This window comes from Sus scrofa, chromosome 1, assembly GCF_000003025.6.
Source record: "Sus scrofa isolate TJ Tabasco breed Duroc chromosome 1, Sscrofa11.1, whole genome shotgun sequence".
Classification (NCBI taxonomy): Eukaryota; Metazoa; Chordata; class Mammalia; order Artiodactyla; family Suidae; genus Sus; species Sus scrofa.
Window position 1 is genome coordinate 167,000,632 of NC_010443.5, and position 121,896 is coordinate 167,122,527.

The window sequence follows — 121,896 nt, forward strand, 5'->3', positions numbered from 1 at the left end:
ATGCATTCATGCTGTTTCTCCTCTCCATGCCCCTAGAATTCCCAATACTCTGTATGTGTGGGCTCAAGGAGAATAGAGCTAGTTTTCTTGCCTGGAATAGATGGCAAGACTTGATAAAATGATGAGATTTCTTTCTTCCTTTTCTCCTTCCAAATATTTGCTAAGCAAGTACTGTATACAACATATTCTCTCTAGTGCCTCTGGGGTTCCTTTCATGTGCCCTTTCTTCCCTCAGTGACATTCCTTCTTCCTGCTTTCTGCATCAGATTTCCCCCTGCCCTCCACCTCTCTGTAACCTCAAAACCTGTTTTCAGGGCAGTTTCAGTTATCAGGTGTTTGCACCTTAGTGCTCCTCTTCCTGGAGAAATTAGCACTGGATGTTTGACCTTCCATTGTCATATCAAACAGCCTGTATTCACTACATTTTAAAAATCAGTTTGGAGGCAGGAGAGAGATTTTCAAAGTAGAGGACTTTCTCCGAAACCTTAGAGTCCCACTATCTGGTGACCACCCACTTGGAATATGCATGAAGTGGGTGCCTTCACTGGCTCCTTTTTGTGATTACATCAGAGAATGGAATTGACCAATCTCAGAAAAACCTAACATTGCTCCTAGGATAATGTTCCAGATCCTTTCCATTGCACATAAGACCCTGTACAATCCAGCGTCCTACTTAACTCTTCAGACTTTTTCTGCACTGTCAGAGGAAAACCACATCAGAATTTTGTCAGATCTTTGATAGAAATACTATCTAAGCATGCTTTTGCTTGAGGTGTTCTATTCGTCAACCCCTTTCACCATGCTAACTCCAGCTCCTGCTTCAGGTCTCACTTTAAATGGTACTTCTTTTGGGGAGCCTTCGCTGACTCCTAGGGACCTAATGATACTGGATTAGGTTTCTGATACATGATCTCACAGCACCCAATAACTTTAGGAGTGTCCGTCATGGTGGTGTTCAGTTATTTGTTTCATGGATGTGTACCTCACTGACTAGTCTTCACAGATACCTTATTTATTATTATGTACCAAACATCTGGCAGAGTGAGGGGCTCATATTAAATATCTGTGGAATGTATACATGACCAGTCACAAGTACTGGGTAGGTACCAGTCTTAAGTACTTATGATGACAGGTACCATGTTTCAAAGTCAAAACCTCTTCAAGAGTTCCCTTACCATTTGGTAATTTAAAAACTGATTAGCTCTGCCCTGCTGAGCAGTCACCTGCTGTTATGGTCATCACATCTTGGGCAGGCTCTGTACTTGGATTCTGCCCTCTTTGCCTCACATTTGAGCTTTCAGTCCAACCTGTGAGATCCTACTGGATTAAATTTCCCCAGACACTGATTTGACCAGGTGACTCTTCAGATTAAAAAAGTTGTGTATGGAATACAGGTAAGACTTCACCTGGCCTTCAAGCCCATCTTTAATATAATTCTGACCCAAATTTCTGTATTCACTTATTCTGTAAGATAAATTGTTTGTTCCACCAGATGTTTTTACCCATAACTATAAGCTTTGTTTACATTATTTACTCCACCCAGAAGTGCCTCCTTCTCTTCTGTTAACAAACTTTGATTTACCCCAAGAGTACAGCTTATGTCTCACTTTCTCTGCAAGTCCCTAGCCACTTGTGTAAGAACTCTTTCAGTTGTAAGTGATAAGGCCTATCTCAAATTGATATAAGTTGAAAAAAAAAAAAAAGAACTTACTGGTTTATGTAATTGATAAGTCCAGGGACAGAATTTAAAAATGACTTTAGGTAAAATATTATCAGTAATCCTTCTCTTTCTTCTAATTCTGTTGATTATTTTGATCTGTTTCTTTCTTTCTGAGTTACTTTTGCCAGGGAGTGGATGACAATAAGTTTCATGTGGTGGTCCAATAAACTCAAGGCTTACATCCTACCAGCTTAACAATCTCAGGAAAAATGAGCTTCTTTTTCTTAAATGTTCCAAATGAAGTCCCAGAGAAGGATGGGTCACATGCCTTGGCTGAACCTCTTGCTGTGATGCTCTCATTAACCACATCTGGGTCATATTCCCACTCCCAGAATCCATGCGTGGAGTACTTCATATAACTGCCTTAACAGATAGTAGGAGTTGGGTGGCTCCCCAAAGGAAAATTTAGATACTATAACTGGAAGGGGAAATGGATGTCAGGCAAAAAAAAAAAAAACAACATATATATTCATTCTACCACTCCACATTAAGTGGGCTCTCCTGGTTCTGAATTTCTGTCTACATTAATATCTGGCAAAGGGGAATGGAATAGCTGAGATTGGATTAGTTCAAATGAGGTTAATTCCTGGGGCTGAAACATTGATGAACAAAAGCAGAGTTCTCTTAAAAATCAACAACAACAAAAAAAGCAGGGGGTGGGGTTCTTGCTGTTGGTTAGGTAACCAAGAGGGGTTGCCCAGGATACTTTTTAATCAACTTACCTGCTATCAATTGAGTACTATGTGCAAAGCACCACCACATGCTTTTTGTTTTGTTTTGGCTGCACCCGCAGCCCGTGGAAGTTCCTGGCCCAGAGATCAAACCCGTGCCCCAGTGGTGACTTGAGCCACAGTAGTGATAACGCTAGATCCTTAACCCACTAGCCACGAGGGAATTCTACCACCATATGTTTTGGATTCTAATCTCATTCATATGATTTTTTTTTTTCCCACTGTACAGCAAGGGGGTCAGGTTATCCTTACATGTATGATTTTTTTTTTTTTTGAATGGCAGGAAGTTTGGCTTAAACTGTGCATCTTCACAATGCACTGAACTTAGCAGCTATTCAAAAAGTGATGATGAGGGGTTGAGAGAAGGGTATAAAATTCAGAGTATCTAGAATCTTGTTGTTCAAAGACTTCATTTTTGCCCTCACTGCTAAAGAAAATGAAAGATCCACATCTATGTTATGGTTGCTTAAATTGGGAACTGAAAGTGAATCTCAAATATACCTTCTTAGCTATAAGTTACCTTCTGGTCAACTTGTAAATTATTTGACTCTTTGTATATATGGCCCATCTAGATGGTTCTTAAAGATGTAAAATGAATTTAGACAGGCAATGTATGTAACTCTGTTAACTGGTCTCCTTTTATCTCTGTTCCTCATTTTTTTGTTTAATAGGGAAATTGCTCTCCCACTGAATCATAATTCACAATGTTAAGACTTCAGAAATATAATCTTATATTCAAGAAAGAATTTCAATCTTCTTGCTGTCAAACACACTCTGTTCTCACATGGGCACTTAATGGTGTCAGGATGTCAATTTCATTTTGACAGGGCCCCTATAGACGGAATATTCAATTTTTTATTCTTGGTTAATATGGATGGGTTAAGAGGGTGTTTCATGGAAACATATACTTTCACACAAAATTGGATGACAGTAGTATGTTTGTGAGGCACTCTAAGCTTTTGAGAATGCAAAGGCTGCTCAAGACCTACTACTAACTGCCTCCAAGTGGCTCCACGACTGTTATAGTATCCAATTGCTGTGATGTTCCTAAAAGCCTGGAGGTCCTGGAATCTTTGTTCCCACCAAGAAATGATTTCTTCCACTTTCTTTTGGTGCAGCACCACTTGATTTTTAGATGTAGCCATTACAGCTAAAAATCCATCGTTCTTGGCTTTTTAGGTAAAGTTAGTGCCTGATGTGAGTTTTTCGATTTCTGTCCAGGCATAGGAGAGACTACACAACTCTCAACACTTTTGTATTAGCTATCTATTGCTGCATAGCAAATGATGCCAAAAGGAAGTGGCTTAAAACAATGCACATGATTATTTTACTCAGTTTCTGTGTGGAATCTGGGAGAGGCTTAGCTGGATGGTCTTGGCTCGTGAGATTATGGCAAAATGTTGGCCCGGGGCTGCAGGAACCTGAAGGCTTAACTGGAACTGGACTGGGGTTTCCAAATGGGGTCTCACTCACACAGCTGTTAGCTGGAGGCCTAAATTTCTTGCCTTGTGGGCCTCTGCTTGAATGTCTTTATGGCATGGCAGCTGGCTTCTTTCAGAGTGAGTGATCAAAGAGAGAGACTAAGGAAGATGCTGCAATGTCTCTTCTGACCTAGTCTCAGAAGTCATACACTGTCACTTCTGCCATATTCTCTTTGCTAGACATGAATCACTCACCAGGTCTAACCCATACTCAAGGAGAAGGAAATTAAGTTCCACCTCTTTTTTTTTTTTTTTTTTTGTCTTTTTGCCATTTCTTGGGCCGCTCCCGTGGCATATGGGAGGTTCTCAGGCTAGGGGTCTAATCGGAGCTGTAGCTGCCAGCCTATGCCAGAGCCACAGCAACGCGGGATCCGAGCCGCGTCTGCAACCTACACCACAGCTCACGGCAATGCCGGATCATTAACCCACTTTGCAAGGGCAGGGATCGAACCCGCAACCTCATGGTTCCTAGTCAGATTCGTTAACCACTGCGCCACAACGGGAACTCCCAAGTTCCACCTCTTGAAGGGAGACATATCAAAAATTTTGTGGACATATTTTAAAACTACTACAACCCTCTTGATTTTCCCCCTTCGTAACTGGGTATCTGCAAAACCAACCAAACTCAGAGGTTTAGCCTGTGGTCAGCAAATGGACAGATGATACTGCTCCCCCAGCCTTGGGGTAATTCACCAGAATTTCAGCCTCCTAACCCAACCAAATAGGTGCTCCTCCAAACTTGAAAAAGGTGGAGTGGAAGTTGGGTCTGAGAGAGCCAGATTTCTTCTTCTAGCTTCTCTGACAATACTGTCTTCTATGCTCCTCAAGAATATGCCAGGAAGAGGTATTCCCAGCATTTGCTCAGATAGTAGGATACCAGCAATGACGGATTCTGAACAGGGAAAGAAGCATTGGGTTGCATCCACCTGGACTAACAGGTCTGCTTCAGGAAGCAGGTGCTAAGACCTGAGTAAGATGTTAGCTGGTTCTGTTCTGCTGCTGGTTGGCAAAGACCAGCCACAAATGGCGAAAGTGAGGCTATGAGTAGACTTTAGTCCTGGGATCAAGGAAGAGATAGAGCCTCCTGCTGGAATCATCCACAGCACTACTGGAAGATGTACAGGACCTACAGCAGAATTCTAGGCTTGGATCTCAAAAACAGAAACCATAGTGGTCTGGCTCCTTGACAGCTCTCAACACACAATTTGCTGAAGGGTGCACTTGGTACCAGATGGAGAGGTTGCGAGGACAGAGCATGACTTTCAGGCCACAGAGTGAAGCATCGTGCCATGAAGACAGATGGTGAGACGGGTGGCTTACTGCCTTTTTAGTATTCAACCTGCCTGTGTACCCTTCACACAGGACCTCTTCAGAAGCTTCCATTTCCAAAGCATCTGAATTTAGAAGTCAAATGTAAATGTTTCAAGCTCCAGTCCAGGCTAAGTATGCTTCATAGCTTTTCTCTTTTCTCACATTTAGACACAGCCAGATTCTGCTACACTGATTAATAAAGGAATCACAGAATGGTATAATTTGTGAAACTGGGCATTGGAGAGATGTCATGTATGGAGAGGATAGAGTCAAGAATAGAGTTTTCTTTCCAGTGTCTGAGCCACTAATTGGCATTCAAAAGTGTGGAACCATGTGTGGAGTAAGAAAAATCTTATTAAAATCTTACAGGTATGGCTATAAGATAAGGAGACACCAATATGCAACAGTTTTCAAATAAATGAATAAAGAGTTTTCCACCCTACATCCAAAAAAAAAAAAAAAAAAAGAGTCAGAAGAGTAGCTAGAGAATCAGGAGAATGTAGTTAGGCAGGTAGAAGTAGATGGCTGGCATTTTCAAAAGGCTGCAGAGTGGTCACTGGGAAAGATGCCCCAAAATAGAAAGAAGAAAGAAGTCTTTTGTGACCATTGAAAGAAAAGCCGATTGTGTGGGTATAAGCAACAGTGTAGTGGGGTAAATAAGAGATGAGAAGGTAAAGACAGCAAAGATAGTTTAAGTTTCTCAAGCACGGTGATTCTGAGAAGAAAGGAGATAGAGTAGTTTGAAAGGCTTGACCAGGTTGGGTGGTTTTTGTTCTGTTCAAAGGATGGAGGAGACTGAATGTGTCTGTGGGAGAGAAAAGCTAGCTTAAAGGGGAAAACTGATAATGGGGAGAGGATAGTTGATTAATCAAAATCTGGGAATGGCTGGGATCCAGTGCACAGGTGCAGAGATTAACCTTGATGAGGAGAAAGAACACTTCTTGCGGTGGAAAGGTGGAATGAATGAAGGCTATAGGACAGGCATAATAATAAAGTGACTGGACTTCAGGGTGGAGAAACTGGCTGTCATTGTAGAGGAAGGCTAGGAAAGCCTGAATTTTCTGGACCGAGTCCAGATTTCATATATAGTCAGCCACTGACTGTATGTGTGGATTCAACCAACCATGGTATTCAGGAAAAAATTCCCCCAAAGTTTAAGAAGTTGCGCTGGCAACTATTTATGTAGTATTTACACTCTATTAGGTATTATAAGTGATCAAGAGAAGATTTAATGTCTACAGGAGGTAGGTTATATGCAAATACTACAGATATTTTACATAGGGCACTCGAGCATCCATTATTTTGGTATCTTCAGGGCACTTAGAAACAATTCCCAAGATACTGAGAGAGAGCTGTATTTAAGTATCATATTCTTCAGCCATTCCTTTTACATTTATTCAGAGCCCTGTATGTGCCAGACACTGAGGTCCACAGAGATACAACTCTTCATGTAATTTTGGAATTTGTTATATTGGTGACTCAGTGAGGATTACTTTTTACTGCTCTAGAAGGCTTTCAGTAGAAGTAAACATCAATCAAAAGAGTCATTTGTCAGACAGACGTCCCGAGTAGGGGTTTGGAAAACACATGCATCTCAACAATGGCTCCCTGTGTGAGGTGGGGAGGGAGGAGAGGCCCGGATGGGGGAAAGAGGTTTAGACAGGGTAACCTGAGAAGTGTGGGCGTTCAAACAGGTGAACCTCTTGAGTACTTCAGGCCACGCTGTAGCCAAGGGAAATACCGTCTCAGCCCACCGCGGTGTGAGAACCGCCTTCTTCTCTAACCAGGTATAAGTACGGAGGCTGGGTAGGACCACACACAAGATAAGACGGCATCCAGAACTGCTTCCCACAAACTTCTACTGCCCCAGACTGCTTAAGGTCACTGCTACTTTAGCCCTCGTTTATTGATGAGGGGCGGGGGAGTGGAGAAGCTGTGGGCGAATCACCTTTCTTGTTTTACGATTGGTCGTATTAGGATCCAGGTTCCGCCTCCCGCGCCGCCGCCGCCAGGCTCTCGGAGTTGTCACTCAGCCACCGTGGCCGCCCCTCTCCCTGGCCCCGCCTCTCGCTGTGGCTGGGATCTCGCGGGAAGAGCTGTGGGCACGGCTGTGGCTCGGTCTCCCGGTTGCGCGCGGAGCGGGAGGGTTCTCCCCACACAAGCGGTTCCTCGCGGAGGGGTTGGAGCTACCGCAGACGCAGGCCTGAGCCGTCCCTTCTTCGCCGCCTCCTTCTCTTCCTCAGGGCTTCCTGGCCCGCTCGCCCTCCGACGCTGCCCAGGTGAGGAAGCCCAGAGCGCGTCTGCGCTGAGGAGTGGTCGGGGAGCGGGGACACGGAGCAGCCGGGGCAGGCGGGCTCCCGACGGGGGCGGCTCCTTGGGCAGCGCGGCGCTGCTTGGTGGGCGTGAGGCTTGTCGGGGTTCAGGAGTGCTGGGGGCGAGGAGGCGGTGGGGTGGGATCTGGGTGCGGGCGCGCAAGGGCGGTGTAGCGCGTGCCAGGGCTCCTGGGGTGAGGAGGCGTTTTATTGAGGGTCCTGGGGCTCTTCCGGCTTTGGGGTAGGGGGTGGGTGGAGGCGTAGAAGGTCCCGGTTCTTCGATGTCGAGGGAGATTTATCAGGGTCCTTCAGTTCCGTGAGGTGGTATGGCGAGGTTTCGGGACGAAGGGTCCTTTCTCGCGGTCCCATGCTCTTTGAGGGCAGAGGATTCAGTTTAGCAAGGTCCTAGGTCTCTGAAGGGGCAGATCCGTGGGGTCTTTAGGGTCTTTTGAGCGGGAGTGGGCGTCTTGTTTCGCATCCTGGGAAGAAGAAGCGGTGTATTGGGGTCCCGGGAGGATTGATCTATTTATCGAGGTCTCCAGGCTGGAGGGCGTTGTATATGCGTTCTGCAGGGTCCAGGGTCGCCTTGGTGGGCTGCTAGGGGCGAAAGGGTTTATCGCGGAGACCAGCGTTTTTATTAGGGTTTCTGTTTTGCCCAGAGGGGGGCGGTAACTTGGCATGGTCTTCAGTCTTTTGTGGGGCGACAGGGCGAGTTAGCGGGTCCCCGGGTGATCTCGAAGGAAGGACGAAGCTCTGCAGGCGCTGGGTCGGCTCAGGGCGGCAAGTGGGCTCCGGTGGCATCCCGAGCCAGCTCAGTGGCTGGTCAGCATCCTGGAACAGATCTTTCTCTCAGATGAGATTTACTCAATGCTTAGTTGAAGGATTTATCCATGTTGTTGGCTAGTTAGAGAAATAGTGGATTTGTTCTGCAATTTTCTTGTCTCTGCTTCGGAATCCCTGTGGGCGCGTGCTGGTCTCGCTGCTCTGGGAGCGAGAGAGTGGCAGGCAGCAGCTTAAGTGGGCTTGTGGACTGTAGGTTCTTTAGGAGACGGGTGTCTTCCGGGTGAGCGTGGAAGCTGCTGAGGACAGGGAAGGCTGTGTGGTTTTGGCTTCCTTTTCTAGGTGGTCTGCTTTGCTGATCCTGCATTATTAGATCTGTCCTGAGGTCTTGCCGGAGTATTAGGCAGTCAAGTAGTGCTGGAAGTGTGTTCTGGCTTCGCTCTGTCCTTTGGAAAGCTTGTGGAGAGGGATAATTTCAGCCTCCAAATAACGCATTGGAATTTGAAGTTCCAAAGCTAGAGCTCTGCAGAAGCGTCATTTGAAACCTGGAAGGATTGCTCACAGAGCTCTTTTAGAGAAAATCCCGTTTAACCGTTGTATTGTAGAGGTACAGTTAGTCTTGATTTCTTTGCAGAATCCTTGGTAACTACCCCAGGCTTCAGTGGAATTCAAATAAAATGACCTGTGCATATGTGTTCTTCTTCTTCTTCTTTTTAATGTATAAATTAGAAAGTCTGTGTGCTTTTTTGCTTGACAATTCTTCTGGTTAGATAGTTGCTTTATCATAGGGGCCTGTAAATGAAGTCTCATGTGGCAGGCATTGGAACCTGTACGCATAGTAATTCTGTAATTTGGGATAAACACATTTGAGTATGTCAAAGCAAAGAATTTTGCCTGCCTTAGTCTTTTTCTTAGTGACAGTTTGTTTTTTTTAATAACATTTCTTTTGATTTTAGGACCAGAAACATTAGTGATATTATACCTAAACCTTGACTCTTGTAATCATTAAAAAAATACAAGAAATTTTACATAGTCATACCTAACTCTTTGGAAATGTTGAGTTCTTTGGTTTTGGTTTTGGTTTTGTTTTGGTTATAAATCAAACCAAAATGCTGAATTGAATTTTATAACTACAAAAATTGATCAGTTGAGGATATATTTGATTGGAACTGTAGCCAACAAAACCCTAAACAGACCTTCTTTTTTTCCCATTATTAATATTGTTATTATTTTTCATCTTTTTAGGGCCACACCCGCAGCAAATGGAGGTTCCCGGGCTAGGGGTCAAATAGGAGCTGCAGCTGCCGGCCTATGCCACAGCCACAACGCCAGATCTGAGTTGAGTCTGTGACTTACACCACAGCTCATGGCAACACTGGATCCATAACCCACTGGTGAGGCCAGAGATTGAACCTGCGTCCTCATGGATACTAGTCAGATTTGTTTCCGCTGAGCCACGAAGGGAATTCCTCCCTTATTATTTTTGAAGGCCAGTCACAAATTAAACAGATTTCAGTAGCTGTTTTAAAACCAGCTTTCATAAGTAAATATATTGATCCATCAACAAATATTTGATTATCTGCTAGTTTCACAGCACTGGAGGTATAATGATTCCAGCTCTCATGAAACCTGCTTCAAGAGAGAGAGAAAGACAGCAAATAATGATGAGGAAGAAATAAACAGTATAGTTGGGGTTCATCTCATTTGAACCCTGAATAATAATACAATCAGTATCTGTCATGATAATCAGAAATCAAGCAAGATATTGGTCTACCTTGGGATTATTAAAGAAAGATTAGATTATGGTCAGTAGCGTTTGTTAAATATATTTTGACTCTGAGGATTAGCACCTTCTGTTATATAAGCATAAAAAAAAATCTGTAAGGATAAACACCAAACTCTTCTAAGTGGGGGCTTTTTTAGGAGAGACTTGTAAAGATACAGAAGAGAGATAAACTTTTATACTATTTGAATCTGTTTCAGTGAGCAGACATTACTCAAGTAGAGAAGTTTAAAAATTAAAACTTTTTGGAGTTCCTTGGTGGCCTCACAGTTAAGGATTCAGCATTGTCACTGCTGTGGCTCTGGTTAGATCTCTGACCCAGGAACTTCTGCATGCTGTAGGCGTGGCCAAACAAAATAAAAATTAAAACATTTTTGTCACTGTGCAAATTTGTGGCATGTACTGTATTTAAAAGGCCTTTCGTCAGTGTTGCTACTTCCACTGTGGGTACTAGTGAAGAAAAAATGTATCTCAGGTATCTAAAATTATAGGGATAGGGTGCAGAGGGGAGCACAATGGAATAGGAAAGAGACTGAGGCCCAAGTAAAATGTTAACACATGTTAATGATGTTGGATCTTTAATTATATAAAGATAAATTAATCTTAGACCTTTCTTATTTCGAGTTTGTTTCCTGAGTTTGAAAAAGGAAGTTTTTAGACTCTTTAGAGAAGGATAGTTTTTTTTTGTGGCAGGGCAGGAGGTGTTTTATTGTGGCACTGATTTGAGGATGAGATTTCTCTTTATTAAATATATGGACATCTAATAAATATGTTTTTCTTGTGAGGCATATAACCATAAAAATAGCTTTATATAGTTTCATTATTACATTGCTGAAAATGACAACACCGGAGTGTCTTTTGAGTTATTATTCAAAATTCTGAAATCGCAAATGTGGCATCCTAAGCCAGTTCCTAGAAAGGAAATTGTAAGGCATGAATTCCAGTCTTCACTGGGCTCATTGTATGATCTTGGATAATTCCTTAACCTCTCAGGGGTCCTCCTCTAACTTTCATTCATTATTCCTAGTTCTGCCCTCTGGAGATGCAAAAGATATGTTTAATCCCTCTTCTTGTGTTTTGCAAAATCACACATTTAAGTTAGGAAGAATATTAAAGATCAGTTATTCAGTTTGAAAAGCATTACCATATACCCCACTAAAGTCTTCCTTCTTCCGGGCTGAAAATCTCAAATGTTTCAAGTATTGTGCAAGGAGCTGTTTCAAGACACTGCTTCATTCCAATTGTCTGTCAGTGTCCTCCTTAAAATGTGGCAAACAGAACTGAGAGCACTAAGATAAATGCAGAGTAAAAAAGGGTAATCAACTCTGTTTTGGACAACATGCTTCAAAATATTGTTAAATGGGTGTTAGCTTTTAGGGTAATTAGAATAAACCACTGACACCAATTTCAGACAGATGAGACACCTGGGCATACACCTGCTTAAAAAAAAGTCCACCCACATCTATTGCTATTAGGCCTCCTAGTCTCCAGTCCTGTATTTGTGCAGATTTTTTTTTTAATTCAGTCCCTATCAGATATAAACATGAAATATAAAATTATTAACAAATATTTTCTTAGATACCATCTTTTCTAATTAAAAATAAAGGGGGTAAGGGAGAATCCTGATTCTTAAAATAACATACTAGCTAGCACTCCCTCACAATTTTGAAAGTAACTTATAAACATCTTAAAAGGACATGGGGAAGATAGCATCTTGAGGCTCACCACTAAGAATGAACTGCAGTTTAATTTTAACATCAGCCCATTAATTAATTACAAATCCACCTACCTATGCAATTATTCAGACTACATTTTTCTATCTTGTCTACAAAGATGTTATAAAAGACTGTCAAATGCTATCTGTTTAACCTTTGAGGTCCCTTTCCTTATTCATAAAATAGGACTAAATGAGACAATTTATGCAAAGCGTTTAACCTATTGTCTAACACAAAATTTAAAGTCCAATTAATGTAGCTATAGTTCTAAATATACCATGGCCAGAACATCTCCTGATGTACCTACTAGTTTACTTACCCTGTAAGAAAAGAAGTGAGGCTAGTGTGGCATGTACTTGTCTTCTTTGAACCCATGCTGGGTCTCCTTTCTTGAGTACCAAAAATGTGTGCTCAGGGAGTTCCCATCGTGGCGCAGTGGGTAACGAATCCGACTAGGAACCATGAGGTTGCAGGTTTGATCCCTGGCCTTGCTCAGTGGGTTAAGGATCCAGTGTTGCCGTGAGCTGTGGTATAGGCCACAGATGCGGCTCAGATCCCCTGTTGCTGTGGCTCTGGCATAGGCCAGTGTCTACAGCTCCGATTAGACCCCTAGCCTGGGAACCTCCATATGCTGTGGAAAGCGGCCCTAGACAAGGCAAAAAAAAAAAAAAAGTCTTCAATGATCTGAGAATTTGTTCAGGAATGGCACCAAGCTCACTAGTTTATTATTATCTGCAGCATTTACTTGTTAAACAACATTGTGTTTCAGCAGCTAAGACACTCTGTTACACATAGTAAGTGTTCAAAAAAAAAAAACTTTGTTGAAGTCTCATTTTTAAAAGCAGGATTGGAGTTCCCATTGTGGCACAGAGGAAACGAATCCGACTAGGAACCATGAGGTTGTGGGTTCGATCCCTGGCCTTGCTCAGGGAGTTGAGGATGCTACGTTGTCGTGAGCTGTGGTGTAGGTTGCAGACGCGGCTCAGATCCTGTGTTGCTGTGGCTCTGGCATAGGCCAGCGACTGCAGCTCTGATTGGACCCCTAGCCTGGGAACCTCCATGTGCCGAGGGTGCAGCCCTGTAAAGCAAAAAAAAAAAAAAAAAAAAAAAAGGCAGGGTTAATTTCTTAGTTTTGATAAATGTGCCATGGTTATGTAGATGTTGACATTAGGGGAAGCTGGGTGAAAGATATATGAGAATTCTCTGTACTTTGCAATTTTCCTATAAAAATAAACTCTTTCAAAATGAACTTAAAAAAAAAAAAAGGGAGTCAAGAGGGGTTCTTTTTTCCCACCTCTGGTAAATTCTTTCTTGAAATTACTCAAATGTTACCAACCACTATTAGGTGCCAATTCTTTAGCAGCCTTTATACTCTTAACAATTAGTCTAGAATAGGACACATGAATTCCAGCAAACAGGAACTCTCATAATACCCCCACTTATCCTGGACCATACAGAGTTAGTATTCGGTAAACAATAGTCATCCCCAAATTTTATTTTTGGAAACAATGACCTTAAAAAATTTATCTCCAAAGCAATTATTTTTTCCCTAAAGCATTAAAGCTCTGTAGAATCCAATTAAAACCTCTCTTATTACTCAAGTTACTTATTTAGCAGTGGCATTCAAGTCAAGCTCGAAAAGATCTTTGATGTATGGGACAAATTACTGCTGTACTATTAGCATGAAAGTATTTTAAAAATATTTTTTAAAATATTTTATATCATGGCTGATTGGTTTTTAATTAGGTAAATAAGATTTTAGGAGATGATGAATTTCATTTATAATTATTCAAGTTCAAACTTTCACTGTTAAGCGGTGAAAATCATGAAAATTCTGCTAAAACTGTACCTGTCAAAGAAAATCTAAAATACTTAAGAATAAAGTATCTTGCCCCTAAGATACCTCCAAATAGCATTTAAACACTTTAAAGTGTTTCTTTCAGGTATCGACTGTCTCATTTTCAAAAATTTGGCTTTCCTTTTTGGGATAGTACTACAGAATTGGTACTATAAACAGAAGTGCTATTGTCAAATAATTGATTGAATAATAAAAAGAGCTAAGGCCACTTGTCTTATAGAAAGTTATTGCCAAATGCTGCCAGACCCTGCTTTTCTTTCTTCTGGGCCGGTGGCCAGATACTAATCATTTTTAGACCGTTTCTAATTTTTAGTATACAGTTTAGTACACAATACCACATCTGAACTAGACAGTATTTTAATGAATGTTCTCCATAATTCGTTGAATGTTTCAGTGCGCACACACATGATTTACAACACCTGGAAGCATCTATGAGGAACTGGTGGATTTCCCTAGTGGCTCAGTGGGTTAAGAATCTAGCGTTGTCACTGCTGTGGCTCAAGTTGATGCTGTAGTGCAGGTTCAGTCTCTGGCCCCAGAACTTCTGCATGCCATGGGCAGGGTCCTAAATGAATGAGTGAATAAATAAATAAATAATTAAAAGAAGCTGGTAACAGTATAGTTGCCTCTGGGGCAACTGTTTGGACCTTTGAATTTTGTTAAGTTTTGGTAGTACTATTAGAGAATTAATTTATCTATTAAAAGAAAAAACTGCAATAATAAAACATTAATTATAGTTATAAAGTATTTTACCTTATGTGATAATGTATGTGGTATTTTTTAAAAAATCTTCTGGAGTTCCTACTATGGTGCAGTGGGTTAAGAATCTGACTGCATCAGCTTGGGTCACTGCAGAGGTGTGTGTTTGATCCTGGGCTGGTGCAGTGGTTGCTATTGCTGAGGTGTAGATCGCAGCTGCAGCTCAGATTTAGTCCCTGGCCTGGGAATTTGCATATGCTGCAAGTGTGGCCTGCAGCCACATATTTAAAAAACAAAACAAAACAAAAAAAAAACCTTTTATTTTAATATGTAACTTAAAAAAATTTTTTTTGCAGTGCTCTTCATTTGTAGTTAAAGAAATACCAATTAAAGACAGATCAAACTAGAAAGCTTTTAAAACTAATACTGATATTGTCATGTAAATTGGAATAACCTTTATAGAAAGCAATGTGGCAATGTCTCATATTTTTGAGGTCTTACCTTTTGACTGAATGTTTTTATTCCTATCCTAAGAAAGTAATCAAGTATGAAGACATATCTGTGCACACAGATTTTCATCAGTGTTAGTAGTAGAGAAAATAATGCAATAATTGGAAGTAGTTAAATCATTACACATCCATTCAACAGGATATTATGCTGCTACTAAAAATTAGGTTTTCAGACAGTTTTAACAAAGTAGGAAAATCTGTGATGTAAATGCTTGGTGGAGGATAAACAGTATACAAATGAATAAATATATTCATGGAAAGAGTAAGAATGTATACCATAACGTTAGCAATGCTGATATTTGAAGTGTTAGATATTTGTCTTTTATTTCTCCAACTTTTTTTAAAATTTAATTTTTATTTATTTTTTTACAGAATAAAATACATATATTTAAACACAATTACATTCACATAGATTATTATACCATGGATCTTAAGAAACAGATTAAGTGACTCCCTCTGGAGAAGTGGAATGGAAAATATGCTGAGACAAATAGGAAATTTATTCTATACTTCATCACATTTTGTATGGCTTTCATCCTTACTATTTAGTATTATCTATTACATTTCAATTTTTCTTTAAAAATTAGCATTATATTAAAATTGTTATGCAACTAAAATTTATAAAGGCTTATGTACCATTAAATATTTTATATAGCATAATAAAAAGAATAACTTAACTGGTAAGAATAACAAAAATAATATACCCTCGTAAAATATAAAATGCATAAATTGGTTGAAAAACAGTGTAACTATGTAACTGTGTCCTCACAGTTTTTTACATCTTATTGATTCATCAATATAGGCATTACACCATTCTAGGTGATGTGATAAACGAGACATTGTAGACCTTACATTGTACCATGGAGAGAAATGGTTATTAATAATACAATTGTAGCACTGTATTATTTATTTGTACAGTTGCATTATTTAATTATACTTATCATAAATTCTTTGATAGAGAGGAAATCAGAATCAGATCTAAGGAGACTTCAGCATTCCAAGAATGATGTCAAATGACCCCCTTCATGGTGGATTATGTACTTATTTACTATGAGATATATTTCTTCTCCAGAGATTCCTTATCTGTGTATCAATTACAGATTTTGGGTTTGCAGTTATTCTGAAGTTTTGATGTAAGAGTCTATATGTATATGAGATCATTTTAAGTTGTTGGTCTCTTAATTGCAAGTTCATCTCCAGTGTCCTGCATTTGTACCCATCTCTTCTCATGATTTCTGATTTTGGTGGTATAATTGTGCATGGATGATTTCGTATCTTTACTGTATATATACCTTTACTGGTGAGCCTTGTCATTTGTGGAATTTTTGTTTCTTGTTGCTGTCTTGTCTTTTCTGCCTAGAGAAGTTCTTTTAGTATTTGTTGTAAGGGTGGTTTAGAGTTGCTGAATTCTCTCAACTTTTGCTTATCTGTGAAGGTTTTGATTTCTCCTTCAAATCTGAATGAGAGCCTTGCTGGGTAGAGTAATCTTGGTTGTAGGTTTTTTCCTTTCATCACGTTAAGTATATCATGCCACTGCCTTCTGGCCTGCAGAGTTTCTGCTGAAAAATCTGCCAATAGCCTTATTGGGGTTCCCTTGTATGTTACTTGTTTCTTTTCCCTAGCTGCTTTTAAGATTTTCTCTTTGTCTTTAATTTTGGTTAGTTTGATTAATATGTGTCTTGGGTGTATTCCTCCTTGGGTTTATTTTATATGGTACTTGTTGTGCTTCCTGGATTTTAGTGAGTGGTTCCTTTCCCATGTGAGGGAAGTTTTCGGCTATTATCTCTTGGAATATTTTTTCTGTCCCCTTCTCTCTCTCTTCTTCTGGCACCCCCATAATACAGATGTTGGTGTGTTTAACATTGTCCCCCAGTTCTCTGAGACTCTCTTCATTTGTTTTCAATCTTTTTTCTCTTTCCTGTGCTGCAGCCATAATTTCCACTAATCTGTCTTCCACCTTGCTTATTTCTTCTTCTGCCTCCTGTATTCTGCTGTTAGCTGCTTCTAGTGACTTTTTTTATTTCAGTTATTGTATTTTGCATCTCTTCTTGTTTAAGTTTTATATCTTATATCTCTTTGGTCAGTGTTTCCTGCCCCAAGTTTATTTCCAATGTCTTGCATCATCTTCAGCATCAACAGTCTAAAGTCTTTTTCCTGGATGCTGAGAATCTCCTCATCGCTTAGCTTATTTTCTGGGGTTTTTCCTTTCTCCCTCATCTGAGTTATAGTTCTCTGTCTTTTCGTTTTTATAGGTTTTTGGTGTGTTGGCCTTTTTACAGATAATAGAGTTGTAGCCTCTCTTACTTCTGGGGTCTGCCCCTCTTGTGGCTGAAGTCAGTATGGGGGCTTGCTGTAGGCTTCCCGATGGGAGGGACTGATGCCTGTCCACTGGTAGGTGGAGCTGATTCCTATCCCTGTGGTGGGTGGGGCTTAGTCTCTGGATGGGATTAGAGGCAGCTGTGTGCCTGAAGGGTCTTTAGGTAGCTTGTTTGCTGAGGGGTGGGGCTGTGATCCCACCTGGGTTGTTGTTTGCCCTGGTGCTTCTCAGAGCTGGCTGACTAATGGATGGGGCCAGATTGTCCCAAAATGGCCACCTCCTGAGAAAGGCAGCTGCTGAACATTCCTGAGAGCTTTGCCTTCAATGTCCTTCCCTCACAACAAGCCACATTTATCCCTGTTTTCCCAGGATGTCCTCCAAGAACTGCAGTCAGGTTTGACCCAGATTCCTATGGAGACCTTGCTCTGCCCTGGGAACCAGTGCATGTGAAAGTCTGTGTGTGCCTTTTAAGAATGGGGTCTCTGTTTCCCCCAGTCCCATGGAGCTCCTGCGCACAAGCCCCACTGGCCTTCAATGCCAGATGCTCCAGGGGCTCTTTCTCCCAGTGCCAGATCCCCACATGTGAGGTTTTGATGTGGGGCTCAGAGCTCTCACTCCTGTAGGTGAGTCTCTGTGAACCAGTTAGTTTTCAGTCTGTGGAACTTCCCACCCAGGAGGTATGGGGTTGTTTATATCATGAAATCACCCCTCCTACCTCTTGATGTGTCCTCCTCTTTTTCTTCTGGAGTAGGATATCTTTTTTAAGGTTTCTGGTCTATTTGGGTGGAGATTGCTCAGTCTTTAGTTGTGAATTTTGTTGTTTTTAGGAGAGAAGTTGAGCTCCAGTCCTTCTATTCTGCCGTCTTAATCCTGTCCTTTCTCCAAGTTTTTATTTATTTATTTTGTCTTTTTGCCTTTTCTAGGGATGCTCCTGCGGCACATGGTGGTTCCCAGGCTAGAGGTCGAATCAGAGCTGTAGCCTCCGGCCTACGCCAGAGCCACAGCAATGCGGGATCTGAGCCGCGTCTGTAACCTACACCACAGCTCACGGCAACGCCAGATCCTTAACCCACTGAGCAAGGCCAGGGATTGAACCCGCAGTGTCATGGTTCCTAGTCGGATTGGTTAACCATTGCGCCACTACGGGAACTCCTCTCCAAGTTTTTAAATCGAGTTTCTAGAACTTATAAAATTAGTAGGGAAAACACAAGCTATATATATATACTTATATTCACGTATACACACACATTTATACTCTTAAGTTTATAATAGTGCAAAACTGGTATTTAAACATCTGAAATAAATTAAGTCAAAACTTTTTTTTCATTTTTTAAAGCTTTATTGAAGTATAGTTGATTTATAGTGTTGTGATAACTTCTGCTGTACAACAAAGTGATTCAGTTATACATGTATACACATCCATTCTCTTTCGGATTCTTTTCCCACATAGATTGGGTAGAGTTCTCTGTGCTGTAGAGCAGGTCCCCGTTGGCCAGTCATTCCATGTACGGTGGCCTTATCATTGATCTTTATGTGCATTTTCTTCCTTCCCTCCTCTTTCTTCTTTCCTTCTGCCAACATGTTTCTTACTTCATTAGTTTTCATCAGGTCCATCTTTGTTTCCATTGTGAGCTTCCTTTCTCATAGTAAGGGAGGGAGACACAGATATATGGAAGAATATATTCCAGGCCTTCTGAAAAAACCAGGAGGCCACTGAAGCTGAAAGGACGTGAATGAGGGTATGTGTGTGTGTGTGTGTGTGTGTGAACATAAATATGTGTATATATTTATATGTATGTGTGTGTGTATAGCCAGAGAGTCTTTTCCCTCCTTTCACACCATTCTAACTCCTCATTTAAAGACTTAACTTAAATCAAACCTTTTCTACATAAAAACTTCTATAACTACACTAGCCCAGTCCACATTTACCCTCTTCTGAGCTCCTGGAGCTGCAACACTCATGGCACCTTTACATACTGCCCTGTGATTAAATACTTATGGCCTCCCACTCCCAATAAACTGAGCCTCTTCCAGGCAGTGACTAGATTTTGTTTTTGGTTGTTTTTTTTTTTTTTTTTTTTGCTTTTTTTTAGGGCCGTACCTGCGGCATATGGAGGTTCCCAGGCTAGGGGTCTAATTGGAGCTACAGCTCCCGGCCCACACCACAGCCACAGCAGCACCCAATCCAAACTGCATCTGCAACCTACACCACACCTCATGGCAACACTAGAACTTTAACCCACTGAGAGAGGCCAGGGATCGAACCTGCAACCTCATGGTTAAGAGTCGGATTCATTTCTGCTGCGCCATGACAGGAACTCCGATTTTGCACTTTTTTTAATACATGTTATTTTGTCCATGGTTGGTACTTAAATAGTTACTAGTAAGGCTGATATTCATAACTTTATCATGCAGAATTTTAGGAAACTGTGGATTTTTTAAAAGAAAAAAGAAGGAATGAAATCAAGACTAGGGAACTATATGAGTAAAGAGGCACTGAGGTGTCTCCATGTATCATGATCCAAAGTCAGGATTTTCTCTGAGCCATGTCTTTAGGACTCTGAGTTTCTCAACATCACTTTTCTAAAAGTCATTCTAGACTTTTATTCTTGGGCATCGGGGCAGGGTGAGATCAGGCACCTGGTTACCCTTCAAATAATGATTTTATAATGCCAATGTCCACAATTAGCTTAACAACAACAACAAATCTTAATCAATTACAAAGCGGTATGATCTTGAGCAAATCATTCTTCTATTCTTTTGTATGTCAGTTCCCTCATATACTAAATGTAAGAGTTGGATTAAGTGGTCTATAAAGTCCAGCCAGTCTCACATCCTCTACTTTAGCTTTTTTGAAAAAGCAACTTCAATTTACAGAATGAATAAAATATCTATTAATAATTTTAACTCGAGGGAATAAGAAAACAGTGTAATATTTTGAAAAAACATAACATCTGGAGTAAGACAAACCCACATCTGGTTATAGATTGCTTCTTAGTAGATAATGACCATGAGAAAGTTATTAAATTTTCAGGGTTTGTTTTGAGAATTAAAGACTATGTAAAACCTTTATAAAACATGTACACATTGGCAATAGTTATTTCACATATAGAAAGTGCCCAAGGTAAGACATCTACCAAATCACTGATGTCCAAGATCTGAAGTACCCAAAGTTAATAATTCTCCTAGCAACTTTAGATCTAGGTATTAGTGTTCCCTCAAAATTCTGCAAGGCTTCTCTGCAAGTTTTACTGAGTAACCCATAGCTTGTGCAGTGCTGGAAGTCTCTCTTAAATATGGGGAAAAGAACTACAGATCTAATATCAGTTTGTGGTCATAGAGGCAAGAGAATAAGATAATTTAGGAAGTCCAGCATTTTAGAAAAATAGGATGACTGAGATTTGGGCTTAACTTGGACATTATGAAGATGTTAATCTTGACATTTAGAATTCAAATCTGTAGTGAGAGTCAATCATGTAAAATAATTGCAATAGAGATTCCATAAGTAATAAGAAAAATATACATCTGCTTTTGAGTCCAGGAAGAGAGAGACATACATAATTACAGCATACCAACTAATATATGAGAATGAATGAACAAGACAAAAACAGTGAATAACCTAGTGGGGCTGAAAGAGGGAGGGCCAGAGCACAAAGAAAACTCAAAAAGCAGATAGCACAAATTATGTCTTGAAAAATCAGTAGACAGTCAGCAAGATAGAAGAAGGAAAGGCATTCTCATCAACAGGGAGAATATATAAGGCTCTGAGTCAGAAACAGCATGGCTCTTTCAGTGAACTGATGGTAGTAGTACAGCTGGAGCTTGAGATTTATATTGGGGGAAATGCAGTAGATGAGCCAGATGATGAAGGGCTCTGTAACCGTAGATTTAGAACTAAATACTGTAGGTAAGGGAGAGTATGGGTTTTAAGAAAAAAGCTCTGAACATATCTGCATTTTAGAAAAATCACTTTGGTGTTAGTATAAGGAATAGATTAAAGGGGGTCAACCACTAGGGACCTCATTCTATACCTAGAGTTAAATAAGGACATTTCATTATCATACAGCTACTCTGTTACAGAACCAGGGATCAGAAACAAAAATAATAATGTTTTAACAGATAAAGCTAAATTATCAAAAGGAAATCATTTACCTTCATGAATGTATATTCTTGAATTAAATATTTCCTATGTATCTTTAAAAAGAAGAGGCTCTAAAATTAGGTATGGTATATAAAAATTACATGGAACTAGTTGTATCCTGAGAACTAGCTACTCTTATAGCATCTATCCCTTTTTGTATATATTACACTGCAGATCTGCAACCTAAAAAGCAGTGTAATAGAATCCTTGGAATTGGAGTTTATATTGATTACTGACAGGCACTTCTCTTGCTTTAATTGGTACATAATGAGGGTCTTTTAAACAATTGAACTGAAAATAGAGTGCACATTCTCTCATTGAGACATTAAAGCATGTATTGAGTAGAGTTTAATCAAGCTGTCCTCCGAGGACTTTTCCAATTCCAACCTTTAAAAGAAGTTTTTCATTGGTTATAATTTCCCATAGCAAAACATTTTCTTGGGTGCCTCACTTTCAACACCTAATGGTTTCATATAATATTAAATGTTAGCGTATGTTATGATAATGATGATGATGCAAACGTAAAAACAGCAGACACTTGTTTTCACTTTCCAGATTGACAAGGATTAAAAATAAAAAGTTCAGTAATGGCAAGGATGTGTGGAATCATTCTCTCATACACTGTAAGCAGGAATGTAAATTCGTGTTGTTTTTTTGAGGACAGATTGGCTTTACTTATTAACAAAATGATAAATGTTCATACTTTTTGACTCAATAATTTATCTTTGTTCATTATGGCATTCATTATATTTCCAGAAGCCCTAAATGACTCTTAATATGGGTCTGGTTAAATAAATGATGATACAACTACTCAATGAGATGTCACACAGCCATAAAAAGAAAGAATAAAAGCACCTCTGTATGAGCTCATCTCTAAGACATATTATTGGGTGAAAAAAAAAAGTGGCAGGACAATATTTATGGTATGCTGACAATGCTGTAAAAAAGTAAGTTGTGTATGTGTGGGTTTAAATGCACATGCGTATAACTTTAATAAACACTTTTATGTTTCTCTGTGCATAGACTTTTCTGGAGAGAGGCTAGGAGATTGGAAGTCTAAGATTTTAGTAAGAAGTCTGATTCGGTTTAGTTGTATATATTTTATGCTTCCTGAATTATACTTCTTGAATTTTTGTTGTTGTTAAGAGTGTATTGTAAATTTTTTTGAAATTTTTGAAGTAATTATAGATTCACAGCAGCTTCCAGAATTAGTACAGAGAGATCCCATGTATCCTTCCTTCAGTTCCCCTCAGTGGTAACATTTAAAATAACTATAGTCCAGTATCAAGACATTGTCCAATCTAGGATGTTGGCATTGGTACAGTCCACAGATCTTATTTTATATGTAACTAATTTTTGTGTGTAATTCTTTGCAGTTTTATCATGTGTAGATTTGTGTAATCACCATCACAGTTGAGATACAGAACCATTCCATTACCAAAAAGAGATCTCTCAACCTCTGGCAACCACTTACCTGTTCTACATCATTGTGTTCTGTCATTTCCAGATGTTATTTAAATGCAATCATAAAGTATGGAACCTTTGAGACTGGCTTCAAAAAAAGCATAATTCTCTTGAAATCCATCCAAGTTGTTATATATATGTGTTCTTTTTATTGCTGAATGATATCCCAAAATATGAATGTACAAAAGTTTGATCTTCATTCATTGATGGACATTTGGGCAATTTCATTTTTGGCTATTACAACTATCAACATTTGTGTATAAGTTTTTGTGTGGACATGAATTCCTGATAATGTGATAAGTATATTTAAGAAAGTATGAAGTATATTTTAAGAAACTGCCAAACCATTTTCCAGAGTGCATACTGGTTTACTTTCCCATCAGCATTGTGTTAGAGGTCTAGTTTCTCTATATTCATCAGCATTTGATATTGTTACTGTTTTTTATTTTAGGTGTTGCACTAGGTGTGTAGTGAGATATATCTTTTTTCTTTTTGGTCTTTTTTAGGGCTGTACCAGTGGCATACAGAAGTTCCCAGGTCAGGGGTTGAATTGGAGCTGAAGCTGCTGATCTGCACCACAGCCACAGCAACATGGGATCCAAGCCGTGTTTGCAACCCATACCACAGCTCACAGCAGTGCAGGATCCTTAACCCATTGAGGGAGGCCAGGGATCGAATCCATGTGCTCATGGGTACCATTCGTGTTCATTACAGCTGAGCCATGGTGGAACTCCTTATTATGGTTTTAATTTTCATTTCCCCGATGACTAATGATTTTGAACTTGTCATAATTGTTGTTTATATATCCTTTTTGGTGAAATGTATCTTCATGTCCTCTGCTCATTTTTAATTGATTTTTTTTGTTGTTGTTTTTTGCTGTTTAATTTTGAGTGTTACTTATCTATTCAAAACATGAGTTCTTTGTCAGATAATTGGCTTACAAATATTTGTCTGTTTCATCTAAGTTGTCAGATTTATTGGCATAAAATTATCGTGATTTCTTGTCCTTTTAATATCTATATAATCTGTGACAATGTCACTTATTTCATTCTTGATATTGGTTATTTGTGTATTTTTCTTTTTCCTGATCATTCTGGCTAGAGGCTTTCTAATTTTATTACTCTTCTCAAAGAGCCAGTTTTTGAGTTCATTGATTTTTCTCTATTCCTGTTTTCTGTTTTGTTGATTTCAGCTTTGATCTTTATTATTTCCTTTCTTGTTGCCTACTTTGGTTTTACTTCGCTATTTTTCTAGTTTCTGAAAGATAGAAGCTTAGGACATTGATTTGAGACCTTTCTTCACTTCCACATATAAGCATTCATTGCTATGCATTTCTCCTTAAATACTCTTAAGCACAGTCCCACAAATTCTGATGTGTTGGGCTTTTCATTCAGCAGATAATACCTTTTAATTTAACACCCCCTTTTTTTAAACCCATGAATTATTTAGACGGATGTTCTTTAATTTTCAGATATTTGAGGATTTTCCTAGAATCTTTCTGCTCTTGATTTCTAATTTAATCACATTGTGGTCAGAGAACATATTTAACATGAACCATTTAAAATTTATTTAGCCTTGTTTTATTGCCCAGAATGTGGTATGTCTTCATAATGTATACTCTTGAGAAATATGTATATTCTTCTGCTGTTGGGTAAGTGTGTTTTAGAAATGTCAGTCAGATCAAGTTCATTGATAGGGTTGTCTATATCTACTGTATCCTTGCTTTCATTTTTAAAATTTTTTTCCTATTAACTCAGTTTTTGAGAGAAGTATTGGAAATTCTCATAATTATGCATTTGTCTGTTTCCTCATGTAGTCCTTATCAGTTTTCGCTTCATGTATTTTGAAGCTCTGTTATTAGGGGCGTAAACATTTAGGATTATTTATGTTCTCACGATGAATGACTCACAGTATGAAATGACTATCTTTATTCCTGGTTATAGTCTTTGCTCAAAGAATTTGCTGTATATTAACATAGCCATTATATTAATATAGCTTTTTTTTGGTATATCTTTTCCCATCCTTTTACTTTTAACCTCCTTGTGTCTTTATACTGTATTTTTTTTTTTTTTGTCTTTTTTTTTTTTAGCTATTTCTTGGGCTGCTCCTGCGGCATATGGAGGTTCCCAGGCTAGGGGTCGAATCGGAGCTGTAGCCACTGGCCTATGCCAGAGCCACAGCAACGCAGGATCCGAGCCGCGTCTGCAACCTACACCACAGCTCACTGCAACACCGAATCCTTAAGGCACTGAGCAAGGGCAGGGACCGAACCTGCAACCTCATGGTTCCTAGTCGGATTCGTTAACCACTGCGCCACAACGGGAACTCCTTTATACTGTATTTAAAGTATTTCTTTTAGGCAGCCTCTGGTTGGGCCGTGCTTTTGATAGTGTCTGATAGTGTCTGTCTTTTAAATAATGTGTGTAGACCATTTACATTTAATGTGATTATTGATGTGATTATCTTTGAGTCGGTCATCTCACTATTTATTTTTATTTGTCCTATCTGCTCTTTTTTCCTTCATTCCTGTTTTCCCTATCTTCTTTTGGGTTAGTTGAGTATTTTCTATGATTCTATTTTATCATATTTATTTTATTGGTTTTAACTACTTATTTGGTTATCTTTGTGTTTGCTTAGGATTTATAGTATATAAATATTTATAGTATACATCTTTGATTTAGCTGCTTTCAAAGACTATTATACCACTTCATATATGGTAATGAACCTGGAAAAGTATGTTTCCTTTTTTCTTAGTCTTTATGCTATTGTTATGATACTACTTCTAAATATTATAAACCCTCAGTACAGTGTTATATAAGCAATTACTTTTAAAGAGATTTAAATAATTTAATTTAAATACATTTAAATAATATAAACATATATTTACCTTTTTTCCCTTCCTTTCTTTTAGAGAGTTCCTGTTGTTATGCCTTCAAGCTCACTAATCTTTTCTTTTGTATTGTCTAGCTGTGATAATCTCATCTAATGTATTATCATCTATTCATTGTAGTTTTCATCTCTAAACTTTGTATTTAAAAAATATCTTCCATATGTCTTCTTAACTTTTTGAATGTAGGGAATGTAGTTATAATGACTGTTTTAGTGTCCTTCTATTCTAATTCTAATATCTGTGGCAGTTCTAGGTCTTTCAAAAACTGTGGTAAAATACACATAAAAATTACCGTTTTAATAATTTTAGATGTACAAATCAGTGAAATTTAATACACTGGCCATATTGTATAACCTTCACCATTATCTAGTTCCAGAATGTTTCATAGCATCAAAATGAAGCATTTTACTCTTTGAACATTCATTCCCCATTCTCTGTCTCCTCAGTCACTGGCAACCATTAATCTACTTTCTGTCTCCACGTATTTGCCAGTTTTAGATATTTCACATAATGGAATCATGCAGTGTGTGTCCTTTTATGTCTTTTACTTAGCACATTGTTTTCAAGATTTATCCATTTGGTACTGTGTCACCATGTCATTCCTTTTTGTGGCTGAATAATACTTCCTTATATGGATATAGCACATTTCATTTATTCATTGATGGGTATTTGAGTTATTTCCACCTTTTGGGTATGGTAATACTGCTATTATAAACATTTTTAGCAAAATTTTTTGTTCGAATTCCTGTTTTCAATTTTTGGGTTATATGGTTAGGAGTGAAACTTGCTGTGTAGTGTGGAGATTATGATTAACTTATTGAGGAATTACTGTTTTCTATAACAGCTATAACATTTTACATTCTCATCAGTAATGTATGAAGGTTCCACTTTTTCTACATCCTTGCCATTATTTTTGATTCTGAAATTATTGCTATCCTAGTGGGCATAAAGTGCTGGCTCACTGGTGGGCCGAGTCAAGGTCCTGAAGACCCTGCTGTTGCCTACTCACTGGCAGGTCAAGCCAGCCCCTGGGGTTAGTGCTGAACTGCTGGGAAGCAGAACTGGTTCCTGCAGTCTGACTCTAGGCCCAGGGATCCCAGAGTTCATTTTAGATCAGGGGATGGGGGGGCAGTTCCTAATGCAGTTGAGTGTGGGGTCCAGGGTGTCCTGAAGCTTGTATTGGTCTGCTAGTGGCTGGGGCCAGGCCCCAGCTGGTCCCAGGGTACAGGCTGGCCTGTTGTGGGCAGGCTAGGTCCACAGTCTGTGAGATATTAGTTTTCTTGTGTCTGGTGTTTTCCCCATGCTGCGTGAGGCTGGTCAAGAGCTAGTGCAGGCTTCCTGGAGGGTAGGGCCAGTGCCTGTCCACTGGTGAATGGAGTTAAATCTTGGCCCTCTGTGGGCAGGGCTGTGTCTAGGGGCATTTCTAGAGGTGGCTGTGAGCTCAGGAAGTCTTTACATAGCCTGTCTGTTGGTGAGTGAGGCTGTGTCGCTGCCCAGTTAGTTGTTTGGCCTGAGGCATTATGGCACTGATACCTACAGGCTTTTGGTTGGGGCCAGGTCTTGGTGCTAATAAGCCAAGGTGGCAGCTGCCAGCAGCAGTGTTCAAGCAGTAGAATGTTCCCAATATGGCTGCCATCAGTATCTATTTCCCTAGGATGAGCCACAGCCACCCCCTGCCTCTCCAGGAGACTTGAAGACCAGCAAGCCCAGGTTCCTATTAAATTACTCCTTTTACCCTGGATCTTGGTGCCTGTCAGAGTTTAATGTGCTCCCTTTAAGAGTGAAGTCTCTTTCCCCTTGTCCTGTGGGGCTCCTGAAATTAAGCCCTACTGGCCTTCAAAGCCAGATATTCTGGCTTGGGTTCATCTTCCCAGTGCAGGACCCCTGGTTTGGGGAGCCTGAGGTGGGGCTCAGACCTCTCACTCCTGGAGTTCCCATTGTGGCTCAAAAGTAATGAATCCAACTTGTATGCGTGAGGACAAGGGTTCGATCCCTGGCCTCCTCAGTGGCTTAAGGATTCGGTGTTGTCTCAAGCTGTGGTATAGGTCGCAGATGGGGCTTTGATCCCACGTTGCTATAGCTGTGGTGTAGGCTAGCTGCTGCCGTTCTCATTTGACCCCTAGCCTGGAAACTTCCGTATGTCTTAAGTGTGGCCTTAAAAAGCCAAAAAAAGAAAAAAAAAAAAAAAAAAAAAAAAAAAAACACACACACACAAAAAAAACAAAGAACGGAAAGAAAAGAAACAAAAAACCCCAAATTCTCACTCCTGTGGGAGATCCTCTTTAGTATAACTATACTTCAGTTTGTGAGTCTCCCACCCACATGGTATGGAATTTGATAATATCATGAGTCTGCCCTTCCTACCCATCTCATTGTGGTTCCTTCTTTATGTCTTAAGTCATAGAAGATCTTTTCTGGTAGGTTCCAGTCTTTTTCATTGATGGTTGTTCTGCAGCTAATTGTGATTTTGGTGTACTCGTGAGAGGAGGTGATCTCAGGATCTTTGTACTCAGCTGCTGTGGCCACTCTCCTGATGGGAAGTTTTTGATTACTGATTCAGTCTTTTGTTACAGTTCTGTTCAGATTTTCTGTTTCTTCTTTTTTGAGTAAATTTTGGAAGATTATGTCTTTCTAGGAATCTATCCATTTTATCTAGGTTGTCTCATTTATGGCAATCAGTTTTTCACAGTATTCTCTTATAATCCCATTTATTTCTTTAAGGCCAATAGTAATGCCCAGTGATAATTTATAATTTTAGTAGGTTGCATGTTCTCTCTTATTTTCTTAGTCTAGCTAAAAGTTTATCAATTTTGTTGATCTTTTCAAGAACCAACTTTTGGTTTATTGATTTTTCTCTATTGTGTTTCTATCCAGGAAAATGTTCCCTGCGGACTTGAGAAGAATGTTCCAGAATACTCTATTCTTCTGTTGTTGAATTGAGTGTTCCGTAATGTGTCTTTTAGGTCTGGTTGGTTTATTGTGTTGTTCAACAAGTCTTCTGCCTCCTTCTTGATTATTTGTCTGGTTTTTCTATTATTGCAAGAGGGATGTTGAGGTTTCCAGCTGTTATTGTAGAACATTTCTCTCATCCATTATATCCACTTTTTGCTTCGTATAGTTGGAAGTCTGTTTTTTTTTTTAATTTCTTTTTTATTGTTTGTTGTTGGGTGCATATGTTTATATTTGATATATTTTCATGGTAGATTTACCTTTTTATCAATGTATGATGTGCTTGTCTCTTACAACTTTTTTCTTTTTTTTTTTTTTAATGGCCACACCTGTAGCATATGAAAGTTCCTGGGCATTTAATCTGAGCCACAGCTGCAGCAATGCTGGATCCTTTAACCCACTGAATTGGACTAGGGGTTGAATCCCATGCTTCTGCAGAGATCCAGACCACTGCAGTCAGATTCTTAACCCACTGTCCCCAGCAGGAACTCCTCTTATAACTATTTTTGACAAAATAAGTTTATTTTGTTGGATTTGAGTATAGCTACAGCTGCCTTTTGGTTACTGTTTTTCTATCTTTTCACTCTCAACCTGTTTGTGTTTTTGGATCCAAAGTGAGTCCTTTGTAGACAGCAGATAGTTGGATACTTTTAAAATATCCTTTGTATCAATCTGCTTTTTGATTGAAGAATTAAACCATTTACATTTAAAGTATCTATTCATAGGTAAAGTCTTTTTAATAAAAAGACATATATTTTTGTTCTTCAGTTCATCCATTACTGCTATCTTGTTTATTTTAGTCTTTTTATTGTCCTATTTTGATTCCCTCTCATTTCATTTTCTATATAGTTTTTTTTTTTTTAGTCCCACTGCAGTGTACTTTCCACTACCTGTTTCTTTTCTTTTTTTTCTTCTTTTTTTTTTTTTTTTTTTTGTCTTTTTGCCATTTCTCAGACAGCTCCCCACGGCATATGGAGGTTCCCAGGCTAGGGGTCTAATCGGAGCTGTAGCCACCGGCCTACGCCAGAGCCATAGCAACGCGGGATCCGAGCTGAATCTGCAACCTACACCACAGCTCACGGCAACGCCGGATCCTTTAACCCACTGAGCAAGGGCAGGGACCGAACCAGCAACCTCATGGTTCCCAGCCGGATTCGTTAACCACTGCGCCACGACGGGAACTCCCATTTTCTATATAGTTTTTACTTCTTTTCCTAGTGATTACTCTGGGGATTAAGACGATATTAGTCTCAAATTTATAAAAAACTAGTTTGCATTCATAACAATGTAGTTTTACTGGTATTCAGAAACTATTCCTATATAGCTCCAACCTCCCCCCTTTTTTTCTCTGTGTTGAATTTTTTTAAAAATTAAAGTGTCGTTGATTTACAGTGTTCCTTCAGTTTCTGCTATTCAGCAAAGTGACCCAGCTACCCATACACACCTTTTTTTTTTTCCCTTTTCTATCAGGTTCTTACCCAAGAGACCGGATACAGTTCCCTGTGCTGTACAGCAGGCCCCCATCACCCATTTTAAATGTAACAGTCTGTGTCTACCATCTCAAAACTTCCTATCAGTTCCCCTCTCTCCCCCTTGGCAAACATAAGTCTGCCCTCCATGTTCATGATCTGTTTCTGTCTTGTAGATAGATCATTTGTGCCATATTTTAGACACCACATGTAAGTGATATCATTTGGTATTTGTCTTTCTCTTTCCGACTTATTTCACTTAGTATGAGAGTCTCTATTTCCATCTATGTTGCTGCCAGTGGCATTGTTTTATCCTTTTTTATGGCTGAATAGTATTCCATTGTATATATGTGCCACATCTTCTTAAGCCATTCATCAGTTAATGGACATTTAGTTTGTTTCCATGTCTTGGCTATCGTAATTAGTGCTGTGAATGAACATATGGGTGCATGTATGTTTTTAAATGAAAGTTTTGTCTGGATGTATGCCCAGGAATAGGATTGCTGGATCATATGATAGTTCTATTTTTAGTTTTCTGAGGTACTTCCATTACTGTTTTCTATCATGGTTGTACCAATTTACATTCCCACCAACCAGTAAAGGAGGGTTCCCTTTTCTCCACATCCTTTTCAGCGTTTGTAATGATGGCCACTCTAACTATGCATTTCTCTAATAATTAGTGATGGTTAGCGTTTTTTCATGTGCCTGGCCATCTGTATGTCTTTGGAGAAATGTCTGTTTAGGTCTTCTGCCCATTTTTCCATTGGGTTGTGTTTTGTTGTAGTTGTTGAATTGTATGAATTGTTTGTATATTTTGGAAATTAAACCTTTGTCAATTGAATCCTTTGCAAGGATTTTCTCCCATTCTCTGGGTTGTCTTTTTGTTTTTTTAATGGTTTCCTTTGCTGTGCAGAGCTTTTGAGTTTAATTAGGTCCCACTGGTTTACTTTTGTCTTTATTGTCATTATTCTAGGAGGTGGCTCAAACAAGACATTGCTGTGATTTATGTCAAAGAGTGTTCTGCCTATGTTTTCCTCTAGGAGTTTTATAGTATTTAGCCTTACATTTAGGTCTTTAATCCATTTTGAGTTTATTTTTGTGTATGGTGTTCTAATTAGTGTTCTAATTTCATTCTTTTACATGCAGTTGTTCAGTTTTCCCAGCACCATTTATTGAAGAGACTATCTTTCTTCCACTGTATGTTCTTGCCTCCTTTGTCATAGTTTAGTTGACCATAGGTACTTGGGTTTATTTCTGGGCTTTCTATCTGGTTCCATTGATAAATATTTCTGTTTTGCACAGTACCATACTATTTTGATAACTGTAGCGTTGTAGTGTAATCTGAAGTCTGGGAGCCTAATTCTTCCACTTCCATTTTTTTCTTTTCAATATTGTTTTGACTACTCAAGGTCTTTTGTGTTTCCATACAAATTTTAAAATATTTTGTTCTAGTTCTATAAAGAATGTCATTGGTAATTTAATAGGGGTTGCATTGAATCTGTACATTGCCTTAGGTAGTATTGTCATTTTGATTATATTAATTCTTCCAATCCAAGAGCATAGTGTATCTTTCCATCTATTTGTGTTATCTTTGATTTCTTTGATTAGCATCTTTTAGTTTTTGGAGAATATGTCTCTTGTCTCTTTAGGTAAGTAGGTTTGTTTATTCTTAAGTATTTTATTCTTTTTGATGTGATGGTAAATGGGGTGGTTTCCCTAATTTCTCTCCAACCTCCTCTTCCTCCATTACTGCTCAAAAATTACATATTTTACATTGTGTGTCCATTGACCTAGAGTTATGATTATTCAATGCATTTGTCTTTTAAACTATGTAGAAAAAAAAAGGATTTAAAATCACAAATTCAACCATACTGGCTTTTTAATTTACCTATGTGTAGTTACTTTTACTAGCAATCTTTTTTGTGTGGCTTTGAGTTACTGTTATGACTCAGCAATTCCACTCCTGGTATATATCTGAAAAAAACACAAACACTAATTAAAAAAGATACATGCACCTCATTGTTCATAGCAGCATTATTTACAGTTGCCAAGATATAGAAACAATCTAAGTGTCCATCAACAGATAACTGGATAAAGAAGATGTGGTATACACATACAGTGGAATACTACTGAGCCATAAAATGACTGAAATTTTGCCATTTGCAGCAATATGGATGGTCTCAGAAGGCATTATACTAAGTGAAATAAGTCAGAGAAAGACAGCTACCGTATTATATCATTTGAGTTTGAAATCTAAAAAATACAACAAATTTATACAAGAAGCAAACTCACAGATATAGAGAACAAACTAGTGGTTACCAGTGGGAAGGGGAGGTACAAACTATTGGGTATAATACAGGTTCAAGGATGTATTGCACAACGTGGGAAATATGACTAACATTTTGTAATAACTGTAAGTGGAAAGTAACTTTTAAAATTATGTAAAATTATTTAGAAAATCAATTAGTCTAATATGGTTAGTATGTCTAATGTTGGCCTTTCTCAAGGGCAATTTCTGTTAGTTTTTTCCTGTGAGTGGAAAAAAATTTCTTGTTAGTTTGCATGCCTCATATTTTTTTGTTGTTGTCGAAAACTGGACATTTTTGATATTACAGTGTAGTAGTTTTAGAAAACAGAGTCTCCCACCACCCCAGGATTTATGTTGCTGCTTCTCATGGGTTTTAGTTTTTTTGTTTTTAGTTATTTTTCTAAACTATTTTTGCAGAGACTATTCTTTGTCATCTATGGGCATTGACATCTCTTTTCCATTAGCTTAGTGGTCAGCTAGTGATTCAGATTTCTCTAAACATTGAAGCCAAAAGAAAACAAAACCAATATCCAAACAAAAAAACTTTTTCTTCTGGACTTTGTAGATTGACTTTGAGTTGGGGTACTCCTTCATTGCTGAGTGAGACATTTATAGTTCCTTACTTTTTTGCTTATATGGAGCCTAAAGATCAGCAAGAGGTGAAAGCTTAGGATCTCTTTTGCTGTATTCTGACATGCATCTAAACCCTGGGCATGTGTGTGGCCTTCTAGATTCCCCACTTCACAGAGGAGTTTTTCATAGCTGTCTTTCCCACTATCTCCCTTCCTAGGCTTCTTGCTTTGCTGGCTGTTTAACCCCTCTATTGCCCCAGGTATAGTATACACCTTTGAATGTTTTCAACTGATGCTGCATGGAAGAGTTCCAAGAGGGTATATAACACAGACAAGCCCCTGAGCCAGTCCTTAAGCAACTACCAGTCAGGTCAAAACCTACAACCAAAATTTCTGAGAACAAGGTTTTATTGCCCCATCTGGCACCAGAAAATCATACCAGTAATGTGGGCTACCATCCACAAGGCTACTTCAGAGCTGGAGAATGGGGGATGGTAGGCTGCTAAGCAGAAGTTCCACAGTGCCGTCATAATGAACTTTATAAACTTTTTTCTTCGTTAAGCACTCCTCTGCTTCTTGTAAGTTTTTGATTAATTTTCAGAATTCAAAACAGTTGATTTTAAGAGTTTTTGCCAGTTTACTTGTTGCCTTAGAGGAGAGATAGATCCTTGAGCTCTCTATTCTGCTATTTTCAGTAACATAACTCCTTCTGGGGCAGTTTGACTGGTTGATTATTCCTCTCATGACAGTTCATGTCTTTCTATTTTATTTCAAACCTGCTAGTCTTTGGATGCCAGAAAGTGTGGCATTTTTGTTGTTTTTTTTTCTTTTTCGGTGCTATATATTTTCATATTAACATATTTTTGTTAAGTTGCTTGCAGGCAAGTTACTTGAAAACGGTTTGAGCTTTTCAGGTCTTGGGTTTATGATTTGTTACATGGTTTTGGAGTGGTCCTTCAACTAGAGTCAGTATTCACTACTACTGAGTCAAAACCTTCGTGAGTAGTCTACCAGTGATCCATGAATTAGGAATTTTTCCAGTCTGTCTCCTGGGTATAGACAATGTTCCTGGCCCTCCCTGTGTTTTTCTGATCCTTTTAAATGGTTCTTTCCTCAGAATTGCTGCCATGGCACAGTAGTTACAAATCTGATTGCAGCAGCTTGGGTCACTGTGGAGGTGTTCGTTTGATCCCTGGCCAACTTCAGTGGGTTAAAGATATGGTGTTGTCACAGCTGTGGTGTAGGTTGCAGTCCCTGGCCCAGGAACTTCCATATGACATGGGTGTGGCCATAAAATTAAATAAATAAATAAACAAATAGTTCTTTCCTCAACTTCTAATTGTTTCCTCACATGCATGCACTGATTAATACTCTGCCAGATACTTGAGGAGAATCCCTTGCAGATGCCTGGTGTTCCTTTTCTCTGTACTCTCTCTGTACTTGCTGTGTGCTTCTCTAGTACTCTATTCTGTTGAGCTGCGTTGGTGTTTTAGACTTTCAGCTCAGTCTTGACCCAGAATGTTTTGTGCTCTGCCTCAGTTCTCCCTCCCTGCAGCATGGGTTGGAAACTTGAGGCAGGAAGGGGAAGATAGAGCTAATAATAAGGGCTCATTCTTAATTATTCTTATTTCACGGATCACTGGCCTACCTTGCCTGATAGCCAGTGTCTTAAAACTGTTCAATGCATTTTTTTTTTTTTCTATTTTCAAACTAAAAGTAAATTTGGTCCTTGTTACCCCGTTTTGGTTAGAAACAGAATACTTAAGTTGTTATTTTTTAACTGTTTCAATACATCTTGCCAACCCATTGAGCTTGAGCCCATTTGAATTGAAAATGTGTTTGGTACATATGTTATTTACTGATTTGCTTAGGTAATGAGTTCTACTTAAGGGGCTATATACATAGACCTGGATTAAATAAAAACAGTACAGAGCTCCAGTCTTTCTAAACAATGGCACAGTTACAAAAAGGTCTCCTATATATAAAAAGAAGAAATTTCTCCTGAAATCTACACAAAATGAGTTACGTTTATGTTAATTGTATCCTTTATGTGTCTTACATTTGAGTGTGTTTTTAAAATTATAGCTAAAATAAAGAAGTAAAATTCAAAATAAGTATTTGCAAAACACCTGAAGTAGTTTGGAAACCACTGATAATCTAGATTGAACTTTTTATTTGCAAGTGGAGAAAACACTACCTACAGAGACTGTTGAGCTGCATAGTCACACAACTCTGATAACCCAGTTTTCCAAGTTTTCTCACTGTTTTTGCTGGTAAACTATTAAAAAATAACAATTTTCAGTAATGAATGTCCTGATCAAAGGAGGTTATGCTAAATTATTCTATCATAAAAATCCAATATGTTCAACAGTAATTAAAATCTAACAACTTTCTCTTTTATTTTTTAAAAACCCCGGTGAAGTTATTTTTTGCCTATGAATTAGGGAAATGAAAAAGACTGAACTTGTAGAAGTTCCCATGTGGTTCAGCAGGTTAAGGATCCTGCTTTGTCACTGCAGCAGCTTGCGTTGCTTCCGGGAAACTTCCAGGCCAAAAAAGAAAAAGAAAAAGAAAAAAAAGACCCATAGATAGTCAAAAAGACTGAACTTTACAACCTATATGATGATTTATCTTTAGTAAATGAGAATGAAATGAAAGTATTCCTTTGAGGAACTTGTTCAAGGACTGCCTTTCAGATCATGTGTTTTATTTTATTGAGGGGCCCTACATTTTTTAATTGAATAAATCTATGTAACTAAATTAAGTTGGTTTGATTCATGAGAGAATACTGCTCTCACTGCTCTATTTTAAAGTCTTTCTTTAGATCTTTGAATAACATTGGTCTTACAAAAGCTTTGAATCTCTCTCCTGGTGTTGGTTCCTCTGCTACTATCTTTAATAAATACACTTCTGTAATAAAAGGATAGCTTCAGAACATTTTATACCTGCATTAGTTCTTACTTTATCATACTTTGAGGTATGTTAGGAAGTATTAAATACTTTTAAGATTGTTGGAATAGAGTATGTATATGCTTCTCTTATGAATGGGAATTTTATTCATTTATGTATTTATGTATGTATGTATTTATTTATTTATTTTTGGTCTTTTCGCCTTTTCTAGGGCCGCTTCCGTGGCATATGGAGGTTCCCAGGCTAGGGGTCCAATCGGGAGCTGTAGCTGCCGGCCTACTCCAGAGCCATAGCAACTCGGAATCCAAGCCGCGTCTCTAACCTACACCACAGCTCATGACAACGCCGGATCTTTAACCCAGGGGATCGAACCTGCAAGCTCATGGTTCCTAGTCGGATTCCTTAACCACTGCGCCACGACAGGAACTCCGGAATGTTATTTATTAGTGGTAACAGCCAGAACTTTCCAAAAAAAAAAAAAAGCCTAGGAACAAAATAAAACAAAAGTATCTTGTCACTTCAGGGAAAAAAGGTCTCTCTCTCTCTCTCTTTTTTTTTTTTCCCCAAAATTAGTTTTTAGAATGTAGAAGCATTTATGTCAATACTAACTGTATAACGTTTAAATAACCACAGAACATGTATGTGCAGTTGAGTTAAAGTATTTACATTTTGCATACTATAGCGCCTCTTATTTTTTTGCCCTGTTAATCTTATTATCAGTTTATTGAAATATGTTTGTAGGACTCAAAAATCAGCCATATATCCTACCACCAAAACCAACACTTGTTTACTGTTAGGTTTGTTTTCTTCTATTATTTTTCCTGTGCATTATTTTTATCTGTGGATTTAAACAGACAAACAAAAGGTAATATGCATGTATAATTTTTATCCTGCTGTTTTACCAATATTCGTGAACATTTTTCCATGTGATAAAACATTTTTGAAAAGTTTTTTTTTCAATTTTTGTTCATATTCCATTGTCTGAATTTATAGTAAATAAGCCATTTCATTGTGTTAGACCAGTAATCTCACCAGTAACCAAGGACTAGAAATAAAATACAGCTTTCACGGGGGACAATCAGGTAGAGTGAGTGATTGTACCTTTCTTTTCTCTTGATACCATATACTCTGTATCTTTGCTTCTTTCTCAATGCCTGCTCCATTCTTTTTGTCTGCAGTTTTGGCCACTCTGTACACTCATAGTATCTATTACCTCATAACTTTGGTTGTACATGGTTTGATTGGCCATGGTGCTAACTCCAACTCTTAATGTGTTTGCTCTTACTGCTAAGCTCACTATATTTAACTTAGTCATTCTCTTTGTGTTGTTTTCTAAATAACTGGGAGAGGGACTATAGGTCATTTGGTTCAAATGACTACTTTCAGTATGTCAGAGAACCAGGTGACTTGGTACCTAGGATTCTGCTATCCAGGGGGTGGGCAGAGTAGGTTGGTTCTCAAATTATGGTAGTGTAGGCTAGGAGGCAATTATTGGTATATTGACTACAGTCTTTTAAGAAAGGCTGACTAAGAATTCCCTTGTGATGTGGCAGATTAAGGTCTCAGGTCACTGCTATGACACTGGTTTGATCTCTGACCTGGGAACTTATACATGCCATGGGCATGCATCTACCCCACCCCCCAAAAAAAGGCTGCTTGAGGGTAGAGTCAGTACCTTTGCACTTAGTAAGATCTCTATCAAAACAGGTTTTGGGGACAGTTTTGCTTTGTATCTGGTGGTGTATGAAATTTGCATAGTACTTTATTAATATGGGACTTTGGAGTTCCAATCGTGGCTCAGTGGTTAATAAACCCGACTAGCATCCATGAGGACATGGGTTTGATCCCTGGCCTTGCTTAGTGGGTTAAGGATCCGGTGTTGCTGTGAGCTGTGGTGTAGGTTGCAGACGCAACTCAGATCCTGCATTGCTGTGGTTCTGGCGTGGGCCGGCGGCTCCAGCTCCGATTGGACCTCTAGCCTCGGAACATCCATATGCCACAGGTGTGGCCCTGAAAAAAAAAAGAGACCAAAAAAATATATGGGACTTTGGATGTATAGAAAGTCTTTAAACTTGATTATTGTTTCATTTATCTGTGAAAGTTGTGACAAGTATATTAGTTACTTTTGTCATAGCCATATAGTTCTGCTTGCTATTGTGACCTTTGGTACCTGTGTCAATCAGGGTTCAGTCAGAGAAGCAGAACCACTAGGAGATGTATTTATGTACATAGTATATAAATATTAACATGTCTATGTAATATGTATAGTAGATATGTCAGATTTTGTGTGTGTGCAGATATGTGTTTAAAATATATATGTATTGGATTTCCTGTCGTGGCTCAGTGGTTAACGACTCTGACTAGGAACCACAAGGTTGCGGGTTCGATCCCTGGCCTTGCTCAGTGGGTTAGGGATCTGGCATTGCCGTGAGCTATGGTGTAGGTCGAAGACACGGCTCAGATCTCATGTTGCTGTGGCTGTGGTGTAGGCCAGCAGCTACAGCTCCGATTCAACCCCTAGCCTGGAACCTCCACATGCCATGGGAAGTGGCCCTAGAAAAGGCAAAAAGACCAAAAAAAAAAAAATATATATATATGTGTGTGTGTGTGTGTGTGTGTGTGTGTATATATATGTATGTATTGTATATGCTTATTTTATGAGCTTTTTTTTGTGTCAGAGCTATGTTTTATTTTATGTTGTGGACATCTATACTTTATATTCCTCTTACTACCTTCCCTAGACTGAACCTGTCTCCCCAAAATTTGTATATTGAAACCTCATCTCCAGTTTGATGATATTTGGAGATGGAGGGTATTTGGGAGGGGATTAGGTCATGAGGGCAGAACTCTCATTAATGGGATTAGCGTCCTTATAGAAGAAACCCCTTAGGGATCTCTTGCCTCTTTCTGCCATGTTGAGGGCATAGCAAAAAGACCATCACTGGAAGGAAGCAGGCCCTCACCAGGTTATCAGACCATTAATCTTGGTCTTCCCCACCCTCCTGAACTGTGAGAAATAAATGTTTGTTGTTTAAGCCACCTAGTCTATGGTAGTTTGTTATAGCAATTCAGACTAAGATCTGCACTTAGCATTTGATTTGTATTTTTAGACATATGAGTTAATTTTTGTGATGGTGTTAGAGAATGGTCTCATTTCATTCTTTTACATGCAGTTGTTCAGTTTTCTCAGCACCATTTATTGAAGAGACTATCTTTCCTCCACTGTATATTCTTGCCTCCTTTGTCATAGATTGGTTGACCATAGGTGCTTGGGTTTATTTCTGGGCTTTCTATCCTGTTCCATTGATATATATTTCTGTTTTTGTGCAGTACCATACTGTTTTGAAGATTTTAGCTTTATAGTATAATCTGAAGTCAGGGAGCCTAATTCCTCCAGTTCCAATTTTTTTTTTTTTTTTCTCTTTTCTATTTTGCTTTGACTGCTAGAGGTCTTTTGTGTTTCCTTACGAATTTTAAAATATTTTGCTCTAGTTCTATAAAGAAGGTCATTGGTAATTTGATAGGGATTGCATTGAGTCTGTAGATTGCCTTAGGTAGTATTGTCATTTTGACTATATTGATTCTTCCAATCCAAGAGCATGGTGTATCTTTTTATCTATTTTTGTTATCTTTGATTTCTTTCATTAGCATCTTAAGGTTTTCAGAGAATATGTCTTTTGTCTCTTTAGGTAGGTTTATTCCTAAGTATTTTATTCTTTTTGATGTGATGATAAATAGGATGGTTTCCGTAATTTCTCTTTCTGATCTTTCATTGTTAGTATATAGAAATGTAGTCGATTTCTGTGTATTCATTTTGTATCCTGCAACTTCATCAAATTTGTTGATGGGCTCTAACAGTTTTCTGGTAGTGTCTTTTTGGATTTTCTAGGTATTACGGGTATTTCTAGGTGTTTCTGGTAGTGTCTTTTTGGATTTTCTAGATATTACGGGTATTTCTAGGTATTTCTGGTAGTGTCTTTTTGGATTTTCTAGGTATTACTATCATGTCATCTGCAAACAGTGATAGTTTTACTTCTTTTCCAATTTGTATTCCTTTTATTTCTTTTCCTGTTTTCTTTTTTCTCTCTTTTTTTCTTTCATTCTTTTTTTTTTTTTTTTTCTTTTTAGGGCCACACCCATGGCTGAAGGAGGTTCCTGGGTTAGGGGTCACATTGGAGCCACAGCTGCTAGCCTGTGCCACAGCCACAGCAACATGGGATCCAAGCCATGTCTGTGACCTACACCACAGCTCATGGCAATGCCGGATCCTTAACCCACGGAGCAAGGCCAGGATTGAACCCATGTCCTCATGGATACTATTCAGGTTTGTTACCTCGGGAGCTGCAACAGGCACTCCTCTTTTTATTTCTTTTTCTTCTCCAATTGCCATGGCTAAGACTTCCAAAACCATGTTGAATAACATTGGTGAAAATGGACATCCCTGTCTTGTTCCTTATCTTAGTGAAAATGCTTTCAGTTTTTCACTATTGAGAATGATGTTAGCTCTGGGCTTGTCATAAATGGCTTTATTATTTGAGATAGTTCCCCTCTATGCCTGCTCTGGAATGCATGTTGAATTTTGTAAGAAGCTTTTTTTGCATCTACTGAGATGATCATATGGTTTTTATTTTTCAGTTTGTTGATGTGGTGTATCACATTAATAGATTTACAGATATTGAAGAATCCTTGAATCCCCGGGATAAATCCTACTTCATCATGGTGTGTGGAGTCTAAAATATGGCACAAATGATCTGTCTACAAAACAGAAAGAGATCATGGACATGGAGGGCAGACTTGTGTTTGCCAGTGGGGAGGGAGGAGAGAAGGGGACTGATGGGGAGTTTGGGGTTGATATATGCAGACTCTTCCATATGGGTGATGGAATCCTGCTATACAGCACAGGGAATTGTGTCCAGTCTCTTGGGTTAGGGGAAGAAAAAGAATGGACGTGTATGGGTGTCTGTCATTTTGCTATACAGCAGAAATTGAAGGAACATTGTAAATTAACTGTACTTTAATAAAAAAATTTTTTTAATTTAAAAAAAGACACATGGAAGTTCCCGTCATGGCTCAGTGGTTAACGAACCCAACTAGGAACCATGAGGTTGCAGGTTCAATCCCTGGCCTCGCTCGGTGGGTTAAGGATCTGGTGTTACCGTGAGCTGTGGTGTAGGTCGCAGATGCAGCTCAGACCTGGTGTGGCTGTGGCTGTGGTGTAGGCCAGCGGCTACAGCTCCGATTAGACCCCTAGCCTGGGAACCTCCATATGCTGCAGGAGCAGCCCTAGAAAAGGCAAAAGGACAAACAAAACAAAACAAAATAAAAAAAGACATATGAAACCACTAATTCTTATCCCTCCTACATTTAAACTTCATCGTGGCAGGGACTGTGATTTATTTATTTTAAAAAAATCCTTTCATTTCCTTTAGGAATTTGTTGGATGAATATTTCAAGATTATATTGTTGGATTGTTGGTATCCTTTGTTTTTAAATCAGAACAAAACAAAAAAAAAGCCTTTATTTCCCCTTTTAGGAACCTAAAAGACTTATTTATTTTTTAAAGTTTTTTAAAAGGGTAAAATGCAAATTTATGTGAACTTCATTTACCTTTTGTTTCTATTGTTAAATTGTCTTGAATGCATTTTACTAAACATTTAATATTCTCAGTCCAAACAACTTTATTGGGAGCAAATCTTTTTTTAAAGAAAAATGTTAGGCTAGGGTCAGATAGTAATTGTCTTTCCTTTTCTAAATAGCATTAGTATCTGTGATGCTATAATATTGACATAATCTCTTGTTTATGTTGTCTGGAAAATATGGTATTGATGGTGAACTATGACTTTAAATGATAGAATTGCATATTTATAGAGTTTACTGTTTTAGAAACAAGGTATATCAATGTGTCAATTATTAAGTGAAGTGCCATAATTAGCCATCTGATTAGTCATAGGATTATGAAGAACTATAAAATTTAAATTTTAGTGGCATGTGTTCTAAAGTCATTCATTAAATACTTTTAAAGTGCTGGTTCAAGAGTTCCCTTGTGGTTTAGCAGGTTAAGGATCTGGCATTGTCACTGCAGTGGATCCTTAAAAGTTCTGGTTCACTCGGTACCATGTTAGAAAATAATAGGAAGTGCAACTAGGATGGTTTTCTTAAAAAGCTTGCTTATGATCACTTTCTTCATAGACTTCTTTGAGAAGATTTTAAAAGTTGCAAGCCAGAAGGAATTTTATGTAGACTATCAGTGTTCACAGATTTCCCCAAAGGCTTTACTTGGACCCCAAGTTAAGAACTCATATTACAGATTTTAGGTATATCACTTGTCTTTGAATATAATCTGCTGAATCAGTCACAGTCTCTAGTTCTTGGGGCTCAATATTCTCATAAGCAAAACAGAATAGTTTGCTTCCTAGCACTGTTTCTATTTGACTTTCATCCCTTTTCTTGCCTGACTTTCTCGCATACTCATTTCACCAAATATTTTGAGGCTCTGCCAAGAATAAAGTACTGTGGTAAATGCTAAAGGTATTAAGATGGATAAGATGGAGTCCTTGGATGTATTCTTGAGAAAGGGAAGTGAAAGATTACAGATCGTCAGGAAGAATGGTTCTTCTGATGAAAAGATAAACAAATATAGAGCATGTATTTATACTCTACTCCACCTTCCTTGTATTATTTTTCCTCTTTATTACTTACATCTTCTGATGAATTTTGCTGATGATGGATAAGAGAAATGGAGTAGTTTAAAGGGAAATGGTGAAAGAAGATTTTCGTTTTTATGATTTTGTTTTTTAGATGGGCGAATTGACATGTTTGTAAAGGTCTGGGGAAGATACAATAGAGAAGGAAAATTTGATTAGGTGGGAAGAGTCATGGTAGTGGTGATTAGTGAAGCTCCTAGTGCACAAGTGAAGGTTGGGATTTGTATAGAGCAGAAGTAGTCCACACTGTTAATGAAAAAGAAATCAGAATATATGCGTGCAGATGCATTTATCTAGGTAGGTATAGTTTTGAGAGCTCCTGGAAGTTCTTCTCTTATTGCTTCAGTTTTCTCAATGAAGTAAGAAAATAGGGTAATTAGATGAGAGTCGGGATAAGAAGGAAGGTAATGGAAGTTTGAGTAAAGAGAAGTATGAATTAGTCATGTAAGAGGACAGTGGCAGAGTGAATGAATCGGAAAAATATAGTGAAATTGCTAGACAGCATCATTAATGACTATTTGAGATTCCTGGTCATAATTTAAAGGAAAACCAGTTATCATACATCATGAATGTGTTTGCGTGTATCCTTAACCACATTCAGCTGTGTGGGTTCTAATATGGTATAGGCAGAAAATTGGGTTGATATCAGTATTGGCCAAGGAAGTTTAACAGAGTAAGTGAGAAGACAAGTATTAAAGGGTGTATACAAGGGAAGGGAATGATTGAATGTGTATTTAACTTGGGTAAGAAAGGCCTCGAGGACACGGAGAGGTGCAGGGAAATGAAAAGATATAGGATTAATAGACGGTGTATCTCTTGGGACTGTTGGAGTTAAAATATTAGGGGAAGTGAGCTGGTAGTTGGAATGTGATGCTTGAAAATGATATTTTGGATGGGTTGCACTCAGTAATAATAAATAGGTATAAGGTATGACCATAGAGTGAGTGTCTGAAATGGGGTTGGAAGTGTGATTGTTAGGATGTTGAGGAACTAAAAGCAAGGGTTGTGGGTGTGCATGTTGAGATTCCCAAGCATTATGACAGCAATGAGCAGGTACCTTACATCTTCAAGAAAGAGAGGGCTTGGTACATAACTGCAATAAGGAGAGGCAGTGAATTGTTGTAGTCTGATAATAAGAGATTGTAAGTTGGATGTCTTTAGCGAAAAGTGATTTGGAATGGGGCATGAGGAGCAAGGTGGGTACCTACCCCACCTCCAGGCCCAGTTGTATGGAGAATTGGGAGAGAACATACACCTTTGAGAAAGCTTCTGAGAAAGCAGTAGTAAGGGAGAACTAAGTGGTAGTTAGAGCAAGTGGTAGTTGAGCTGGTGAAGAACATCCCAAATAGAAGAAATAATGTAAACAGAGGTATAGAAGGTACGTTCATACTTTTGTTGCAACAGCAAAAATTGTAGTGCAATTTTGGAATTTAAGTCTTATCCTTACTTGATGTCTTTGTAGTCTCATCCCTTTTCATAGTACATAAAATTTAAAAGCGTTCTCTGTATTTCAGCATCCAGAAATTTTCAGTCGCAAGGCTGAAATCAGTAGGGCCTTGGTTTAATATTTCCCAGGACTGATCCTGAACCATTAATAATGATTTTTGTTGAGGCTTCCCAACCACCTCCTCAGGGTAGTTGTAGCTCTGAGCATGTAGTGTGGAATAGTGACATCTCCCTTGTGAGCCCTTCATTCCTCCAAGTTGTTTAGGCTTATCCAAATAAGAGGAAATTATAAAAAAGAAAGCATAGGGGAGTTCCCTAGTGGACTAGTGATTAGCATTCAGCTCTTTCACTGCTGTGACCCAAGTTCAGTCCCTATCTGGAATTGAGATCCCATATCAAACCACTGCATGCTGCAGCCCCCCTCCCCAAAAGCATAGAGTTATTCCATTTTTTTCTAGTTCTATAATTTGTTTCATCTTTTTATATTACTACATCTAAATTACCTACTAATAACAATGTTAAAGTCTTTTTAAAAATCCAGGAGTTCATTCTGGCTGTTAGGCACCTTTTATAGTCCATCAGCTAGGTGGATTAATCTCAATGTCTGTTTCATTTAGGCTTCTTTTCAGCTTTAAGTATCAGAAAGCCCAGTTCAAACAGCCTCACACAGTAAGGAAATTTATAACCTAACATAACTGGAAATCCAGAAGCACAGTAGGCTTCAAGATTAGTCGGTCCATACCTTAATGAAGACACCAAGGATTCATATTCTTTCCATTGTTCCACTCTGCTCCCCATAATGCTGGCTTTACACCAAGGCAAGGTTCTCTTCATAGTTGTATGATGGTTGCCAGGAAGGAACCATATGTTCTACAGATGAGAACAAAATCTGGCTTCCTCTAACAGAAAGAACAAACTTTACCAGAGAACTTCTTTTCATATCTCATTGGCACAATTTCTCCTCATTTCTGAATCAGTTTTTGGCAGTGGGATAGGCCCACTCTCGAGTCGAAGTCAGTTCTCCAGGTTATTGCCACTTAGAGTCATGGAATAGATATTGAAACAGTCAGTGTCTGCTTTGGTTGTGCACTAGTGGGTTGTTGTTTTAATCCGTTCTTTTCTGTTATACTTCAATAATGAGTAAAAATATGCTGAGTCATATTTTATTGGTATAATTGCCCATGTTCAGAGCTTTCTATCCTGTAAAGCAATATAGCAATTATTAAGCGTTCTTGTCTTTAAAAAGAGAAAAGGAGTAGTGAAAAGACTAGCAAATTTGAAGCTGTATCTCCTTGTAACCAATAATATTTAACCTTCTCTTTCACCTTCACGTAATTGGCTTAGTTACCATTTACATAGAGACTTCAGTGGTTTGATTTGTATCTCCTTTCTCTCTTCAAAAGTTGCCTGGAGCATTGTGATAAAGTAGAAAGTGAACTGGGTTATGATTAAGGTTCTATTTCATTCTGGCTTCACTACTTTCCAGTTTTGTGATTGTGGACAAATCACTTGATCACTCACACCTTCAGCTGTCTTCTCTATAAGCTGCAATAATAGGACATATCTTCTCACCAAGTTGTTCTTATGGGAGTTTAATAAAATGGTATGATTTTCAAATCAAGGAATTGAAAAGTGTAGAGTAGCATACAGTTTTAAATTGTCTTAATTATTACATTAATTAAAAAGTGGGCAGTCGGAGTTCCCGTTGTGGCTCAGTGTGTTAAGAGCCCTACTGGTATCCATGATGCAGGTTTGATCCCTGGCCTCACTCAGTGGGTTAAGGATCTGGCATTGCCACAAACTGTGGTGTAGGTTGCAGACACGGCTTGGATCTGGTGTTGCTGTGGCTGTGGTGTAGGCTGCCACCTGCAGCTCCAATTGGATCCCAGCCTGGGAACTTTCATATGCTGCAGGTGTGGCCCTAAAAAGAAAAAAGAGAAAAAAAAAAAATAGTGGGCAGTCAAAGGGAGAAAACCTAGATAACACAGGAGATTCTGGTCCTAAAAAATAATTGTTCTTAGATTCTGAGTATTCAGGGTATAACTAACAGTAGATGATAAGGGATGTGTATAGCTTTTTTTCAAATTAGATGCCTAATGAATAAAACACATTTTATCATAGAATAGCTATTTGAATGCCTGATTCTAGTTAGTATATCCTACCACCACCTACTTTTCAAGTAAATATTCCCCCAGTTTTGTTACTTCAAATTTTTGCCTTTTGTTATTGTTAAAGATGTTTTTGAAAATATCATCTATGGAGTAAATTGTAACTGAAGTGCTTTATGTTGCTTGCAAGGTATAGTGGATACACTTATTTATTTCATTTATGGACTGTTTTCTCATATGCACTTTGTTCTTTTCCTTTCTTGGAACATTATTCTTTGTAAGAACACTGAGATTTCACATAGAAATGTGGGTGGAAACTATTGCCTTTGGAATGGATAAGCAGTGAGATCCTGCTGTATAGCACTGGGAACTATATCTAGTCACTTATGATGGAGCATGATGGAGGATAATATGAAAAAAGGAATATATATATGTATGTGTGACTGGGTCACTTTGTTGTACAGTAGAAATTTGACAGAACACTGTAAACCAGCTATAATGGAAAAATTAAAAATCATTAAAAAAGAAGAAATGTGGCTGGAGTTTGGAGTTTGAAATTCATTACTGACTAAAGGAGATAAAACACTTCATTGCTGAGAACTCTAAAACTTTGTATTTGGAGTTGAACCAAGTTAAGGAATTTGACTTTTAAAATACTGTTTAAGGAGTTCCCATCCTGGCGCAGTGGAAAATGAATCTGACTAGTGTCCATGAGGATGCAAGTTTGATCCCTGGCCTCACTCAGTGGGTTAAGGATCCAGTGTTGCCATGAGCCGTGGTGTAAGTTACAGACACAGCTCAGATTTGGTGTTGCTGTGGCTGTGGTGTAGGCCAGCTCTGATTCTACCCTTAGTCTGGGAACGTCTATATGCCATTGGTGCAACCCTATAAAGACAATTTAAAAATAAAAAATATAAAATAAAATACTATTTAATATATTTATCATGTCCTCGGTCAGTGTACATGCTGTATCTGAATATGTTAAGCAACTATAGAGTATTAAATATAGTTTCTCTTTGTAGCTTATTATTGGTGAAACAAAGCATTTGTGCTTCTTGAATTGATGTCATTCACCTTTTTGTTTTGCGATAGCTGCTGTTATCTGTTATGTTAAATTTGGGGCAATACCCTTTTCTAAATGAGAAGATCAGTCTTATAGCATGTCTTCTTTTATATGGGAGGTAATGTGTATTGGCTTTGAAAGGAGAAGAGAACAAACAGATTTTGACTTTGTTACTTTGTACTGCCGCAACAAGCACAGAACATTTATGTCTTCCAATTTTGTGGATGTTTTTTAGAAGTAGAGTATTTTCCTTAAAATTTTGGTAGCATTCACCAATGAAGCCAGTTAAGCTTGGAGGTCTCTTTATGGGAAGATTTTAAACTATGATTTCAAGGTCTTTAATAGATATAGGGTTATTTGGTTATCTGTTTCTTAAGTGAGCTTTGGTAGTTTGTCTTTCAAGAGATTCATCTATTTCACCTGAGCTATTAAATTTATTGATATAAAGTTGTTCATGACATTTCCTTCTTTTAATATATGTGATTTCTCTCTCACTTTCTGATAGTGATATTTTGTCCTTCTCCCTCTCTCCCAACCTCCAAATTAGTCTGACTAGAGGTTTATCAATTTACTGACCTCAAAGAACCAGCTTTTGGTTTCATTGACTTTTTAAAGAAGTTTTTTAGTTTTAGGGTCACAGCAAAGTTGAGTGTAACGTACAGAGTTCCTGAACATACTTCCTGCTCCCACACATGCACAGCTTTGCCTACTGCCTACCTTCCTCACCACAGTGCTCTCTGTTTGTTACAGTCAGTGAAACTGCACTGACATACCATTACCATTCAAAGTCCATGGTCTACATTAGGGTTCACTCTTGGTGTTGTACATTGTATGGATTTGGGCAAACATTTAATGACATATATTTACCATCATACGAAGTAGTTTCACTGCCTTGAAAATCCTGTGCTCTGCCTGTTCAGCTATCCCTCCACTCTAACCCCTGGCAACCACTGATCTTTACTATCTTCATAGTTTTGCTTTTTCTAGAATGCTGTATAGTTAGAATCATGATATGTAGCCTTTGCACATTAATATCCTTTACTTAGTAATATGCATTTAAGTTTCCTCCATGTCTTTTCATAGCTTGGTAGCTAATTTCTTTTTAATGTTGAATAATATTCCACTGTATGGATGTACTATAGTTTATCCATTTACCTACTACTGAAGGACATCTTGGTTGCTTTCAAGTTTTGATAATTATGAATAAGGCTGCTCTAAACATCCACGTGCAGGTTTTTGCATAGATACATGTTTTCAGCTCGTTTGGATTGGTACCAAGGAGTATGATTGCTGGATTATATAGTAAGAATGTTTAATTTTTTAAATTTATTTTTATTTTTCATTTTGCTTTTTAGGGCTTTACATGCAGCATATGAAAGTCCTCAGGCTAAGGGTCTAATCATAGTTGCAGCTGCCAGCCTACACCACAGCCACATCAATGGGGAATCTGAGCTGCATCTGCAACCTGCACCACATGGCAATGCCGGATCCTTAACCCACTGAGCAAGGCCAGGATCGAACCCACATCCTCATGGATACTAGTTGGGTTCATAACCTGCTGAGCCACAATGGAACTCCAAGAATATGTTCAATTTTGTAAGAAGCTGCCAAATCATCTTCTTGAATGTCTTTGCGCTTTTGCATTTTACTAATCTCAAAGAACTAGCTTTTGATCTTAATGATTTTTCCTAGTTTGTTGTCTTTATTTTTCCTCCTCCTCCTCTCTCTCTTCTTTTTTTTCTTCCTCTTTTTTTCTTCTATTTACTTCCCATACAGAAAAGGAGGGAACACTTTACTTACTTATTTAGGTTTAATTTGTTCCTCTCTTTCTAATTTCTTAAGATAGAAGCTTAGGTTATTGACTTCAGACCTTTTCTTTTTATCTAAGATTTCAGAGTGTATCATTTAGTTTCCAGATGTTTGGGGATTTTTTTTTAGATGTTATTATTTTAATTTCTATTTAATTATTGTGATTAGAGACTATATTTTATATGACTTGAAATCTTTAAAATTTATTGAGAATGGTTTTATAGCTCAGAATGTAGTCTGTCTTAAGTAATGATGGTTCTTTGTGTACTTGAAAAGAATGTGTATTCTGCTATTGTTAAGTAAAATGTCCTATAAATGTTGGTTATATTGTTCAGATTGTTATATTGTTCAATTCTTTTACATCCTTACTAATTTTCTGTCTACTTGTTCTTTCAGTTGTTGAGAGAGGAATGTTGAAATCTCTAACAATAATTGTGTAATTATCTGGTCTTCCTTGCAATTCTATCAGTTTTCGTTTTATCTTTTTTTTTTTTTTTTTTTTTTAGGGCCGCACTTGTGGCATATGGAAGTTCCCAGGCTAGGGGTTGAATCAGAGCTGTAGCTGCCAGCCTACACCACAGCCATAGTAACGCCAGATCCAAGCCGTGTCCATGACCTGAACCACAGCTCACGGCAAAACCAGATCCTTTACCCACTGAGCAAGGCCAGGGATCAAACCTGCATCTTCATGGGTGCTAGTTGGGTTCCTTACTGCAGAGCCATGATGGGAACTCCTGTTTTAATTTTTTTGGAGCTGTTATTAGCTTCAGATTCTTAAATCCACTTGATGAGTTGATTCCTTTATCAAGAAATTACCCCATTTATGTTTGATAATAGACTTTGCTGTGAAATATACTTCACCTAATATTAATATAACTGCTCTCTTTTGGTTAATGTTAGCTTGGTATGTCTTTGTAGTCTTTAATTTTAACCTTTTTTGTCTTTAAAATGCAATTCCTTCAGGCAGCATTTTATCCAGTCTGACAGTCTCTCATTTTAAATAGGAGTTCAGACTGCTTAACATTTAATTTGATTACCCATGCGATTGGTCCTATGTCTGCTATCTTGTGGTTTGTTTTCCATTTGTCTGTTCTTTGTATTTTTCTCTTTTCCTAACTTCGTTTATATTGAGTAATTTTAGTATTCCATTTTATCTCCACTATTGTCTTATGAGCTGTACCTCTTTTTCTTTTTTTTCTTTTTTAGTGGTTGCTGTAGAGTTATAATATGTACCTTTAATTCATCATACTGTTCCCACCTCATGTATAATGTGTGAGTTTAAGTACAGAATATTTTCATTTCTATTGTCTCATCCTTTGTCCAAATGTTGTCATACATTTTACTTCTATATGTTATAAACCCCATCATAGATTATTATTTTTACTTTAAACAGTTTCATTTTAAAAACTTTTGAAAATACAGATTTATCCAGAAATTTACTCTCATTTAATTGTACTTCATTCATTTGTATAGACTGACTTTTTGTCTAGTATCATTTTCTTCTACAAAAATTCTTCAACATGGAAGTCTTCTAGTCAGCTTTTATTTTTCTGAAAAAGTATTTCATCAAAATTTCAGAAAGATATTTTTGCTGGGTACTGAACTTTAGTGTGTCGAAAGTCTCCTGGACTGCCTTCAGGTTTGGTGGTCACGGGTGACCATATAGTCATACTTGTAATTTATAGCAAAAGGATGCAAAGCCAAACTAGCAAAGGGAAAAAGTGCATGGATGCGGGCTGGAGGAAACAAAGCATAAGCTTCCAAGAGTGTTCTTCCAGTAGAGTCACATTGAACATATTTAACTGCAGCGGTGAATTGTGACAGCACCTGTGAAATGTACAACCAGGAAATTCATTAGAGATTCAATGCCCAAGGTTTTTATTGAGAGCTGGTAGAGAGTCAATGCCCACGGTTTTTATTGAGGGCTGGTCACACAGACATCCTCTCCTTTGCAATACCCAAATTCTAGACTTCAGAAGCAGAACCAGTGTCTAGCATAAATCATATTGTTTACCCAAACACCTTAAGGCACAGAAAATGACCCTCATTAGTTCCTAACATTCTCTGTTAGGAATCTTCCTGAAATCCCAGTTCACAGGCTAACTGCTGGCAGGAGCTTTCTAAAGATAGCAGTCTTGAGCCTTTGTTGACTTGACTCTTTTCTGCATTCCCCCCCAACCACCCCACCACCCTGCTTTTTTGAATCCACTTTAAATATTTTATTTTGTTGTCTTCTGGCTTGTGAACCTTTTGAGGAGAAATCTGTGATGATTCTTATCTTTATTCTTTTGTATATAAAGTACCTTTTTTCCTCTGGCTGCTTTTAAGATTTTTCTTTATCATTGTTTTTAGTAATTTGCTCATGACATGCCTTACCTGCATGTGCGAATGTGTTTATGTTTATCTTACTTGGGATTGCTAAAACTTCTTGGAAATGTGAATTTGTGGTTTTCACAAATTGAAATTTTCTCAGCTGTTATTTTTCTAACATTGTTCCACCTCTTTTGTTTTCATGCTTCAGTTAAAAATGTTAGACTGCTTACTATCCCACAGGTTACCTGAGACTGTTCATTTGGGGAAAGGGGACATCTTTTTTTCCTTTTTCTCTCCTTTTTTGAATAGTTTTATTCCTTACTAATCTTTTTCAGTGTCTAATCTTCTATAAATCCCATCCAGTGATTTTTTTATTTCAGATATTGTATTTTTCATCTCTAGAATCTCCATTTGATTCTTTTTTATATGATTCCTTGTTTCATTATGTTCAGATTTTCTGTTGTCACTGAGCAAACATTTATTATGACTTTTTTAACATCTAATTTGATCATCTCTTTCATTTCTGGTTCTGTTAATATTGACTATTTTTCTAGTTCATGCATTATATTTCATTACATATTCATGGGTCTGATCATTTTTTATAGTATGCTCATCATTTTGAATGTCGTGGTATTTGCTGGATTTTGTTGTGTTACCTTTAAAAAATGTGGGAATTTTTTTTTTTTTTTTTTTTTTTTTTTTTTTTGGTAAGCTGCTATGTTACTTGTAGGTACATTTGATCCTTTCATGGCTTATTTTTGAGTTTCGGGGCTAACTAAAGTAGTCTTTAGGACTAATTTAACCTCATTCTAAGGCATGGTCCTTCTGCATCCTTCTGTTGGCTTCTGTAGTCAGCAAGATTTCTCCACTTTGGGTAGTGGGAACTTTAACAATTTCTGGCTCTTTGTGAGTTATGACAATTATTTATCTTAGAGTCTCCTAGTACAGTTGTTCCTTGGTATCTACAGGATAGGTTCCTGGAGCCAAAATGCATGGATGCTCAAGTTCCTTGTATAAAAAGGCATAGTGTTTGCATACAACCTATGCATAGCCTCCCATATACTTTAAATCATCTCTAGATTGATTACTTATATAGTACCTAATACAATGTAAGTAGTAGTAAGTACAGTGGAAATGCTATGTAAATAGTTACCAGTACAGCAAATTCAAGTTTTGCTTTTTGGAACTTTCTGGAATTTTTTACCAAATATTTTTGATCTGCAGTTTGTTGAATCCGAGGATGTACCTACTCGTATAGAGGGTTGACTGTAATTTTCTTTCCCTAAACATTGATTTTGATTTTGTCCTGGCTCTTGAGGTTTCACGCTCCAGGTGTACAAATTGTGTTCAGCCAAAGATCCAATAGGACCCCTGTGCATAGTTTTGAATAGGTTTTTTGTGTGTAAATATCTCCTTTCAGGTATTCTGTCCCCTGCCCTCATTTTAGCCACCTTGGCCTCCCTGAACTCTGATATATATCTTTTCAACTCAGCAATTTTGCTGGGTTCTTTTGGGGTTACTCTTCTCTGTACCATTGTTTGGAAATTACCTTCAGGCAGAAACCTGGAGGGCTCTCTCATTTATTGCTTTTTCAGTGTTGTATCTGGGATCACAGTGTTGTGCTGCCTTTGTTCAGCATCAGAAGATAGTTGTTTCCTGGGAGTTCCTTGGTGGTCAAGCGGTTAGGACTGACTACTTTCACTGCTGTGGTCTATGTTAGATCCCTGGTCTGGGAACTAAGATCCTACAGCATGATGTGCCACCCCCACCCCCCAAAAAAAAGAAAAGAAAGAAAAAGAAAATAGTTGTTTCCTATATTTTGTCTGGTTTCTAATTGTTTATATAGAAGGGTAATTCCAGGCCCTCTTTATCTTTCACATTCAAAGTGGAAATTTCCCTGTAAGTACTAAACTTTTCCATTTTTCATTATAAACTTTTCTCCAAAATGTCAAGCCTCTGTGAGAGTTCAGAAGATAACCTCTTCTTTCCTTAGTTTCAGAAGATAACCATGATGAATGTGATCAGGATCTCAGACTTTATATTCTGCTCTGGTTCTTGCTGTAGCCACAAAATCTGGTCTGCCTTTGATGAATATTTAGATCTCACAGTGGATCAGGGCTCTAAATAAGGTGGGGCAGGTGAGGCATGTAGGATACAAAATTTAGGGAGGTATTCACTCTCAGGTGCTAACCCTGCACATGAACAGCCTTTGGGGTCAGTTCCTCCTTAAATTTTGTGCCTCTGTGTACCTTAACCTGCTTCACTTTATTTTAGGCGTTGCAAGGGGATGTTGCAGACGAAGATCATTTTCATTACTGAGGACGTAGATTCTAAACTTAGCACTGATAACTAGATCACACATTTCCTTTAGCATAGGCTTAAGTTTGGTTTGTTTTTTTTGACCTTCGTAGTTAAATTATTTTGACTTCTCTCCAGTCACTTATTTTCTTGAAAGAACTATAATAAAGTCTGATGTAACATGTCAGTCCTTCAGTATTGGCTAAAAAGGGGAAGAAAGAAAAGGGTATCTGAGTTGGCAAGTGCTGTTCCAAAAAGCCAAACCATGTGTACTGAAGCCTTGCCTATTCTTAGGTTAGTCTGTCCTGGCCCTAGAATGTATGTTTCCACCTGGGCCAGATTCTGTTAATTCCATGTGTGTTATTGCCCACTGGGCTTGCAGCCATAGTTGCAGGTTGAATGTCCCAAGTAATCCTGACTTGGCTTCAGAAATGAATCTATATTTCTAATAGGAGAGATTTTAATATGGGTCAGAGGCACAGTTGAGCTCTTATGATGGGAAGAATGAAGTTTTTAATCTCACATGGAATGTACTCTTTCTGAGTTCTTTTGGCTTTTGACCCACTGGTGGGTGGATTGCTTTAGGGTGCAGCTGGAATGAAAAAATCCCTTCTTTGGGGAGTTCCTGTTGTGGCACAGTGGAAACGAATCCGACTAGGAACCATGAGGTTGCAGGTTCAATCCCTGTCCTCGCTCCATGGGTTAAGGATCCGGCGTTGCCACGAGCTGTGGTGTAGGGTTTAGATCTGATGTTGCTGTGGCTGTGGTGTAGGCTGGCAGCTACAGCTCAGATTGGACCCCTAGCCTGGGAACCTCCATATGCTGCAGGTGCGGCCCTTTAAAAAAAAAAAAAAAAAGGAAAGAAGAAAAATCCTTCTTTCCTCATCTCAGAATGTTAAAGGAGACCAGGAAGAAGTATAGGTGAAATTAGTCATGGGGCCATTTGTTTATATGAAACTGAGCTTAAGCCTTGGAGAGAAGGGCAAAAGATATTCATACTTTGGTTTTCAGTCCAGATTTCCAAGGATATCCAGATAGGGATCTAGTATGAATTCTAGCAATAATGAGTGATTTTTTCCCTGGATTGGTCTCTGTTAAATGTCTTCTGGGTGCAGTGGCATTTGGTATCTGTTTGATAGTTTGGAGGTTCTAAAACAGTGGCCATGTATGCAGAGAATAAACATTAATCTCATCTTACTTCTGCTTTGGATCCTAAATTTTCTTCTCTCTTTTTAAAGTTTTGTTTGTTTGTTTGTTTTTCTTTTTTTATTGGCTACCATGTGGCATATGGAGTTCCCAGGTCCACTGTACCAGGCTAGGGACTGAACCTGTGTCCTGCCACTGCTGAGATGCCTCTGATCCTGTTGCAGTGGGAACTTCCTAAATTTTTTTTTCTTGATTTTTATTGACTTCTTGGACTTTTTATGTTTTTTTTTTTTCCTCTAAGAAAATCAGCACATTTATACCATCTTCATAATAGATTGGAATGTAAAAATCTCCTATCTTGAAGGAAGACACTTTTATAGTCAAGTCTTTTTAGACTTGTGCAATGGTACCTTTCTTAATCATTGGGCAAGGTAATATATGTCGTCTTGATAGAAAACAGTGAACTTAGATTTGAAGAGCTCAGTTATAGTCAAGGTTGAACCACTTATAGCTTTGTGACCTTGAACAAATCAGTTAATCTCTTTGAGACTCAAAATTTTTTCCATCTATAAAGTGTGTGTAAGTATGTGGGAGGTGGGGGAGGTTGTGATAATATCTGTCTGTTTATTGTACTTGTCAGCATGAAGATCATAAATAGATGAAGATGTGAACTCACTTTGGAAAATGTGTAAAACACTGTACAAATAAAAATGTAAAACTATATTTATAACATTTTTATCTCAGCTCAATCAAGTCCTTTGAGAAACTATGTAAATATAGTTTCATCTAGTTTATTTTATTACTGATCATCTAGAAAAAAGAAAATGAAGAACATGTAGGAGTTCCCGTCGTGGCGCAGTGGTTAACGAATCCGACTAGGAACCATGAGGTTGAGGGTTCGATCCCTGCCCTTGCTCAGTGGGTCAAGGTTCCGGCGTTGCCGTGAGCTGTGGTGTAGATCGCAGACGTGGCTCGGATCCTGCGTTGCTGTGGTTCTGGCGTAGGCTGGCAGCTACAGCTCTTGCTGTGGCTCTGGCGTAGGCTGGCTAGCCCGGGAACCTCCATTTGTCGCAGGAGCGGCCCAAGAAATGGCAAAAAGACAAAAAAAAAAAAAAAAGAACATGTAGATTAGGAAATGGATGGAGGAGTTCCCATCATGGTGCAGTGGAAATGAATCTGACTAGGAACCATAAGGTTGCGGGTTCGATCCCTGGCCTTGCTCAGTGGGTTAAGGATCTGGCATTGCCGTGAGCTGTGGTGTAGGTCGAAGACACGGCTTGGATCCCGCATTGCTGAGCCTCTGGCATAGACCAGCGGCTATAGCTCCAATTCGACCCCTGGCCTGGGAACTTCCATATGCCACAGGTATGGACCTAAAAAGACAAAGAAAAAAGAAAATGGATGTAATGATGATATCTTAGGCGAAGGTTATAAGTTACCTATGAGAAAATTTATAAAATTTCCTTAAAGTGTTGGTTTTTTTGGTTTTTTGGTTTTTTGCTGATAAAACTTGGTTGAAATTTTTATTTATACTCTTTTCTACTCCTACATTTTATTTTATTAAAAAAAAATTTTTTTTGTCCTTTTTTTGCCTTTTCTAGGTCCGCTCCTGCAGCATATGGAGGTTCCCAGACTAGGGGTCTAATTGGAGCTGTAGCCGCTGGCCTACACCACAGCTCATGGCAGCACCAGATCCTTGACCCACTGAGCAAGCCCAGGGATCGAACCCTCAATCTCATGGTTCCTGGTTGGATTCTTTAACCATTGAGCCACAACAGGAACTCCTACTCCTCCATTTTATACATCGTTAACAGTTACATTCTGTGAAGTGTTGCATGTGGATTTTCCACTTTGGATTACCTATGGAAAGTTATTCTTTAAAATCCATCTAATTGTTCCTTTCATCTAGTGAAAGGAACAATTAGACTATCCATCCCCTCCTAATTAGTATGTAGTAAGGGGAATGCAAATTAATATAAGCCCAGTATGAGTATAATTAGGGAGTTAAATCTGTCAGAACATAATCACAATGATTGAAATATGAATATAATATTTTGGTACCTTTGAAATTATTCAAATTACTCCCCTGTATTAGAATGTATCAACGAGGGAATCCCTTGATTGGCTCAATCTTTCATTAAACAAATATGAATGCAGTGCATATGACTGCCAGATACTGTTGTCTAACACTATCCAACAGTAACAAAATAGACAAAAATTCCTGACCATATGGAGCTTACATTCTAGTGAAGGGAGATGGAAAATAGCAGTTAAAATACATAGTATCTCAGATAGCAACAAGTACTATGGAGAAAATAAAAGAGGGAAAGGGGAGAGGAGGTGTTGGGAGGCATGGGGACCAGAGGAGTACAGGGTATGGAAAGAAGAGAACATTTGAACCTAGACTTGAAGGAGCAATCTACACACATGAATATCTTAAGGAAGAGCATCCTGTCCTAAGGTAAAGCAAGTTTAATGGCTCTAAGTGTGTGCCTAGTGTTCACAGGACAGGGAGATGGCCAGTGTGACTAAAGTGGAATCAGAGAGGTAATGGCAGCCAATGAATGGAACTTGGTGAGGACTTTGCCTTTTAACCTGAAAAGGGAAGCCACTGGAGACTTTTGAGCAGAGTGAGCATGTGGCCTGCATTTTTTTTTTTTTTTTAAGGATTACCTTTGGTGGGCAAATGGGGGTTTGAGGCCAAAATAGATGATTTAGGAGACAATTGCAGTAATCCATGTGACCTTGGTAGCAGTGGAGATGGTGATAAACGGTTGGATTCTATTTTAAAAGTAAAGCCTGTGGGGGGTTCCTTTTGTAGCGCAGCGGATACGAATCCAACTAGGAACCATGAGGTTGTGGGGTTTGATCCCTGGCCTCACTCAGTGGGTTAAGGATCCAGCATTGCCCTGAGCTGTGATGTAGGTCGCAGACGCCGCTCGGATCTGGCATTGCTGTGGCTGTGGTTTAGGCCAGCAGCAACAGCTCCGATTAGATCCCTAGCCTGGGAACCTCCATATGCTGCAGATGCAGGCCTAAAAAGACAAAAGACAGAAAAAAAAAAAAAAAAAAGTAAAGCCTGTAGACATGACTGCTAGATAAGAGAGAGAGGGAGAAAGAAAAAAGGCTAACAGTAGAGTTTTGGCCTGAGCTACTAGATGCTAGAGTTGTCATTTGCTAAGATGGGAAAGACTGTGGGAGAGGAGCAAGTTTGTGAGTGGGGTTGTGGTGAGCTTAACAAGGAGTTTGGTTTTGAAAATGTTAAGAAATGCATATTAAATGTCCAAGTAAAACATGTGTAGGTAGTCGAGTGTATTAGAAGACAATTAGGGAGAGAGGAACAGGCTATTTATGTATAATTTTGGGACTTATCAGTTTGTAGGTGGTTAAATAAGACCTTGGACTGGAGGAGACCATGTAAGGCATGAATGTAGATAGAAGTAGTTTGGTACCTAGTTTCATCCTGTGGATTTTTCCCCACATCAAGCAATTCTTGGACACCAGCTCGGTCTCCTACAGTTCAGCTCAGGTCTTTGTGGAGATAGCATCAGATTCTGCAGGTTAAGGGCTCAGTTCAACAGGGCTATCCCCTGCCCCTACATTAGATGCCTGTGGCAAACCCAGGTAGTCACCTGTGTTTCTGACCCACCAGCTATAGATCAGGTTCCAACATCTTCCTCCTTGGGTTAGGTTAATTTGCTAGAGTGGCTGACAGAATTCAGAGAAACACTTTACTTACTAGATTACTGATTTATTGTGGAAGGATAGAACTCAGGAACAACCAGATGGAAGTGATGCATAGGGCAAGGAATGGGGAAAGGGCACATAGCTTCCATGTCCCTCAAAGCATGCCACTCTCTCCAAATCTCCAGGCATTCACCAACTTGGAAGCTCTCTGAAACCGCTCCTGTTGGGTTTTAATGAAGGCTTCATTAAATAGGCACAATTGATTAAATTATTGACCCGTTGGTCACTGATTCGACCTCCAGTCCCTCTCCCCTCCCTGAAGGTCAAAGGATTGGACTGAAAGTTCCAATTTTCTGATTGTTTGGTTGGTTCTGCTGGCAGTTACTCCCATCTTTAGGTGACTTATTAACATAACAGTCATCTTATTAATGTAACAGAAGACACCTTTTATATCTTTCTTAGGAAATTCCAGAATTCCAAGAGTTTTAGGTGCTCTGTGTCAGAAAACAGGGACTGATACCAATATATGTTATTTCTTACTATATAGAATATAATGTATAAGTATATATATTTCTTATAAGTCATGGTATTATAGAAGAGACTGGAGGTCCAAGTACTGAGATCTATAACATTCTGTGTTTAGGGAGTAGAGAAATGAGAATCAGCAAAAGAGATTAAATGGGAAAGATGAACACCAGGAGAGTAGGGTGTTCCAGGAGCTGTGTATTTCAAGGAAGCAGTTATTATTTGTATCAGCTGCTGGTCATAGGTAAAGTAAGAGGAAGACTGAGAATTTGTCACTGTATTTAGTATCATGGAAGTTATCGGTAACTGTAATAAGGGCAAGTTTGGCAGATAGATGGAGAAGAAAAGCCTGGTTGATGTGGATACAAGAGAAAATGGGAGGACATGTGGAGATGGTGAGTAGTGACAGAATTTTTGAGCTCTATTATTAAGGGAGAGTGGTGAACATGTATCATGTAGAGTTAAGGGAGGGGGTTTTATTTTTGTTTTTAAATGTGGAATGGGAATAATCCAATAGAGAGGGGATATTTGACAATATGTTAGAGAGAAGAGATAATTGCTGGAGCAGTTTTCTTGAATAGGTGGAAGAGAATTGGAATCTCTTATACAGGTGAAAGAGTTGGCCTTGGCCAGATCCTATCTATCTTGGAGCATGGACCAGTTTATTCACGAACAGTGATAGAATTTCAGTAAAATGATGATCTGTAATGTAGTGTAGGTTAAGAGACTACCACACTAATATAACTAAAATTATACTATATGCAATACTGGAGACCTTTTTGACTTTTATGCTACATGTTTGTGCACTTTTGAAGTTGGAAGACAAATAATAATCTCTTTCCTCTATGTTCCAATTTTACTGGATTACTTATAGTTTTCCAAACTAGCCATTACATTTCATACTTTTATTCTTGTAACTCACATTCCTCCCTTTTTTTTTTTTTTTTTTTTTTGTCTTTTTGCTATTTCTTAGGCCGCTCCCGCGGCATATGGAGGTTCCCAGGCTAGGTGTCAGATCGGAGCTGTAGCCTCTGGCCTACGCCAGAGCCACAGCAACGTGGGATCCCAGCCGCATCTGCAACCTACACCACAGCTCACGGCAACGCCGGATCGTTAACCCACTGAGCAAGGGCAGGGACCGAACCCTCAACCTCATGGTTCCTAGTCGGATTCATTAACCACTGCGCCACAACGGGAACTCCCATTCCTCCCTTTTAAAGAACTTCATTGCCTATGCCCTTCCAAACAAACCCTTTCTTATGGCCCCACCATTCTCTCTTTCTGTGTGCTTCTGTCAAGGAGCCTAAAACACTTTATTACATTTATTTACATATCTCTTACTCATTACTAAATTGTTAATGTCTTGATCCTACTCAATGTTCAACTCTTGGTTTCTTCAGTACAATGTTTTATTCATTGTTCCATGCCTTTTAAATTCTTTTTAATTTTTTTAATTGAAGTATAGTTGCTTTACAATGTTGTGTTAGTTTAAGGTATACAGCACAGTGATTTAGTTATATATTCTTTTCCAGATTCTTTTCTTTTATAGATCATTACAAGATATTGAGTATAATTCCTTGTGCTATCTAGTAGGTCCTTGTTGGTTATCTGTTTTATAGACAGTAGTATGTATGTGTTAATTCCAAACTCCTAATTTACCCCTCCCTTCCCCTGTCCCCCTTTGGTAACCATAAATTTGTTTTCTTTGTGAGTCTATTTCTGTTTTATAAATAAATTCATTTGTATCATTTTTTTTTTAAGATTCCACATATAACGATATCACATGATAGTTATCTTTGTCTGGCTTACCTGCCTATTTTAGTTACCTACTGCTGCTGCATAATAAATTACATCAAAACTTAGTAATGCAAAATGACATTAATTACCTTGCAGTGGTCCAGGACTGCCAGAATGGTCTAGGGATCTCTTATAAGATAAAAACCAGTGTGTTCCCTGTGCCTGCAGTATTCAAAAAACTTGTGGGGTTGATCCACTTCCTAGCTCACTCACATGATTATTGGCAGAATTCCTTTCCTCGTTGGGCTGTTGGCCAGAGACTTCCTATGGTTCCTTGCCACATGGACCTCTCCATAGAGCATCTCCTTCCAATAAGTACACATGAGGGCAAAAGAGTGCCAGTTAAAAGGAATTCTAGCAGGAAGGACATCACAATTTTACAATCTAAGCACAGACATGGCATCCCATCGCGTTTGCCAGATTCTGTTCTTTAGACAGAAATCACTAGATGCAGCCCATTGTCAAAGGAATAGGGGATTACAAAAGCGTGTGAATACCAGGAAGTGGGGATTACTGGAGGTGCATTTTAGAGGTCTGCCGCCCAATCCTCAAACCCTGGTACTGTAAAAGGCTTAACATGTAAAATGAATTAACCTTTTCCTCATAACAGGTAGCATACATTTTGTAAGAGGGCTGGCCAAGGGTGAGAATTCAGTTTGAGACTATCAAACAGTAACTTGCTACTCAGAGATTCTTTCATCCCATGTTCCTAGTGTCAGTAATAATGTGCTTTTATTTAAAAAGTTAGTATTTAGTGAAAAGTTAAAAGTTATTTTATATTTAATGAAAGCAGGAATGCTATTTAGGAAAATCAGAATACATGCAGTGTATAAGTTAATGGGAAGTCAAGAAATAGTCTAATACCAAGCTACATTTTGAGATAATTCAAGCTTCCCAGTCATTGCCAACACATACATCATTTTATAACCTGAATAGACGTAATAATATATCAAATCTGTAGGATCAAAGTATAGTTAAATTTGATTCCCTACTGTAAAATAATCTTTCCTCACAGAATTAAGCTCCTAGTAGACTGGAATAAATATCAGATCATGGATTTTGATTTTTTTTTTTTTGCATAGTTTAAATGTTGAAGCAGTTTAATATTTAAAAGGGAACTAAAGAATCTCATCCTAGAGTCATAACACTTCAGGTATTAGAATGACTTTTTCAATCTTAACAGATGAGAAATGGCTACTCAGTGATGTTCCCAAGCTTGCTGGTAGCAGAGCCAATGCCAGATCCCCAGCCTACCAGTTCCATTCAGCACATTGTACCATGCCACAATGCTAATAATAAACCCATACTGGAACCACTTAGGAGGATCTTTAAAAATACTTATGTCTGGCCTATCCCCAGACATTTTGAGTTAATTGGTATGGAGTGGAATTAGATCATTGGGATTTTTAAAAGCTCCAAGTTTGGGAACTGCTCCATAGGAATTAGTATGCTTACGGACTTGGAACTAGAGTGAAATCAATAGTGTAGAGTTCTGTCCATTCTGATTCCTTAATCATATATTTGGCAAGGTTTTATCTGGGCAGCGAGAGAAATCTTTACCTTGAGAAATAGGCAGGAGTTCTGCTGAACACAGGCTTTCTTAATAAAGCTGGTTTGTTTGTTTTTTTTCACTCACTAATGTATATTTTATAAATGGATAGCCTGTGACAAGATTCTTCTTAATCATGAAAAAGGAGAACAGTTCTTTGACACTGATCAGGCAAGGAGAAAGTCTTCTGCCATCTGTGTTGTGGCATGCTCTGCTGTTGTTTTAACTAGATAAAATTTTAATTACTGTTAAACAGATTGTTTATGAAGTTGTTTTTAATATTTTAGAGCAAGTGTTTAAATATAAAGAGGTGAAGAAAAGGTTCCACATTTAAAAACAAAAGACTTTTCCTTTGAAAGTAACACATTTCTGTGTATGTCCTTCGTATTGCAGGTTATAAGGAATGTGAAATTTGCAGTTTGCTTATGACCATTCTGTGGGACTATCATGTACTTTTTGGGACAATGCTGACCAACATTGTAACTAGAAAATACTAATTCATGCATGACATTTGTTTCAAGATATCCTTTTTTTTTTTAAACAAGATCTTCCCTTCATGATGACAGGTATGAGAATGTGGAGTTAAGAATAAGAAAACTGATCAGATTGACGCATTTAAGATTTTTGTACTTTTTTTTATTGAAGTTGTTAGGGTGATGGCAAGAGGTCGTATATTTAGGTTGCTAGAGAAGAGGTTAAAGGGGATGATTAGTTTTCAATTGCTGCCATAGCAAATCATTACAAACCTAGTAGTTTAAATGACAGAAATGTATTATCATACAGTTTTGTAGGTCAATAGGATAAAACCGGGATCCTGCTGGGCTAAAATTAAGATTTCAGCAGAGCCTTATTTCTTTTTGGAGGCTGTTGGGCAGGTTTCTTTTCCTTGCAGTTGAGGGTTTACATCCCAGTTGCTTTGCTAGCTCTCAGATGAGGGCCATTCCCAGCTCCTAGACACTACCCTCATGGCTTGGCTTGTGGCCTTCTTTCCTCCACTTTCAAAGCTCAAAACAGTAGGCCAGCTTACTTTCACACTTCCACTGTCTCTCCTCCTTCTTCAGTCCCATCTCTTTGACCCTTCTCTTCAACTTTAAAGGACTCATGTGATTAGATTAGTCCCATTTGTATAATGCAGGATAATCCCATCTCAATGTTCTTAACCTTAATTATAACTCAAAGTCCCTTTTGCCAAGTTAGAAAAGCTTGCCTAGGGGTGGGAGGGGAAAGGGCAAAGACATCTTTGGAGGGCCATTATTCTGCCTGTCAGAAAGGGCTAGGTCACTGGAGTCAAAGAAAACAAGTAATAGTATCGACATTGCTGTTGAAAGTCTTCATTTATGCAACCAATAATTTTTTAATACTTTGTGCTTGGCATTGCAACAGATGCTGGGCTTATTGTGGTGAGTGAACAAGACAAGACACAGTCCCTTGCCCTAATGTGTATAGCAGTATACTTAGAAAAACAAGCAAAACAGATACAGCAGTGCTTTAGAAAGGATTCAGCTTGTTCTTCATAGTTACATAAGTTCTTTGAAACCAGGCCCTTTCCTCACCCTACCACTACATTAGTGTTTTACATGGTAGATGTTCAACATGTATTGTTTACAAAGGCTTTCTTTGTTTTTCCTTTGCATTGTTAGGAACTTGACTTACCTTTTCTCCTATTTTCTACTCCAAAAGCAGAGAGAAATTTTGAGTTTAGCACTAATCCAGATTAAGATTTAAGCAAATACCTACTGAAGTGTATTTTTAAACTTTTTTTGAAGCATAGTTAATTTACAAGGCTGTCATCATTTCTGCTGTACAGCAAAGTGACCCAGTCACACATACACACACATCCATTGTCTCTCAGATTCTTTTCCCACATAGATTATCACAGCATACTGGGTAGAGTTCTCTGTGCTATACAGCAGGTCAGCAGGTCCTCATTGGACAGTCATTCCATATACGTCAGTGTACATATCCCAGTTCCAAACCCCCAGTCCATCCCTCCCATCCCCCAACCTGTCCGCTTTGGTAACCATAAGTTTTTCAAAGTCTGTGACTCTGTTTCTGCTCTGCAAATAAGTTCATTTGTATCCTTTTTTTTTTTTTTCCTAGATTGCACATACAGGTGATATCTTGTGATGTTTGTCTTTCACTGTCTAACTTCACTTAGTGTGATAGTTTCTAGGTCCATCTATGTTGCTGCAAATGGCATTATTTCATTCTTTTTTATGGCTGCATAATATCCCATTGTATGTATGTACCACATCTTTATCCATTCCTCTGTTGATGGCCAAGAATATTTTAAAAGGCATTAAGAATTATCATGTGCTACATTTCACCTTTCTTAGTAAAAACACTGGTGTGCTAGAGGCTTTACAAATGTCATCATGTTAAGTGGCAAACTTTTGCCTTCTTCCTCCTGGATTCCCAATAGCCAGAAACTACTTATGTACCCAGCTTTTAAAAAATCACAGTTGCTTTAAACCAGTATTCATCAATAGATAGTGAAGACAACCCAGAAGCACAGTAAACTTTTTAACATGGCTTTTATGTGGATAGACTTCTAAGATAACGAAAGAGATGTACTGTCTGTTGTTTATTACTCTTAGAGCTCTGGCCTCCTCATATACAGTTCCCTGTTGTGCTCCCACTATGTGCTATGTCAGCATGCTCTTTATGGAAAACTGCAGGATTCTTATCAATTGTCCAAAGGCTTCTAAAGACAGTTATTTTTAACTTTTTCAGTGATGGTCAAGGTACAAATCTGTATTATATAGCTTCTCAAAGCAGCAATGGAGAACTTTAATAATAATGATGGATTGGAATAAGTGTAGATATGTGAGATTTATAGATTATATACCCAGGCATTAATTTCGAATGTGGCCATCATAGAACTTTTTAATCAGAACTATTGGTGAGTAGCTAAATATATTTACTACCCGAATTTGAGCTACAAAGTGTAAATATCACACAGGATCTTAGGAGACCTTGTTAATAACAATACATACCAAGCTCTTCATCTGAAATTCCTTCAAGATTCTTTGACAGTTTAACATTATTTACAGGTAATTTCTTTTCAACTCTCCAGACATATAGCTATTTATATATTTCATTTCATATCAAAGAGATTTTGGAATAGTGAATAGAAAATTTATTTGATTTGCCTATGTAGAAATGGCTACTGTCATATTAAGTTTGGGTGATATTAACTTGGATAAAGGAAAATGATAATTACTTTTTTTTTGGTCCTTTTTGTCTTTTTAGCGCCACACCCATGGCACATGGAGGTTCCCAGGCTAGAGGTCTAATTGGAGCTACAGCTGCCACCCTTCGTCACAACCACAGCAACTCAGGTTCTGAGCCGTGTCTGCGACCTACACCATGGCTCACAGCAACACCAAATCCTTAACCCATTGATCAAGGTCAGGGATCAAACCCACTTTCGTTAACCACTGAGCCACAGTGGGAACTCTGATGACTTTTATAGAAATGGTTTAATGTTCTGTAATCTTTAAAATGTTACTAGATAAGGTTAATTTCTGCAGACATTCTTTGATGCCTCGGTGTCTGGGAACATGTAGCATTCTGTTGGATTTAGTTCATATGTAAAAATTCTTATTAAATGGAAACTTTTGAAGAAAGCATGAAGTATGGTAGTGTGTGATATTTATTATTAATAAAAATGACTGAGGTTCTCTCTTTTTTATGTGATTTTTTTAAAATTTAGTATAGTCGATTTACAATGTTGTGCCAGTTTCTCCTGTACAGCAAAGTGAGGTTCTCTTGATTCTTTTACAAAGAGAGGAAAACAATCGTCTATGGTTATCAACATTAAAATATAGGAGTAACTTAAATGTAGGCAATACTATGAGAGACAGATGAAATTTACTGACTTACTGAAAGGTTTTGACAGGTCCATTACATCTTTCAAAGTCAGATTTGAATTATTAAAGTAACCTTTGTTTAGTGTGTTGAAGATCTACTGAGAAGATTACGTGGAGGAATAAGCATTTAGATTTACAGTAAATGTTGTTTTAATGGCTGTCAGGACTAAATGGCCTTACTGAACTATTACAGTGAGTAACACATAAATGGCTTCAGTTAGAAAGAGTATTATGGTTCCAGATGTAAGTCATATATTTTTCCAAATGTGTTTAAATTCTTAAAGCAGGCCATTTTACTTCTAGTTGAATGTAATATTAGAAAAACAAAGGCCTTAGGCAAAAACTTCCTCACAGAAGTTTTTTGTTTTCCATTTGAAATGACGGTGATTGTAGATTGGCTTTTTTTGGAATATCTGATTCTTTTCAATAAAGTATAGCAATGTGAAATTGTTGCTAAATTTACTGGCACAACTGAGAACAATTATATCCTTATAGTCAAGTAATCATTGAGTTTCATTTAAATACAAGTAGTTGGCTAATTATGATTTTTAAAAATAATACCTAAGATAAATTTAGGAATCAAATAGACCAGATGATATGATAAAGATATTCAAGAGAGGCAGTACCTTTGTACTTCGATATTTTATTTTAAATTCCTGTAGTATGTGGATTTGAATGTTTTGTGCAATGCATATGTATAATATAATGGAAACTTATAGTACTTCTGTATTAATGCAAGACAAACGATTGCAGAAGCATAGAATTAATTCTGACATATTTTTATCTGGTTTACGCCCTTGCTTCACCTTATCCTACCTATTCAAATAAAACAATTTTTCCCTGATAATGAAGGTGGAAACAAATGATTGTTATACTTCTTCATTTTTAGAATGCTCTCTATGAAATTGAAGTAGAACTAATCACATTTTTCCCCCTCCCTGGAATTCTCTGTCTATAAATCAGTGTTCTTGGAAACAAAAGCTTTAATAAAAGTTTTTTATTATGCCATTAAATAAATGTCAAGATTTACTCTTCAATTAGGTGGTTTATGATTGTTAGCAGAGTAGACTCCTTTGCAGGCAATGCACTGCCTAGAGTAATGTTTAGGCAGTTGCTTCCCCAGTGATTCATCAAGACTGAGCTGAGAGATTTGTCACTTGCTCTGTCTTAAAAGTAGCCAGAATAAACAAGAGAATTTTTACAGAGTATAAAAATCCAAACTAAATTATCCTGGAAAAACTTTGTTGACTTAAAGTTTATTTAAACATCAGAAATTTATTTTTTTAAATGAACGTACAGTAAAATTTTTCTGTGTACAGTTGATGAATTTTGTATGTAGATTCATGTAACCATCATCACAGTCAGTATCCAGACAGTTCCATTAGTTCATAAAGCTCCTTCATGCTATCCTTTTGTAGTTGTACCATCCCATCCCACCCATTACCCTGGCAGCCACTCTGTCCTTTTAGTTTTGTGTTCTGAAAAATGGTCATTAAATGGAATCATACAGTATGTAGCCAGTTGAGATTGTTACTCAGCATACTGCCTTAAGAATTATCTAAGTTTTTTTTTTATCAGTATTTTCTTCCTTTTTATTGCCGAGTGGTATTCAGTTGTGTGGATGTACCATAATTTGTTTATCCATTCATTTATTGAAGAACTTTGAGTTGTTTCAAGTTTTTCGCTATTTTGATGTTATCTGTGTTTGTGTACAGGCTTTTGTGTGAATGTGAGTTTTCATTTCTCTTGGGTAAGTGCATAGTAGTTGTACTCTTGGCTATATAGTTAAGTATATAATTTAACTTTATAAGAAATTGCCAAACTATTTTCTAAAGTGGATCTATTTTGTATTTTCATCAGCAATGTATGATAATTCTTGTTGTTCTGTCTTGTTAGCACTTGGTATGGTCATCTTAGCCATTCTAATTGGTTTGGAATATCTGATAATAGTTTTAATTTGCATTTTCGTAATAGCTAGTGATTTTAACATCTTGCCATGTGCATTTTTGCTATACACATATTCTCTTTAGTTCAGTTATTTTGTCCATTTTTTAAAATATTATAAACTTTATTTTGGAATAATCTTAGATTTATAGAAAAGTTGCAAAGATAATACAGTGTTCCTGTATATCCCTCACTCAGCTTCCTATGATAACATCTTATAAAACCAGAACCAAGTACAGTATTAAAGCTAAGAAACCAACATTGGTACCTTACATTAATCAAATTCCAAATTCAGATTTTCCACTAGTCACCTTCTTCTGTTCCAAGATCCAATCCAGGATTCCACATTGCATTTGTAATGTTTCTTTAGTCTCCTGTGGTCAGTGGCAGTTTCTCAGTGTTTCCTTGTTTTTCATGACTTGATAGTTTTGAGGACTAGTACTAGATAAGTGTTTTGCAGAATGTCTCTCAACTTGTGTTTGATTTTTTCTTATGATAAAACTAAAGTTAAGGGTTTTAGGAAAGAATATCAGAGGTGATAGTAAGTGAAATGACCTTCTCATCACATTATATCAGGGAGTACATGGGATAACATAGTATTTGCCAGGTTTCTCTATCGTAAAGTTACTACTTGTGTCTTTCCATCATCTATTCTTTGGAAGTGGGTCACTAATTCCAGCCTATACTCAAGATGTTGGGGTGATTAAGCTTTGTTTTATGGATAGAAGTGTATCTACATATATTATTAGGAATTGTTCTGTAAGGAAGTTTGTCCCTTCTATTCATTGAGTCATTAATTTAATCATTTATATAAATATGTATATTTATTTTATACATTGACTTATAATCCAATATCATGTCACTTACTTTGTTGCTAAAATTATTCCAGGGTTAAGTCCCATGTCTCTTAAACTGTCCTCATCCTTTTCTTTTTTGAGTACTTCCTTGATTTCTGACACTAAAAGATGTCCCAGTGTCATCCTGTGTTCTCTGCCCTTCTCTTGGAAACAGTCGTTTCTCTGAGTTCTAGTTTCTTCTATTGGAGAACCATGTTCAGAGACTCCATTTTGGGTGCTGGGTTTACCCCTTGCTATTGAGGTATACTGTTTCTAGGCCTTCTCAGAGGACAGAGCTAAGAATTATACTTGTGTATGCTAATTCATGTATCTGTACATATTTATAGTTGTTTCTGTATTTATCCATCTGTATTACATAATAAGCAATATATATGTTTAAGTTCATACTGATGTCTGTGACTCTAATCCATTATCATAGGATTTATCCTAACCTTCTCCCCTTTGCTTCTCTGGCAGAGAGAAACCTGGCTCCAATCATCCATTTACTTATTTGTTCCACCCCAATATACATGTAGAGCAAGTTCAGAATTGTTAACCGGTACCCCTGCGAGAAATATATTTACCAGCTAGAGTACAATGTTAATGCACAGGTCCTTTTGCATTTAGCCTTAAAGTTTCCATTTAAAACACTTTCCCAAAGTTACTTAGGTCAGTTCATTTTTCCCATACCTTCTTCATTGGGGTTATGCCCTTAATTTGTAAAACAGTCAGATTCATTTGTCACAGACTGCATTCATTCTTGAAATTCCTCCAGCATCTTAGTTGATTATTTTTAATTGCATACATTAAAATTCACTCTTTGTGATGTACAGGTTTTTTTTTGTTGTTGTTTTGTTTTTTTGTTGTTTTTTGTCTTTTTGCCATTTCTTGGGCCGCTCCTAGGGCATATGGAGGTTCCCAGGCTAGGGGTTGAATCGGAGCTGTAGCCGCCAGCCTACGCCAGAGCCACAGCAACGCAAGATTCGAGCCGTGTCTGCAACCTACACCACAGCTCATGACAACGCTGGATCATTAACCCACTGAGCAAGGGCAGGGACCGAACCCGCAACCTCATGGTTCCTAGTCGGATTCGTTAACCACTGCGCCACGACGGGAACTCCTGTGATGTACAGTTTTATGGGTATGACTAATACAGTCATTATCCACTACCTCAGTATCATACAATTTCATCGCTTTAAATATTTTCCTGTTAAAAGATTCTGGACTCAATTACAATGTGCTTAATTGTGTATGTCTGGCAGGGGTAGGGGGAGGTATTCCCCACACTAACAATTCTCAGATACCAGTTTGGTGTCCTGCAAGTCAACTCAATTTTGACACTCTACAGGAAATAATATCAGATTCTCCAGGTTAAGAGCTCAGTACCCTAAGACTCTCACCCCCTCTCCAATTCATATACCACTCACAAGCCCAGTTTGTCACCTGTGCTTCTGACCCACCAGCTATAGGTCAGACCCACCAGCTAACCACCCTCTCCTTGGATTTGATTAATTTGTTAAAGAGTGGCTCACAGATTTCAGAGAAACACCTTACTTTCTAGGACAAACTGTTAGAACTCAGGAACAGCCAGATGGAAGTGATATATAGGGCAAGGTATGGGGCAAAAGGCACATAGCTTCCATGCCCCCTCAAAGCACTCCACTCACCCCAAATCTCCAGGTGTTCATCAACCTGGAAGCTCTCTGAAGCCGCTCCTGTTGGGTTTTTATGCAGGTTTCAGTAGGCATGCTTGATTGAATCACTAACAATCAGTGATTGGTTCCACCTCCAGCCCCTTTCTCGCCAGATGTCAGAGAGTGAGACTGAAAATGCCAGCTTTCTAAGCACATGGGTAGTTCTCCTGGCAACCAGCCCTCATCCTTAGGTATTTTCCAAAAGTCACCTCATTACCATAAACTCACTTGGTAGAAAGGAACTTGTTATGAATGACAAAACTCCCATTTCACCTTTTAGCCTCTGAAGTTTACAGGAACTGAGGACAAGAAACCAAATAGTATAACAAAGGCTGCTCCTGTTGCCCTTATTGCTTAGGAAATTCCAAGAGTTTTACTGTAGATGAAGAGCAAATATATATGAGAAATATATTTTAGTCATCTGAATGACCAAATGTATATATTTCTTATTAATCACAATATCATACCCATGCATCCACTTTGTAGTCAGCCATTTTTTAATTCCCCAATCCCTGACAACTGCTAATCTCTTTTCATATAGTTTTGCCTTTTCCAGTGTGTCATATGAATGCAGGCATATAATTCGTAGCATTTGGATCAGACTTCTTTCAGTTAGCAAAATGCATTTAAGATTTAACTATGTCATTGCATGAATTAAATAGTTTATTCATGCAGGGTATTCTACTGTATGGGTGTACCACAGTTGGTTTATCCATTCACCTTGCTGAAATAACTTTCTAGCCCCAAAATGGAGCTGATCCTGCCTAGGGTGCCACATCATCAAACTGAACCTTACCATGTGCCATATAAATTCTCCACTTGACGAGAAATTGTATATCCAGTCAGCCAATCCCCAAACATCAAGCCAACTCTGTGCCTCCTCATACTTATAACTACGAAAAAATTCTGGGCTTCTCATTGAAATTGCATAAACCTATGAACCAGTCTGAGTGAGAATTGACATCTTTACTGTTTTGAGCTTTTTAGTCTGTGAACATGATTTGTCTTTTTACATATGTCTTCTTTGACTTACTAGAATTTTGTAGGTTTTAGCATAGAGTTCCTGTATGTGTTTTGTCAGATTTATAGCTAAGTATTTTGTTTCTATGGAGTTGTTTTTGTTGGATTATTTTTAAATTATTGAGTTCCCAAATTGCTCATTGTTTAATCTATAGAAATATGGTTGATGTTGACTTTTTTTTTTTTAAATCTTGATAAATTCACTTCTTAGTTCCAGAAGGGAATTTTCTAACTAGACAGTCAGGTTGTTTGCAAGTAGGGAAAGTTTTATTTCTTGCTTGCCAGTTTTATCAGCCTGGAGTTATTTCTTTTTTAAATGTTTGGTAGATTTCATTAGTGAAATCATCTGGGCCCTAGAGAATTTTTTTTTTTTTTAAAGTCTTTAACTACAAATTCAATCTATTCAACAGTTATGGGACTAAGCAGCTTATCTATATCATTGTAGGTTAGTGTTGGCAGTTTGTGGTTTCAAGGAATTGGTCCATCTAATTTAACTTGTTGAATTTGTGTGCACTGAGTTGTTTGCTGTATTTCCCTATCATCCTTTAAACATATATAGGGTCTGTTGTGAAATCTCAGCTATATTGATAATGAAAATTTACATCTTCTCCCTTTTTGTTTTTGTCAGTTGCTTATATTGCTCTTTTCAGAGAGCCAATTTTGGGTTTATTGCTTTTCTATATTTTGTTCTTTGCAGTTTTATTGATTTCTTGTCTTTGTTATTTTTTCTTATACTTTTTAATTTACTCTTATTTTTCTAGTCTTTTAAAATGAAAGGGAGTTCTCTTCGTGGCTCAGTGGTTAACAAATCTGACTAGAGACCATGAGGTTGTGGGTTCGATCCCTGGCCTCCCTCAGCAGGTTAAGGATCCAGCATTGCTGTGAGCTGTGGTGTAGGTCGCAAATGCAGCTCAGATCTGGCATTGCTGTGGCTCTGGTGTAGGCTGGCAGCAACAGTGCCGATTAGGCCCCTAGCCTGGGAACCTCCACATGCCGCGGGTGCGGCCCTAGAAAAAACAAACAAAAAAAAAGTTTAGATTATTAATTTTAGACTTTTTTCCTAATGTAAGCATTTTAATGACATAATTTATCCTCTAAGAACTACTTTAGCTGCATTCCACGAATTTTACTAAGTTGTGTTACTTCCTTTTTGTTCAGTTCAAAATTTTTTGTTTCCCTTGAGACTTCTTCTTTGACTCATATATTACTTATAAGCATGTTTTTAAATGTCCTACTGCTTGGAGATTGTCCTGTTATCTTTCTGTTATTAATATCTAGTCTAACTTTATTGTGGTCGGATAACATCCTTTGTATGACTTAAGTGTGAAGGTTTGTTTTATGATACAGTGTATTTATTTTCTATCACTGCTATAACAAATTACCACTGAGAGTGGCTTAAACAATGCAATGGTATTATCTTACAGTTGTGGAAGTCAGAAATTTGAGGCATGTTCTACTGAGGTAAACTGTAGGTGTCAGCCAGACCACAGTCCTTTCTGGAGGCTCTATTTGAGAATTCATTTCCTTATTCTTTACACTTTTAGAGTCTTAGCAATGCCCTCACTACCAATGGCATTGTATTTAAAGAATGTTTCTTTCTACTCTTCTGTTTTGACTTTAATTTGTGTGTTTAGTTCTTTTATGGTTAATGTAAGTACTGTTATATTTGGATTTATGTCATCAGTTTCTTTTTTTCCCCCATTTGTTGCCTCTGTTTTTTGTTTCTCTGTTTTCCCTTTCCTGCCCTCTTTTGGACTATTTAAATTTTTTGTTTGGTTTTGGCTAGGTATTTCATTATAATTTATTGGGTATTTCATTATAATTTATTGATTTATTTTAAAATATATCTTGGTATAGTTTTATGTGTATGTGTGTATGCATTTGTTATGTCGTTATTTTTTTTAGTGGTTGCTCTAGGGATTACAATATACTCAACTTTTTACCGTCTACTTATAATCAATATTTTACTATTTCAAGTGGCACAGAAACTGTACCACCATATGTCCCTTTACTCCCCCTCCCTTTATGCAGTAGTTGTGTTAGGTATTAAGTTGTATACCTATTATAATATATACAGTGAAAGCTCCATCAAACAATGGTTATTTATACATTTTGCTTTCAATTATCAAAAGTGTTTTAAAGAACTCAAGAGGGCAAAAATAGTCTATTTACTCAGCTGGTAAACAATTGGATTGCTCTTCCTTCATTTGTGATGTTTCAAAGTTTCCTTATAGTGTCATTTACCATCTATTGAAAGAACTTCCTTTAGCAATTCTTTCAAAACACTTCTGCTGTCAACACAGAAGTCTATAAAGTGCTTGCTACACCTCTCAGTAATCTCTTGGCTGAAGAAAAAAAAAGCATGCGTGTTTTTTAAACATGACATACAAATTAGAATTTCTAAGCAATATCAAATGAAGGACTTTCTCTGTTTTGGAAGGTAATTCTAACAAAATAAGTTTCTAAAATTTTCATTCAGTAAGAACCGTTTGATTTGAAAAATAGCCTCTTTTATATCATACGTAACCAGAGATATATTCGATTTCCTAATAGATTTGTGTGAGGTATCTTAACTTGTATTATAAAGTGAATTTGAAACAGAAAAATTTACTTTTTAAAGGGGGAAACCTGGAAGTTTATCTGAAAGAATGTACTCTGCATCATTTTGTATTTTCAGACATTTTATTTTTAAATCAGTATGGATATGGAATTAGAATGTTTGTACATTGGAATTATAAAAGATGGGTAAAATTAATTTGTGGAAAAATTGATAAGAAACTTGATAACTTGAGTATGTGAATGAGGCCACTGTACTATTATGTCTGTCTAATTGTGGTCTAAACTAAATTGGTTTTTGAAAGTACCTATCTGATTCATAGACTGAGACTTATGAATAAGAATGCCTTTTTAAATAATAACTCCCTTTTAAATATGAGGGTACTGCTAAAGCTTTTCTCCTCTATAAAGATCATATCTTAAGACCTCTTTTTTTTAAGCTTCCCTGTTATATGTTTCAGTGTGTTACTTAAAAGTAGGAGAAATAAACTTATAGAAAAGTTCATATTGTGATATTTTTCTTCCATATAGTTTTCTACACAAACTTAGATTACTTAGATTTTCCTAGGTCAACATAACATACTTCATTATAAAAATTAAATACTAGGTCATTGCCAGTTTGACAATATCATTGAAATTAAATATACGTGTGTTGAAGATAGGTGCAGAATTTCTTAAGTTGAATATGCTTGTCTTTTAGAGTATATGTGGTTGGGTAAGAAAGGGCTTACATGGTTTTGTTTTGGGATTTTTTTTCCTATTCATGTCTTTGAAGGTATTTCCAATTGAAAAGAATGTTGGTGATTTATTCCATTTGGGCTGCTATAACAAAATAACATAAACTGGGTAGCTTATAAACAATAAAAATTTAGTTGTTACTTCCGGGGGCTGAGAAGTTTAAGATCAAGGTGCTGGCAGATTTAGGGTCTCATGAGGACTTGCTTTCTGGTTCAAAAATGACTGTCTTCTTGCTTTGTTCTTCTATGAAGGGGCAAGGGAGCTTTCTGGATCCTTTTTTATAAAGGCACTAATCCAATTCATGAGGGCTCTGCCCTCATGGCCTAATCACCTCCCAAGGCCCTGTCTTCAAATACCATCACATTGAGGGTTAGGATTTCAATGTAAGTTTGGAAGTGACACAGACATTTAGTCTGTAGCAAACAACTTTTTAAATTTTATACACCCTGATCAATATTATTGTATATCTTTTAGGGCAATAAAGAAACAGTTTGGAGATGAACCTCTCAGGTTATTCATAGAGTTTGCTGTCAGGAAAGGTATATACACATTTAAAAGAGAGGAATCAAGCCTATTTTTCTTTTTTGTTTCTTTTAAAGTTCCCTTTTTTAAAAACTTGCTATTTTGGAATAATTTTAATGATTACAGATACATCCTAAAGATAGAACAGGGTTTTTATATAGTCTTCACTCAGCTTCCCCTAATGTCAACATCTTATATAACCTTGTTACAGTGGTCAAAACTAAAGAATCAGCACTGACTACTAAACTATATACAAACTTTATTGGAATCTCACTGATTTTTCTTTTAATGTCCTTTTCTAGTTTCCCACACTACATTGATTTCCTTCATCTCCTCCAATCTTTGACAGTTCCTTAGTCTTTGCTTATCTTCACACTTTGGGAAGGCAGTTGGTCAGTTATTTTGTAAAATAGCATTCAGTTTGGTTTTTCTCATAGTTAGGTTGAACTTAGATATTTGAGATTGAGAAGCAATGTGTCCTTCTCAGTTCATCATATCAGGGTTATATGATGTCAGTATATCTCATTACTGGTGATGTTACTAACTTTGATCACTTGATTATGGTGGTATCTATCAGCTTTCTCCAGTGACAAGTTAACCGTTTTTCCCTTAATAAATATTTGGGGGAAAATATTTTGTGGTAACCCAAATATCCCGTTTCTCCTTAGATTTTTGGCCGCTAGTTTTAGCATTAATTCGTAGATCTTGCCTGCAGCAATTATTACTCTGATGTTCTGAGAGTGATTTTCTGATCCACTCCTTCCTTGTATATTTATTAAGTATAATTCTCCCATAAGAAAGAGTTGTCCCTCCCTTTATTTATTTAATCATTTATATCAGTGTGTACTCATGAATTTTTATTTTATTCTATGGTTAGAATAGGTATTATTGTTATTTATTTTGTTGCTCAGCTCACATTGTTCCATCTTTGGCCACTGGAGCCTTTGCAGTTTGCTTCTGTGTTCTTTCAACATGCCTTTCTCTCTCGCTCTCTCTCGCTCTCTCGCTCCCTCTCACTCTCTCGCTCTCACTCTCTCCCCCCTCCCTCCTCCCCCTCCCCCTCTCTCCCTCTCCCTGTCTTCCAAAGCAATTTCTTACTTTGTGTCTCTACAAGATGCTCCAGGCTCATCTTGTGTTTTCCCCGCTCCAGGCCTGGAATTACCCCCTTCTCCAGGGAGCCCAGATCCATCTTATTAGAGAATAGTACTTAGAAACCAACATCTGGATGCTAGATGTACTCTGAGGTGTCACTGCTTCTGTGCCTTTCAAAGGTCACAGCTAGGAAATGTATGCATGTATACACACATCTGTATTTATTTCTGTATGTACTGTGTGTTTATACATAAAACAAATTAGTTCATATTGATACTTTCAGCTCCAGTCTAGCATCATAGGAACAATATTTCTTTCCCCTGCAGTGAAAAACCTGACTCTTATTATCCATAGCATATTTACGTATTTGCTATACATGCGTAATAGTTTCAGAAACAAAATGACCAAAGAGAATACTCCTGTGAGAAACAAATTTATCAAATAAAATCCAGTCTTTGTGTACATATCTTTTAATCTTTATTTTTCGTAGTATCTAGCTCTTTTCCAAAGTTAGTTAAGTCAGGTCTTTTCTTCTGTATCTCCTTCAGTCTGCTGTCATTCAAATGTAATGCAGTTAGATTCATTTGTCACAGTTTGCATTTCATATTTGGTTTCCCTGACACTTTGGTTTGGGTTTTTTAACCTACATCCAGTAAAATTCACTCTGTACGTTAATCCAGTTTTGTGGGCTTTGAGAAATGCATAGGGTCAGGTGTCTACTAACAACAGTTCATCACCCCCCAAATTCCCTTGTGTTTCAGGACCCTTTGTAGTCAGCTCCTCTTCCCACCTCAAACCCTGGCAAACACTGATGTGTTTCTGTGCTATCAGTTAGGTTTTTCTAGAATTTCATGTAAATGGAATCATATAATATGTAGCTTCTTAGGATTGGCTTTTTTCACTTAAAAAAATGCATTTAATATTCATCCATCTTTTCTTAAATCATTGGGTTTGTTTTGTTTTGTTTTTGACGAGTAGTATTCTTTTGTATTACCACAATTTATTTGTCCATTTATGTGTTAAAGGACATCTTGGTCATTTTCAGCTTTGGGCAGTTATGAATAAAGGCACTACAAACATTTACATAAAGGCTTTTGTGTATGTGTTTTTGTTTTTGTTTCACTTGGGTAAATACCTAGGAGTGGGCTAATGGACCTTATTTTAAGTATGTATTTAACTTTATAAGAAACTGCTATCCTTTTTTCCAGGAGACTATACAGTTTTGCATTCCACCACCAATATGTGCCTACCCTTCTGCATCTTTGTCAGCCCTTTGGTATTGTCATTTTGTTCTTGTCTGTTTTAATGTATGTGTTATGGTATCTCCTGGCTTTAATTTGCATTTCCCCAATATCCAAAACCATTTATATGTTTGTGAACAGGCAGCTGGTGTCTCTTATTTCTCTTGATTTTATCGTTTTATATGATCTGCTGAGTCTTTTGCAGTTTATTTTTGATTGTACTAGTTGCCCTAATCTCTGCGTATTTGTCTATATTTTATAATAAAATCCATATTTCCATATATGAGTTTTGGTTTTCCGTACTTATTCCACTAGAATGAATTATAGTCTTCTTTTTTTTTTGTTTTTTTTTTTTGTCTTTTTGCCATTTCCTGGGCTGCTCCCGCGGCATACGGAGGTTCCCAGGCTAGCGGTCTAATCGGAGCTGTAGCCACTGGCCTACGCCAGAGCCACAGCAACGCGGGATCCGAGCCATGTCTGCGACCTACACCACAGCTCACGGCAACGCCGGATCATTAACCCACTGAGCAAGGCCAGGGATCAAACCCGCAACCTCATTGTTCCTAGTTGGTTTCGTTAACCACTGAGCCATATCGGGAACTCCCGAATTATAGTCTTATATAGCTGAATATTTGAATGATAATTTCATTGTTGTCCAAAGCTAAATCCTTCATGAGAATCCATTCATAGATTATTACATCTATGGCTAAAAAGACTTTCAGGACAAGGTAAAGTGTAATAAATTCTTCTAGTGCTAATGTTTGGCTTTGGATTGACGAATTTATTTTATTTTATTATAGTTTTTGCTTTTTAGGGCCACACCCATGGCATATGGAAGTTCCCAGGCTAGGGGTCAAATCAGAGCTACAGCTGCCAGCCTACACCACAGCCATAGCAACGTGAGATCTGAGCTATGTCTGTGACCTACACCTCAGCTCATGACAATGCCAGATCCTCGACCCACTGAGCAAGGCCAGGGATTGAACTCACATCTTCATGGATACTAGTCAAGATTTGTTTCCACTGTACCACAACGGGAACTCCCAATAAATGTCACTTTAGAAAAAGAACTGTTAGTATCTTATGTGATATGTTTTTACCTTTTGACTATCAAACAACCAGACAAGCCTGATATTTGCTAAGGATGTTTGTCATCATATGAAACTTTTGGTATGTCCTTGAAACTAATCAGTTAGTGTTAGGTGAAAGAGATTAGAAATACATATTTTGAGACAGTTCCCATTGTGGTTCAGTGGTAACGAACCTGACTAGTATACATGAGGACATAGGTTTGACCCCTGGCCTTGCTCAGTGGGTTAAGGATCTGGGATTGCTGTGAGCTGTGGTGTAGGTTGCAGACGTGGCTTGGATCTGGCATTTCTATGGCTGTGGCTAAGGCTAACAGCTGCAGCTCTGATTTGACCTCTACCCTGGGAATGTCTGTGTACCGCACCTGTGGCCCTAAAAAGCAGACAAATAAGCAAGAAAGAAAGAAAAAGAAGAAAATACATATTTTTTGGAGTTCCCATTTTGGCTTAGTGGGTTAAGCACCTGACTAGTATCCATGAGGATGTGGGTTCAATCCCTGCCCTTGCTTAGTGGGTTAAGAATCTGGTATTGCTGCAAGCTGCAGCATAGGTCACAGATGTGGCTTGTATCTGGCATTGTATTTAAAAAAAAAAAAAAAAAGGATATTTTTTAACTTGGGTCATTTCACATAAACTTTTACATTGACTAATAGCTTAAAAATACTTTAATATTTGCTTCATTGAGCTGAATTAATATGTGTGGGATACTAATCACCTACTTTGTATCATTTCAAAGACTATCACTAAAATAACTTGTAATTCAATAACTGAGTTCTTAGCTTAGGTTTAGCTTTTATCAAAGTGGAATAAATTCATACCAAGTTTCAATTTTTAGGGAGTTCCCACTGTGGCTCCGAGGGTTAAGGACCCAACTAGTATCCATGAGGATTCGGTTTCAATCCTTGGCCTTGCTCAGTGGATTAAATATCTGGTATTGCTGCAAGCTGCAGCAGGTTGCAGATGTAGCTCGGATCCCATGTTGCTGTGGTATAGGCCAGCAGCTGCAGCTCCAATTTGACCCCTAGCCCAGGAACTTCCATATGCTTCAGGAGAGGCTGTAAAAAGAAAAAAAAATCAAGTTCCAGTTTTTAAACTTGAGAAAAAAAATTTTTTTAAGCTTTAGTGAGTAGCTTTTTACCCTATTTGAGTTTTATATTTTGTTATTTCTGTTATGTAAAGACCTATCCTTATTCTATTAGAATATGTGCAGGGATGCCATATTGTTGAAATAGATTTTTCTGTTTGCTATTTAAACTCCTAAGAATTTAGTGTATTACATAAGCGTAAAATACGTGCCTAAATTGGGAAAATACTATAAGCCTTAAGGGGTAGTATTCCTGTCACATCGTTTGGGTAATTACAATTGATTCTGTTATTACAGATTCTAGTTAACTGAGCTATCCCATTTCACTAGCAGAAAGCCAGCCTAAGCAGTATTTTATTTACATAGTCAGATTCTGAGAATGTTAGGATTAAAAGTAATTACAAATGAGAGTATGGCTTTCTTATCTGCTTTAGAATGAGCACACCTCTTTAAATACCCTATTAGATAGTATGATTACACACTGATATTTCTAGTGGCTGAACCTAGAGTTGTTATCATGATGATGACAGTCTTTAAATTTAAACCAGCAAGTTTTAAATGGGAACGTGCATATCTTTCGGTAGTGGCTACTATGATCATTGTACATAACCTGTATTTTCCTACCTTCTCAGACTCTCTTTGTAAATAAGATATAAATAAGACAAACAGTGTTTTCCTTTCCTTGTAAAAGAGGGAAGGAATACTATTGTGATTTATAGGAAAAATTTCTGACCACAGTTCCTGGCTCACAGCTCCCAGAACTCTTGAATTTTCTGAGCGGTAAGAGTAATCAGATAATATTTGGTTTCTTGTCCTCAGTTCCTGAAAATGCTTCAGGGAAGGTGATTTTTGGTTCAAGGATGGAGACTGGTTGCCAGGAGGACTAACCACGTGATTATAGGGTTGGAACTTTTAGGCTCACCCGTGACCTCCAGGGAGAGTGGCTAGAGATTGAGTCAGTCACCAGTGAGCAGTGATTTAATCAAACATGCCTATGTAATGAAGCCTCCATAAAAACTCAAAAGAGAGAGTTTAGACAGCTTCCAAGTTGTTGAGCATGTGGACATTTGGAGGCAGTGGCCAGCTTGGAGAGAGTATAGACACTCCACTCCCGTTCGCTGTATCTTGGCCTATGCATCCTTTCCATCTGAATGTTTATCTGTATCCCTTATCACATCCATTTATACTAAACTGGTACTCCAGTAAGTAAAGTGTTTCTTTGAGGTCAGTGAGCCATTCTAGCAGATTAATTGAACCTGAGAAGGGGTTGTAGGAACCTCCGATTTATAACCAGTCAGTCAGAAGTATAGGTAACAACCCAGACTTGCAATCAGCCTTTCAAGTAGAGGGCCATCTTGTGGGACTGAGCCCTTTACCTGTGGAATCTGATTCTATCTCTAGGTAGATAGTCAAAATTGAGTTGGATTCTTGGGTGCCCTGCTGGTGTCCTCAGCTTGGTTGTATGAAAGGGAACCTTGCCCCCCCTAACCCCGTGCCCTTCCCCCCCTCAATGGAATTGGTCTCAGAATACCAGAAGAGTTCATTTCCTTCTTATCTTTTTCTGAACAGGAAAAAAAAAGAGCAAAGTGTGTTTTTATTTATGTTTTAAAGTCTTGGTGCCAGTCTACTACATTATGTATAGAAGGCTAGCAAGGAGAACTTGGTGACTTTAGTTGAGTATACTTTAGGATCTGAAACTATTAAGTAGCAGCTACAAAGCACCTGTGCACTTATGACAGTTGACAATATCAATTTTACCTTTCGGTGCTGAAATCAGCATTCTGAAATTGGGGAATTGAGGAAGATGGAGTTTTAACTTCTTCTGAGCAGCTGTTCTTTGGTTGACCTCAGGTCAAGCACTTTGTTTTCTATGTTATTTTATTTAATCCTCACAGGCTACATTTATGTCCACATTTTGCAAATAAAGAAAATCTATCCAAGGTAACACAGTTAATAGTGGCAGAGTTAGAATTTGAACCTTTGTTTTCTGGCCCCAAAGTCTATACTTTTATCCACTATGCTATAGTGCTTCTTCTAAAATTAGAAAATAAATGAAAATTATTAGAAAACCTGTTTCAACTTTTAGTCTCTCAGAGGGAAACTAATAATTAAATAAGACTGAAATTATCTCAACCATCTGTAGTGTTTTCCTTAACCTTTTGGAAAATCTGTTTTACACATGTTATCTGAGGGACTGAACCATCAGCATAATAATCATTAATGCTAATCATGACTGAGTCTCCAATTGATGCTCAGAAGGATTCTCTGATGTTAATGGTAATAGCTTTCTTGAAAATAAAAATCATGTGTGAATCAAAAATGATGCATGCCTGCTTTGGTGTTAGCAGCAAAATATATTCATCTCAGAAATTCAACACATTTGTCACAACTTTTTAATAGTCTAGTTCAACCCTTAGAAAAATGATACTTAGTATATAACATTTGTAAACAAAGTATTTTATAGTTGCAAATAATGCTTTCAACTATTTTGTCAATAAGCGTATTTTATGGAGGATCAATAACTTCCACTTGCACAATGATTAAACCATATTTATCTTGGTGGTATTTTACTCTATAATATTGTTATACTGCTAAAATTAATGGCTATATGTAGAATTGTGAGTTTTTCTTAACATTTTCAATATATTAGTGATCTTATTTTACACTGAATGTAAATTTATATTTATAGGCCAGTTGCTAGTTATTTAGTATTTATATCTAGCATATTAAAATTCTTAAGTCCTTAAATATAGAAAATATTTCAATATGATAAAATGGCATGGAAAGGGGTTTCAATATATATAAGCAGTCAAACCACAGACCTTTTGTTTTAAAAGTGCTAAACGTTAGTTGGCATTTGATAAGAAAAAGTCCAGAATGCAGTATGTCTTTCGTTACATTCTGGGGCATAGTATCTTGCATCACTCAGTAGGATGATATAGAAGCATCATTTGAGTCTCTCTTGTTTGTCTGTTTCCATGTTGCAGATAGATCAGTAAAAGCAGTAAGTTGATTTGGAAAGCACAGCCTTAGAAATGAGAAAAGTTGAGTTTTAATGTTGGTACCGCCAATACTTCAATACTACTTGTGTGACTTTGGATAAATCATTAAACTTCTCCAGATTTTTTTTTTTTCTGTCTGTAAATTAAGTAATTGGACTGTGGTTTCTAAGGTTATTCTCAGCTCTGTGATTCATATATCAGAAATTATGTCAGGGAGTTCCCAGTGTGGCTCAGCGAGTTAAGAATCCATCTAGTATCGATGAGGATATAGGTTCAATCCCTGGCCTCAGTTAGCTTAAGGATCTGGCGTTGCCATGAGCTGTGGTGGAGGTCTCAGATGCAGCTCGGATCCTGGGTTGCTGTGGCTCTGGTGTAGGCCGGCAGCTACAGCTCTGATTAGACCCCTAGCCTGGGAACCTCCATATACTGCAGGTGCCGCCGTAGAAAAGACAAAAAAAAAAAAAAAAAAAAAAAATTTAGTATGATCGAGTATTCTATGTACCTGGTATTTTACATACATTAACTCATTTAATCTGACCTTATGAAGTAATTTTCTTTAAACACATATAGTATATCAGGAAGCTGAGATGTAAACAAGTGAAATAACTTCCTTAGAGACACAGAGTTAAGAAGTGATGGAGCCAAAACTCGAACCCAAAGGAACAGTTAAAAGCTTACATCCTTAACTATGCTATATAGTTTCCCAGTGTTATATATGTGAAATTTCAGATTTTTGTCTAGCTTTAGACTCTGAATTCTTCAAACTTCACCCTTCCAAACACACAGACACCTATTTCAATTTGTTAATTAAACTACCTTGTGACCATGGCATTTTCTGTCACTGCAATGCTTATCTTTAGGTGTGTTGGATCCAGATTAGGTCTCTGACAGCATTATCACTTTTGTTCTAAACTCTGGACATTTTAGAACTATTCCATAAGTAATAAACATGATTTTGGTAAAGTTCCAAACACTGCTGTTGTTGGAAGTGTAAAGCTAGATAGAATTCTGAGTACTATATTAAGATACGCATTGCAAATGGAATATTTTTATAAATATTTTATAAACCTCCTGGGCTATATAGGCCCTGTCTCAAAAATGTGCAAATGCAGAAGATAGGAAGATCTGAGGCAATAATGTAGCCATTCAGCCACTTTTAAACGTAGCATTTTTACTTTGTAGTGTTTATTACAAAACAGCATAAGAATAATTGGGTCTTCAGAGTAAAGCTCAATTGCCAAGCAGGAAAGTTTATACTAAAATAAATTGCAACTCCTTAGTGAAAATTAAAACATGGCTGCCTGGAACTTTATAAAGACTTCATGTTCATGCGTATTCCTCATCTGTAAATCAGGACTCTTAATGTATATTTCTCTCTACAGCCAGATTAGGCCTACTAACCAGTTATTTTCGCACAGGTTTCAGTGGACAGATATACACACATACATACACATACATATATAAATTATTGCCTACTTAAAATCAGTGGTAGTTAATTCTTTAAATGTACTTTGAGTCAGTGGACCATGTGTGAGCAAGAAATAAATTTGCTTTTCTAAGCCACTAAGAATCTGGGAAATATTTGTTACAGTCTCAGGCCTTGATTATCCTGACTAAACTAATTCATAAGTTCTACAGTAAGGACATCCAATTAATCATTAGAGACTCCAATTTATATAAAATGATACTTTGGAGAGAGAACACAGTATTAGTGAAGCCCTGTAACACACCAAGTCACTAGTTGTAAACATTTTCTGCTAATTATAAAGCTGATGCTAGAGTAGGTATGTCAGAGTATGCTTTTGAAAACACAGCATTCATTAGAATGAACTCTTAGATAATCAAATCAGGGAGGTCATCAACTTATTTTTTATATGACATTGAAAAATAGGGTAATCTTTTTAAAGCAAAGGCTTTTAAGCCCTGCAGGAAGTATTCTTCTGCAAAGAATGTAGAAGCCAGAAGATAAAAGTTAGAGCCAAAATTAATAAAGTGAAAAATGAAAGTACAAAAGAGAAGCCACAGAGTCATTACTTTTAATAAAAATGATAACCCTCCTGAGGACTGATGAAGAAAAAAAAGACATAAATGTCAGGAATGAAAAAGGGACATCTTAGCAGGTCCTACAGATGTTAAAAAAGATTAGAGGCTTTAAAAAATAACTTTATGCCAAAAGATTTAAAAATTTAAATGAGGGCGTTCCCATCGTGGCTCAGCAGAAACCAATCTGGATTATTGGTTTCCATGAAAATGCGGGTTCAATCCCTGGGCTTGCTTAGTGGGTTAAGGATCCGGCGTTGCTGTGAGCTGTGGTATAGATCACAGACGTGGCTTGGATCTGGTGTTGCCATGGCTGTGGTGTAGGCCAGCAGCTACAGCTCAGATTCGACCCTAGCCTGGGAACTTCCATATTCTGTGAGTGCGGCCCTTAAAAAAAGAAGGAAAGAAAATTTAGATGAAATGGACAAACTCTTAGAAAAAAACAGAACTTGCTAAAACTTACCAAAAAATTAAAATTTGAATAGTTTCATATTTATTAGTGAAATTGAGTCTGAAACTTAGAACTTTTCTACAAAGAAATTTTTAGGCCAGATGGCTTTCACAGATAAATTCTTCCAAGAATTTTCAGAAGAAATAGCATCAATATTACTATACTAAAACTTTCAGAGAATAAAAAGAAAATATTTCCCTTCCTGTTTTGAGACTTGAATACCTTAATATCAACACTTGATAAAGACATCTTAAGAACGGAAGATTTCAAGTCCATTTCTCTTGTGAACATAGGTGAACAAATTCTAAAAATATTAGCAAATCAAATCTAGACAAATAGATAAAGGACTAGGAGGCCATGAGCAAATTGAATTTACTCTAGGAGCCCAAGTTTGGTTTAACATTCAGAGCCCAGTGAATATAACTGACTAAATTAAGAGAAAAGAGAATTACATCATCTCAGCAGGTTTTATGAAACAAAAGTATTTGATAAAATTTACCCATTTATCATTTTATTAAATGCTTATAGCAAAACAGACCTTAATAGAACAGACCTTCCTTAATCTGATGGGGTGTTTTATTCCCCTCCCCTGTAAATCTATAGCAGGTATCACATTTAGTAGTGAAACACTGAAAGATATATCTTGATATCAAGGAGAAACCAAAGATCCCTGCTATCACTGCATTTATTCACCACTATAGTGGAGATCCTAGACCTAAGCTGTCTAATACCATATTTGGCAATTTAAGTTTTAATCAGTTAAAATTATAGATCATCAGTCACACGGGCCACATCAGATGCTCAGTAGGCACATGTGGCTGGTGGCTACTATATTACCACAAATATAGAACATTTCCATTATCACAGAAAGTTCTCTTGGACCTTTTTTGCCCAGACAGTGCAGGAGGGGAAGAAGCATAATGATTAGAAAGAGAAAAATAAAACTGCAATTATTTACGGATATTACTAAGAAATTTCAAATGCATATACCAGCCAATAGAATTAGAAAGTGAATTTTAGGAATTCCCATTGTGGCGCAGCAGAAACGAATCTGACTAGGAACCATGAGGTTGTGGGTTCAATCCCTGGCCTCGCTCAGTAGGTTAAGGATCCGGTGTTGCCGTGAGCTGTGGTGTAGGGCGCAGACACGGCTCGGATCCCACGTTGCTGTGGCTGTGGTATAGGCCAACGGCCACAGCTCCAATTCGACCCTTAGCCTGGGAACCACCATGTACCATGGGTATGGCCCGAGAAAAGGCAAAAAGACAAAAAAAAAAAGAAAGAAAAAAAAGTGAATTTTAATTTTGCAAGGTTGATAGATGCTTGATTGACAAAATCAATTATAGGCCTGAATAGCACCAACAAACAAAAAGCAAAAGTTTTTAAATACTATGTTAGATACCATTAAAAAAAAAACCATCAAAGACCCAAAATTAATCAAACAGAAGACCTCTATACTGAATTTTAAGGCCTCATTAGGAAAAATTAAGACCAAAAAATAGAATATGCCAGTACATGGATTCAAAGAGTCAATTTTGTTCAATATCAGTTCTCCCTACTTAGATTCAGTGCAATCTCAAACAAAATCCCCAAAGATTTGTTGGTTAGTTTTTTTTGTGTGTTTTTTTTTTGGGGGGGGGGGGTTGAAATTGACAAGCTGAGTCAAATTGTGAAAACTCAAAGGGCCAAAAATAGCCAAGGTAGTCTTGAGGAATAACAAAACTCAAGAATTTTTACTACAGGATATCAAGACTTACTACAAAGCTACAGTAATAAAGACAGCATGGTCCTGGCACAAGAAAAGTCAAGCCAATGAAAGAAAATAGTGCCAGCGGATATACACATAAATACTCACTTGAGTTATATCAAAGATAACATTTAAGTGCAGAAAGGAAGGGACATTCTTTTGAATAAATTGTGCTAGGTCAGTTAGATATCCATGTGAGAAAAAAAGATGAATCTTGACCTCATATCACATAAAGAAATCAATTACAGATGAATTTTAGATATAAAAAGTAACATGAAGCTTCTGGAAGAAAACATTATCTTTGTGACCCTGGGGTAGGCAAAAATTCTTAAACTGAATATATATAGCATTAACATTGGGCTACATTAAAATTCAAGTCTGTTAATTAAAAGACATCATCAAGAATGAAAAGGCAAGCCACAGAGTGGAAGAGGGGTGTTTTTAGTTTATATTACATGTACTTGATAAAAAGATTGGCATTACCAAGTGTTGGTGAGATCGTGTTGCATCTGCAACTCTTTCCATAATTTGTAAGAATAAAAATTGCTTTAACCACTCTGGCTAATGCTTTTTTTTTTTTTTTTTTTTTTTTTTTTTTTTGAGTTAAAGCTTAACTTATACTCATACCACACGACCTTAAAATTTCACTCTTAGGTAAACGCTAACATATGGTCACCAAAACAAAGAGCAATATTATCATAGCCTAAAACTAGAAACAATTTAAGTGGATAACCAAATAGTGATATACTTGTACAATAAAATACTATACAACGAGAAGAAATAAAGTATTGAACATAACTACATGGATGTTATGTAGTTATAACGTTCAGTGGAAAAAGCCAGTCACAAAAGAGTATAATTTTGTATCATTCCAGTTACATAAATTTTAAAAATAGAAAAAACTGATTTACTGTGTTAGAAGATGAGAGCTGTTATGGAAGAAACATTTTGACAGGGAGATAACATCAGGTGATCATCTTTGTAGCTGGTTAAAGAATTTCTATGCTGCTAATGCATAACTGGGCAAATCTTATTAAATGCTTCTGTAGGATAAAACCTATTGAGATGATAATGGTTTTTCTTTTTGTGTTAAATTGAATTCTGAGTATTAAACCAACTTTATGCTCTTGTAGTATATTTCTTGATGTTGGTATGGTTATACAAGTACATTAACTTTATGAAAACTAATCGAGCTGTACACTATATTATTACATTGTGATTAAAAGTTTATTTTAAAAGTTTAATATTAATAAATTAAAAATATATTTGGTGATGGCCACAATTGATATGTTCAGTTTATAGGACAAGAAGAGACAAAAATTTACATTTCCATGGAAGGTTATCCCTCTCAGACATGCTTGAGTTAGAAGTCACTTGGTGGGGGGGAAAGGGAGTTCCTGTTGTGGCTCAGCACTGTTGATTCCTGGCCTCACTCAGTGGGTTAAGAATCCAGTGTTGCTGTGAGCTGTGATGTAGGTCGTAGATGCGGCTCAGATCCCATATTGTTGTGGCTGTGGTATCGACTGGTGGCTACACTCCAATCGACCCCTAGCCTGGGAAATTCCATATGCCACAGGTGTGGCCCTAAAAAGCAAAAAGAGAATATACTCTGTAGAAGACATCAAGAAATATACTACAAGAACACAAGGTTGGTTTAATACTCAGAATTCAATTTAACACAAAAAGAAAAACCACATGAAGTAATTTAGTAATTAACACTTGCCCCTGTGAAGTCAGCTACAAATGAAGTGAGGCCTTTTTTTTTTTTTTCTTTTTTTTTTTTAAGTTGCAGCAAAATAGTGGCATAATAATTAAATGGAACTTATTAATGGGAAGAACTGACTTCTCAACTTACTTCTCCTTTCAGGTTTTTCAGGTATTAGATAAAAGTAAATCCAGGATAATGACCTTGAGAAAAGAGAAATGAGGTGATCCTACAGTGTTTCCAAGCCACAGTGCAGAAGAGGGAGTCTAAACAGCCCAAGAATCTCACAGGATAATTTGGAGGTTCAGATATGCCAAGGAAACTAAAATTTTGAGGGTGAAATATTGGAAAGGAAAGGCCTGCAGAACTGGAGAGTTCTGAGACTTGTAGAGGACCCCTTCAAGTCTTTGGCTAAGTATCAGTCTGTGCATACATATGAAATAACCAGGGAAAGAAACACCAGAAGGAGCAGGAAGGAAAATCCTCAGAGATCACAGAGAGTAAGGTGGCCCTACCATCCAGAGTAGAAAGACCTCCTAATAGACAGACATTGGGTAAGGTCTTAAGGATATTGCCCTAGATTAGAAGATACTCTGGTCTCCTCTAACAAAGTTTAAATGCAAGCCTAGAAATGATGAAACTGTTTCCAAGGATTTAACTACACATGTGAGAAAACTGAAAAACACTTGAAGGAATACAAAAAAAAAAAAAAAAAAATCTATGCTATGTGATCCAGCAATCCCACTTCTGGGTATTTATTTGAAATAATTGAAATCAGGATCTTGAAGAGATATTTGCACTTCTATGGTAATTGAAGCATTTGTCACAATATCAAAAGTGGAAGCCACCCAAATGTTCATCAGTAGATGAATGAATAAACAAGTACTGCATGATACCACTTATATGAAGTATCGAAAGTAGTCAAACTCATAGAAGCAGAAAGTAGAATAAGGGTTGTCAGGGGCAGGAGGGAGAAAGAAACGGGGAGTTACTATTCAATGAGTATAAATTTCAATTATGAAAGATGAGAAAGTTCTAGAGATCAGTTGTATAACATTGTGCTTACAGTTAACAATACTATGTACTTAAAAATTTGTTGAGGGTAAATAATACACAAAATCATCTGTTCATTCATTTTTGCTAGGAGTACCACTTTCTGCTTTTTAAAAAATATATAGCATATCCATATAATAAAGCACAAAAGATGAAAAAAATATCCAGTGTCCAACAATGTAGAGTAACATCTTGCATCCTAAAAAAAATTACCAGACATGGAAAGAAATAGGAAAATATGGCCCATAACTGGGACAAAAATCAACCAAAATGAAGAGAGAAAGAAATGATATATATGATTGAATTAGTAGACAAAGACATTAAAGCAATAATTATAAGTATACTCCATATGTGCAGGAAGATAAAGGGAAACATGAACATTCCAAGAAAAGACCTGAAATTATTTTTAAAAAGAGAGACCCAGATAGAACTTCTAGAGATGAAAAATGCAATATCTGAAATGAAAAATATAGCAGATTGCAGGAGAAAAAGATTGGTTAAAATCTGAAGCTATAGCAATAGCAATTAACCAAATGAAACACCAAGAGAAAAAAATACTTGGGGAAAAAAAGATACCATCAGTGAGCAGTGGGACATCAGGCAGTTGAATGCAAGTATAATGAGTTTTAGAAGGATATGGGGATACAAAAAGATTTTAAGAAATAATAGGTAAATATTTAGGTAATAGGTAAATAAATATTAAATATAATGAAACTATAAGCCAACAAATCTCTAAGCAGAAGAACCCAACACAAAAATTGTTGAAATGGGAGTTCTCTTTTGGCAGAGCAGTTTAAGGATCCAGTGTTGTTACTGTGGCAGCCTAGGTCACTGCTGTGGCATGGGTTCAATCCCTGGCCCAGGAACTTTCACATGCTGTGGACACTGCCCCCCCCCCAAAAAAAAATTATTGAAATCAATGACAAAAACCTTGAAAAAAAATCCTTAAAAACAAGCCAAGTTCTTTATATCAGGCCACTGTAGCATATTACCTGGCTCCAAATCAGTTTTTACTTTCTCACTAGCTAGATAAGAGCAGAATGAGTTGCCCTCAGTTTGTACAGACATCTTCAGCCTCTGGCATTGGGCCGTCGTGGCCCAGTGATTTATGAACCCAAATGGTATCCATGAGGACACGGGTTCGGTCCCTGGCCTCGCTCAGTGGGATCAGGAGCCAGCATTGCCATGAGCTGTGGTATTGTCGCAGATGTGGCTCAGATCCTGCATTGCTGTGGCTGTGGAAATAAGCTCTTTCAAAAAAACAAACTACAAGCATTATGCAGCAGCTTCTGAAACCAAAATTTGTTTCTGAAAAGAGTTTCTAAATGTATTTAGCTTAATTCTCTCTAGCATTGAAAGCAATAATGTAAAGAAAGAAAAGGAATGTTTTTTTAAAGAGCATGGAGCTGTTTCATATCCAGAAAAGCTGAACAGTATAGTGTAGCTAAAATGTTCTTTGAAGTATTGTGTAGCACTTAACTAAAAAAGCTCTCTGCTTCTAAGCAAATGTCAAACTAAGCATACGTTATGTAAATAAATTAGTTCAGAAAGGAATCCTAGGCTCCAGCTGTGTAAGATTTCTCCTGTCATTAGGAAAGCCAAGAAAGAAAACCTAATGATGTGTTTACTCTGCATGATTCATGCCTAGGAGTACTTTACAGTACAAATCGGTAGAACTTCTCTGAAAAGCTGCTGATAATAAGTTTTTATCAAGTTTAGTGCAGTCCTGCAAAACAGGAATGACAGAAGGGGAAAGATTCATCAAGTTGTTTGCTTATAATCCTTTTAAACAATCATAAGGCCTAAAGATAGAATCTTGACCATAACAGAAAAAGCTGTATGTGAAAGAAATCAGCATCCGAATTGATTTTCAAATGTAATTATTGGGCTAATTGTTGATAAAGAAGTAATAGAATGCAGTTTTGAGCTACTGCTCAAAGGAATGGAAAAGGCGTCACATTGAAAAAAAATGAGAGAATGTGCTAACAGGAATCATGAAAACAATCAGGTTGTTAGACTATACTGTGAAATTCTATTTGCTGGTCAACTTAGTGTTTTTCTAATGTTTACAATAAGAAGAAAAATCTAACATACCAGCCCTCTGACAATGTATAATCTTCTGTAGTTTAAAAACAAAAGATTAGCTCCCATGTTTTAGATATCTCTTAATAAATAGTTAACAGGGGAGTTCCCGTCATGGCGCAGTGGTTAACGAATCCGACTAGGAACCATGAGGTTGCAGGTTCAGTCCCTGCCCTTGCTCAGTGGGTTAATGATCCGGCGTTGCTGTGAGCTGTGGTGTAGGTTGCAGACGCGGCTCGGATCCCACGTTGCTGTGGCTCTGGCGTTGGCTGGTGGCTGCAGCTCCGATTAGACCCCTAGCCTGGGAACCTCCACATGCCGCGGGAGCGGCCCAAGAAATGGCTAAATAAATAAATAAATAAATAGTTAACAGAATAGCAAGGCAGGAGACAGGGAAAGAGGGACCCTTATAAAAAGGGAAGGTGAGCAAGAGATTAGCAGTTCTGAGTCCTGTTAATGTAGTCACGTTTAATTCAAACTAACTGTGAATGGGTACTATCTACATTTTCGAAAAGGAAACCGATACGGAGTCAATTACTGACTCAGTCACCATTGCCAATTACTTCATTTTTGTGGGTCTCAGTTTACTCTTCAGTAAAACAGAACTAATACTATATACCTCATAGGTACCTCTTAGGGTGGTCTTATGGACTGAATTAGATAATGTATATACCCCAAAATGTGAAATGTTAGTTTCATCTTTCTTCTTGCAGAAAGGTTACTAATTTGTTCAGTATCACAATGTGCCCAAAGTCTAATAAGTGAAAAAGTTGGAAACTAAAACCAAATTAAATGATTAGAACCTAATTTTTAAACTTGGTCCAGTGTTTCTATTATATTACATTTTCATTGTACTTTACTTCATATTTTTTATCTTTCTACTACTATGGCATGCTAAGTTTAAAAAAAAAAAAAGAATGTCCCAAGTGTCATAGTACCCCCAAATTTTCATTGAAAATGCTCAAGTTTCTTCATCTCTGATTTCTAATAGAGGGCTCATATTTTAGATTATTTAAACTAAGGAATCCATGAAGTTGTCACTCAAAGAGAATAATACCATGTACTCAGGATAATGTATTAACCAAGATATTCTGAAACTAAATAGGTTATAAACATGAATGTTTGTAGCAGTTTATTCATAATAATTCCAAACTGGAAACAAACCAAATGTTTACCAACTGGTGAATGGGTAAATAAACTGTGGTTCATCTATACAGTGGAATATAACTGCGCAGTAAACTAATATGATTCCATCTATATGTCATTCTGGAAAAAGCAAAATTATAGGGATAAAAGATCAGTAATGTCAGAAAGGGAATAATTATAAAAAAAGGAGTGTGAGGGACTTTTAAGGGGTAGTGGAAATGGTCTAAATTTTGACTGTTGTGTATATATGTCTATATACATCTGTCAAAACTCATCTAGTAGTACACTTTAAAAGGGGTATGTTTTATTGTGTGTAAATTATACTTAAATCTGACTTTTAAAACACCTTGTAAAATTAATCAAGAATAAATGGATTTCTATTTTTTGAGTAATAAGTGCTATGAAAATATAGAAGAAACTAATAAAATAGGTCAAATAAACAAAAAGATAGTATATTTTTGAAGAATCCTGAGCTTTTTAGTCTGATAGACCTAAACTTGAATACTGGTAAGCTGGACAACATTGGAAGAGTTAGATAACCTTTCTACAGTATTCTCATCTGTAAAGCTGAGATAACACTTTCTACTTTATAAGTAGTTGCAAGATTTAATAAAAATTTGATTCCTACCACATGGTAGGCAAACAAACGGAAAATGTTTATGGATGAAGTAGTATCTCTTTTTTAAGTCAATATAGAGTAACCTTCGTCTATCTGTATCAGTCCATTTAATCAACACATATTTGTTTAACATCTATTAGATGGTATATTAACATTTTCCTAGATAAACAGTCTAGTACACGTCCCCCTAAAAGAACACCTTTCTCTAAGGTTCTGTAATTTTTATTATCTCAGAAAGCTGATAAGAATAGCAATCAAGAAACAAATACTAAGCATCCTTTCTATGGTAAGGAACATATTTTATTAGCAATAAATGTGAATAAATGAGATTTAAGCTAAGATTTCCCAGATGTGCAATTTTCTAAGCAAATAGGAAGGTTAGCAAATTAAATTAACTTTAGCATTGTTGGAACTTTCATTTAACTTGTACCTAAGACATTTTGGCATGCTGAGCAAAGGGTATGGATACTCTTTTGGTTTTAAAATTTGAGAGGAATGTAAATTAGAGCACAAATTCCATTTACCTAAATAAGGTGGTTGAAGTAGAAATAAAATGTGTCCAAAATAGTGTTCCTTAATGTATAGAAATACATTTCTATATGTTTTCTAAGGTTAGAAGCTAAGTTTTCACTAATATTTAAATAAAGTCTCAGATCTTGGCATTGAAATTATTTACAAAGATGAAACTTGAATTACAAATATTTGGCAAAGAAAATTATACTTTTTCTTCCCAAATCAAAACTGCCCCCACATTTGTATCTGTGTATATCATGTATATTTCATATGTATACATACATATATTGTTCAGACGCAAGCCCCACCAATAGCCCACACACTGTTTTATGTTTCTAAAAAATTGTTACTTCAAAACAGAATTTAAAGTATTATCTCACATTTCATAAGCTTTAGGTTTCAAAAGGTGGCAAGTAGCAATTAAGGAATAAAAAATTGAGATGATACACAAATTTTCTCTTCTCTATTAAGTCAAAAGCAAAGCAGCTATGGCTTCCAAACAATCCAGTAGGAATCTGGGTTACAAACCGAGCCTCTCTTTATCATGCCCTGTGATGAACATTTGTAATAAGGATAGAAATTATTCCTTTTTGTTAGTGCTGAAACTCTGTCTTAAGGAAGCAGAGTGAACTTTAAAAGAAGTTTAACATTATACATTAAATTTAAAGACATGGCACCAATATTTTCAGCCTCTTTGCTGTCACCTACAGATGGGAAGGAAAAGGGTGTTCAAGTATGTTACTGACATTTACTTCTTGACTGAAAATTAAATTCCTCTAGTAGTTTCTTGGTGTAAATTTATAGTCTGAATGCAAAAATCAAACAAGAGGACTTTATAAGCTAAAAACAAACATGAAGTCAATTAAATTTTTATTTCTCATTCTCTACTTTAGACACAAGAAATGACTAAGGAGGTCAAAGGAATTTATTTGGTGGTTTTAAGACTTTGGGGGTTATATGGAATATTTTAGATTTTTTTCATATATTTTAGAAACTAAAGTTTTGGAGGTTATAGAGCATACTAAAGTTAAATATGTCCAACTTGAACATACTTTTCTGTAAGGAACCCCTTAAATGTTACCCATCAAATTCTAAGCTGGTGAACCTTCTTTCAGCCTTTCTGGGAAAATTAGAAATTACCCTAAAATGCTTAAATATGGATATTCTACAATCTTTAATAATGTCAAGTAAACTATTTTACATTATTAGAAAATTATTACTCATTTGTACATTCTCTGCCTCATTCCTTCCTATCTGCTTCTATCCCAAACAAAACGACTCTCAATTAGTGTATGATTTTAGACTAATTTAACACTTGTGACTCTCCAAGAATGAATTTCTCATACACCCTTGTTGTTGCTTTTTTTTTTTTTTTTTTTTTTTTGTCTTTTTGCCTTTTCCAGGTCCGCTCCTGCAGCATATGGAGGTTCCCAGGCTAGGGGTCGAATTGGAGCTGTAGCCACCGGCCTACGCCAGAGCCACAGCAACGCGGGATCTGAGCCACGTCTGTGACCTACACCACAGCTCACGGCAACACCAGATCCTTAACCCACTGAGCAAGGGCAGGGATCGAACCTCCAACCTCATGGTTCCTAGTCGGATTCATTAACCACTGTGCCACGACGGGAACTCCTTGTTGTTGCATTTATATCAGAAAATAAACTCTTTGAGGAGAGAAACCATGTGTGAATAGATTTTTTTTTCCCCTCTCAAAGTGCCTAGGACAATACTGGTTTTGTTTTCTTTCTATGTAATGGTCTGCTTATTCCTGGAATACATTTGAATAAATTTCTGTGAATATAATTCCCTCTTCAAATTCTCTTCGTTAGCCTAAACAGTTTTTTTTTCCCCTGTAAGGAGAAGTAGCCCAAATTCTGCAACAGTGAAAAACATTTAGGCAGTAATGAATGCTTAATTTAAAAAAAAAAAAAAAAAGGTATTTGAAATCTTTAAGACCATTGTTAGAATAAGATTAAAGTACAGTCAGCAATTTCTGTTTTCACTACAAATAAACCTAAGATGAAGGAAGGAAAATGGGCACATGAGTATACACACATACACACACATATAGAGAATTCATGTAGTCATACCAAGCGACAAATCAAGATCTGTTTTCCTGGGAAAACATTTTATTATATTACACAGTATTATGTGTTTCATTTAAAGTGTCATTGCCTTGAAGTATCGCTGATTACTTATTTATTTACGTATTTATTTATTTATTTTAGGGCCACACCCACGGCATATAGAGGTTCCCAGGCTAGGGGTCCAATCAGAGCTACAGCTGCTGGCCTGCCTACACCACAGCCACAGCAGGGTAGGATTTGAGCTGCGTCTGCATTTTACACCACAGCTCACAGCAATGCCTGATCCTTAACCCACTGAGCAAGGCCAGGGATCGAACCCTCAGCCTCATGGTTCCTAGTCGGATTTGTTTCCGTTGCCCCAGGATGGAAACTCCTCACTGATTATTTAGATTGTAATATTACATCTGGATCGGTCACTAGCTGTTAGAAAAGTATTACTGACTGTATTCAACCATAGTCTACTACCAAATTGAAACTATTGGCTTGGCCCATCAACACGCTAAACACATACAGGAAGTTGTCCTCTAGCTTAAATAATTAGAAATATGTTATTTTCCTGCAAATAAAAGGAAAATATGATCACTCAGACAGTAGCCCATTTTACTCCATCCAAAAGTTTAAATGAAAAGCTGAAACATACATATCCTAAATGGGAAAAGGTCATAGGCATATATAAAGATACTGAAAAAAAATTCTTCAAGAGCAATAGAACAAACAACAGAATGAAATAGGAGGGCATCTGTTGAATATGTTTTAGGTACTCAATAAATATTCTATCAACTTACCTAATATGTGATTTTTAAAAAATAATTGGGAAAAAAAAATGCTAGGTAGCAAAAACAAAATCCCTGCCCAGTTTAAAAAAATTGTTAAAATTCAGATATTTTGTCTTCAAAAATCCAAAATATAATAAAATCTGTCTCACCATCTACTCATCCCACATCTAAATAGAGCACTTAAGAAAAACTGGTTTTTGTCAGATTGCAAAGTGAATGTGAAATCTTTTTCTTAATTGAGGTAACATGAGTATTTAACATAAGTTTCACATGTACAATATTATAATTTGACTTCTGAATCCACTAGAGTGTGCTCATCACCAAGTTCTAGTTTCCAGTACAGTTGACCTCTTTTACCCATCTAACCTCCTTCCACCCCTCTTCCACTCAGTAACCACCATCTTACATATGTGTGTTTGTTTTGTTCACTTGTTTTTTTAATATTCCACATGAATGAAGTCATACAGTATTTGTCTTTCTCCATCTGACTTTTTCCACTTAGCATAATTCACTCAGGATCCCATCCATATTGTCACAAATGGCAAGATTTGATCTTTCTTGTGGCTAAGTGGTATTCCATTGTGTGTTTATGTACCATGTCTTCTTTACCCATTCATGATCACATCCATCTGTTGACAGACACTTAGGTTGTTTCAGTATCTTAGCTATAGTAAATATGCTGCAAGGAACATTGGGTGCATTTATCTTTTCAAATTTGTGTTTTCCCTGTTCAGATGAATACCCAGGAGTTGAATAGCTAAATTATGCAGTATTTCTATTCTTAATTTTTTGAGGACTCTCCATACAGTTTTCCATAGTAGCTGTCCCAGTTTACATTCCTGCCAACAGTGTATGAGGGTTCCCTTTTCCTCACATTCTCTATTATTTCTTGTCTTATTGATAACATATATTCTAACAGGTGTAAGGTGATATATCTCGTTGTGGTTTTGACTTGTATTTCCCTAATAATTAATGATGCTGAACAGCTTTTCAGGTGCCTCTTACCCATCTCCATGTCTTATTTGGAAAAATGTCTATTCAGATCATCTGCCTATTTCTTTCTTGCGTTTTAGGGCCGCACCCATGGCATATGGAAGTTCCCAGGCTAGGGGTTGAATCAGAGCTGCAGCTGCCAGCCTATGCCACAGGCACAGCAACACCAGATCCAAGCCATGTCTATGACCTACAACACAGCTCACAGCAAAGCTGGATCTTTAACCCATAGCGCAAGGCCAGTATCCTCATGGATACTAGTCGGATTCGTTTCTGCCACGCCACAGCAGGAATTCCTAACCATTTCTTAATCAGGTTTTTTGTTGTTGTTGTTGGGTTGTATGAGTTCTATGTATGTTTTGGATATCAATCCCTTGTCAGCTATATGATTTGCAAATATTTTCTCCCTTCCAGTAGGTTATCTTTTTACTATGTTGATGGTTTCCTCTGTTGTACAGAAGGTTTTTAGTTTATTTCTGCTTTTGTTTCCCTTGTCTGTGGAGACATATACGGAAAGATGTTGCTAAGACTAATGTCAAAGAATGTGATGCCTATGTTTTCTTCTAGGAGTTTTATGGTTTCACTTCTTACATTCAAGTCTTTAATCCATTTTGAGTTAATTTTTGTGTACGAAGTAAGATAGGTTTTTTGTTTTGTTTTGTTTTGTTTTGTTTGTCTTTCCTAGGCCCACACCCATAGCACATGGAGGTTCCCAGGCTAAGGGTCTAATTGGAGCTGTAGCTGCAGGCCTACACCACAGCCACAGCAACACAGGATCTGAGCTGCATCTGCGACCTACACCACAGCTCACGGCAACACTGGATCCTTAACCCACTGAGTGAGGCTTAGGTTACCGCTGAGCCACAATGGGAACTCCCTGGTTAGTATTTTCCCTTCATATTTGAAAAATTCATGGTAATGTCCATAGTTTTAATGTTTACTGAATTATTCTAATGGTTACTTGAAATACTCAATTAGGAAAATGAATTTGAAAAGTAAGATATCAGGAAAATTTGAATTGTAAATCATTTAAGAAGAGAACAGTTTTTGAGTTATATTTTTGCTTTACTTAATTTTTAGCTATTTCTGCAAAGAAGTTATTCCAGTTTCTTTATGATGCTAACTGAATGTTGTTTAACGTATTAAGACTTCTAAGGTTACTAAATTTTATTGGATTGTGTTTCTAATGAAAAAAATCTTTAGGATCAGCAGTACATGAGGTTTCAAAGTTTTTTAATTTATTAATTTTAATACATTCTTTTATTATTTTTTGACTTAAAATATTAACCTAGTTCATGGATGTGGTAGAAACTTTAAAATGAGTAGAAAGCTTATCACTACTTAGCAGAAAACCCTGGTTTTAGCTTTTAAAGTTATTCTCACCTATACTTAGTAAAATATCATTGCAATCTACTTTTTTTTTCTTTTTGCTTTTTGCGGCCTGTGGCATATGGAAGTTCCCAGGCGAGGGGTCAAACCACAGCTGCAGCTGCTGGCCTACACCACAGCCATGCCAGATCCAAGCTGCCTCCAATCTACTTTCTTTGAATTTGAAAGTTTGTGTAGTCAATTTTCTGTAATCTGAGAAACACTGTAATAAAATTATTGTGCTTATCTTTAGATAAGCCTGTTCAATATTTAATACTACATGTTAGTACTCAGAGTTTTCTTTCCGTCCTTCTCCCACCTAAATGTTAGTGCCTATTTTGAAAACCAAGTATTTATAGACACTTTTAACTTAAAATTTACATTTCTATCTTTTAATATTTTAGCGAAAGTGCTTAATTTTCTATTTTATGGTTTAACAAAAATAGTAAATATATTCATGGAAAATTAGAAAATCATACTCTACGTGCTGTCTTGTAACCTCCTTTTTTCAATTAACAGTCTCCAAATGACCTTCCATCTTTCCTTCTTACTAAGTCCATAGTCAGAGTTCCCAGCTTAGCACCAGGTTTCACATCTGGTTCTTATATCCCTTAAGTCTCTGTAAAAAAAATATTTAACCCAGTCTCCTTTTGTCTTTTCATACTACTGATTCATGGAGACAGGGCCAGCTCTCCTGCAGGATGTCTCACCTTCTAGATATACTGGTTGCCTCTGCATTTTAACTTGTTCCTCTATCCCTTGTATTTCCTGTTAACTCCAAGTTTAATTATAGGGCCTGAGAGGTCCAAGTTAAATATTTTTGGCTTGGATGTATAATAAGTTTTGTACTTTTTATTTTAACTCATCAAGAGACACAGTCTCTTGATGAGTCATCCTTAGTGAGGCTGAATCTGACCACTGAATTAGGGTGATGAATGAACCTCTAGGTCTCTATCAAACATATGCCTCAATATAACACTTGCGTAATTTCATTAAGGATCACATAATTCTAATTTTGTAATTTTAATTTTTTTCTTCCATGTTATTAGTCACTCTTTTTCTCTAAAAATTCTTTATCATCTGAGGCAATTGGTTTGTTCTGCAAAGGCCAGATAGATAAATAGATTGTTTCACTTAGTTACCACTTTTCATCAGAAGATGATATAAGTACTTTTTTGGCATTCTCCTTTTTAATTTTTAATTTTTTTAATTTTTTTATTTTGCTTTTTTTTAGGGCCACACCTGCAGCATATGGAAGTTCCCAGGCTAAGGGTCAAATCAGAGCTACAGCCACTGGCCATAGCCACAGCAATGCTGGATCCAAGCCTTGTCTGCAACCTACACCACAGCTCATGGCAACGCCGGATCCCTGACCCACTGAGCCAGGCCAGGGATCAGATCCACATCCTCATGAAAACTAGTTGGATTCGTTTCCGCTGTACCACAGTGGGAACTCCCAGTGTTCTCCTGTTTAAATATCATTATATACTCATGGATTTTTTTTTTATTATTCATTGTGTTTCAGTCAGTGTCAGTCATACCTCTCATAGCTTTGATTTAATGGGGAAGGGGCCTTTCAGATTCATTTCTGTCTTGTGTCTTTTTGCTGTAATAGAAATTATAGAAATGTTGAAACAGAAACAAAACTATGGAGTAATACAGTGAGCCACCCTCATATCTTTCAGCTTCAACAGTTATCAATGTTTCGGTCTTGTTTTATCTATTCCCTATTGCTATTTTGATCCCTTGGATTATGATCCCATTGATACTTGAAAGTTCTCTTTGTTTCCTGACATAGCAAGCCCCCAGACTAGAGTCATCCATTTCTCTAAGCCCTGATTGCTTTTTGTAAAAAATGGTATCAGGTAACAAAATCTGATACCATAAAGGATTTTGAAAATTTTTAATTTTGATTTTTCTTTACTTTCATGTGTCTCATCATAATGGTAGCCTACTAATTCCATAAGCAGCGTCTACTCTCATTTGAGTCATGGAGGAAGGGCATGTCTCAAAGATGGAACAAAAATTATATGTCTGTTTTTACTGGTCTAAATGTTAGATACAGTGATAGGTGATTTAAACATTAGCACATAAATATTTTTAATGAAGGGCTTTTTAAAATTAAACATCATTTAGTGTTGTTTGCCTGCATTACTATATAAGGAAGCCCTCAATTTATAAATATATTGATCTCGGAGAGACAGCAGTGAGTGATAGCTTGAAGTGAGATCTTAATTTTCTGCTCAGGAATTGAACCTGGGCAGCCTGGTTGAAAACCAGGAATCCTAGCCACTAGATTGACTTGAATCTAAAAGCAGAATTGCCCTGAATCTTGCCTCCTGTTGAAAGCAAGAATGTTGCAAGGAGGCAAAGACTGAAAACAGGTGTATAGTTTATTGTTAGAGTCACAGTACAACATGGCAACATGTGGGAGAGCACAGAGAGAAGTAGTTTATATAAGACAGAAGCAAGGCAGTAGGTAGTACACACCCAAAAGAGGAGTGCAGCTGCAGGCATCCTCCTCAGTGAGGAGCAACCAGGGAGATGATTTAAATCACTTATTTAGCACAGTTCTTCTGGGTCTTTGTTTTCCTTTGGCCAATTACCATATTTTATTTCTCACACCTGACTGGACACAGGACCCTCCCCAGTATGCATGCCCATCTTTTGGCAAAGGATGATGGGATGGTATCAAGAATTACTAGGGCCTGGCACCCCCTCCCTTTCTGATCCCTAAAAGTCTTATAGCACATATGTATTTGGGGAGCTCTCCTTGACCCCAGGAGTGATTGAAGTGGTCATCTTTCTACTCCAGCAGAGCTCAGCACCTGCCATTAACTTTTTCCTTGATGTATCAAAGAGAAACAAGGCCCAATTTACTCGGCCAAAAAGTCCCAGGGGCCTTTCTACCTCCTTTCTGTTCTCTGCCCAGGGGCCCATCTACCTCCTACCTCAGTATGATTTCTGAAGGTTTGCTTGTACCACACTTTGTTTTTTAGCATTCAAACATTTATCTTATTGGTAATAATGCAGATCCTAAATTTGGATTCCAGCTCTTATAATCTGTGTATGATTTCCAAGTTGAACGAGACCCATACCTTTGCCTCTCTTCCCTCCTGATGCCCAACTCAGATAAAATATATAGAAATAAGAAATGAAGAAGCTGATAGCAATAAAGATGGGAAGATTACCATAGAGAAGTAATTGAACAGCTTTTGGGATCTCTTGAGTACTAGAAGGCGCAGCTGTACCCCTTCCTTCCCCATATCTCTCACACCCCTGCACTTGGACTGCAGATAGCTGGTATGAACCCAGGCAATATGCCAGCCAGATAGTCTTCAAAGAAACTGGGGAAAGCTAAGCCTTCTAGAATACAAGTTATGTTTCCAGGACAAAAGAAAAAGTCATCTTCATTCTGGCATTTAGAGGGCCTGCTGCTCTCCACCCACACCCTAAAGGAACACTGCCACTCAGCCTGTACCCAGCCCACACAGAGCCCCTCTCAGGAGAACAGTCTAGTCAAAAATTAGACTGTCTTCACAATAACAGAGGAAATCTGTGTTGGCTAATGAGTCATTCACTCACGAAAGCCTGAATGAGTAACCAAAGATCACCAGGCGTGTGAGGAAAGCTAACACTATGAGACTAAAATAACCAGAAAAATCACCACTAAAGAAAATAGAGATAATCAGAATATTACCAAAAAACAACTCTAATATACTGAGAGCTTCCAGAAGATACTACACAATTAAACAAGGGGAAAAGAATACAAGTTTTCAGGTTTAAAGGGCACACCAAGTGCTGAAATAGTGAATCCAATATAGTGTAACATTCTCACAAAACCACAGAATTCCTAGAGTAAACAAATGCTCCAGAAGGAAGTCATGTACAAAGTGACAAGTAGTAGGCTGAAATCAAGCCTCTCATCAGGATTCCTTAATGCTCTAAGAAAGTAAGATACAGGGAGTTCCCGTAGTGGCGCAGTGGTTAACGAATCCGATTAGGAACCATGAGGTTGAGGGTTCGGTCCCTGCCCTTGCTCAGTGGGTTAACGATCCAGCGTTGCCGTGAGCTGTGGTGTAGGTTGCAGACGCGGCTCGGATCTCGCGTTGCTGTGGCTCTGGTGTAGGCCGGTGGCTACAGCTCCGATTCAACCCCTAGCCTGGGAACCTCCATATGCCGCGGGAGCGGCCCAAGAAATAGCAACAATAACAACAACAAAAGACAAAAAGACAAAAAAAAAAAAAAAAAAGTAAGATACTGCCTACAGTATTAGAAAGAAAATAACATGCAGCCCAAGGATTCTGTATCCCACCAAACTAAATCAGAGGTGAGAGTGGAATAAAGTTGCTTTCAGACGTGCAAGGACTCAAAGTTTACCTCCTCTTAGAATTAAAAGAAATGAATGAATTACACATTTACCATCCACTTTCTTGAAAGGCAGAAAATCATTTTTGTAATTTTTTTTTTTGTCTTTTGTCTTTTGTCTGTTGTTGTTGTTGTTGTTGTTGTTGCTATTTCTTGGGCTGCTCCCACGGCATATGGAGATTCCCAGGCTAGGGGTTGAATCGGAGCTGTAGCCACCGGCCTACGCCAGAGCCACAGCAACGCGAGATCCGAGCCGCGTCTGCAACCTACACCACAGCTCACGGCAAGGCCGGATCGTTAACCCACTGAGCAAGGGCAGGGACCGAACCCGCAACCTCATGGTTCCTAGTCGGATTCGTTAACCACTGCGCCACGACGGGAACTCCCATTTTTGTAATTTTTCATTAATCATTTTCATTCAAGGGTATGGTTGTTTTTAACCTTATTGCTGCCAGAAGAGTTTATGGTGAGGAAAAGAGGGAAGAAGGATTAGAACAATGAAATAAGTAGCTGTGGATTTACACAATAATATAATTTACAGAACTACTGTAGCAAACAGCAGTCAGACTGCTCTCTTTACTCTCAGCAGACTGAAATATTCCATATGTTGCACATATAACTAACTCATAATTTTCTGTATTTCCCAGTAACCCCAGAAGCAGACAGTCCAGGACTACCTACATTACAGTCAAGACCAGTTAGTTCACCACATGAGCAATAGCATCAAATTCTTCTGTCATGACTGGAATGACATGATCTGACTTATATTTAAAAGCATCATTCTGACTGCTGTGTTCAAAATATTAGGTAGAGCAAGGGCGGAAGATAGGGCCAATAGGATTTCCTGATTGGTTGCATATGGGGTAAGCAGGAAAGGAGTTAAGATTTCTGGTCTGAGCAGTGGAAAGGAGGAACAGGTTGAGGGGAAAGATTAGTGATTAAATTTTGGATGTTGTATTTCAGAAGTCCATTTGACCTTCAAGTAAAGATATCAGTTACTTGGGTTGGCACTTACATATATGCGCCTACAGTTCCGAAGAATGGTCTGGCCTGGAGATAGAATTTTGGAAATAGTCAGCCTATAAATTGTATTTAAAGCCATGAGATTGGGTGAGATCACCTGGGAGGTAACAGAGATAAAGAAGGGGTCTTTAGGGGACCGGAATCCTAAGGCACTTCAACATTTAAGGTTCAGGGAAATGAAAAGGAATTATCAAAGATGACTGAGGAACGTCCAGTGATGTATAAGGAGAACTAAGAAAGAATAGTGCCCTAGAAGTCGTGGAAAGAAAGTGTTTCAGGAAGGGAAGAGTCAATGATTATTTTATGCTGCTGAAAGGTCACATCAGATGAAGGCTAGAAATTCACTGTTGGATTTGGCAACATGGATGTCAGTGTTGACCTTGAAAAGACCTGTTACATTTTTTTCATACAGCTACTAAGTTGTTAAGACAAAATATGTATTAAGTTATTTCAGCCCAACTACTTCATAAATGGAACTATTAGATATTTCTTTTGACCTAGAGGCTTTGTGAAAAAATTACTAAGATACCAAGAGACCCACTAACAAAGGAATTTTGGAATCTTTGCTTTAAAGGGTCATGCTAACTGAGCATTTTAAGAGAGGGAAGCACCTCTTGCCTTCTCTTTGTCTCTGCTGAAACTTTTGAATTAGTAATTTTAAATCTGATCAGATCACATGCAGTTAATAAAATTATGGTGGTTCAGTATAAAAAAGTAAAGAAACCCTTATCCTATGAAATGTCAGTAGTACACCTTGGCATGAATTTTTCTTCTTGCTTCCATAGGTATGGTCTGAATATGCGTTGCTTGGCAGCTCGGGTCAACTATAAGACTTTGATTATCATCTGTGCACTCTTCACTTTGGTCACAGTACTTTTATGGAATAAGTGTTCCAGCGACAAAGCGATCCAGTTTCCACGGCACTTGAGTAGTGGCTTCAGAGTGGATGCATTAGAAAAAAGAGCAGCAGCATCTGAGAGCAACAATCATGTCAACCACATGGCCAAACAGTCTGAGGAAACATTTCCTCAAGAACAGCAGAAAGCACCCCCTGTTGTTGGTGGCTTCAACAGCAATGGAGGAAGCAAAGTGTTAGGGCTCAAATATGAAGAAATTGACTGTCTCATAAATGATGAACATACAATTAAAGGGAGACGAGAGGGGAATGAAGTCTTTCTTCCATTCTCCTGGGTAGAGAAATACTTTGATGTTTATGGAAAGGTGGTTCAGTACGATGGCTATGATAGGTTTGAATTCTCTCATAGCTATTCCAAAGTCTATACACAGAGAGCCCCTTATCACCCTGATGGTGTGTTTATGTCCTTTGAAGGCTACAATGTGGAAGTCCGAGACAGAGTCAAATGCATAAGTGGGGTTGAAGGTATGTATCTGTCTGTTCCACTGCATTTTTCTTTCCTGAGTATGTTAAGGAATAACAGATTGTAAGTATTAATTATACAGCAAGTATATACATAGCTTACTATCATGAGACCTTTCATCACTCTGACTTAGCAGGGAGGAACAGGTTAAACCTGAACCTCGGGCAGCTTTCTAGATGGTGTGATTCAAGGGCTGCAGTAAATCATACCTGATTAAGTAGGATTATTCCATTAACCTGCCTCAGAATCTAAAATTACCATCAGTAAGGCCAAGGCACAGCATTAAAATATAAAGTTACTGTCCTATGAGAGGAGAGGAGATGGGAAAGGAAGAGCCCCCATCCAGTGGGCCCATCAGTGTACCCATGCAGTCCTGGTACCAGATTAGCCAGCTATCATCTCTGGATGGAGGTTTAAAGTTCTTAGAACAAGATAATACCATTTTCTCTGAGTTATTGAACTCTTGTAGTCTGTTACATATTGTCTTTCATTGTCTTTAAAACCTGGAGCAGTAGGAGTCCTTAATAGGTAGAATTAAGTACATTTTGGAATTTGTATTTCAAACCTAAGATTTGATCAGAAGGCCAAATTGAATTTGATTTTAAATGTACATCATTCGATCAGAGGAAAGAACTTGGTCTGTCTTAAGATTGCTTGCTTTAGGTTTAATTTTATTTCACTTTTTTAATTTTTTTATTAATAGGTGATTTTAATATCTTAGTATTTTTGTTTGCATTTCTTATTAAATTTTATTGAAGTATAATAGATTTACAATATGTTAGTTTCAGGTTTACAGCAACATGAATCAGTTATACATATATCAAATTCCTTTTCAGATTTTTTTCCCATATAGGTAACTATAGAGTATTGAGATTTCCCTGTGCTCTACAGTAGGTCCTTGTTATTCATCCATTCCATATATATATATGGTGTGTATATGTCAATACCAGCCTCCCATTTTATCCCCCAACCCCGGTGTTTTCCCTTTGGTAACCATAAGTTTGGTTTCGAAATCTTTGAGTCTGATTCTGTTTTGTTAACAAGTTCCCATGTATCATTTTTTATTAGATTCCACATATTAGTGATTTCATATGATATTTGTCTTTCTCTGCCTGAATTACTTCACTTGGTATGATATTTTCTAGTTCCATCCATGTTGCTGCAAATGGCATTATTTCATTTTTTTTATGGCTAAGTCATATTCCAGTATATATGTGTACCACATCTTCTTTATCCTTCTTAATATCTTAATATTTTATTTTTTGTAATATCTTTACCAAATGATTAAAAGAGAGGAGGGGCCAAATTCACCTATATTCTTACCTCTTCAGAGTAATTACTACCACTTTTCTATATTCTCAGAAGGTCTTTATATCTAGGCATATGTTTTAACATAGTTGTAATGATATTTATGTATAATATTCAATAGGGTAATAGTTTGTTAGAGACTTCAAAGATATTCATTGCCAAACCTTTTTTTTCCAGAAATTTTAAAAAATGTATAAAGTTAATAGGTGCTTAGATGCTAAAGAAAAAAATAAAATCACCCATAGCCATTGTTAATATTTTGATGTGATTTTGTAATCTTTTTGTTGTTATTGTAGATAAACATTTTGTAAGCAAATTGGAATCATGCTATAGTTAATTTTGTATTCTTTTTTATTCAACATATTTTATTTCCCCTTGTTATTAAATATTGAACATTTTAATCACTAGTATTCATAATAAGGACGTGTAATATATGGAACCTTTCTTTTTAGTGGGATATTTAGGTCATTTCCAGTTTTTTGCTATTATGCATAATGGTATAGATATTCATAGTTAATTGTTTGCTATTTTAATTGTATTCTCAGAGTAGTTCCCTAGGAAATAAAGTGCCATGTCAGATAACACCAATCAATCTATTTTAACAAACTACTTTCCAAGAAACTTGACCCTATTCATGCTTCCAGTGCTCCTGTCACCCAGCTCCTGACATTGTGGAACATTGGTTTTTAATCTCTTGTTTACAAAGGGATCTCATAATCTGCTTCCTGTAGCAATTAGTGAGGTCAGATCTCTTTTATGTGCTCTTAACCATTATAAAATGGCCTTAATGTTTTTTCTCCCCAAATGTGATTAGTGTTGTGTTTTTTTTTAAATATATGAAGGACATTTTGCATATGTAGCAAAGGTAGTAGCACCTGTTGTATTTGTTAAAGATATTTTCTTTACTTTGGCTGTCTTTTCATTTTACTAGTAATTTGTTAGTTTTAGAAGCTCTTAGTTCTATTTACCAAACTTAAGTTAAAGAAAAAAATTCTCGGAGTTCCCGTCGTGGCGCAGTGGTTAACGAATCCGACTAGGAACCATGAGGTTGCGGGTTTGATCCCTGGCCTTGCTCAGTGGGTTAAGGATCCAGCGTTGCCGTGAGCTGTGGTGTAGGTTGCAGACGCGGCTCGGATCCCGCGTTGCTGTGGCTCTGGCGTAGGCTGGTGGCTACAGCTCCGATTGGACCCCTAGCCTGGGAACCTCCATATGCCGCGGGAGTGGCCCAAGAAATGGCAACAACAACAACAAGAACAAGACAAAAGACAAAAAGAAAAAAGAAAAAAATTCTCTCTCCCTCTCTCTCTCTCTCTCTCTCTTTTTTTTTTTTTTTTTTTTGGTCTTTTTAGGGCTGCGCCCATAGCATATGGAAGTTCCCAAGCTAAGGGTCATATCGGAGCTGTAGCTGCTGGCCGTAGCCACAGCCACAGCAACAACAGATCTGAGCTCCGTCTGTGACCTTCACCACAGCTCACAGCAACGCTGGATCTTTAACCCACCGAGGCCAGGGATCAAACCCGTGTCCTCATGGATTCTAGTCCAGTTTGTTAACACTGATCCACAACCAGAACTCCAAAAAATTTCTCTTTTTATGCTTACAAGATTACTTATCACAATATGATCAGCTGTTTGTCTCTATTTCCTGTAATAGTTTTATGGGTTTGGTTTTTTACCTTTTTTTTTTTTAACATTTAAGTTTTTAGTCCAGCTAAATTTGTGTTTTGGCAAATAGTATAGGTGTAGTTTTAGATTTTTTTCCCCTTAATGTTTATTGAATAATCTTCTCTTTTCCTTACTGAGTCCTGATGCAATCTTTATCATAAATGAAATACTTGGAAACTAGATTATGTTTCTAAATACCAGAATATGTTTCTATTCTATTCCTTTGATCAGTCTATAACTTCCTATGCCAGTTGCACATTATTATAGTTATTACCCATCTAAATATTGCATAAAATATCCTTTTATTAAGTGAAAATAATTCTGTTTGAATTTTGAAAAAAAAAAAAATCTAGCCCTTGGAGAAATTAAAAAAAGTTAAACAGCTTATCTCTAGGTTTCTTAGCCTATATGGTCCCTAATTCCTTAAACTATTTTGAAACTACATCAAAATACATATGGTTTTTAGATTCCCAGTTTCTGCTGTGCCCATCTGTTGCTTGTTAATTTATTTCAAAACCTCAAATAGGAGTTAGTCTCTCAGCACGTACACCATGATGCAGCAACACAGTGTTCTGAGCAGTGTGATATTATTCTGTTTCCCATGTTGGAAATCACTAAAACACTAATACCAAACATTTAAAGTTTTGCTTAGAACTTTGCAAGAGGTAATCCATTAATGAATTATTTCAAGAATCTATGTTTAAATATACAACTTTAATTCATTTAAAAAAAGAAAACCACTCCTGGAGTTCCCATCGTGGCTTAGCAGTTACAAACCGGACTAGTATCCATAAAGATGTTGCTCCGATCTGGGGTTGCTGTGGCTGTGGTGTAGGCCTGCAGCTGCAGCTCCATTTCAACTCCTAGCCTGGAAACTTCCATATGCCGCAAGTGCAGCCCTAAAATAAACAAGCAAAAAAAAAACCCACCCTCCTTGTTCTCAAGAATTGCATTTTGACATGAAGGATATGAAAAGGAATTACAAGCTGCATTTACACTTAAAGTTGCCTAGTCATAGCTGGATTTTTAAGCAAATACTTTAACCATCAGTTGATAGTTACCAGACCACACATCTTGACATTGGAAGGAGAGATGAGTATGTAATTACCTTGACTGTTAAGTACAGATATTTAAGAAAATTTCAGGTCTGATATTATAAAATAAAACTAGTAATGTTTTTTTGTTTTGTTTTTTTGTCTTTTTGCCATTTCTTGGGCCACTTCCTGCGGCATATGGGGGTCCCCAGGCTAGGGGTTGAATCGGAGCTGTAGCTGCCAGCCTAAGCCAGAGCCACAGCAACGCGGGATCTGAGCTGCGTCTGCAACCTACACCACAGCTCACGGCAACGCTGGATCCTTAACCCACTGAGCAAGGCCAGGGATCAAACCCGCAACCTCATGGTTCCTAGTCAGATTCGTTAACCACTGAGCCACGACGGGAACTCCCAAAACTAGTAATGTTAACTACATGTATTTAGATTGTATAAAACTTGAGTGTATGAAACAGGATTATGAAATATGGCATCTGTAGCTATGAGCAATAGTAACACACACAAAAAATTAGTCTTTAAATGAATCTACAACATTGCATTGCTATCCATCAACAAATAATGAATGAGAGCAAATGAATACTTAATCTTGTTTTTCATTTCTGGTTAATTTGATACTCATTTTTAGTCATTATGAAAACAGTATAGGGATTTCCCACTGTGGCTCAGTGGAAACAAACCTGACTAGTATCCATGTGGATGCAGGTTTGATCCCTGGTCTCACTCAGTGGGATCTGGCATTGCCGTGAGCTGTGGTATAGGTCGAAGATGCAGCTCGGATCCCCCATGGCTGTGGCTGTGGCTGTGGTATAGGCCGGCAGCTACAGCTCGGATTTGACTCCTAGCCTGGGAACTTCCATATGCCATGGATGTGCCCCCTCCAAAAACAAAACAAAACGAAAGGAAATAGTATAATAAAGAAGCTTAAAAGTTGCTGACAACTCTTAGAACATCCTCCAGAAATAAAACAATGAAGAGTGGTACTCAGGATAGGATTGTGAATGTCTGAGCATGGTTATTTATTTTCTTTCTCTATCTTATATAGGTGTACCTTTGTCTACACAATGGGGACCTCAAGGCTATTTCTACCCAATCCAGATTGCACAGTATGGATTAAGTCATTACAGTAAGAATCTAACTGAGAAACCCCCTCACATAGAAGTATATGAAACAGCAGAAGACAGGGACAAAAGTAACAAGCTCAGTGACTGGACTGTGCCAAAGGGCTGCTTTATGGCTAGTGTGACTGATAAGTCTAGGTTCACCAATGTTAAACAATTCATTGCTCCAGGTAAGTGATATATTATGTGTTTTCTAATTTTATGTTGACCTATGATACTCCTTTAAAATTTTTTTATGGTTTTTAAAAAAATACATTAGACCCTTGATCTTACATATATAAAAAAAAAAAATGATGTCACCCAAGTGAAATCTATAAAAAAGGATCAGCTAAAAACAATTCAAGGCTATGTAAGGAATATTTACTGTGTAAAGAGCCAAGCCACAAATTGAATATTAAGCATCAGGTTACTGCATGATGTCTGTCTCCTTCCAGGGATCTATATCCCATAGGAATGAAGTTCCTAAGTTTATTTTAATATTTCAGCACATTCTTTAATTTTTAAACTACTTTACATTAAGGTAGAAATTTTTCCTTATAGAGAGAACCATCCTTTCCTTTGCTTATTTTTTACCAGTAGCTTTTTATTTTTTCAAGATAATAGAGCATTACCAACCAGGCCTACTTCCTATATTGAATTTTGTTAATGTACTAGAATGTTTCAAACTTAATATAAAAACATTTGTTTAATAAAATCTTTTATGAAGTCAAATTAACTTTATGCAGCATTTCCGCTTTTACTAAGACAGTCTCATTAATTGGGATGTAATGTATTTTTCTCCACTAATCAATAGCCATGGGAATTAATGAGTTCATTACTTAAAAAGACAATGAAATAATTTTAGTTAGCACTTCTGGCTTAATTTTCTGTGGGGAAATATTGTCAGAAACAGAACTCATCCTCCTTCCCACCAACCTTGCCATTTGGTAAATAAAAGGAGAGAAAAGGTTATAAGACCTTTTCTGTATTCTCTCCTTGTCCTTTATTGATGACTATGTAATTCACAGACCTTGAAAGCCACAACACAAATCTACTTATTCTAGATGGCCTTAAGTAAGGGATTTATGAGTGTTTAATGCAGTGCAAATAATGGGTGACCTTTAGTTTTTATTCTGTGACTAAAACTTATTTTCTCTGATGGCATTCTGTGATATTCCAGTACATGGAGCATCTTTGCTTATTGTAAAACAATGGGCTTGGTTGGGTGAGAAAGTACATGGAGATGTTTAATATTTAGTTTGTGATTTGTGGCAGGAAATGATCAGATTAAAAAGGATGTTTGATTTGGGGTGCACCAAGGAGCTTTACACTAATTGGTAATTAATCTGGATTAGGATGGAAAAAGCAGCCCTTATCTTGATCTCCTTAAGTTCTGGGAGGTTTTCTAGAACCATCTCTTGAACTCTCTTCTATTTAAAGCAGTAGATTTCATTTTGTACTTGTGGTTGTCCTGGTTAATACAAATGATAGGTCTCCTTATACTAAGTCACCTTCACTTTAGCCTTTCATTCTTCAGCCGGTGACGGGAGATAAAACTACTTTCTGTGATGGTCTTAAGCATGTGAAGGAGAGAACTCTGCCTGTGACAGTCACTCTGCCAGTGGAACACTAGCTACTTATGGTTGGAACTCTTTGTTGGTGGGAGGGTGTTAGATGGGAATAGGATGTTTGTTTTGATACCTTGGTTGTGCCTGGAGGTGCATCTGATACAAGAACGTGAGAGAGAGTGAATTGGAGTTGTTGCTCAGAGCCAAAAGGAAACCAAAGAGGTGAGACTTTTATTGAAACTTAGGTATGGGGGAGTTCCCATTGTGGCTCAGTGGTTAATGAATCCAACGAGGAACCATGAGGTTTCGGGTTCCATCCCTGGCCTTGTCAGTGGGTTAAGGATCCAGCGTTGCCATGAGCTGTGGTGTAGGTTGCAGACGCAGCTCAGATCCCGCGTTGCTGTGGCTCTGGCAAAAGATGGAGTTCCTATCATGGCTCAGCGGTACACAACCCACTAACATCCATGAGGATGCACATTCAATCCCTGGCCCTCGCTCTGTGGGTTAAAATCCGACGTTGCCGTGAGCTGTGGTGTAGGTCGCAGATGCAGCTCAGATCCAGCGTTGCTGTGTCTGTGGTATAAGCCAGCAGCTATAGCTCAAATTCGACCCCTAGCCTGGGAATCTCCATATGCTGTGGGTGTGGCCCTAAAAAGACAAAAAAAGACAAAACAAACAAACAAAACATAGGTATGGGAAAAGAGAGTTTTTTAGAGGATAGGCTTCCTGGGAGATAAATTCAGAGAATCATTGATGAGCAGAAATTGGAAGTTGTCCATAAAAGCATAGGCCTCAAACAAACAAACAAACCCCTCCCCCCCCAAAAAAAGAGAGAGAAAGTTAAAAAAAAAAAGAAAAAGAAAAAGAAAAGCGTAGGCTTCAGTGAGATGAGGCTCTTAGGACCAGTGGCTAAATGCTGTTAGCCCTTTTCTATTTGGCCTTGAATTTTTTTTTCCCTGAAAGGGAATAAAATCATCTAGAGGGAAGAACCATAACATAGATCTGCAGCGTATCTTTTATTGTTTCATTTCTTGAATAATGTTTTTTCTCTCACCTAATTTAAAATTGAATGAATTGAAACTTTAAACATATCCCACTCTATTGTTAGCTTTCCCTTTCCCAAACATCCTCTTTGCTTCATTTCCATGACCTCACTTTCTCTTCTCTATGTAGCCATTCCCTCTCAGACTTACGAGCTTCTCTTCTTCTGCCTAGCCCTCCCTTGTCTTCCTTTTCCTTGAGGCTATGAGTAAGGCCTTTTTTCACTCCACCTAGTAAACCTATCAATTAAATGAATGATAACAGTTTGTGTTGTATGTGAAAGCATTGATTTAAAGACCATTCTTAAATGTTTATCATCCTTTGCTACCTAAAGTACATGTACACATACCACATATACCAAAAATAGACCCTTGTAGTGACTCCTAGGAACAACTGCTCAGAGAGAAGAGTCATGTATTTCAAACAACAGGAGACTCAAAACTTCCTATTAGTAGATTTAAAGCACAGGTCTCCAGTAGCTTAGGACCCTTCACTGGACCTCAAAACCATGCCAGGTGTATTTCCAAAGTGGTTGCCACGACCATAGTCACATTCCATTTGCTACCATTCAGGTCCTTCTGAGTGATGTAGACAGGCTGTTTAACCTCTCTGTATATTTGTAAAGTAGGAATTAAAAGACCTGTCTCATAAGATTGTTGTGAAGACTGGAATTGTTGATGGATTTAAATTGAGGGTTGTCACTTATCCTTTGTGGCTCAATAACCCCCTCTGGTGGTGTTAAGGTTTGAGGAGCATTAATAGTACGTTTGTGAAAGGATGTATCCCATAACATCATTTATTATTGAGTTCTTTGAACTATGTAATCTGTTATATTGAAACATAAAGGTGACTAGTTCAAATAGTCACTTCCAGTTCAAAGACATATGAAGTCAACATTAAAATGAGTAGTGCTAGAATTCCTGTTGTGGCACAGCAGAAACGATCCTGACTGGTATCCACAAGGACACGGGTTCAATCCCTGGCCTCACTCGTTGGGTCAGGGATCTGGCATGGTGAGCTATGGTGTAGGTCACAGATACAGCTTGCATCCCAAGTTGCTGTGGCTGTTGTGTAGGCTGACAGTTGTAGCTCCGATTCGACCTCTAGCCTGGGAACTTCCATATGCTGCAGATATGGCCCTAAAAGGCAAAAAAAAAAAAATGTAGTGCTGACTGTCACAACAAAGGCAGGTCCTCCAAATTACTACTGTGGCTCAGTGGTAACAAACCCAAACCCAACTAGTCCATGAGGACATGTGTTTGATCCCCAATCTCGTTCAGTGGGTTGAGGACTCGGCATTGCCATGAGCTGTGGCACAGGTTGCAGATGCACCTCAGATCTGGTGTTGCTGTGGCTGCAGCATAGACTGGCAGCTGCAGCTCTGATTTGACCCCTATCCTGGGAATTTCCATATGCTGCAGGTGTGGCCCTTAAAAAAAAAGGAAAATAATTTACTCAAAGCATCATTTGATACACAAGTCTACCAGGATATTGTCATTCTTCCTTAATTTTCTATTTCATCAAATAAAGTAATTAAGAGCCTTGGATCAAATATACCCACAGTGGTTGAGTCCAGTGTTGGAAGAGTTAAATCATCAACTCAGCATGGTGATAATACCTTCCAAACTAATCACAGTGTATACATTGTCATCAGTTTACATTTGCTCCTGTAAGGCGCAGTCAAGATTTTCTCAAGGACTCCTCAAAGTAAGTCTGATTCTGTAGCTTTGTTTAATTCTTTCGCTGGTTATTCTCAGGAGGATCCTATCTCCGATATCATTTCTATCTCAAAATCTTCAAACTTAGACCCAGGAATCCTGGTTTCAGATCCCTCCTCTACCACTAGTTAGCATTTGGCTTTGGACAAATCTTTTAACCTTGCAAAGCCTCCATATCTTCATCTCTAAAGTGGAAGCAGCAATTCCTGCTCAGCCAGCCTCAGAGGCTGTAGGGATCCTTGTAAGGATCAAATGAGATAATCTGTGAATAGGTTTTGAAGATTTTAGTCCTGTATGGTCAGTGGTTGTCAAGGATGAATTGCAGGATAGTCACATTTAATGTTATAAAATTTGTACTACATATATTTTTGTTATTGTTGTTGTTGTTCTCCTCCTCCTCCTTCTTCTCCTTCTACTTCCCCCTCCCCCTCAGCCTCCAAAACCACTGGCTTCAGAATATCATCATCATCATCATTTTTTACTGTGTTCAAAGCCACTACCCTTTCTAAGAAAAAAATGCTCACAATTACCTTGCAAAGTAATAGTATCTCACTGAACATGTGAAGGAACTGAGGCTCAGAGAAGTGTATCTTATTAAACATCTCAAAGCTAGTAAATGTAGACTGAGAATTCGAACACAGTTGTTTTAACTCCAAAGCCTGTGCTTTTCCCACCACTTCCCTCGGTATTCCTCACTTTTTGTTGACGACATGAGCCCATTGCTTAATTCCCAGAAATTTTATTCACAATTCCTATGAATTGTGAAAACAGACCTATTATCATTTCCAACATCAGTTGGGGTGCTTAAGAGTATGTATTGTGTAGCCAGACTAGACAGCATGGGTTCAGCTCTTTGTACCTTAGGCAGTTACTTAACTTCTGTCTCTGTTCCTCATCCATAAAGTAAGAGTAATAATAGCAATACTCTTGTAATTTTTATAATGATTAAGTGAGCTAATATGTATAAAGCACTTAGAACATAATAAATGCTTACTAAATATACATGAATTTTAAAATTTTTATTAATAACCATGCTTCTAGCCTCTTTCTTGCAATATTATTTGCTGAGACAGCTTTTAGGGTTTTTTTTTTTTTTTCCCTCAGAATGGGTATTCTAGAACAGACATCGATTATTGATCATCCAGTATCTGATCTAGAAAAGGTAGCTTGATCACAGTACCTTAGCTATCTGCTAAGGCCATTAACCCCTCTAATGTAAACTAGATAGGCCAAAAGCTAAGAGCTTTGGCCTGATGCTCAGAAGCCATCATGGAAGCAAGAATTCTGTCATCTGTTTATGGTTAATTTAGTAAAAAATAAAAATTAAAAAGCAATAATCTGAAAAAAAATATTGAAGTGTTAATTTTGTATGGTCAGTGGTTGTCAAGGATGAATTGCAGTTACCTTTTAAATACAAAGAGCTTTTATTCTAATGAGTCTTTTTTGGTATATTTTCCCTCTACAGAAACCAGTGATGGTGTATCCTTGCAACTGGGGAACACAAAAGATTTTATTATTTCATTTGACCTCAAGTTCTTGACAAATGGAAGTGTATCTGTGGTTCTGGAGACCACAGAAAAGAATCAGCTCTTCACTGTACATTATGTCTCAAATACCCAGCTAATTGCTTTTAAAGAAAGAGACATATACTATGGCATCGGGCCCAGAACTTCTTGGAGCACGATTACCAGGGACCTGGTCACTGACCTCAGAAAAGGAGTGGGTCTTTCCAACACAAAAGCTGTCAAGCCAACCAAAATAATGCCGAAGAAGGTGGTTAGGCTGATTGCGAAAGGGAAAGGATTCCTTGACAACATTACCATCTCTACCACAGCCCACATGGCCGCATTCTTCGCTGCCAGTGATTGGCTGGTGAGGAACCAGGATGAGAAAGGTGGCTGGCCAATTATGGTGACCCGTAAGTTAGGGGAAGGGTTCAAGTCTTTAGAGCCCGGGTGGTACTCTGCCATGGCCCAGGGGCAAGCCATTTCTACCTTAGTCAGAGCCTATCTCCTAACTAAAGACCATACATTCCTCAACTCAGCTTTAAGGGCAACAGCCCCTTACAAGTTTCTGTCAGAGCAGCATGGAGTTAAGGCTGTGTTTATGAATAAACATGATTGGTATGAAGAATATCCAACCACACCTAGCTCTTTTGTTTTAAATGGCTTTATGTATTCTTTAATTGGGCTGTATGACTTAAAAGAAACTGCAGGAGAAAAACTTGGGAAAGAAGCGAGGTACTTGTATGAGCGTGGTATGGAATCCCTTAAAGCCATGCTCCCCTTGTACGACACTGGCTCAGGAACTATCTATGACCTCCGACACTTCATGCTTGGCATTGCCCCCAACTTGGCTCGCTGGGACTACCACACCACCCACATCAATCAACTGCAGCTACTCAGCACCATTGATGAGTCCCCAGTCTTCAAAGAATTTGTCAAGCGGTGGAAAAGCTACCTTAAAGGCAGCAGGGCAAAGCACAACTAGAGCTCAGAACCAAATCTTCTTTCAGCCTCTGCTATACACAAAAACTATGGGCTCTATGTCAGCAGAGCATAGGCACATTTTAAAAGGTTATATACTAGGTTTTTGTGGATTGCATTGAAGTGATAAATGATCCTTAAAACCAGTCTTCTGAGATAATTGCATTCCATGGGTTGCGGTGTTTAGAAATGTAGGTGGCATTTAGAGCAGAAAAGTCAGTGGGCTGAATGAAGATGTTTTACTTGGCCTTGCTTTTCACCCTATACAGTTCACAGATAGTCCAATCCTCTCGGTTTGAGAAAGGCAACGGTAAGTAGCCCTTACCTGTCCAGCACTTGCCTGAAAACTTAGTATGGGGCTCTTTTAAAATGTGATTATTTATGTTTATGTTGAAAGCAGACTTTAAAAAAATAATGTGCTGTAATACAGTAAATATGTACTTGTAGCCTGAATAGTGGACTGTGTGCAACTTTAAAAATGATGTTTCTTTTCTATACATTAATTTCTTGGGGGGTGAATGAGCATTTGTTGCATTTGTTATATATGGAGAATATTTTGGATTTGTGATTTTCTTGAGATATGTAAATTAAAAACACAACCAGTGTTCAGGCTTCACAGTTATATAATGTAAGCACAACTAAAATGAAACTTGTTGACTGCACAAGAAATTACAAAAACGTTATCTGTTTTATGAAACTTGATCTACAATCAGTAAAGGTTTGATAATCAGTCTGTCCCTCCTCCAACCCATTTTGGTAGTTTCTTTTTGTTGCTGTCTAGAACTTTGTATTTCATTTCAGATTACACTGAGAGTTTTGTCTGTTTTGGGGGACATTTGGGAAATTTTATTATAAACCTAAATTGGGGGAGGAGCAAGTAATTTTTGATAAGTCCCCTACTACTGTCCTTTTAGGATTTTTTTTTCCCTTTAAAAAGTAATAGTAGGTCAGATGTAAGAGTTATAATAACAGGTTTCTTTCCTACTTAAATCATTCTTGGTTGGCAACTTTCCAAACTATTTATTTTGTGCATCAGTGTTTTTCTTTTGCAATTTTTTTTTTTTTTTTTTTTTTTTTTTTTTTGGTCTTTTTAGGGCCATACCTGCAGCATATGGAGGTTCCCAGGCTAGGGGTCTAATCAGAGCTACAGCTGCCGACCTACACCACAGCCATAGCAATGCCAGATCCAAGCCACATCTGCAGCCTACACCACAGCTCACACCAACGTCGGATCCTTAACCCACTGAGCAAGGCCAGGGATCGAACCCTCGACCTCATGGTTCCTAGTTGGATTCGTTTAAACTGCGCCACAACAGGAACTCCTCTTTTGCAATTTTAACTTTAAATTATTTCAGCTATGGGAAAGAAGTGATGCTACTACATTTGCTATACGTGAGTAATCAGACCTTTATTTCGGTTTTATATCCCATCATAGCTCACAGAAACAGGTATCATAGCCCTCAAACCCTGGGCATTGTCTGCTGTGGGACTTCAGGCAGTACGGCAGAACTGAAGGAGGCTGGTTTTGTTTTAGCGTATGATACTTTGTTTTAGTGTATGACAGTAAACTAAATATGATAACTTAGATTGGAAATGTGATACCCCACACTTTTGGGGGACTAGGTCTGACATGTCGTGCAGTGTATGTGACCTGCATGAAGTGCACATCAGCAGCCAGGTGGGTACCTGCCGGCATACTACATCTCCCAACACCACTCAGAAACCAGGAAGTACATACATATATATGTGCAAAATATATGTGTTCGTGGCAAGAGCAAGTAGGAGCAAAAGATCTACAACTGAGGATAATGTTCAACTGTCTATGGGAAAGTAAGTTTAAACTCCCAGTTTATGTGACCACAAGTTGATTTTGCCCCCCCCACACACACACACAAAATGTTGTGGGTTATTAAGTTTCCTCCTAGCTGTTAACCTTTGGAGTTCTTATACATTAGATGTCTCAACAAGAATATCTGGGCTCCTCCTTTTTTATTTCAGCACTCAAAAATAAGCTTTCTGCAATCTGGAAACCCTTTTTACTTGATCGTATTTGTTATTATTTAGAGCAGTCCAGACTTCGCCTTTTGTTTGCATACTGGTACTTCAGATTGAGGGAGTCAGTAAAAACAGTATGGTACTGCTTCTATGACAAATATCAGTGCCTTAACAATGTGGCTGTCTTTTTCCACTGAAAAAGGAAAGACATTTTGATCTAGAAACGGCATTGCTATTTATTACTGTTGGTTTCACACTGCCTTCCAATTTGCAACAGCAACTCAGTGTTTCCTGTGGTCCCAGAATTTTCAAAGAGGTTGAGCTGAACCTATAGCTGCACCATCAGAACAAACCAGTGGTTCTTACATTTTAAAATGCCTCAGAATCACTTGGAGCTTACTGAAATATGTATTCCAGATATTTAGTAAATCTGCCTATGAAGCATAATAATTCCACATTTTTAAACAAGCATTCAGGTAATTCTGATGCAAGTGATCTGGGGGACATACATGGAGAAACACTGCCCAAGACCATATATCACATTTTTGTTCCTAAATACCTATGGAGTTTTCTAGGGTTTTAAGTCATGCAAAATGTTTACTTATTCTGAGCTTAGAGATAATGGGGAAGGTATTTTGAAGTTTTGTTTTATTTCTTTAAATTTTTCTTTGTTCCAGGATTATGGGTATTAGTTGTTTACATTTATCTTGAGTTATCTTTGATGTTAAGTTAAATCTGTTGCCACTTCAGTTATAAAACCAGCCAAAATTTCCAGATGAAGGTCAGGTTTGACCCTTTCAGAGTTATTGTACATAAAGGCTTCATCCAAAAACCATCCAGTATACGTGAGCAAATACAGAAATGACACACAAGCACAACTCTCCAGATGTGGCAGTCCTTTTTCTTTGTCGGTGTGCAAACTTTCACTGAAAGCTGCTATTTTCATCCTCCTTGTGATTGTTTTATCTTACTTCTCCATCGTACATGTGGGTTATATACCATGTGTTAAATATGCAATAAAGTGTTTACTGGATGCCCTTCTGAAGGGTAGTCCTTTGTAAAGCTGTACAGACTTTGCAGTTTAAGCACAATGTGCACATGTTAGTTTTATATACAGCAAAACTTGATTTTTTGCAGATGGAAAGGTATTTTGTTTCTATACAAAGTCAATGGATTGTTTGTGCTTAATGTAAAGCTGCTTTATAAAGTTGTAAAATAAAGTTTTTATCTTAAAAGAAATATGCCTGAATGTTTCTCTTCTCTGCTTATTCTAAGACTACTTGAGCCCAGCAAATAGATTGCTGACTATTATTTTCTGTTAAGCTGTTGACGGCAACAAGGGTTCATTGAAGGTGTCTCATGCCCTTTAAGACAAAGTGGGGAATATCGCATGGGTTTTAAACCCAAGGAAGTTTAGTCTATAGAGGGAACACAGTGTCCACAAAACAGTTCCAGAAAAATAAAATGCCAGATTGGCCAATCAGGAAGGATGTCATAGAGGAGATAGAGCATAAGCAGGGTCTTCAGGCCTGGGTACCAGATGGAAGAAGACGGGTAACATGAAAAA

At 37.6% G+C, this 121,896-nt stretch overlaps 1 protein-coding gene across 1 annotated transcript; it reads left to right on the forward strand.

Annotated features, from left to right (window-relative positions):
- Positions 7,299–121,565, forward strand: GLCE (glucuronic acid epimerase). The gene is made up of 4 exons (XM_001927959.7): positions 7,299–7,522; positions 105,810–106,405; positions 111,467–111,712; positions 117,314–121,565. Exons 2-4 carry the CDS (start codon positions 105,823–105,825, stop codon positions 118,336–118,338), a joined length of 1,854 nt encoding a protein of 617 aa, XP_001927994.1. The 5' UTR covers positions 7,299–7,522; positions 105,810–105,822; the 3' UTR covers positions 118,339–121,565.

Excerpts from the sequence above, each read along its gene's own strand:
- GLCE (XM_001927959.7), top strand. The coding sequence starts at position 105,823 with ATGCGTTGCTTGGCAGCTCGGGTCAACTATAAGACTTTGATTATCATC. Across the intron at positions 106,406-111,466 it reads ATGCATAAGTGGGGTTGAAG|GTGTACCTTTGTCTACACAA; the intron begins GTATGTATCTGT and ends TATCTTATATAG. Across the intron at positions 111,713-117,313 it reads TAAACAATTCATTGCTCCAG|AAACCAGTGATGGTGTATCC; the intron begins GTAAGTGATATA and ends TTCCCTCTACAG.